Source organism: Anabrus simplex, chromosome 1 (assembly GCF_040414725.1).
Source record: "Anabrus simplex isolate iqAnaSimp1 chromosome 1, ASM4041472v1, whole genome shotgun sequence".
NCBI lineage: Eukaryota > Metazoa > Arthropoda > Insecta > Orthoptera > Tettigoniidae > Anabrus > Anabrus simplex.
In genome coordinates this window covers 726,954,677-727,098,855 of record NC_090265.1, presented here as the reverse complement: position 1 = coordinate 727,098,855, position 144,179 = coordinate 726,954,677, and the positions used below count along the sequence as shown (strand labels likewise).

Sequence of the window (144,179 nt, the reverse complement as noted above, 5' to 3'; positions counted from 1 at the left end):
ACATGGTTTCATAATAATGGACTTCAACTTTCTATTGATAAATGTGCTGCAATGCTTTTTACTCATAAGCGTTCTTATGGCCATTCTGCACTTGTGGATATAATATTTCCTTTACTACTCATCATAAATATCTTGGCATAATCTATGATCAAAATCTCACTTGGCAACGTCATATAAAATCGATATGTCACAAAGCCGACGGATATCTGAAAATTCTTAAAACTGCCGTACGTCGTCAATGGGCGTCAGATCCCAACACTGCCCTCTTATTATGTAAAGCGACTATCCGCTCCTATGTGAACTATTGCGCTCATATAATAGACATTGCACCGGTCAAATTTCTTACGCCGCTTAATACTTTACAATTTCATGCCTTACGTCTCTGCATTGGAGCCCTTAAGACTACTCCTACCAACGCGTTACTGGTAGAAACAGGTGAATTCCCACTTGTAATTAGACGGCACAAGCTTGCACAGACATACTTGCTTAAACGTCTTGCCTTCTCGTCTTCCCCCTTAATACCGAAGTTGCAGCTCTTACAGGTATATTATCAACAATACCCTCTCCGTTCAGGACGATTCCCTGCTATATACACTGCTTATATTACACTAAACAGGTTCCGAACTTTGCTTCTCAAGACTCCTTCACTCCCAATGTATTCCATTCCCTTTGCTAGGCTATACTGTACCGGAACGACGCCTAATTCTGGTCTTCCCTTCCCCCCGTTGAAAAAACTACGCATAACCCCTTCTGCTCGTGGTGTTAATATCAAAACTGACGCCTCAAAATAATCCCAAAGTGTTGGTGCTGCTTTTTTTATTTGCAATTCCCGCACGACTGAATTATTCCATCTCCCGACTACTTTTTCTGTTTTCTCTGCTGAGTTGTTTGCCATCCAACAAGCTTTAATTTATGGCAACGCTCGGCAAGTACCAAAGGGAAATTCTTTTATCAGTTGCAACCCTATATTCCTACAAAACCATGGTACTTAAACGGATCCTGTACTCGACGTCACATAATTAATATCATACGATTAAGATTTAACCATGCATTAACGCCTGACTATAAATACCGCTTTAACATTTCTAACCTCCCATACTGTATCTGTGGACATCCCAACGGAGATAGTTACCACCTGCTCTTTCAATGCTCTCAATATGCTTCCCCTCAACGTATTTTATTCAAGCAATTAATAAAAATGAACATACCTCTGCCAACAAGCATCCAATGTTTATTATTTGAACCATCATCCCACATAATTTCACTTTTAAACCAGTTTCTTGATCATACCAAATTAACGTTGTAAGCAAACGACCTTCTTTTGTTTTAGCAGCTATCATAGGTTTTACACTCCTACATTCTTTGTAACTCTAACCTTCAATCACTATCCTCACTTCTGAGTGCAACCGCTGGTTAACCTTTGGTGTTAACAATAAAATTATGAGGTTATGTGTGAATAAAATCCCATAATGTGTGATACGTGTGAATAACAAGTCTTATCTAACAAATACGAGACGATAATACATATATACAGTGACTGGGTAATAGTAAACACAAACAAACCTATCAATAAGGAGAAGAAGAAGAAGAAATAGAAGAAGAGTTGTATGTTCGCCGTGTGGCAGTACAGTTCGTGTTTGAGAATTACCCGTGCGCGGCGTTTGGTTATTAGTGTTCTCGAGTGTGTGTAGTGAGGAGATATTACGCCATGGCGGCCGCCAGTGGGGGTCATACGCCACTTACATCCGATCAATTAATCGTGGAGAAAGAAGTTGAGGTACCAATGGATGAGGAATCCATAAATAGTGAATCTTCCAATTCAGTGCAGTTACCACAACCCAACTCAACTACAGGTGATCAACAAGGACAAACTCCTTTAAAGAAGAATCGTTCATCTGAACAACAGCAGGAGCAACGAAACGAGACACAACAATCGAATGCTATACCTGAGTATTATAACAAATATCATTATGGCCCTTTTATAGTATTCGTAGAATCGACCGCAGACAAGAACATAGGTCAGTTACATCCTATGGCGCTTGGGCGACGGTTTTATGAGCAAGATTTAAATGTTAAATCGATTCAAAGAAAAGGCAGAAATAGGATTCAAGTTACTTTCCATTCAGCTACTCAAGCTAATGCGTTCTTACACAATCCAATATTGGAATCGTTAAAAATCAGGACATACATCCTTTCGTCAAACGTTCTCCGTGTAGGTATAATACGAGGTGTAGATAAAACCTTTCAAATGATGACATTCTCCACAATTTGGTAACTCCATTACCTATTAAGGCAGTCCAACGTCTTAATCGAAAGGTTGTACAGAATGACCAAACAGAGTTTCTACCCACAGGACTGTAAAGATCATTTTTCGTGCACAATCTTTCTCACACCAAGTGGCGTTATATAATGTGTTTTTGGATGTCGAACCATTTATCTTTTCCCCTATTCGATGTAGAAAATGTCAGAGATATGGGCACACAGAGAAACAATGTCAGGCGAAAAATCAAGGATGTGGTAAATGCTCTCAATTGCATGCCACCAACCAGTGTACGGAACAATTTACCCAGTGTGCTTATTGTAAACGGGATCATTTAACAGGATCTGATGAATGTCCGGAACAACGATACCAAGTTAAACAGAAAAAAATCACGAGTACTGAACACATCTCCTTTACTGAGTCAAAAGCCAAAGTAGCTCTTCCCGTTTATTATCCAGATCAATACCCTACACAGTTTCCTCCATTATCACAGGAAAATAGGTCTCCTCCTTCAGAAAATCCGCGTAAACGGAAGTTCACGCAGGTAGTAATTCAGTCTCAGCCTCCTACACCTGAGCCAGGATATGATAGAAAAGGTTATTTATCTATCATTCGTAATGAGCACATCCCTTCAGAAAGGATTTCTCCTACTCCAAGTGCGTCAGCAGAAAATGGGACAGTGCAACCTAATACCTCCTCCTCCCAACATCGAGTTCAGAGAGATATGTCGGCCCCACAGGCCCCATTATTCTCCCAAACGAAGGAACATCTTCAAAAAGGAATTCAGCGCATCATCTTAATGTTAACTCAAATCTTGGGGAATGAGCCTCAACTCAGTCCTGTTATTTATAAATTGCGGTATCATATAGCTGATATTTTAACTGTTTATGATCAATATTCTTCAATGGAATGTTAGAAGTGCAATTCCTAAACGGCACGAATTACAATTGTTAATAAAAGATTCCCAGGCTAATTTCATAATGTTACAAGAAACTTGGTTTACTTCGCATTCTCGTTTTCAGATACCGGATTATCAAATACTAAGACATGATGGTGATGGTTACGATAGCGTAGCTATATGTATTCAGAATTCACTAAGTTATACTCCTCTAGCAATTAATAATCTAATACCTCAAACTTACGTTATAGGACTCATTTATAATAATCTTGATTTTATCAATTTATATTGTCCCCCACACATATATATTACGAAAGGTCAATGGTCGCATTTTTCTCGCAATTTGACCAAGTCCAATATGTTTTCGTTTTTGGCGACTTCAATTGTCACCATACTGAATGGGGAGGCTCAGCGGATACGTCAAAAGGATCTAACTTGCTATTAATGTCCAATCAACATAACTTTACAATTATTAATGACGGGTCTCCCACTCGTCTCTCTCCCCCAGGTTCCCCTCCCAGCGCAGTTGATTTAATGCTTTGTCGTACACACATGGTCCCATCCACCACATGGCATACCTTAGCTGATACCCATACTAGTGATCATTTTCCTATTTGTATCACTTATGGTCTTAGTAAATCTGTTATCTCAACGCAAAAAACGGATCACGTTAGTAATATACGTTCCTACAAAAATGTTAATACTCATACATATCGCGAATACGTCACACACATATATCACGGCGTGAACGCGGTAAAACGATAATATTTCTTACCCTCCTCACCTTTTTGACTCAATACCTAAATACTTATCACACATGTAAACCGACCAAGACAACTAATACTCTACCATCTCAATCAATAAAATGGTGGGATAAGAAATGTCATGAACTAATTTATCGGCGTAAAATATTATTCTAACATTATCGTCAATCTATGACTCAAGATAATTATTTGCAATTAAAACACACATTGCTAAAACCCTCTCATTTTAACACTAAAAAGCGCAATGCTTGGAGAACGTTTCTATCATCATTAACGTCACATATCCCTCCCCCTCAATTATGGAATTCAATACGTATGATAACACGAACTTTTCAGCATCAGTCCCAGTATTCGTTTTCCCGAACCGTGCTAGATGATTTTCTTCAATCAGTCACCCCTGATTATACGCTACCTCCTTTTATTTCACCGGTAGCACCAGCACATCGTCATTTCTCCATATTAATGCAACCTATAACCTTCCACGAACTTCAGACGGTGATATCAACGACAAATAGTTCCTCGCCTGGACCGGATGCTATAACATATAATATGATCAGACTACTCCCTTCACAGGCTCAACTTCTCCTCCTCAGGTATTTTAATGCTACTCTATATTCAGTTCACATCCCCGTACAATGGAACGACATTTTTGTAAAACCTATATTAAAACCTCAAAAAACCCCTGATGTTCCAGAACATGTCCATGGTATTGTTTTAAGTTCGTGTATTCGAAAAACATTTTGTAAAATTATACTTAGACGATTAATATGGGTATTATATTATTATAATCTTTTCCCTAAGTACCAATTTGCCTTTCTATAGGGGCGTGATCGCATGATCCAATTACCATATTCATCCTTGATATATTATTAGCCCGGTGGAGAAAGCAATCTACCATAGCTATAGATATAAAAGGTACTTATGACTCTGTTTTACTACATATATTATGGGAAAAATTATCTATGACCGGCTTTCCCTTTAACTTCATCTCTATTTTGCATCAATTATTTACTAATCGTACAATCATCCTAAAATCTGCACAGCATCAATTTCCTAGTCGCCAGACGTCTCATGGATTACCCCAGAGTTCAATATTAAGTGGAGTATCATTTGCATTATATATGCGAGAATTGGAATCCATAATAACTCCTTTAGCGCGATTTTTTGCCTTTGCAGATTACTTTTGATTTATTTTTCTAATACCAACATAGATGAATGCCGGAAAACGATTTCGCAGGTTATGAGCAAAGCTTTTCAGTGGTTAACTACTCACGGTTTACAACTTTCGATTCCAAAGTGTGCAGCTATGATTTTTACTTCTAAACGTGTCTTTGATAAAAGTCCAGTAAGTTCTGACCGATATAGCATTCCATTTACTAATCAGCATACCTATTTAGGTATCTGTCTTGATTGCAATCTTAATTGGCATTATCATATCCAGGATTTACACCGAAAAGCGGAGGTTTATCTTAAAATTCTTCACACCGTCACTAGGCGAAACTGGGGAGTTGACCCATCCTCTGCATTATTACTGTATCGAGCTACCATTCGTGCTTACTTCGATTATAGTGCGTATACAATTGATCTAGTACCAAAAATTACTCTATCAAAATTGGATATAATACAACATACTGCATTGAGACCTAGTATTGGTGCCCTTAAAACCACTTCTACCAATGCGCTTTTAGTTGAGACAAGTGAGCCTCCTCTCAATATTCGTCGTTTAATGTTAGCCAACAAATATATTATGAAACACTTTGCCCGAACGGATTCACTTATTATACCCAAAATGCACCTTTTGTACGAATATTATCAACAACGTCCCCCCAAAAATGGTAGATATCCAGCGATATATATATGGCATACTCTGAATTGAAGCATATTCAAGACTCAGTCCTCTGAACACCTCATTTAGTTATGCACTCATACTCCTACGAAACCCTTAATTTTAAGCCTCAGTTTATTATTTACTTTTCTTCTCTATCACTCCACTCTTCATAGAGTACAGAAGTAATCCTGTCAACAGTAAAGAAACTTAAAGTATCACCGAATCCACACGGCGTAAATATTTTTACAGATGGAGCAAAATCCCAGCATGGCGTAGGGGCAGCATTCTTTGACTCCAAAACGCGCGAATTTTTTCAATTTCATTTACCTAACACTATAACTATTTTCACGGCTGAACTTCATGCAATTCACCAACCTCTATCATACGTACAACGTTACGAATTTTCGAAAGTCAATATTTTTACAGACTTTCAAAGTGTTCTTCACGCTTTGCACACACCCCCGCAGTCTTATAATGTTTATTTATATGAAGTCAGACAAATGCTGTATCATCTCGAGCAGTCAGGATCAAGTATCACCTTAATCTGGATAAAAGGGCATACGGACAACCCAGGTAACGATCAAGCTGATCTAGCTGCTAAAGAAGCAAGTCATTCTAATTCTGACCCCCTACAAATCAAAGTTCCGATTACAGATTATTTTCCCGTTTTCAAATATGAAGCTCGTCAATCTTGGCAAACCATGTGGCACCAATCGTCAAGTATCAAGGGAAAGTACTTCTATCAAGCGCAGCTCTATATTCCTACAAAACCATGGTATTTAAATGGATCTTACACTCGGCGTCATATAATTAATATAATACGCTTGCGTTTTGACCACTCATTAACTACCGAGTATAAATATAGATTTCACATCTCTAACCTCTCAGACTTTATATGTGGACAACCAAACGGAGATAGCAATCATATATTTTTTCAATGTCCGCAATATGCGTATAGTCAACGTCTTTTAATTAAGCAATTAATAAAATTTAACATACCTCTGCCAACTAACATTCAATCCTTATTATTTGAACCTTCACCACGTATTATTTCACTAGCATACCAATTTCTTGACCATATCAAATTAAGGTTGTAAACAAACGATCTTCCATTGTTTTTTCGTGCTTGTATGGGAATTGCACTTCTACATTCTTTTGGTGTTAAATACAATGGCGAGATAACTTGTCGTTACAAACAATATTACAAATCTACGTGTGATTAAAAACCCCTGAGTGAGTGATGCGTGTGCATATTAAGTCTCATTTACCATTTCTAAAGTCCGGTCTCCACTGATTAACATTTAACAAAAACATGTTAAATGTCAAAAGTGTTAAATGTTAACTGGTGACACCATCAACATGTTAAATGTTAAATGTTAAATACTGTTTCACTTAACATTGTGTCCACACTTAATAAACATGTTAAACTTGACTTCCTTTGTTTATATACAGGTAGTTCTTCATATCAGTTTGTGGTAACATATTCAGGTGGTGTCTTCTATTGTCAGTTCATCATATAAATTTGTGGTAATACATTTAGTTTGTGTCTAGTACTTTCAAACAAGGATAATGGACTCAGATGAAGAGGATTTGGCCTTTGTTATTGCCACTGTTCCTTCTTACAAGATCTTGAGAAGGAAGGGAAGGAGAATGTGGGTACGACAATATCTCAGTAAAAGGCACAATGTGGATGACATTCTGAATGAGCTAAAAGTAGAAGACAGGTTCGATTTTAAAAACTTTCTGAGAATGTCCGAGCATGATTTTAATGTAGTTTTGGAAAAAATACTTCCTACCATAAGAAAGGAGGACACACAGTTACGAACAGCTATTCCACCTCACCTACGTCTTGGGATAACTCTGCGTTTCCTAGCCTCAGGAGATTCTTACACGAGCATCATGTATTTGGTGAAAGTGTCCAAGCAACAAATCTCAAAAATTATCCCTGAAGTATGCGAAGCAATTATATCAACTTTAGTGGAAGAACACATGCAGGTAAATTTAACACATTGTTATCATTGTGAATAATTTTATGGAACTTGTATTTAATCAAATACACAACTATCCTTCATTTTTTTTGCAACATAATGTAATTTCAGTAGACGGTACCGGCCTTTTGCACACTGCAAATTTTTCTTCTTCGCTTCTTTAATACTCTTCATTATCTCCAGGGCCCTGTTTCTTAAAACTAAATAATAATATTAGAACTCATAAAAATAATTGTTAGTTAACCAAATTCTGGTTCATAAAGATTTACATATGATTAATAAAATATCTTGACTAATAATATTACTTCATTAGTCAGCTGATCCAAATGGCGGTTAGAATCGGTTTGTTGTATATGTTTTTGGTTTGGGCTTGTTACTAGCAGTAGGCTAATGCTTGACTACAACCGACTATTAATCCACATGTTCGAGAGGCTCACTTGATATTTTCGTTATTGTGACTTTGATACACATGAAAATGGATAAAAGAAATGTAAATAATGTGAGGGAAGTAAGTTTATTTGCGGAAAGTGATTGAGTTAAGGCGTCAACTATTCACAGCCTTTTGCACACTATAACCCTCCTTGTTCCTTTTACTTTTTTTATTTCATGTGCTCTTAAAAATATCTGATATGGACTAGCAAAATCTTTGTTTACTTTACTACCCCCTGTTGGTGGGGGCGGTAGAATAATAGCGACAGTATCCCCTTCCTGTCGTAAGAGGCGACTAAAAGGTGTCCCAGGGCTCTCAACTTGGGAGCGTGGGTTGGCGAACACGGGGCACTGAAATGAGTTCTGCCATTTCTTCAACTTACTTGTGCCAGGCTCATTTTCATCTTCCTTTCCGACCTCCCTTGTTCAACACTTGTTCTTTTCCGACCCTGACAGTATTAGGTTGCGAGGCCGAGATAGTCTTCCATTTTCACGCCCTTCGTGGCCCTTCCCTTTCTTTGCCCGATACCTTCATTTTCAAAATGTCGGATCCTTTTCATTTTTCTATCTGATTAGTGTTATTATAGATGATGGTTGCCTAGTTGTAGCCTACTTCCTCTCAAAATAATAATCATCACCTCCATCATCTTGGTTTACTTGTGATATAAGCCAAGATTTCAAAGGATACCTGGAGTGTCCGAGTCGAACTGTACTAGAGAAACACAATGATACTGTGTATCACCACTAACCGGTGGAGTGCAATGCGAAGCTGCTATTTCAAGGTTATGCTTCATTCCTTGCAGTGGAACGTTCTATAACCAATCCTATCAAGCAAATACTCAAAAGTTCTGTAATCTAACCTAAATCTCCCATTGTATTCATATGTTTGTTATATGCTAGTACAGGCTGTCTTTGACGTAACATTTACTGAACGGTGAATACCTACACTCGTTCCTTATTACTATTTGAATCAGAATCGAACATTTCAGTGATCATCACTATGTTATGCCAAAATATTAAAATACCACTCACTTTGGTTTCACTAATAATATTAAATTATGAGTCAAAATACACTCACGGAAATAATCCTAATAATATGAGTAACTTTTATTAGCCATTTTGTCTATGAAACAATTTACTAATATTATTAGGAATATCTACTAATAATTTAGACTCATAAACTAATTACTAATATTATTGGTTTCTTACTAATAATATAATATTGCTGATCAGTATTTTTAACAAACTTTCTGTGCATTGTCCTCATTTTAGATGTTATTGTATAACATTTTATAAGATCATTGTTCAAAATTTTATTCTATAGTTTATAAGATTAGAAAGATCCCATATCCAATAACTTTAAGATTGCCATAGGCTGATGATGCCCATAAAAAGGGTGAAACATGTACCTATGAATTTTAAGTATTATGTATAAATTTTAACCACATGAAATAGTGGATTGTATTGTATTGAACAGGTGGATCTATAAATAATTATTATTATAATATTTGTGATAAAGGTACACTTCATCTGTACTGCTCCCAGACTAATTGCTTTTTTGTAATGTTTGTAGTTGCCAGCTATACTGAGAACTTCAGGAGGCAATATTTTTCTCCGAAGTTTCTCAGGAACATTGAAATAGGGACAGCTGGGGTCATGGGCGCCCATATGACAGTTTGTAGGGAGGAGCCCAGACCTGGGGGCATGCAGTATTTTTATTATTTTGGAAGATAAATGGTAACTTGTATTCTGGGGTAGAATAACCCACGGTATACCCTGCGTGTTGGTTGGGCACGGTACTACCACTTCTACATAATACTGACTTTTAAATAATTTTCTTGAAAGAAAAAAAAACACCTGACTACATTAGATTTTTGCCTTTCCCCGAGACCTAGAGGGGGGGCGCAACTCCACCTTGCCCCCGAGTATGGGCGCCCTTTTAAATTTTTAAATTCTAGGGAACTAAATCTCAAAGTAGAAATTTCGCACAATGTTAAATTGTTGTAATTTGGTACCCACAGTTCATTCCCAGGAAGAAATTGTATTAAAAATCTTATAATTGTTTAGCAATTCCACAGAAACTTTGTCCCACAATTACCCCTTGGTTTGGGCCAATGTTAGAACAGGCATGGGAAAAAAAGAGGGATACAGTGTTAACTCAATGACAAATCTTGTTTTGACAGATAACGAGGTAAAAGTAAGATAGAGCTTATGTATATTATTCGACTGATTTTTTAAAACAACCTTTTTACCATAATATTGCACTACTTTTGTTAATTAAACAGATTTTTACTGCTAAAAATTACCTGATACTTGAAGATACAATAATCACGTTCAATGACTTCCAAAACAGAGAAAAATTGAGATAAATAATAACCACTGTCCATACATATAGCTCAGTTAAAATATAAGCCAACATTGATATCCTCCAAAAATTCCAAAGAAAAGCAGTTAGATTTGTTCTGGGTATTTCCAACAAAAGAGTAGCAGTGCAAAGTTTGGCCTGGGAAGACTTGGGAGAAAGGAGGTGAGCTGCTCGACTAAGTGGTATTTTCTGAGCTGCCAGTGGAGAGATGGCGTGGAATGACATTAATAAGACGAATAAGTTTAGTGGTGTCTTTAAATGTAGGAAAAATCACAATATGAAGATTCAAGAGGACAATTTGGGGCAAATATTAGTTTATAGGAAGGAGAGTTAGGGTTTCGAATTACTTGCCAAGGAAGATGTTCGATACATTCCCAATTTCTTTGCAATCATTTACGAAAGGCTAGGAAAACAAGAGATAGGGAATCTGCCACCTGGGCGACTGCTCTAAGTGCAGATCAGTAATGATTGAAATACTTCCCATATAAAAAAAAACTTCACTCACTGCACATCATCGATATGCAATGCCATAGGGCACGCAATAAAATACAAGTTGGACAAAAAGAACACGCTACTATTATAGTCTACAATATGTCAAAGTAATCCAGTGACCTACTTTTTCTGCATTATATCTATGGCCTCTGTAAATTCATAACAGATACAATCTCCAGTACACACAAATTTAGGTTGTGGCAGTTTCTTAATATTCACATGGCTAATTGTCACATCATCTTCATCAGGTCTGAATATTGAAACACAACACCTGCATTAATTGATTTTCAGCTTTCTTGCTACTTGAAATTTCATCAAAACAGAACCTGACTTTATCCTATAAATGTCCCCGAATTACACCCAAAAAGTCCCACAATTGCCACGAATATGAAAAGAAGAATTTCCTGCTTAATATTGATCCTACAAATATATGGTTTTAGAGGCAATTTCTGAAATGTCTCTTTAAATTTGGATTAAAAGAAATTAATTGTATCTACCACACATTTTTCTCAAATTACAAATATTTCTTTTATGCTGAAAACAAATGTTAGTCTCATTATTTTTGCTGCTCATAACATGGTCATTTTAGTCATCTAGTCATTGTCTGTGATCCTTATACGTTCTTATATCATGTACCTTGTAAAAGTATCGCAAGAAACAGATCTCAAAAATTATTCCTGAAATACGTGAAGCAATAATATATTTCCTGAAAGAACACATGAAGGTAGGTAACTTACATTTCCACAAATAAATTAATAACTCAGAAAATTTCAACAAACCACATTTATTCATCTTGGTGTTGGTGTTGAACAACATACGTTATTCCACCAGAAAGCTGGCCAATTTTCGCTTCATAAATTAATTTTTGTATGTTAAATTTTAAAGTCTCCTTCACTATGGGGTCATTTATTTGCTTCAACTCCGAAGCAACTAACTCTCCAAATACATCGCACTCATCCCTATTTGCTGAGTGCAACTTTGACATGCGACTTTCCTTGACACATTTCAAAGTCTCTATAGCCGTCGCAAGAAATTCGTTCTCACTCTTCCTTTTAACAGGAGGCTTTATAGGGGTGAGTGCGATTGCAGGACTTGAACGGCTCCCTGTTGCCTCGTCCTCGCCTGCTATCCCCACGGCACTGGCATCATCGTCTTCTTCCAGGGAAATAGACTGAGTGTCCTCTTCCTGTATAATGAAAAGAAACAGAAACTTCATTTCAGTGTACGCCTATTCATTATAATGCAAACTGTACATGTAGTTTTTACCACTTTCTTTCAGGTAGAGTCGAGTGAGGTATACTGGGCCAAAAAGGAATAGGGATATAATAGAGTTTGAGGGATGTTCCATCATTCAACACATTGTAAAATATATCGGATACTGACAGAAAAATCAAAGGAAATAGACTCCAACGGACGCGATGATAGATCGAAATTGGACCAAGGAGCTTCAGGAGCAAAGACATCTGATAACCAGATATGCAATGCACGGTTTCCACCATAAGATTTGCACAACAACACTTCCTGAATAAAGACTGTATGTGCTCTTTGTGTGGGAACAGATGTGAACAATATCACCTCCTTAAGTGCAAAAAGCACAACAAAATCTGTGACTCAGTATAGCATAGACTAATATTAGATACACTTTATACTCTTTTGAGTGATCCTTATTACTATTATTAAAATACATTATATTTATTGGGCGAAGACAGGTTTCGACTCCCTTGGAGTCATCATCAGTTCTTGTTGAATATCAAATCAAGGGGAATCTGATAACAATCATCATTAGGGTTGTCTACATACAACTCGATTGGTTGACATAAGACATCATAAAAAAAATTAATACACATAATGGCGATTGTCTAAAAACACATCAATGGATTGCAAACAGGGGCGGTCGTACCTTATGTGCTGAAGTGCTGCAGCACATTGCCTACTTGAAAAATATTATCTACAATCAAATACAGTGCACTGATAGACATCAGCTACAGAATAGGAAATTATTTAACTCCTCTCACAACCAGGTAACTACACGTGCGCTCCACACTGGGTGGCTGTGAGATCACAGGTCAGCGAGAATTTCTAAGCGTTTAGCCAGAAACCAGGAAGTCTGCCTTTTGCGCATGCATGCCCAACTTTTCCAATATGCTGTGGAAACAAAGCCAAGACATCACTTCACAGCGATTCTTTGTTCGACCACAGAGAGGCAGCACTTGCATTACGACAGATATGAGAATGCAGAGAATGACACGGCGGTAGTATTTAAGAGGGGATCACTCACAGCAAACGGGAAAACAAAATACTCTGGAGCTGTTCCTGCCAGGTCTTTTAATACCAAAGGGGACAGAATACTACCAACTTGCCCATTCCATAGCCACATTTATAAATCGATGAACTATGAAAACTGAACTTTTTATGTTGTCAAAATAAGGACATGATACTGTGATGGTCTTTAATTAAAAAATTCTAGTTTATAAATGTCACTAGAAAAACATAACATGCAATTTTACATTACGACATTGCTGGTTTTATTTCAATGATGTTGGTAACATGGGGAAGTTCTATCACACCAAGTGTTTGAGTTCGTGAATATTTTGCCATTGCAGGTGCAACTGCGTGTTTCATTATATAGTTTTATATTTTTTTAAACGAGGAATGTGTGTATGTGTTGGTGTTGTCTGTGTGTTTGTTCAGTGTGGAAAACTCAGTGGAGACCCTCTTGAAAACCACATACCGGTATGTTTCTAAATATTTTTATTTTGTGGAGGGGGGATGGGTTACAGCACACAACTGACTTTCTGCACCAGCCGCCACTATTTTCAAAACATACACCTTGAATTGTAACGTACACATGGTATGCAATACTTGGAACCACCGCCGTCTCAATGTCTATATACTGCCTGCTCTACGCTATGCCGTTAACATGCTTCTCAGCGTGAGCTCTTAGTGTCACGAACCTCCGCTAGGGGCGCCAGCTAACGTACCCAACTTATCTCCGTACCCGCGTTGTTGTGTTCTAGTGCGTTTGCATCGAGCATTTATGTGTGTGTCTCTGGTTGTAAAATGATTAACTAGTGTGTTCCTCTCGGTATATCAAGGCAGGAAATCCAAATTCTTCAGGTGTGAGGATTCCTGTTATCCCCCCCAAGTAAAGAACTTTGGGAAAATTGGCTTAACGCTATATCAAGGCAAGGATCAACCAAGGGTAAGCAATGGATTCCATCCGATTATTCTCGTGTTTGTAGCCTGAATTTTAGTGATGGAGCTAAAAGATAAAACTAAAAGAAAAATATATTGAAGACAGAGAGCGTGCCTAGTCGGTCTTCGAATTACCCCCATTACCTTCAAACCAGAAAAAATTCTCTACGAAAGACCAGACAGCGACAAGATATTTCTTCGGAAGAAATCTGTGATAAAACAAGCTCTTCAACCGCAGGAAACACATTGGATGACGAGTACGAAATTCATTTGAACAACGATGTATCAAATCAACTCAATATTCCAACGAGTAAGAATGACAGCAGTGATCAGGAAATTAGACATTAGAGGCTCCGATCAAGAATTCTGAGACTGCGATAACAGCTGATGTGTAACCATAATGAAGTTAACAGACTACGGAGACAATTCGAAGACAACCCAGAAAGTGATCGTCTGAATAAAGTAAAGGAAGCAGCCAAATATAAAGGGACAACGACCGTTTTTAAAATTAAATTCATTATTTTCGCATGACAAAACCCGGGCAGTCAGAACAAATCAGGCGGTACTATGTGGTGTGGGGAATAGTATCCCAAAAGGTTACGAATATGGCAGGACTCCTGGTCTAGTGTCAGCTCCGTCACGAAGTACTCTGTACAGGTAGCCTAAATAGAAAATGTTGATAGTATTTGTCAGGATTTCCCAATTAGTGAAGGAAAGACTTAGAGGTGAATGTAAAACTCTCAGACCAACAGAGAGGAGTGTAACAGTGATCGCCGATTAAATGTTTGATTAGGTACGGCTTCTCTACGACCGAACCAGTGACAAGTTCATTTGCGTGGTCAATGTTGAAGGTGTATGCGGTACATATATTGTAAAATCTCCTGCTCTCGCGAATAAACTGTTGTGTTTTCTTGTGTAATCCGACTTGTAATCCGAGTTCTCTAGTCCTGCTGTCTACTTCCTCGTTAAAGGCTTAGAAGTCTCCGATCTATCACTTTTAGCTCAGAAATGATACTGAAATGCTTTTCGGCAAAACAATCCAGATTGTGTGCATTTCTATTCACCAGCAGATAAAATACTTACAATGGTTGAATGATGATATCATCGAGTACGTTAAAATAATTCGGTTGGAATCAAAACGTGAAAAACTGAAGTGCCTGACTAATAAGACGGCAGATGCTGTCTCGCTAACTGTGAAATCTATAGTGGAATGTGTGTCTTATTTGTTACAAAAACGGTTATTTTATGTTCTGACTAGATGATTTTCTGGAGACGCAATATAAGCTCTATTTAGTTAAGTGAGATTGGGTGGTGGATTTAATGACATGACGAACTCACGCATTATGTGCCGTAAAACGCATCCTGAAATCTGGTTATGAACAAAGGGTCAGCGAAATAGTGATAGGAATGTTTTGCGTCCACTGCTGGTAAATAACAGTAATAAAAGGACTGAAAAGGTGCTCCGTTACTCGTGTCGAGAAAATTCTGAAATGTTTATGTACCATGCAGCAGTGGGCAGCAGTGTGATGATCCTAATGTATTTACTGTAACTGGTAAGATTTTATATATTTTACGTTTCTATATCTTAAGCCAAGCTCAAATGTGAAATGTAAGGTTTTGTATGTGCATTATCTTTTCAGTTAGTAACATGTTAAGAATTATTTTTCATTTTATATTGGCTTTACGGACGAACTCTCATAACATGTGCTCTGGGTGCGGTAGGTGCTGCCATCTGCAATGTCGCTGCAAACGCAATTCTCGCGGCATAGAGCAGGCAGTATATAGAGATTGAGACGGCGGTGCTTGGAACTTAAAAAAGTACTTAGTTCTGGTTTAAACCGTTGTGTGTTCATGGAACACGGAACACTGGAAACATATGCACTGGTTGAAAATATATACAAATCGACATGAAACACATGGTGCTTTAAGAATGTTCTTGGACTTGTTGTTCTTGTTTCTAATTAAAGTAGATGAAATATATGCACATTGAAGTGAAATGCACACAAAGACATAAACTAGTTGGCACTTAAAAAGTTATTGGTTCTGGTTTAAAAATCTGTCGTGTGTTCGTGGAACACGGGAATACACTTGTTTGTCTTGTTTCAATCGCCCAATAAATTTAATATATTTTACAGTGTGTTGAATGGTGGAACATCCCTCAAACTCTATTATATTAGTTATACGTCAACATGGAAATGAAAATCATAACCTACGAAAGGAATACGGATTTCGTGTGAAAAGGAATTTTCCTCATTATGTTGGTGCAATTGATTGGAAACATTAAAAATATCATTAAAAGGTCTCTAAAAAAATTGACTGAATTTATGATATAAATCATTCTTGTGAAATCATCTTGCGGGCACCTAACATCATGACAAATTCATCATCAATCTCGTAGACACCAGTGATATTATGAACTTTACTGCAGGGTGGCCAAATTTTATAAGTGGGAGTGAATCTAGAGGGAGGGGAGTTGAGACATACATTAGGCCTATACGATTCACTCCAAAACAACAGATTAAAATTGCACGAAGGCAAACCAACGCCTAGCAGGCAGAAATTACCATACGTTGTAATTGCAGATGAAGCATTTTCATTGAAAAGGAATATTATGACGCCATTTCTGGGTCATTTCACAAGGTGTCTTGAGAAAGAGATTTAATTATAGACTTTCAAGGGCTCATTATATTGTTGCGAATGCCTTCGGAATCCTCTCATCGGTGTTCAGGTTTTTCAGGAAACCTATGTTAGGTGGAGTGGAGCCTGCAATTTCTGTGATTAAGGCAGGTAGGCCTACACTTCTGCACAACTTTCTTAGACGAAGCAGTGCATTAAGAGCTATTATTCTCCACCAGGGCCATTTGACTTTGAAGATACAGACACCGGTATCGCTATCCCTGGAACCTGGAGAATTGAAAGAGAAGCGAAGGGTCTTATCCGAAAGGTTCCAAGGAAGAACACTTCCTCTGCAAAGGAGGTGGGAGAAGAGTTTGCAGCTTTCTTCAAAACAGGGCAGGAGATGGTAGCTTGGCAAAACAACATATCTTTAGGTTAGGTTAAGTTAAATTATATTTTAGGTTAAGTGAGATTATATTTTTATATACAAGGAATAGTACCTAGACAGAAGAATGGAAATTAGGTTAAGTGATTAAGTTTTCTAAATACCAGTGCTCTTGCAATTAAGCCTAACAAAATATTTCAAGCAGCATTTTACACAAGATATTTCTTGTTCATATTATGATTTAGAAATGCAATCAAACTTACCTCTGGAGAAAGCAGATTGGTGCGAGTTTTAGTAGGCACATTTCCACCCCTCATCCTGCTCATTGCTTCAAATGCGAACCACTTTGAAGTATAAACTTCGTCCGCTCCAGCCCCCGATTTCCTACTTTTCTGAACTTTTTGCAGTTCTCTACTGTACTGGGAGCGGAGGGACGCTAGTTTTTTCAATACACTCGCGGGAACAATTGTACATGATCTCCAGTTCCTGAAAACTGTCAGCTTTCTTGGTTTTGTCTCTGTACTCTTTCGATGAAACATCCCACAAACAAGGCCTTTTTATTATATCGTTGATCAAGTCCAGAGTAATGTCTTTGTTCCACTCCATTTCCGACTATAAATTTTGTTTAGTGCAGAACAAAGAGACAACGACACACGTGCGCGTACTGAATTTGAACAAAGACAATCAGAGCGTTGTAAATCCTACTTCACGTGAATGTCGTGAAATAGTGAAGCCAAGAGATTGCGAACGAGAAACACGTCGCGTCGTTTGTGCTATCTGTTGGCATGGAAACAGCACGAAAGTTGCCGAAGCTGTACCGAAATCTCACGAACAACGAATTGACTTAACATGTTTTCCACTTGGAGCGGAAAACACGCCAACATGTTAAAAGTGTTAACCACAACATTCGGAGTTAACATGCAAAGTCAATTGGAAGACACAATCACAATATACATGTCAATTGTAACATGTTAAATTTAACATGTTGGTGTTAAATGTTAATCAGTGGAGACCGGCCTTAAGAGACGATAAAAAGTGTGTATAGTGACTAGTTGACAGTACGACTCGCAGTCTCGTTCGCTCTGTCGTGCGGTGCGGTTGTACAGCGCGTGCGCTTGTATCGAGTCGGTTCTAGAGTGTTCTACTTAGTGCTTGCCGAGTGGTAGCGTGCAACACGTTGGTCGACATGGCTAGTGACAGTGGCGGAGGTGAAGAACCTGATCCTTTAGCTAATGATAATGTCGATCATGAAGAAACAGTGAAGACGAATCACCATTCTGCAACTATCTCTAAGAATTCCTCGGTGACTAATAATCATAAACCTTCTAATACTCCTAATTCGACTACTATACCCACTAACCATAATCTTGCTGCATATAACTACCCTACTAATCATCCGGGACCATATATTGTATTTGTGTCAGGTAAAAGTACGAATAACATTGGCAACCTACACCCAATGGCACTCGGACGACTTCTACATGAAAATAATTTCCATGTTCACTCCATTCAACCCAACGGGAGAAACAGGATTCAGGTCGTTTTCCTATCTGCATTACATGCTAACTCATTTTTACAAAGTAAATTTCTTACCTCACATAACTTACATGCATTTATTCCACACTCAAACCTATTTCGCATAGGTATAATTAGAGGAGTTGACAAAAATCTTACTGAACCTGACATATTAGCTCTAATCAAAAGTGATATTAAGGTCCATTCTGTACAACGGTTAAATCGTAAGACGGTCGAAGATGGGAAGGTCGTATACGTGCCGACTGGATCAGTCAAAGTAGTCTTTTGGGCGAAACATCTTCCCAAATATGTATCTATTTTTCAAGTTGTGTTAGAAGTGACTCCATTTATTTTTTCTCCAATTCTTTGTGGGAAATGCCAAAGATATGGTCACACTCTCAGAAATTGTCAGTCGTCCACTTTTAGATGCAAAAATTGTGCCTTAAACCACGCGACAGCTGATTGCCTATCTAATATAATACAATGTTTGCACTGTAATAAGCAACACGCATCAGGTGCGACTGACTGTGAGGTACACAAACGCCAAATTGAAATCAAAAAACTAATGTGCCTCGAGAATGTATCTTATTCTGAGGCTGCTTCACGTCTATACCCACAGACTATAGCCCCACAAGACACTCTTCAAAATTTTCCACCCTTGCATACTCCTGCGCCTACACCGGTTGTTGAAGCTCCGCGTAAGCGGAAGTTTACACAGGTTATTGTTAAAGATTTGCCACCCAAGCCGACTCCCGGATATGATCGTATGGGGCACATGCAAATTCTGCAGAACTATCAAATTCCTCGGCACGCAGCGATGCCAGCTCAGCAACACCCCGCTTCACATCCCCAGCAGACCCCAACTACATCACGACACCCCTTAACGCAGCAAACGGTAAACGAAGCGGCTTTGACATCTCAACATGATATGCAAAAAGACCAAGTCATACAATGCTTACGTACGCTCATGTTGCTATTACCCCCATTACTTAAGGACCAACCGAATATGTTATCCATGATTGGACAATTCTGCGACAGCCTACAGTCCCTATTCTCTAAAGACAATGAAGATAATTCAATGGAATGCTAGAAGTATTCGGAATAAATACCATGAACTGAAAATATTAATAAAAGAAACATCACCGGATATAGTACTCTTACAAGAAACATCGCTTGCGCCCGATAGAGTTTTTTCTATACCTTATTATCAAATTGAACGCATAGATGGCCCGGGGTATGATGGAGTAGCGTTTTTAATACATCAATCATTCACATATCAGCTATTTCATCCCCAATGTCAAATACCTAACGTATATGTACTTGGTATAATAATTAATAATATACATGTCATAAATATATATTGCCCACCTGACCAATATATATCATATAGACAATGGCAACAATTTTTCCAACAATTCCATGCCCAAAACCAGCTACCGTACTTATTTTAGGGGACATGAATATTCACCATACCCATTGGGGTTCCCAAGTAGACACACCTAGGGGAACTAACTTCTTAAACGCAATACAGCGAAGTAATCTCGTAATTCTCAATGATGGGTCACCGACCAGACTAACTCCCCCTGGAGCACCTCCAAGTGCAGTGGATATATCATTATGCAGTTATACTATAGCATCCACAACTACTTGGCGTACACTGTGTGATACACATAGCAGTGATCATTATCCAATCTTTATAACTCATGGTTCCGGATCTATAATGAAACCCCCCTGGTCCAATCAAGTAATGAGTACAACACGCTCTTTACATAAGTTTGATCCCGAGACGTTCAAGGTATTTATACTAAAACAGGTTGAAAAATATACCGTCGATGAGTTTAATTACAATCAGCTCTATCAAATTATATATCAATATCTCGACTGTTATCACCCATTTAACCGAACACCCAATGCACACTCCCACAATATTGGTGGCCTCAGATGGTGGGATGATGAATGTCACCACCTCATTCTTAAAAGGAAACGCCTTTTTAAAATCTATCGGAAAACACTGAACTTAGTGAATTATATTCGCCTGAAACGCCATACTGCTACAATACGTCGCATATTTCATCAAAAAAGGCGCACAGCTTGGAAAGCCTTTATCAATTCTTTCCATAAATATATATCCGTAACAAGATTGTGGTACGCGGTTAGAGCACTAGCGCGTGTCTCCACACAAATTACTAGACCTTTAATTCAGACAGATATTTTGGAACAATTCCTTTATTCATTAACTCCCCATACGGTGGTCCCAAAGTTCGTCCCTAATTGTAACGATTCTCCACTATCGTCTTCAGTTTTGCTACAGAACATCACCCTACGTGAACTCACAGCAACGCTACAAAATGTAACACATCCACAGCTGGTCCGGACTACATTACTTACACAATGATAAAAGCACTCCCCAACCCGGCATTACAAGCACTTGTTAATCACTACAATCACATACTACAAACCTCTACCCCTCCGGACGACTGGAATAAATTTTTCTTAATACCTATTCCAAAACCTCGGCTACCGTTGAATAATCATAAACATATTCGTGGAATTGTATTAGCCTCTTGCATACGCAAAGCATTTTTAAAAATACTCCTACAACGTTTTTTATGGTACCTAGAATACTATGAATTGGTTCCCAAATGCCAATATGCCTATTTTAAAGGTCGCAGTTCACAAGATGCCATTAATATACTAATAACTGACATATTACTTGCTAAAACAAGAAAATATCACACAATAGCCATCTTTCTGGACATACGGGGAGCGTTTGACTCAGTCCCATTGCATATGTTATGGGCCGCATTATCATCCAAAGGAATTCCTACTCCGTTCATCACACTACTCCGAAACCTCCATACATATCGACAGCTCATAATCAAACACCCTGATGCACCCCCGATTTCACGTCAAGCTACAGATGGACCTCCACAGGGCGATATTTTTAGTGGCATATTATTTGCCTTGTATCTCTCAAACCTTGAACAACTTGTACTCCAACATGCACGTATCTTACTCTATGCTGATGATATAGTCATATATACATCAGGGAAGGATATTAATGGTACCCGTAATACTATTACTAAAGTCATGCTTGAGGTACAGAACTGGTTAAATGACCATGGTTTATCCATATCTCCAACTAAGTGTTCAACACTCATTTTTACACAGAAACGGGTCTACAACACTGAACCATTAAAAGTGGCTTCCTATGAGATACCGATACATACATATCATAAATATCTCGGCATCATCCTAGATAATAAACTAAACTTTACTAGACATATCCAGTACCTCCGAAATATAGCAGATAATTATACAAAACTCCTCAAAGCTATAACACGACGATCATGGGGGGCAGACCCTACAACAGCCAAGACAGTATACTGTGCTACAATTCGCTCCAGATTAGATTATTGCGCTCATATCATTGATATTGCTAATCCCGCAACACTGACTAAGCTAAATACCATACAACACCATGCATTACGTATTTGTTTTGGTGCACTAAAATCTACACCAACGAATGCTCTCCAAGTGGAAACGGGAGAACCACCACTCCATATACGTCGGCAGTTCCTTACTTCCAAGTACCTAATACGACGTTTCATAACAGTTTCTCATCCTCTTGTACCGAAACTCCAACTACTACATGAACGATATAACTCATATATTATCAGAGACAAAAGAACCCCTGCTCTAATAACAGTCTTCCAATATGTATCGACATTAACAAACAATATCATAAGGTGCGCCAAACTTCCCCATTATACAGTACCGTATGAGGTAGTACAATACCACACAGATACGCTCCAAGCTACAACTACTACTTTTGCATTCCTACAGTATCAAACCTCTATGTTTTTACCACCCTCGAAAAAAATCCGCTTATCATACTCTAACACTGGACATAATTTCTATACCGATGGATCTCGGAATTCATGCGGGGTAGGAGCAGCATTTTATTATGAACGAATACAACACATTGAACTATATAAACTCCACCCGGATTTCTCTATATTCACTGCAGAACTTATAGCGATCAGACAAACGCTCCTGTATATAAAAAACGCAGCAATCCCGAACGCTAATATCTTCACAGATTCTCTATCAGCATTACAATCGATCCAGTCTTCTAAATTCACGATGAACTGGTATGTTTATAATATTAAGCAACTATTATATGACCTCCATACTACTGGTACTCAGATTACAATTATATGGATTCCAGCTCATAAAAATATTCCCGGTAATGAAACAGCGGATAAAGCTGCCAAACAAGCATCATTCCTCAACACCCCTCCAATGACATTTATGACTTCAGTTACCGATCTAATTCCACTACTAAAGCGACATCAAAAAGCAACATGGCAACAGTTCTGGAATGACACTGCAAGAATAAAAGGGAAATTCTATTACAGTATCCAACCCTCTCTGCCAATCAAACACTGGTATCAACTATCAACTTACACACGACGTCATATCATAACTATTATTAGGCTACGTTTCAACCATTCGCTTACGCCCATGTTAAAGTATCGTTTCAATATTGTCAGCCAACCGACATGTCAGTGTGGTTCAAATGAGGCGGATGCAAATCACCTCATTCTCCAATGTCAGTTATATCCTCAGGCTCGTACACGATTAATTGCAAGTCTAATCCGTTTACGAATACCGCTTCCAACAAGTGTTGCTTGTCTTGTTTACAATCCGTCACCGGACATAATATACATATTAAACAAATATTTAGATGACACGGACATCATATTATAAACATACCATAAGATTCACGTTTCATTAATAGTTGTGTCACTTACATAGTCTTCATAACATTCCCGATTATGCCTAATTCGGTTTTGTTTAAGCTTTGTTATTATACAACTCTAGCACCACATGAACACAATGTTCGCCTTACTATTGTCATTTGTTGACTCTAGCACATGTGTAATACTGCGTTGTTCTTTTGTTAGCAAAATCCAGATTCAGTAGGTAAATTCTCTTTGGTAGGTAAGTTGCTCCTTGGTAGGTACGGTTTAGGTAACACATCGTTCGTCATATCACACGTCATTGGTAAGCTTACATTACACTTTGCGCGATATCTACCTTCCAACCCTCTATTTGTGTTATTCCATCCTTAATACTTGATCCTTTAGTTGTTGTGTTCTATCGTCTGTCCTTCCCAATTGTAGACCCGTTCCGTATGTCAAAGTAGAAGACGCCAAGGTGGGTCACTTCGGCGTGAAGATATAGTACCTTGTGTCCCCGTGCTTACTCCTATGTCTATTACCCTTACACCCACACGATGTAATTTTCCACCCATACCAGTGATCTTTGTCCTGTGTAATAAAGTCTTTCTTAGTCACCATAACTAACTGTTTCTGAGTGTTCTACAGTGTTTCATTTACAAAGTATTGGAACTGGGTGTTAGTTATATACAGAGCCCAACCAAATATCAAGAAGAAGAAGACAGTACGACTCAAACCCAAACAAACCTATCTGTAGAAGCAGGAGGAGAAGAAGAACAAGAAGAAGAAGAAGAAGAAGTGTCCTATTAAATTGTAAAGAAGAAGTCCGCTCTCTTTGTGTTTATTTGTGAGTTGTGAGGGTAAACTGAAACATGATTTACGGAGGAAATTATTGTTATCTGTGATTTATTTTTACGACACTAGAAATGAATGCTATGCGTCATTTCAGAACGGTAAGAAAATTTCATTCCTTTTTCTTTGGGTAGTGTAATATAAATATATACTATCCTGTGGTATTCTAACCTCTGTTTGCTCCTCGAAGTTATCAACATTTTACTGTCTACATTGCTCTTTTCAGTACGGAACAAGACCGAAGTTGTTGGTTGAATTGGAAAGAAGCGTTGGTGAATCTCTGGAAAGTAATAAGTTAAAAGCGAGACATCATCCAGGGGTTCTTAAAGACAGAACAGTTCATTTTCCTAAACGAATTGCACAAGCCATTCAGACAGTCATTCGTGGTCAGTACCGGTGATCCTACAAATTTCTTTTAGTGCCAAATGTCGTGTTATGTGGACTTAATTTATATTGCTATTGTATAGGACTTAGTTACATTTTGTATAACTCTGTGGTGTGCTTAAGATTTTAATGGTATCAGTTATTGAAATGTTATTTTGATTTCCGCAAACTAGTCTTTTGAATCCTATGTTCTCTTTGTTTGCAGACAAGCCTGTTAAAGCCTTGCGGGTAGAGGGGGCTTCACTTGCAAGATATTTAAATGCAAGACATCTTCCCTTAGAAGAAGAGGAACTAAGGGCAAAGCAAGTTGATGCTCAACTTAGTGTGGAAAGAAAATGTAGGTAGTAGTTGTGATTCTCAAGTATATTTACTGAAAATATCTGTTACATTTTTAAAAAGGTAAAACTTGAGAATAACTCCTTGGCATAAAGTACATAAATAGTCAAGGTGAATTAGGTATATCCCCCTTCACTGATCCCTCCCTGCCTCCCCTCCTGGAGTGTTTTGTCAGTAGTTGGTAGCATGGTACGAGCAACTGTGTTAGGCGCTAGCAGAAGGGAGCGTCGGGTATGCTTGTTGCTGCAGTGTGCTCTAGTGGTGTTGGGTGAAGAGCTATTCTCAGTTTTACCTTATTTGATGTAAAGTCATTTAAGATAAGTAAGACGGTGCGAGTTGGCCATGTGGTTAAGGGCGCGCAGCTGTGAGCTTGCATCCGGGAGATATTGAGTTCGAACCTCACTGTTGGCAGCCCTGAAGATGGTTTTCTGTGGTTTCCCATTTTCACACCAGACAAATGCTGGGGCCACGGCCGCTTCTTTCCCATTCCTAGGTCTTTCCTGTCCCATCATCACCAAAAGACCTATGTGTGCCAGTGCGATGTAAAGCAAATAGCGAGATAAGTAAGCTATGAGAAGTTATCAGAAGAGGTTTCTGGCCGTAGTTAATTTAAGACTAGTTGATGTTCTGGAGCACTGATTGGCTGTAATAGTCTGGAAAAACCTACAAAACACGCAAGCTTTTAGTTTTGAAATTCAAATTGTTCAAATTGTATGGAAAGTCACAGGATCTCCAGTTTTATGTGCAACTCAGTCGGTGAATTATCATTTCAAGAATCCCAAATACATTAGTCAGGATTCAAACGGAATGTGGTGCTGATCATATTTTTTAAAGGGAAAATGGATCTTTTGGGAATGAGTTGCATAATTGGTTAAAAAGCCACTCGGATCCATCGTAGAAGTGGTTTTCTTCTATTTCGGCTTACAACTCAATGTACGATTTGATGCAGAATGAAATGCCTAATATTTTGCTCTTTTTGGAAAATTGCTCACATTTTTAAACTATAATATACCGAGCTCGATAGCTGCAGTCGCTTAAGTGCAGCCAGTATCCAGTATTCGGGAGATAGTGGGTTCGAACCCCACTGTCGGCAGCCCTGAAGATGGTTTTCCGTGGTTTCCCATTTTCACACCAGGCAAATGCTGGGGCTGTACCTTAATTAAGGCCACGGCCGCTTCTTTCCCAGTCCTAGCCCATTCCTGTCCCATCGTCGCAATAAGACCTATCTGTGTCGGTGCGACGTAAAACCAATAACAAAAAAAAAAAAAAAACTATATTATTGTCACAGACCTGGTGCGGTGCGCATATTGATGTTCTCTTGTCACTAGCATCTTACATTACTTGTTCATAGGATTATCAGGCATGTTACCAACTGTTGATAAAACATGGCATGCCCAAGCTCTATTTCCTTGCACAGTAAGATACGTTAAGTTTATTTACAGGGGTTAGATGATGTTTGGGGTAAAATTTGACATCTCACTACTGAAGGTTTATAACAAAATAAGGAACTAGAAATTAATGAAAATTAACTTGGAATTAGTTTCAGAAGAGAGATGTGTTCATTGCGATGTCCAGGAACCCACCGTCCCACCCCCAGAAGTGCATGTACTTTTATAAACTAATGAAGAATAGCACATACAATTTTCCATTGCTGAAGTAGCTACTTGCATTCCTATTTGGCCAATGTAAAATGTGTTGTGACATAGCCTAATTCCTGTAAATAATGATGATTAGATTCTGTTGTCAACCTGTGTGAAATAAAAGCTAAAAAGATAAAAAAAAAGGAAAATGTGAAAAGGAAACGGTGTGGCATACAGAATAGCATGTCACCGTAGGACAATCTCTCTCAGGAAAAAATTACGGTAAGGAAAAAGTTTTAATTCACCTTTCCACCACTAGCCCCTTAGTTCCTAAGTAGACAGGTTAGCAGCCTTGTGCACTGCCCAACCACGGCCTCCGCGTTAAGTTAACAAAGGACAGTCGTTCCACGTGTACTTGTATGTGGTGAAAGTTGGTAGTGAGGGAGCACGTATTGATTTGTTTAAGAGTATGTGTGAGTATTAAATTCTCACTGTTGGTTTGTTTACAACATAAGGGTTAAACTAGTTGCTGCTGCAGCATGGTTGGTAATGCAATCTGTCTGTGTTGAATTCTGGGAGTGATGTCATATTTAATATATTTCAGCCAATATCATTACCAGTTGATGTGGCTGGTATGAACATTATTGCACAATTTCTTTACATTTTCATATGAAAGTAAATGTATCCCTAGGGACAAGGGCCCTCAGCATTGGCAGTGAACTCCATCGATCCTATATGTAATATAAGAGAAAATTTCTGAGATTCATCGTCCAGACTTCATGCTGGGGCGTAGTCGTAAACTTGTACATGTTGTTACTGAGGGGAGATGCTGAGCAAAGGCACTAAATGCGTGGCCATAAGGATGTGGATTTGATTGCTTTTAAGAAGTTGAGAAGGGTGGAGAGTGCAAAGTCATTTCAAGAAATAAGCTCGCACAGGTAGGGTATAAGGATATACAGCACAGTAGTAAGGCAAGCACTTGCTCCAACAGTACACCAAGGCATCGGTGCCAGCATTCGGTTCCTGAAGCCATGTCATGACAGCATACTGAGCGGCCATGTTGTCGTTAAATCTCTCGCCATTCCCAGGTGCTTATTCAACGGTTGGAAGAGATGGAAATCACTGGTTGCCATATGGGGGCTGTTCACTAGCCGAGTGACAGTTACTGTGACACAAGGCAGCGTTTTTGGGTAGCAGTCGAGGTGAAATTCCAGACCATTTCATGTAAGCTTGATAAGGAGATGACGAAATAGAATAGGTGCAAAACTTGCGTGTAATTTTATATTTACAAGTTGCTTTATGGTGTGGGTTACTGTAGTCACATCCTAGCTCGTGAACCATGGGCAACGGCTGAGTTGCCCAGTAAGTGGTCCTGAGAGTCGGGATACCATTTGCTATGGAATGGGAGTGGGCATCTCGGACATGGCCCTCCCTATGCTCAGGCGGCTAGGACTGTACAATCCACCAGTGGTTCCTAACCTGTTAGAGGAGAGATCCTCACTTGGACTATGTGTAAGTAGAGTAGCATCCTGCTTCACAAATTTACCAAGCTCAGAACATTTTAAGCAAGCCTCGGAAATATGGGAGTAACGGAGTCCCATTCCCATTGACAGGCGAGGGACTCCTTGGATTCAACTTGGCGAACGAAATAGAATTCGATGGGGAGCTATCAATATTAATGGGGCTTATGGAAGAAAGAAAGTAGAACTGGCTGAGTCAGCAAAGTGTATGCATCTGGATATGCTTGGAGTAAGTGATATTCGGGTAAAGGGAGATAACAAGGAAGAGATACCGGTAGGAGATTATAAAGTGTACTTGATGGGTGTTAAAAAGGGAAGGGCAGAGTCTGGGGTAGCGCCGTTCATCAGGAATAGTAATCAGGAACATAGTTTCTGTTAGGCACGTAAATGAGCGAATAATGTGGGTAGATGTAGTAGTTGGAGAAATTAGGACAAGAATTGTCTTAGTATATTCACCATGTGAGGGTACAGATGAGGATGAAGTTGACAAGTTTTATGAAGCATTGAGTGACATCATGATCAGGGTCAACAGCAAGTATAGGATAGTGCTAATGGACGATTTCAATGCAAGAGTTGGAAATAGAACTGAATGATACGAAAGGGTGATTGGTAAATGTGGGGAAGATATGGAAGCTAATAGGAATGGGAAGCATCTGCTGGACTTCTGTGCTAGTATGGGTTTGGCAGTAACGCATGCATTCTTCAAGCATGAGGCTATTCACTGCTACACATGGCAGGCAAGGGGTACCAGATCCATAATAGACTATGTATTAACCAACTTCGAATTCAGGAAATCTGTTAGGAATGTGTGGGTTTTTCGAGGATTTTTTGATGATACAGACAACTATCAGATCTGTAGTGAATTAAGTAATCTCTACGCCTAGGATAGAGAAAGTGAAATCTGTCTGCAAACGAATAAGGGTAGAAAATCTCCAGGACGAGAAAATTAGACAGAAGTACACGAATATAATTAGTGAAAAGTTCTGAACAGTGGACAGTAAGCAGGTTCAGCATATAGAAAGGGAATGGGTGGCATACAGGGATGCTGTAATAGAAACAGCAAGGGAATGCCTAGAATAGTTGGGGACAAAACATGATGGCCTCATTTCCAGGAAGCGAGCTGGAAGCCAGTAGTCGTTCTCACCCTGCACCCTTCTTAGTTAACGAGTTCTAAATCATCCTTGTTTGGTGTGGAGAGGTTGCCAAGCCACTTTCTTCCATACTCTCTTCAGTCTTATCCTTTCTTTGTGTCGAATGTAGTGGAGGATTTGGCAACCCCAGCTACAGTAGACATAGTAAATTCTGTAAGCCGCTAATAAACACCGGGTTGCCGCTGGAGAGTAGTAGTGTGAGGCGAGGTCGTCATGTTTGGTCTCCAACTATAACAACTGTGTGTAAAGATAGGAACATCTTGGTGGAATGATGAAGTGAGAGCAGCTTGTAAACGTAAAAAAAAAAAAAAAAAAGGCTTATCAGAAATGGCTTCAAACAAGGGTTGATGCAGACAGGGAATTGTACATACAGGTATACCTCGTTATACGCGTTAGTTGTGTTCCGCAGAATTGCCGCGCATAGTGAATTCGCGTAAATCGAGAGTCATTTTATATGTAAAATATAGGGTTAGGTATCCATTGACTCACATATCAAGTTTAAAATAGCAGAGATTCTTAGCGCTTTTACAAAAATAATGTAGATATTGATTCCCATAGGGAACCTAAAATATTTGTCCTGAATGAGTAAATTTATAATACCAATATAATGGTCTGTTATTGGACATTATAAACTTTCCAGCTAACTCATTCTTGGTTGCCTGCGTTTCGCCCTCGTGTGCTAAGTTGGGCTCGTCAATTGGGACTTAGCACACCACCCAAGACGCAAGGCTAGTGCATACCGTGGAGGCCACTGCATAGGCTACTTGAAGCCACCAGCAGTGCCAATGCACTATGAGAGCTATGTCTCATTTTCAAAAATTGATGCCTGCCTGGCCATCAAATGATGTAGATATTGATTCCCATAGGGAACCTAAAATATTTGTCCCGAATGAGTAAATTTATAATACCAATATAATGGTCCGTTATTGGACATTATAAACTTTCCAGCTAACTTATTCTTGGTTGCCTGCGTTTCGCCCTCGTGTGCTAAGTTAGGCTCGTCAGTTGGGACTTAGCACACCACCCAAGACGCAAGGCTAGTGCATACCGTGGAGGCCACTGCATAGGCTACTTGAAGCCACCAGTAGTGCCAATGCACTATGAGAGCTATGTCTCATTTTCAAAAATTGATGCCTGCCTGACCATCAAATGATGTAGATATTGATTCCCATAGGGAACCTAAAATATTTGTCCCGAATGAGTAAATTTATAATACCAATATAATGGTCCGTTATTGGACATTATAAACTTTCCAGCTAACTCATTCTTGGTTGCCTGCGTTTCGCCCTCGTGTGCTAAGTTAGGCTCGTCAGTTGGGACTTAGCACACCACCCAAGACGCAAGGCTAGTGCATACCGTGGAGGCCACTGCATAGGCTACTTGAAGCCACCAGCAGTGCCAATGCACTATGAGAGCTATGTCTCATTTTCAAAAATTGATGCCTGCCTGGCCATCAAATGATGTAGATATTGGTTCCCATAGGGAACCTAAAATATTTGTCCCGAATGAGTAAAATGAGTAGAACTGAATGTCAGATTGGTGATACAAAGCTTGAACAGGTAGATAATTTCAAGTATTTAGGATGTGTGTTCTTTCAGGATGGAAATATAGTAAGTGAGATTGAATCAAGGTGTATTAAAGGTAATGCAGTGAGCTCGCTGTTGTGATTCACAGTATTCTGTAAGAAGGAAGTCAGCTCCCGGACGAAACTATCTTTACGTCGGTCTGTTTTCAGACCAACTTTGCTTTACGGGAGTGAATCGTGGTGTACAGTTAGTAAAGTTTTAACCCAATCTAGTGGCTTCTTGATCATATTGCATTGTGTCAAACAGACAACAGCCTTAGCCTGTGCCATACGTCCCTTCAAATTATATGCCTTTACTATAAATCTGAACCTTCGAATGACGTCACACAGACAGATGACAAATCTTAGCATGGCAAAAAGGCTTGTTAGAACCAGGGTGAAAGAACACATCAGAATGTCGCTCTTTAACCTTCCGCAGAAAATGCTATAAGCCAGTCTGTAGAACATGTCTACAGTACAGACCATCATAGCCTCTTTAACTAGGTGAGGGTCATCACAGGTCTTAAAGTCTAGTATTCTCAACTTGTGAGGAAAGCTGTGCCCAGATCTCTTAAAAAGTAAGACAGCTTCAATCGAGAAATAATTATGTTTATTTAATTTGTATGTGTATTTTTATGTAGTTAATTGTGAAAAATGACTGAAGTGAGCTGACAGTGATATTTCCAACTGTTTTACTGCAGATGGTGTTGATGGTTCGAGACTTTCAGAGAAAGAGAGGGAGCTCTTTCGAGTGAGGTACCAAGGACAGATCCAGAAGCTGGTGAAGCACCGTACATACCCATGGCAGCCCATACAGTACAACGCACACCAGTCTTTGGTGTACCTGGTTGGTAGAGCGGCTGCCGATTACGCTGTGGTGCACTTTGTACTCTCAGAGATGAGACTCAAACTTCCAGAATTCAAACCTCGTACACTCCTTGACTTTGGATCTGGTGTGGGAACTGTTACTTGGTAAGTTCGGTTCGTTTATGTTCAGTGGGAAGATGTTCGCCTCCGTAGCGTAAGGGTTAGTGTTAGTAGCTGCCGTCCTCGGGGGTCTGAGTTCGATTCCCGGTACTGCCAGAAATTTAACTCGATGAGTGCTACGCCCGCCTATAGACGAGCTGACGCGGCCGTCCACCACTGCTACTCCTGTCTATAGACAGTGCGTGAGAATTTTTTTTTTAAGTTTCCCGGTTCACTTTCGAGTGCCAATTTAATCTCTGACATGTTCTGCCATCTGTTGGGCATTATGTAGAACTAATTGATCAGTGATTATAGCTTCGGGAAGTAACTTACAGAGCTTCTTGTAGCCGTGTATGAAGTTCATCTGTGATGTAAACGAACATGGCGGAACAGCAATCTGGTTTCTCTTGCAGTGATGTTATTTCGGATCACAGAATCTTTCAGTTATTAACCACAGCGGAAAGTGATGATAGAGATGATCAATTTAATGAACTGTTAAGCGATTTTGAAAGTGAGAGTGCCGAAAATATTGTATGTGGGAGAGAAAAAGAGCCTCCTTCTAAACGAAAGAAGAAAAACACGGTGAGTACAAAAGCTATTTTATAACTATTTTCGTGGCGGATGGATTACTTTTCTTCACCAGAGTTTCAAGTAACTGTGACGGGCTCGGAGGACCAAGTAGTATTTGATGACAACCCAAAAATCATTGATTTTTTAGAAACTTTTGTGCCAGTGGAGTTGGTGGAGATAGTTGAACAAATTGGCATCACAAAAAACCAGTAGAAAACATATAACTATCACCACATTCCAGGTTAGGAAAGTATTTTAAAATATCAACTTATACACTTCTAAGAAGTTACATGAATTAGTTGCCTACAGATTTTAGGAAATAATTATTTTGGGCTCTTTGCTTTGTATAAAGGTAATGCATTGAGCCGGACCCCCTCCCCTACATATCTAACACGATGTAAATAAATGCGCATATCGGGAGAATTGAGGTGCGGGCCCCGATTAGGGAAGGCAGAAAAACAGCCCTGAACTGAAGATGGCCCTCGTTATTAATGAACAAGGATGATTATCCAAGACTACTATAAATGAAACGCTGAATAAACATAAGGACAGGGTTTATTAATAAAGTAGTATTTGAATCAAGAAGCATGGAAAAGAGGCCAATTGTACAAGACAAACCAATAAATAAAACATGAAGATACCTTCTCAAGCGTACTTCTAGACATCATGGAGTGAGCTCAACATAATTAATAATGAAACACTAAAAATATATTATTACCACCTCACTGATTCAGTAACAACATCGTTACAATTAGCATTCCAATCAAATTTCCTATCTTCCATTACATTATTCACACCACATATCTTTCCTTTCGCTATCCACGAAACAACAATAGAAGCCTCCCACTCACAAAAGAATGTCAGCCCACACGTCCAGAGAGATCAACATAAAAACGCAAGAAATTAAGGGAAGGTATCAACAAAGTGCTGAGTACAGCATCTCTGGTCCACAGATATAAAACAACAAAGGATTTACAGGCATGCGCGATGACAGAAAATAAGAATATAGACATGGCCGACACATGGTTAGGCCGAGCCCAAAGTAAAGACATGGCCAAATAAATAACAATGCTGTACCAAGAAAAGAAAATAAGGTACAGAAAGAAGATCAAATTTTTTAAAATCAAAATTTAAATAAACTAATCGATAGCCCATTTTTCACTTCGTTCAGACACCAGCATTCATTCAAAACATTCACAGGAGGTGCCAATACACATCACATGACTCACCTTAACACACTCCCAGGTGTCGCTTATTCCAACAAGTAGTGTGCACTGCGGGAGCACAATATAACTGTATATATATTTCTTTATATAATCAGGGAAAACAGGCACGATCACATACCAAAGCCCATCAAGCTCGAGTTTTGTACGACCCAAATGAAACTTTTAGTCAACACGAAAGTCATGGCTTCATAGCTGGCGAAGTACAACAAAACGAAGTGCACCAAAAATGCGATGAGTCGGAGACCAAAATTCCAGATGAACAGTGATCATAATAACAAGCACAGGCACTCACACAGGCCATTACACGCACCAAAGTACGAAGACGCACATCGACCAGTGATCAAGGATTGTAAAAAAATGTTTACAACATCGTAATAATAAAGTAACAACTATAAGCACATACGTGTTATATCCATACTTAACTTACAATATGAATGTAGTAAAGGCTCTTTTAAATAAGTTAAAAATCCACCTAAAACAGAGAAAGGCAATTCCGGGCCGCCTGTGCTCCATTGTTAAAATATCTCGAGCAAGCAAGGCAAAGATATGCGTGAAAAAGATAAAACCTAGTTGTCTCGTAACAGAAAAGATCGTCAATACACATCATGCAGAGTGCTGCGCTCTGTAGCGCATCGATGGAAATACATGAGTTTTTCCTTGAACTGAGGTCGACACAACTCATTTGCATAGTAAAACATTGCATTTGAGAAACATGCTAATGGAGCATGGTTCACCACGCATGGGCACATAAGTGTAATTTTGTTTTCTCTCAAAATACTATTGAACATAAGTGTGGGATTTTCCATTTGCATTTTGGTTTATAAACAACTAATATTTATAAACATGTTAAGCTAATCACCCCACTGATAAGTTAAAAATTGAAGGTTCTAGAAAATTTTTTACATACGAATGAAAAAAATTCAGCACTGAGGTACCAAACAGTCAACTGGTAACTCAGCACTTAAAAGGTTAAAAATGGCAGGAGGGCTGGTATGTGGTTGAAATGGTGCCTGCAGCTCACTTCCATTGGGGGAGTGGCTGAAAAGAGCTGCACCACCTCGGGATGAGCAAACAAGTTTGTTAGGCTCCTTGGCTAAATGGTCAGTGCAGTACCTGTCGGTTCAAAGGGCCCCCAGTTCAATTCCTGGCCGGGTCAGGGATTTTAACCTTCATTGGTTAATTCCATCGGGTCGGGGGCTGGGTGTTTGTGCAGTCCCCAACATCCCTGCAACTCACACACTACACACAACACTATCCTCCACCACAATAACACGCTGTTACTTACAGATAACAGATGTTGCCCACCCTCATCGGAGGGTCTGTCTTACAAGGGCATCCGGCTAGAAATAGCCAAAGTTAAGAACTAGTGTTAGATTTAATGATCCACCCAATCAGTACACTTCACTTTATAAGTGAAAACTATTTAAAAATATATTAAATGTACTTTGGAACATGTTTCATCTCATTTGAGAGACTTCTTCAGCCATAACGTCTTGTAGCGAATTACAATGCTCATTGTTGCTGTCTAATGATTTAAAAATGGAAGAACCCATGTCCTTTATGAACAGTTTGAGAATACATTAAAGACAAAATATACACACTATTTACATAAAATTGTTCATCACTCCTTGCAAAAAAAAAAAAAAAAAAAAAAAAAAATGTTCTTCGATGTTAAAATTTGAATGAAATTTCTTGAAAATATGACATGCCAGCCATAACGTCTCATAACAGATTACAATGCTCATTGTTGCTGTCTAATAATTTAAAAATGGAAGAACCCATGTCCTTTATGAATTGTTTGAGAATACACTAAAGACAAAATATACACACTATTTACATAAAATTGTTCATCACTTCTTGCAAAAAAAAATTTTCTTCAGTGTTAAAATTTGAATGACATTTCTTGAAAATATGACATCCAATGCTAGTAGCTGGTAGCTTCAGTGTACTGACTGAGGGAGATTTAAATTCTGGCCTCAGAATAGGAATATGGGACCAAATACACATCAGAATATTTAATAGCTTTAATTCATAATGGAAATTCCTTTTTAAAAAATAAGCTATTTCTGGTAGAAGGAATCTAATGCTTTTGAGATAGCCTGTCGTATGGCAAAGATCTGCGCTGTGTGACCACCATATTCTTCTGAATATTCCTTTTTAAAAGACAAGGTCTGGAAAGAAAGAGATATATAAAATTAATAGGTTTAAAACCCCTGGGAATTTAAGAAATGAGTTTCCATCACGAATGTATGACATAAAAGCTTACCATCAAAGTTGGTGAAACTCCCTATAGCTGTTTCACATCTGACCCTCGCTCTGACTTGCTTCTCGCCACGCTACTGCGCGTGTTATAATTATGTTTCCTCTCACCCGGCGGAACTTAAATGGGGGCAGTAGGTGGGGTGGAGCAGTGTTATTAGTAGGGGAGGGGGAAATAGCTCGGCCTCTATGTAGAACGGAGGGTGGGATTTTTGTTATGTAGGAGGTAGCTTCAAATTATTAATTTTTCGTGATGATAAAAGCGACTGTATCTTTTCATATAACGGATTTTTGTTCTCATGTACGTCATTCAAATTTTTGTTTGTGCTAATACTCTGGTCCAAACCTATATAAATATTTTCGTAATTGCTCATCAGGTTCCCTTTGCTCACTTTTTTTTAAATGGTCAAGTCCCTATTTAAGCCAGTACATTGGTGACCAGTATCTCCCATATGGACACTCATAGCAGAATATTTCTTGTGTCTATTGGCATTAACGTGTTCAAGATATCTAGTTTGAAAATTCCTACCTGTTTGCCCCATGTACGTGACAAAACGTTTATCACACTTAAGTTCATAGATTGTTGAATCTAAGTAATTCTCTTTATTGTAATTTAAACTCTCTCTTTCTTAGCATTAATCCCGACTTGCAGGGTCTGCTGCTTTGCTACATCTCCATTTCTGTCTGTCGTTGACATCTTCTGGTGTTAAGCCAACACTGTGCATGTCTGCCCGATGTTGTCAGTCCATCTCTTTGCCGGTCTTCCTCGTGGTCTTGTTCCCTCTGGGTTGATGTGGAGCGCTGTTTTGGCAACTGAATCGTCCTGTTTTCTCATGACGTGGCCGTACCAGCGGAGACGGGCTTCCCTCACTTTGTCTATGATGGGCGCGACACCAAACCTTTGCCGGACGTCCGTGTTCCAATTATTTTGCGGTGTTCTAGATGGTCTAAATAAATACTGGCTAGGATACCCGAGGCTGGAGCTCCCATTGGTAATTCCTCTTGACTATAAATATTGTTGTTGAACGTAAAATAGTTGTTTTTTGTGACGATCTGTAGAATTTTCATGAATCTTTCAATCTTTTACTTCCCTAGACGACCTTGACTAGTTAAATTCGTTCTATTGTTTTACTGATGGGATATTTGCATACATATTATTTATGTCATATGAACATAAGTAATGATGCGGCAGAAGTTTGAAACTTTCCAAACTTTTACAAAAATCTACTGAATTTCTTATTATTGATATATTGTATCACTACAGCTCCAACAGTAATGCATTCTTAAATTCAAACCCTCATTATTGTAGAAGACTTCCTCGTAGACAGCCGGGATTTGCTTCTGAAGACGCGGAGCAAAGTTCTCTGTGAAACGTAAGGAGTTTCACCTTGTTTTGACACGGCATAAGCCCAAAATCCCATATCATGTCTACATTGCTGATAGTGTTTATTTGTAGGTTACCATAAGGTAATATACATAAAAGCTGCCCATTTCATTGAGATATTTCTCTTGCAATATCCTCGTACTCTTCAGTCTTATTAATTCGATTGTGGTACTCCACGGGGTCCAGTGAATATAGCCAGGGATGTGCCTCAGACTTGGCAATTAATACACACAAAACATCCCTCGGTCATGAAGACAAAGTGATCTTCGTTGTTTTGATTCCCGTTCCAGCAATCCCAGCATGTCTTGAAGGTCAATTAGAACTTATTCTAATCGTTCAATTCTATCAAAGACTTCTGAAGACTTGTCAAGTATTGAAAGCGATTTGACAAGTAAACATGTGACCGAGCTCAATAGCTGCAGTCGCTTAAGTGCGGCCAGTATTCAGTGTTTGGGAGATAGTAGGTTTGAACCCCACTGTTGGCAGCCCTGAAGGTGGTTTTCCGTGGCTTCCCATTTTCACACCAGGCAAACGCTGGGGCTGTACCTTAATTAAGGCCATGGCCACTTCCTTCCCACTCTTAGCCCTTCCCTGTCCCATCGTCTCCATAAGACCTGTCTGTGTCGATGTGATGTAAAGCAACTAGCAAAAAAAAAAAGTGAACATGTGAAGTCTTGAATTTGATAAATATTTGATCATTGACAACAGGCTTATTAACGTAATAACTACCTGTGTTTACCGTATTTCACCGCATAATCGTCACACTTTTTATACCAAAATTTTCAGTATTCGAAAGTGAAGTGTCTAGTTTCAGAGATGGCCAAGTCCGTCAACTTGTTTTTTTCATGAGAGACAAAAACTTCTACATATATTGTGGGCTCAAAATAACACCATATGTGTCACAGTATTTTAGTTGATGCATTTTTATCCATCTCTAGCACTTTTTTTTTGGTAGGGAAATACAGTATTACTTTTAAAGATATATATACCGGTAATTAAAGAATGGGCTTGTCCAGTTTTGAAACTGACTTTAGGTCTTGGCCATTTTTGCAACTCATCAATATGGACTTGGCCAGGTGTGATTCAAAACTTCAGTTAAGTGGGTAGCTTAAAAACTTTGTTATATTGCAAAAGAAATCAACACTGCTATTAAGAAATAATTTTATATTCAAGTTACTGATTCATTTGAATACATCACATCACATTCACCATTGTATGACAAACTGTCAAATTGACAACGCTGATTTCAAGTAATTTTAATGTCTTGATATACATTTTCACACAAGTTATCTCATTGTCTGCCTGTTCCTGAATGTTGCCATTATCAAAAACATTTTTGTACCACTGTAAATCATCCCATTTTCTCCATTCACAACCAAAATGTTTTGATAGATTGTTCACATCTTTTACTTTATCTTGTTTTTTAGGTATTCTAATCGGAAGTTGTTTGGGATTCACATCAAGGAAATTTTTATGCTTCTTAGTGATGCCTTTTTGTAATCCAGTGTCGGCGTGTTAGAATTCTTCCCCTCTTACAAGAATATTGCCTGTTTTAGCACTTCATCTTAAAAGGAACCTCTTACATTGTGACAACCTGAAATGCAGTGCAGAAGTTGGCTTGATGACACTGAGAGCATCTTCTTTCCAGTTGTAAGCATTCCATCTTTCTCCAAGTACCTTCACTGATCCGTGACTTTGGAAGATATTGTGATAATCTCTTGGGTCCAATATAGTTTCTGCTCTTCTTACCTCCTTCTCAATTCTCCCAAATACCCTGTCTGGAGATAAATATGATTGTCCTACAACTGGAAAAATTATTAGAATATTCCTGATGTGAGCTGGTGCATCAAAAAACCATTTACAGCACATTGTCAACATTGCTATGTTTTTATTTTGCCCTGTACATCCATCTGCTGCAAGGCACACAGTGTTTATGCTAAGTAAAACACTAGTTTGCAGTTCATGGCATACTGCGGACACTCTCTGATTGGAAGCCTTAGTCCCTCATTTTTACACCAGGTGTATATTGATACGGTTTCTTTGGAAGTTTTGGAATGTGATCATCCTTTCACTATAGTAAAATTGTAGCAGTAGAACTGCCTGCTATAATAGGCACTTTGATCACATAGTTTGGGCAGGACCAGGCTCTTCTGGCAATCAAATACAATTGATACAGTCATTTTTCAAGGGGCCTTATTCCAAATTTTGACAAAATGAGTTAAGAACGGTACCAGAATCTATACACATAAATACATTTTTCTGCATGAAAAGGACATCCCACACATTGAAAGTGTGTGTTTGCGACTTCGTTATAGCGACGTTATTTTGGAAAGGGCTTTACTCTAGGAATAATGCCCTTTCAATGATGAACATCATCGCATGCCATCTATCGAATACGATTCGCTTTTTGTAGTTCAACTGTTGTTATTTCTGAACATGTGTTGTGAGATGTAAAATTGCGTAAAGTACCAAGAAAAGAAAGAAAGAAGAGTGTAACGTTCAAAATTTCGAACAGAATGTTATAAAAACAGCAAGAGTGAAAGGTCACGAGTATACTACCCGTAAAGGTAAACATGTTGCAGAAAGAAAAACCGGTGAACAATGCAGGTCAGCACAATGCTTTCATAGCTGTATCAGTATATTAGTACTTTTATTAGTGCATATTGCATCTGAATATAGAATGACAAAATCATGTTTTATTTGTTTTGCCTCTTTCTAGTTTCCATGACAAGTGTTTTGAAGGCAAAGAACAGAGCAAATGAAGTGTGCTCCTTCGTATTTGATTATATAAAAAAAAAGTCAAAGATCTACGTTTGTTTTCTGACAGTTGTGTTGGGCAAAATAGGAATCACTGTATGATTCGAATGTGTGCATCTTTGGTAGACACTAAACGCTTTGATAAAGTGGAACAGTTTTTTCCGATTCGTGGACATTCGGGTAATGTATGTGATAGCAAATTTCCATGGTGAAACGTGTAACCAGAAGAGTCGATAGAGTGTATACGGTGAAAGAATATCATGAAATGATTGCCAATGCTTCCAGAAATCGTAAGTTCACCCTAAAACTAATAGAAACTGAAGATATCTACAACTTCTTAAAGTGGTGGCCAACATACTGTAGTAAAGGGGGGTTGTCGAACGAAACACAAGGTTGACATGTTCCAAAAAGCCAGAAAGTCAGGTTTCAAGCATGTTCCTTTATGCATTTTGAACATAGTAAGTTACAGTCAGGTGTTGTGGCTTCTGAATATGTACGAGGATTACAGAAGCATACATTCAATCTTTTATTTCCGGGAGTGTCTGTTGTTTTTAATTTTGAAAAGGCTTACACAGGCCCAGTGGCTATTAACAGGAACAAAATGCAAGGCATTCAACGTTTACTTGATTATATTTTGCATGAATATAGGTATTTCTACGATGATTTAATGAAATGGCCTGTACGTAACACTGCTGGTGATGATGGTCAGTAAAGCCATTTTGTATGTACTTTGATTGAACACTACTAAAAACCTAATTTGACTATGCGTATGAATTACTTCCTCAAGGAAAGGACCTTATTCCAAGATTTTGTACTTATTTTTTTCCAAGAGATTGCAAAGCTTAGCAACTGTAGTAATGGTATGATATCCATTTCATTATGTTCTTTCAACATTGGAAAGCCCATCCTATTACATTCCATACACTCACCCACAGAATGTTTTTCTTTGCTCTTGAAAACTTAAGATTTTGGAGTAAGGCCCTTTCAGAAATGACTGTATCAATTGTCAGCAGTCCCACGAACCTGCTACGTTGGCGTAGCAGGGGGAGAGGTGATACTCCCAGGTGGCGGATAGGGGGTTCCTAACCGGCTTGCCGGTGGACTTGAGGGAAATAAAATACCTCTCGCGGACCAAACACACTACCCCCTGCGGGTGGGGGACGCACATGTAGAATACACCCGCGGTATCCCCTGCCTCTCGTAAGAGGCAACTAAAAGGGGCGACCAAGGGCTGACTGAATTAGAACCATGAAACTAATTTTGAATCATACCATCATGCGGGGAACACCATAGGTTGCCTGTACTTGCGAGTAGTACCACTAAATTTGGTACAAAATAGGTTTGTGATTAGTAGCAGTAAAAGCCTGGCCTGGTGGATTCTAGTACCCGTGCATCGTACCCATGTGAGCAAAACCGCGGTTCTGGGAGTAGCCTGTGAGTTGTACCACTATATATGAGCAGCACCGTGGGTCTGCGTTGCCTGTGATTAGTACCCACTATGTGAGGAACACCACGGGAATACTGGCGCCCGTGTTTAGTACACCTAGCTGGGGAACCTTCTCGGTTTGCGTTGGCTATGAGTTGCGCCATTGTGTGAGACACACCATAGGTCTGCGTTACTTGTACGTATTGCAATACTTGTGAGTAGTACCATCTTTTGTGGAACACCATGAGTCTTCGCTACTTCTGATTAATACCCCAACATGACACATACCATGGTCCTATTTTACTCGCGACATGTATCATTCTGTGGGGCCTTAGACGTGGATTTTGCACCCCCTTTAGACACCAAGCATCATTGTGCTTTATAAGTGGTTCCTTGGTCGGTAATAATGTTATTTTCGATCTGTTTTGTGTCTGATCCACTGGTTTTTGTTTGTTTGTTTGTTTGTTTGTTTGTTTGTTTTGTGTTTTGTTGGGTTCCTCTCCATCCATTCATTCTTCATGACATATTTTATTTTTATTTTGGTCACTGGATGCCTTTGAAATTTTTGTTCTTTCATTTCATACCATTAGGGGCCAATGACCTTCGATGTTAGGCCCCTTAAAACAACAAGCAATTGTCAACAGTCCGATCTTTTCCTCCCTTAAGATATTATAAAATTTCCTATATCTCAGTTTATGTACTCTTGTCTCGATCATTAACTTGCTTCTCTTATTTTTACCAGTCTCTTGTTTCAAATTTTCAGCCAACTGCAGACATTTTGAACAAACATCAGTCGATGGAGCTTTAAAAGTGATGTTGAACTGAGTGTTGAATATATGATGAAAATAGGAATCTTTCATCTAGTCTCTACAGGAACGTGAAGTCCATTCCTTTTAAACCATGGGACACTGGAAGTCGAATCCCAACTTGATTCACAATATTGTACTCGATAGTTATTCCCTTTTCTGAACAAACTTAACTTCTGCTCCGCCGTTGTGTGGGTAGGGAACTTGAACAGTACTTCAAAATAAAAGCATCCTGGCTTTATTTAGTATGGCATGCACAAAATGCATGCTGAAATTTTTAAATATAATTCATTTTCGGTAATTTTCACTTTTCTTCCCTCTATGATTGCAGGTAGGATAATCAGGTAAACACTTTGATGAATACCTGAAAGGAGGAAGGAGTATCCTCTTTAGAGGAAGGTTATGCGACAATGATAAGCTATTGCAAGTAATGAAAATCATTTTATTTTCCGTATTGAAAGAATCTCAATAATAATAATAATAATAATATAAAAGAATTTATTGGACTCCAACCTATTCAATACATTACTGGATGTTAACATTTTTAGTTAACCATTGTTAAAATGGAGACATGTTTCGCCCTCCATGTAGGGCATCATCAGTCATATCAAAGCACCTCAAAATTAAACCAGACGTCTGGTTGGAAATTGTGAACAATATATGTAAGAAAGAATACATTAAAAACACGTACAAAGTCCTATCCTAAACGAAATAACAACAGACTAGTTACACATAGTAAAATACGCTAGTGGTTTCTTAATATTAAAATGAGGTTATCATATGCACAGTATAAAAATGGAAGTAATCAAAGTCCGTATGGTATTGAGTTCGATGGTAGTTCTGCGTAGTATATACAAATGTTGGCAAAATAAAACACAATTTATAATTACTGTACACTTATTTATAATTGTTAAAATTGATGATGTAAAACATTCCAATTTGTCTATTTGTAATTTGGCTCCAACCAAAATAATTCGCCCTAGGATTCATGAGGTAGTCAACTCCGTTGGTCACTCTCTATTTGAATGGAGTGCACAGTGCAAGTGAACAGCTTTTGCTGTGCTAAGACAGAGTTAAAACAACACCAGCTTCAAATGAAGATAGTTAAAAACATCATTAGGTTCTTCCTAGTTGACTAAAAATTTGCGTATATTTTGTTGTTGAAGTGTGGGAAAGTCAGTTGTTGGTTGAATGGGCAACGGTCGAAAATGTTGTGCAGTGCAATCGGTGTTTGAGCTGTCCTACATGTGAGGGAAATCTGAAAATGGAGGATTTGTCTTAATTAGTTAAGTGAAATGACGGAAAGAGAAAAGAAACGGGAAATCATTGAGAAATGAAAAATGTGAAAGTTAAAAATTTACCTTGAAAGCTGTTGAGCTGTTACCTAATTGTTAGGAGGTTTGTGGAGCACTGGCTGTCGCTAATGTCCTGCTCCTCGTGTTGTACGTGTGACGTCTTAGAGGAGGGGAGTGGATTTGAGAAGGCGGCGCTGTGGGTATGTGATTGGCGCTTGGGGAGGAGTTGTGTGTATTGGAGGGAGAATAGGGGCGTGATGAGTTGAGCGGCTTAGTGGGGGTGCTTGGAGAGCTTGTTTTGAGGATGTTAACAAGTCTTTTTTCTTTCAGATTTAAACTATTGAGCGAAAATATTAATTGTTCGTAAAGAGGGCTTTGGTTGTCTATTGGATCATTTAAATTCTTATTCTTATTATATTTTTGGTCCAAAAAAATGTATAAATTTTCGAACTCGGTCATGAGCCTGCCTTTATCTAGTCTTTTTAAAATTTGGAGATCCTGTTCGATTGTGGTAAAGCTATGTCCGGTGTCTTTCATATGGATGCTCATGGCTGAGTGTTTATTGTGCTTTTGGGCATTGAAATGTTCTGCATATCTAATTGCAAAGCTCCTACCAGTTTGACCGATATATGAACTGTTACATTCAGCACATTTCAGTCTATAAATGCCAGAGCCCGAAAATTTATTGTTGTCCGAGTTTATCTTATTGTGGTTGAAAAATAGCTTTTGATTAGAATTATGGGTCTTATAGGCTACCCTAATATCATGTTTTTTTAAAGGGGTAGCGATTTGATGTATAATGGGGTTAATGTAGGTGAATGATGCATATTTAGGCTTATTAATTTTTATTGGGGAGAGGTTTGTGGCCAATTTCAGTTTCACTTTATTGATTATTTTCTGTATGATTGAGGGATTGTATCCATTGAAAACAGCTATTTCTTTTATGGTACTTATTTCTTTTTTTAAATTGACGGTTGACATGGGAATTTTTAACGTTCTGTACACTAAACTGTAAAATGAGGCTTGTTTGTGCGATTGTGGGTGAAGAGAATTTTGTTTTATGGTTGTGGGAGTGAATGAAGGTTTTCTGTGAATCTAGAAATCGAAATTGTTTAAGGTCCTGGTGATTGTAATGTCTAAAAAATTGATGAAATTATTGTCCTCATCTTCTTTAGTAAACTTGATGCAATTGTCAAGGCTGTTTAAGTAAGTTAGTATGTCTTCACTATTATTGCAGCTTTTGTCTATTATTGCTAGTGTGTCATCGACATAGCGTAGCCAAAGACACAAACCGTTAATGCTGTTTGTTATTTTACTATTTTCGAGGTTGTCCATATAAATTTCGGCGAGTATTCCCGAAATGGGATCACCCATGGCTAGACCTTCTTGTTTGTATATCTTATTATTGAACGTAAAATAATTGTTATGAAGGACGAAAGTTAGTAATTGTAAGCATTCTTCTATTTCTAACTGACTTAAGGTGCTGTGTTTAGAAAGATTAGTTCGTATGATTTCGATAGTTTTTTTAGCGGGAATGTTCGAGAACATATTGGTAATGTCAAATGAGCACATTATGTGGTTAGGCTGCAAATTAAATTTATTTAAAGTTTCGCATAATTCTATTGAGTTTTTAATAGGGTGTTTATTGTGAAATGTGAAGTGTTTCTTAAGGAATTTTTGGAGGAACTGAGAAGTTTTGTATTAAGAAACCACTAGCGTATTTTACTATGTGTAACTAGTCTGTTGTTATTTCGTTTAGGATAGGACTTTGTACGTGTTTTTAATGTATTCTTTCTTACATATATTGTTCACAATTTCCAACCAGACGTCTGGTTTAATTTTGAGGTGCTTTGATATGACTGATGATGCCCCACATGGAGGGCGAAACATGTCTCCATTTTAACGATGGTTAACTAAAAATGTTAACATCCAGTAATGTATTGAATAGGTTGGAGTCCAATAAATTCTTTTATATTATTATTAATGATAGGCTATGCAGGTAAAAACACCTTTATAACAAACGTGATTTCAGCATAACGCAAAAGCAACAAAAATATAACCTAAATTGTGTGGCTAATTTTAAGATGAAAGTGAGCGTGCATGGCATGCTTTATCACATTCAAAACTTGATTTTATAATGTTTAAAACCTAACCGTCAGCAACTATTGTGCCTTCAAAATATTTTACCGAGACTTCAATAAAGGCTATCAGGACATTGTTTTGAAGTACTAACCTCATTTCTTTTTCTCGCGACCGTTTCCATGAAGACTGGTCTCGCTGACGTTTTCTGGAATGACACTTTTCTGTTTCTTCCATAATAGAAGAGTATTAGGAGCCTTAGGAACATTTAACTCAGGGAGATGATTAATTAAATCAAAATTTAACTTTTTCTGCAAGAAAACACATATCTGCAACAATCTGCCATGTTCATTTACATGCTTACAGCTGGTCACGGGATCGATGTCCACTCTGTCATTGGATGAAAACAAATTTGGCCGGTTTTGAAGCTAATAGTACATGGACTTGACCGTTTATGAAATAATGGCCATTTTAACCAGCAGTTTTAAACAGTTTATAGTCAGTTTTGAAACTCAGTTTCACCGCCAAAGTGTCACGTGTTCATTAGAGATTCCATAGTGGTAGAATCTGAAATTCAATAAAAAATGGGATTTGGCCACCTTTGAAACTACATGCCTCAAATATTTGATCATTGACAACAGGCTTAGTAACATAATAACTACCTGTGTTTACCGTATTTCACCGCATAATCGTTGCACTTTTTATACCAAAATTTTCAAAAAGATAGTAGGATGCGGCCTTTACGCGATGAATTTTTAATACCGGTAAGTTAATTTATATTTCTGAAAAACTGATTGTATTTGATACAAATTTAGGATGCACACAATACTTGCGTATATATATCAAAATACCATATAATCTCGAATACCATCTGCACTGTTTTTTTTAAATATCGTTTCCAAAATTGGGTGCGGGTCTTGTTTAAAATTTTGGGAAATTTATCTTTCTGAATGTGCTTAAATTGGGCATCACCACAGGCACGGCTTTGCAACAATGCTCTCTCCGCTCTCAGTATATGGTATCACCTTGAATTCCACAAAGTGTTTGCGATCTTGAGCGCGAGTGAGAAACTGAAAGTAGTTCGGAAAGCCAAAATTATTGGAAATCGTGCCGCTGGTGCGAAATACGATATTGACGAGTCATGTATTTGCAATTGGAGAAAGAAGGAAAATGTGTTATTAACATGTAGTGGTGATCATAGAGCTTTTCGTGGACTGAGTGTACAGTTTCCAGAAATTGAAAAAACTGTATAAATATGTGACAGAAAGGCAGGAATTGGGATATGGTGTGTCAACTGAAATGTGTCAGCTAAAGGCATTAGAGATCGCAAAGGAGCTCGTTGGATATCGTTCTGGAAATGTTTGTTTACTTTTATTTGTATTTTCTAATCATTTGATGTGTGTTAGTAAGGATAGTAAATAATTTTGACTTCCCTTTTTTTTTTTTTTTTTTGTTCCCTCAAAATATGGGTGCAAGTCTTATTCGGTGGCGGGTGGTATTAAAATAGTCGAAAATCAAAATTAGTAATTATTCGCAACAGTTCAGCGAACATTTCTACAACCTGAGAATAAAGATGAAGTTATTAAGTTAATTGTCAGTGATCTGAGCATTAAAGTTAAAATATTACACTTGCAAAAAATGATTGCATTGTTGTGAAGTACGGATTTACCAGTACACAATTTATTCCAAATCTTCTGTCTCGCTATGGCTGGTTTCGGTATCTGATACGCCGTCCTCGCCGCTGTTCATACCAGTATCAGATTCTTTGTCTCTCTGCCATACTGCGTCATCTTTAGATCTGTCTAGTGCATTTGAAATCCCAGTCCTTTTGAAGCTCTTGGAGACAAGTTCAGGTGGTATAAGGTCGCTACGCATCATCCACTTGTTGTAAAATCGACCTAAATGCTCTTTAAAGGGTTTATTAGTACATACGTCCAGTGGCTGCGAAGTAGATGTTAGGCCACCGGGAATGACTACCTATCCTGGCTTATTTTCATTGACAAGTTGCTTCACTATTAACTTGTTAAATCATTATGTCAAATATTCAACCTTTACAGTACTGTGAAACTTTTTTGCTATTAAGACTAATAATGAGACATGTTTCGACCCCCTTTCGGGACATCTTCAGTCAAATAAGAACAAGACCCATTTAAAATATAAAGTAAAAATGAAGTTTAACACTATGAGCCCGGGTGAGTCAAGATAGCGTCCCTACCCTGTGCCGGCGTGATTTAAACTGTCAGGATAAAAATCACAGTTTTGTCAGTTTTTGCAGTATTAATAAACAAATTTATATACATATTCTAGAAAAAGTGGACTATCACATGAAATCAATTCAGCATTGGAAATAAAATCAGGCTACAATATTGGTACATTCTTTTATCCTTGTTCACACACTTGAATTTCTAATTCACTCAGAAAAGTTTGATAGTTTTCCATCACTGAACAACAGAATTACATTGTTATTCCCAGTACCTAGCTTTGATATGGTAATACTCGAAACATTCTCCTATACAAAGACCTACGTCATATTTACGGCAATATATGGTCGTCATTTACTTCACAGCAAGCTCGGTGTTGTGTTTAGACTTGTAGTAGCAAACCTTGCACGTATGCTGCGAGTGTCATTCCTTCTTCACGCCCACTGCAGTTATGCTGTGTGGAAAATAATCTCTACCTACTAGCCTTCCCGCAGATGATGCTCGTGATTCTGCAGTAATTCCAGCAGCAACACTACTCACCAAATCATCTGCCAAACGTTCACAAAATATTGATAGGGGAAGGAAACAACGGGCCTGTTCACAGGAGCAGTATCTTGTTTACATTGTGTTCCCGTGCTTCTCACCTCCCTTCGTCTTTTTGCAACTTGTTTTTCTGGTGATGAGGAGCTGGTAGATTTTAATTTTTTTTCTTCACAATCACCTTCATACAGATCAGAATGTGAATCGTTTACAAGTTCTGTAACAATCTGTTCACTTATCCATGGGCTGTATGCACGCGTAGGATTTCCTTTACTTGTACTAGATCCGGGATCCATGTCTCAACATACAGTATAAATCGACTACTTGAGAGAGGATTGCAGACTGATGACTCACTAGACTTTCATTCTAAATCTGTGAAGTCATATAATCCATCATTAGAACACGCACGCATAAATTTGAGCTTATCGGACCAGAGTGTGCGAGGAGTATGTATGTCAGCAATTAGGTAAGATTTAGCTGAGTGCACCTGGCTACGAAACCTTGTCTTAAGGTTGCTGCACGACCAATCACTATTGATTGATAACACCCCCTATCAATAGTAAAGGAAATACGACAACACATTAAAACAAAAACTGATTCGATAACATGAATAGCTTTCTAGTAACTGAATTTCAAATTTCGTGGTAGTAGTACAGTGGCACTCAGGCGCACGCTGCGTGGTACCACCGGGCGCATAGTGTTAACTTTTTGATAAAAGTCTTTGCCACATTGTAAATTGTATGCATAGACCATACAAGTTTAATGCCAACATAAAATACTGTAGTTTCAGAAAATGAGTCAGAAACAGGTGGCGTGCAGTTGTAATTGTATCAGTACGGACAGCATGAAGATAATTGCATTCCACATACCCGTGCTACTAATGTTGCATGGCGGGATATAGTTTTAATGTTGTGTATGTTTAGTGTTGGTGTGGGATGTTGAACTTCTCTTCTCCTTAATGCGAGCTGAAGGGTTCTATCAGCAAATTCATTGTGCATTAAGTCACAGTTGAATTAAAATAGCAGTAGCTCTACGTACTCCCAACTGATTGTGAAACAGTTTCTCATATTACAACTTTACAACACCAGCAGCAATGCTGTGAAAGTGCGCATATGAAAACTAAGTATATAATGCATATGTCGGTTGGTTGCATCCACACTCCGTTGGACTGAACAGGAACCAAGATGTATGGATGTTGATGCAGAGAGGTCTAAACAAACAAATCGCTGCTCAGAAAGAATTACCTGAAATCTCTAATTAATGAAAAGAATATAAAAAGGAGTGGTTACACAAACCTGCAACTAGGCCAGAAAGTGCTACAGATTCCTTTCTCGTTACTGCCATATGCAGCTTTCGTGTTGTCTTATATAACTGAATAAGGGCTTCATAGCACTTTCTGTTCTTCCTCATCATTTTCATTTCCCCTTGTCCAGCTCGTGCCAGGTCGGGGTGTCATGGCACTAATTTACCGTTGGCTCTCCTTCCACCACTCCTCTTCACTGTATTCCATTCCAGTCTTCTTTTTCTTATACTGTTCTTGACAGAGTCGGTCCATGTTGCTCTGAGCCTCCCTCTTTCCTTGTATCTTAGCCTATGTGGAATCGAACTACTGCCTTCTAACTCCATCAGACTGCTCGGTATTCATATTTCAGACAATCTAAAATGAAATAAGCATGTTTAGGAAGTGAGGGGTAAGGCTTACAGAGCACTAGGTTTTGTATCGCAAATATTATTATAATAATATAATATATAACAACAACACCTGCACTCAAGGATCTGCCCACCCTTTCCCCCCCTCCGTGTCCATCACTGCCTCAGCCACACCGGTATAATACTAGAAGTAGAAAGTTCAGTCAAGCTAGCGTTGCTGGAGCAGCCTGACATACTTAACACGCACCGTACAAGTAAGTACCGCCATAGGCATTTTTGACGTACGGGAAGTCTCATGCACAATACTATTTAACTCTCTTCATCATTTTGTTTCAGGTAAAACTCGATCATTTCTTCAAACAAATGTTTCAGCTGGGTTGATAACACCCACTTGACCGTCTTTTGGATCCAATTGATTACCGTACTAACATAACTATACACTGACATCAGCTAGCTTTGACACAACATTCTATCATTAGCAACGTCTCCACAAGAAGTCCCATCTTCTTTTCTATGACTTTCTGATAAATCAACCGTACATATTTTAATACATTTGATATGTGCACACTTCTATTTTAAATAACTGACATTGATTTTACTGTAAACTTGAACTCATGCTATGGGAATGTAGTAAACATCCCCCCTTGGATGATTGTGCTTTTACACTCAAGGTCGTCACAGTCCTAATGATGTATAAGAAGAGGATCCATTTTGGTTTTAAACGCTCAAATATTTATGATTAACTACATTATAATCTTTAAAAACTGTTAATTCACAATATTTTTTTAACATACTTTCTGTGCAATATCCCTGTTTTAGATGTTATAGTACAACATTTTATGAGATCATTGTCCAAGATTTTACTCTATAGTTTATAAGATTAGAAAGATCACGTATCCATTAATTTTTAAGATTGATATAGGCTGATGATGCCCGTAAAAAAAGGGTGAAACATGTACCTATGACTTTTATGTATTATGTATAAATTTTAACCACATGAAATAGTGGATTGTATTGTACTGAAAAGGTGGGTCTATAGATATTATAATAATATTTGTGATATTCGTCATTTTCAATACGGAACCAAAATGAGAATAGTTACTAGTAACACTAGGTTTTATCCGTAGATGTCTCTCCGGAGGAAGAAGTAAAGCCTTACGAACGGCTCATATTTCCCTGGTGTGTTATAATGTTACTGGCTTTACCTCCTACTAACTACTTTGACAGTTTTTGGAGTCCCTGGTTTAGCCCATACAACTCTTATGGTTAACGTTGATGTTTTCATGGCCCGTACTTGTAGACATGATATGGGCTTTTGGGCTTATGCTGAGTCAAGAAAACAAGGTCAAACTCTTTACATTTCGCAGGGACTCGCATCAAGGAACACCAAAGAAATATTCGTCTCAATCAACCAGACAAATCAGCAATAGCTGAGCACGCCCTATCGTGTATGTACATGTACAATTTAAGGAAAATAAATAATATTAATAATAATAATACCATCACAGCTTGTTTTGATATTCTTCCCTCCCCCATCCCCATAACATGTCCAGACCATCTCATTTTATTCTTCTTCATCCTAATACTCAGTTTTTCTATCCCTATTTGTTTTCTGACCTCAAAATTTCTTACTCTGTACACTCTCCTTGTCTTTGCTACCATACTCCTCAGGAACTTCATCTCACTGGCCTGAATTTTACACTCATCTCTTGCTGTCAGTGTCCAAGTCTCTGATGCATATGTTAATATAGCTGTACCAACCTCGATAGCTGCAGTTGCTTAAGTGCGGCCAGTATTCAGTATTCGGGAGATAGTAGGTTCGAACCCCACTGTCGGCAGCCCTGAAGATCGTTTTCCGTGGTTTCCCATTTTCACACCAGGCAATTAAGGCCACGGCCGCTTCCTTCCCTTCCCTGTCCCATCGTCGCCATAAGACCTATCTGTGTCGGTGCGATGTAAAGCAACTAGCAAAAAAAATACAGGTGTATGGTACATCCTGTGCATTATCTCTTTACATTTCATAGGAACTTCTCTGTTCCACACCAGGTTCCTTACATTCTGATGGAACATATTTCCCACTTGTACCCTTCAGCTGATCTCCTTATCCAACGTTGTATATGTATATGTATTTTTAAAACAATTTATTGATCAAATAAATCCATTACAAATTTTTAACGTTACATCTTCAAAGAAATATTGTAATTTTGGTACGGACTGGATTGCCCTTTTTTTTAATGCTGTTTACATGTTACATGTTAGGCATACCTAAGAAGTGATACAAACTAGTTTCACAGAGTATTCTAGACAAAGACATTACTGTACTGTGGTCAAAATTCTCTCTGTTGAGGTTTTAGAGTCTGTAATGTGTCCGAAATTCCTGTGGCACTTTCGCAATTCCTGTAACAAAACCATGCAAAGACACCAACAACGAAGTACTACTTATCAGAAAGCACTTAGATAATGTCCACACACGTCGTTGACTCGGGGAGCAACAAACTTCCATCTTGTTCTCTTCAGGTATGCATTGTAAAGTTCCTTGTCCAGCTGTCCATCAGTAGTCATTATAAAATGGATAGTGTGTCCAATTATCCATAGTGAAGAATTGTGCTTTGTCCTTGGGGTAAGGAGGTAATCTGGTGGTATGAATTGGTCCTCTCTATTGATTGTGAAGTTCAGTTGGTGAAGAAATGGTTTGGCTTGTATATACGTCAGTCTGACCCTCAGATAGGTGGTCAGTCTGTGAAGTATTGAGTCACGTTGAGCACGATATGAGCAGGAGTCCGAATCAGTCATTCGTATTCGATATAGCCGTTCTTTTGTTGGTACAATGTCATGGACTACCATATACCATGTAGATCGCACTTTAGCTGGGAGATGAGGGGCACTAATCTTTTTCCAAAGTTGTTTAAAGTCGGTGTTTGAAGGCACTTGTTGAATAAACGCATGAGTGGTTTAGGTGTTAGATGAAATAAATCAGCATAAACCTGACGTGTTAATTGTACTTCTGGTACGAACTTGGCTTCCGTCAAATAGCACCATTCTTGCAAAGAAATGCGGAGATACTTCAGGGCAGACGGGACAATCCGAAGATCAGGTGGATTGCGCAAGTCCGTCACAGTAGACCAGTGTTTCAGCCAATCAGGTGAGAAGCTCCGTTCGTTCATTTCTATTTTTCTTCCACGACTCAAGAAGAGGGCTTGACATTTGACGTTTACCAACCCAAGTCCACCAGCTGTTGGTGGAAGACACAAGGTAGTTATCGGTACTTGGAAGATATTGCCACGCCATATGTACCAGGAACTAGCACATATTATCTGTCTAGCAAACGTTGCAGGCAGTGGTAGTACTTGTGCAGGATACCAGCATTGTGATAGAAGGTATGAGTGGACAGTCCAGATCCTTTGGATTAGAGAGAGGTCTCGGCAGTAGAGTTCTTTTGCATAGACTTTTATCTTGTTGACAACTGGTCCCCAGTTTTGTTGATTCATGTCACTGGTCTTTCGGGCGTAATATATTTCAAGTATCTTGTGTGATTCTACCGTTTGTAGCGGTGGGAGTTGACATAATGATGCCCAGTCTCTTAAAGGAATCACTTTGGATTTACGATAGTTAATAGACAACCCAGATACTACACTGAACTGTGCGAGAGCATTTCGCATGTGGAGTATATCATTATCCGATGTTAATACTATACTGACGTCATCCGCGTAAGCAGCTACCGTGAGCTTTGCACTTCCTTGTGTTATTCCTCCTATTTCCTTATGCAGCTCGCAAATAAGAGGATTTATGATCAAGGTAAACAGCACCGTCGAAGCCGGACATCCTTGTTTTACTGACCTCTTAATGGGAATGGTTTTAGTGTGAAAGATATTAATTTGCAAAATCGCAGATACGTTTGTGTATAGACACTGAATGTAAGAGATAAATGTGGGACTAAGACCATGCCATTTTAAACAGTTTAGCAGATACTGATGATTCACACTGTCAAATGCACGCTGATAGTCTAAGAACACTAGTAAGCTCTGTGAATGCGTATGTTCCGTTGACGCCACGTAATAACACAGTGAACAGGTAACATCAAAAATTGTTCATCCAGGCACTCCACAGTGTTGTGCAGGGTGAATGATGGAGGATAATAATGGTCGTAATCTGTTGACGAGGATTCTGGGTAATATTTTGTAGTTGTAAGTTAGGAGGGTGATTGGGCGATAGTCATTGACAGTGAGAGCTGTAGAGAACTACTTTATCAGTACAACAATTCCTCGACGATGTGATTCACAAAGTTGTTTCCTCTGTAACGCAGTGTTCAGGACGCAGGTGAGGTCTTCTCCAATGATCGACCAGCAGGTAGAGTAAAATTGCTGAGGTATTCCATCAATCCCAGGTGTTTTTGAACTCTTCCCTTGTTGTATCGCTTTTAAAACCTCTTCTTTGGTTTTGGGTCCTTCAAGGCTTGAGTTATCCTCTTCTCTGAGCGGTGGAGGTTTACAGTCAGCGAAAAAATTAATTTCATTATCGTGGATGGGCTCGGCATCAAACAGTTGTCGACAAAAGGAATCAAAAGCCTTACTTATATTTGTAATAACAAAGTTTTTATTCTAATCAACCTGTTCAATACATTATAATGTTGTCACATTTCAAATATCTTCATTAATTGACAAGTTATTTGTGGGACATGTTTCGCTCCCTTATAGAGCATCATCAGACAGATCTGAATCTCGAATAGTGGTTATGTTCGTAAACAATGACTCCAGAACTATTGAAATATTGAACTATTGAAACATTTTGTCTTATCCTTAAAGGATATAAAACTTTTTTTTTTACCAAATCTCATTACAAAGAAACTTTCAAATTTAGTTCTTAAGATTGAATTTCACCTATTTCAAAGATGTAAAACATGCTACTTGTTTTAAGTATTTTAGAATAACTCATTCTACCACAATTTTATTATGTATCTCCTACTAAGCCCATGTTAATAAGGCATGATCAAAGTTTATGTAATTTATGATATTCTAATAGAGTAGATTTAAGTTTGTGAAAAAATGTTTCAATAGTTCTGGAGTCATTGTTTACGAACATAACCATTATTCGAAATTCAGATCTGGCTGATGATGCTCTATAAGGGAGCGAAACATGTCCCACAAATAACTTGTCAATTAATGAAGATATTTTAAATGTGACGACATTATAATGTATTGAACAGGTTGATTAGAATAAAAGCTTTGTTATGACAAATAACATATTTCAATACGGATTAAAACATGAGATTAGTCACTTGCAAGCCTTACTTATAGTCGGTTGTGTTGTGTACTCTTGTCTTTCTGGGTCTTGAACTTTCAATATGAGAGATGATCTGCGGCGCTTGAAGTCCTTCATTAAATGATAAAGATTGGTCCGTTCATTTTTGATTGGTTCGTTGACCCGACTGCGTATTTTGAGTCCCTGCAGGCGTTGATGATATATAGCAAGTATTTTTGCTTTATAGCGGCAGATTTTACTTCTTCTCTTCGGTGATGGCTGGTAGTTTTCTTGTAAGTCATAAATACACCTAAAATAAAGGTTTATTAGACGTTCTTCATCTTGATAGAGTTCGTAAGATTTTCGCTTAAAGAAATATTTAATTTGCAGCTTTACATACCGATCCCACCAATCAGCACAATCTTGATATCTAATCTTTCTTTTACTCCATTCTGACCAAAGCAATTTCAGCTCTTCAAGGATACTAGCATTTTGAAGATAGGTTACATTCATCTTCCAGTAAGAGCGTCCTCTAGGTATAAAATTTATATTAAATCTTATACGTAGGATAACAGCTTCATGATCAGAAAATGTGACTGGTACTACTTCTACACGACTTATGTCATTCGCTAAATTTTGAGGAACATAAAATCAATCCAGTTTTGCTGCTGAATTTGAAGAAAAGAAAGTAAATCCGGGGGTATTATGTTTTAGCACCCAAGGATCACACATTTGGAGATTTGTAACTAAAGTCTGTAAGTTGCTGCTCGGCTTAAAGGGACCTGTACAGTCTACTGCACGCAGTACAGAGTTAAAATCACCCCCCATCACATAATGCGTAGGCAAGGAGCGAAGTAAATATGTTAAGTCCGACTGGAAAAATTTGTTCCTTTCCTGGTGTTTATTACTCCCAGATGGTGCATAAACATTGTAAAACAGGTAATCTTGAAATCTGCCACTCATTCCACGACCAGAGGGAAGCTTCTCTATGGATTGCAGTTCAGTACCTGACTTAGTAAGGATAGCAGTACCTAGGTTATCACTACCATTGTTTACATAGGCATTATAGTTTAATGCCAAAGAAAAATCATTGATGGAGACCTCCTGTAGCATTACAAGATCTATATCATGACACTGTAGAAATTTCAGTAGAGCATGCATTTTAGTTGGTGATGAATTATTGTTGATTGAATGTCCCCACTGTTAGTGTGAGGGTCATGACACTACAACAGAGAGAAGAATAGAATGCAGTTCACATATCGATATTCTGTCAAACTATTTCTTTGTAGTCAGGGGAGGTAATCCTTGTTTACTCATTCCTGTCTTATACGGATGGTTTCGTTGTTTACTAGCTAACTTGCTTACTTTATGCTGACTGGGGTTACATTTTGTTATGTCAAGCAATATTTCTGCTACTGGGTCCTCCCTACACAATACTTCCTCCTCTAGGTCCATCTGACTGTTCCACGATCCGAGAGTGGGAGGATGCTGTTCAGTGATCACAGACCTATCTATATCAGACGAAGATAATGTACTTTCCGGAGGGCGCTGGCTTTCAGCTTCAGACCTTGTCAAAGGTTGAAGAGTGATGGCCATTGTATCAGGTTGTTGGTGTTCCTGTTGCAGTGTGTTTGTGATCGCGTTATTTTCTTCTATGGTTCCTTGATCTGATACGTGTATGTCCCTGATATCTAATGTTTCTTCTACTGATACGGTATCTGAGTCTGTACTGTCATTTGAAGCTAATGGAAGTTGGTCCCCTGCAGGTGCGTTAGCTATATCCTGTGAATCGGCTTTTAACACTGGTGTGTTTACCATATCCATATGTTCTAACTTATTGTCATGACCGGCCGGGTGTTGTAGGGTTGACATCGCTATCTTTGCTACTTTCTCCTGCACCATTCGCTACCCTGCTCTGTACGGACGTTGATTTGTTTACATCCATGAGAGCGGGTTCTGTATCTGACTGTGCGCTGTCAAATGAGGGAGGTTTGAATAGATCGCTCATTGTGAAGCGTGATCTAGATGCCGTTGATGTTTTGGTGTTAGAAAATCTAGTGGGAACATTAGTCCGAATATGAGAACAACTTCCGCATGAAAAACAATGTTGCTCCTGTCCGGTATAGGTTACATATGCCTCATAACCTGCTACATTGAGGGTTGAGCGTATAGGCTTTCTTTTGACATCTGAACTACCCTTATTCCTGTATCGACTTGATAGCGGTATCTATTTGACCCCTTCTCATTTTCTATCTGTTGTACCTTGCCATAATTCTGCAGAACGTATTGTACCCGCTCGTTCGGTACTTCCGGCGGTATTTTCATTAAGCGTACAGTGGTAAGTTCTATTTCACCAGGCATGATTGTAACTGTCACTGAATCACCATTCATTAATGTAAGGGAATTTGTACCTCTAAAGGAATGTAAGTACTTCTGGTAGCTTCTGTCATTATTAAATTTGAGATAGGCTGCATTCTGTTTTCCAACTAGTTGAATTGTTTGTAGTTCATCATCACATACCTTTAGAACGTCTTCTGTCCACTGGTGAATTTCGTGGGCTGTTGGCCTTTGTTGCTCCTTGCCGAATACAACTTTCAGGGTGTTTTGCCATGTAATTGTGGATGCCATTTTGCCTAACTGTACTCGTTCAATAACTTCGACTTCAGATGAACAAACACTCACACTACCATCCTCGTCAAGTTAGCAGCAGACCAGCCAGACAACCTGCTTGGCCGGCTGTACAAGCAAGACTGCGATATTTGAAGCATTCAACAACCTCAGGGTTTTGTCCATATTATTATTATTATTATTATTATTATTATTATTATTATTATTATTATTATTATTATTATTATTATTGAACAACCTTTAATGAAGCACCTTAAAATTAAAATAATAAAATAAAGAAAATTTACAACATGAATGAAATGTTGAATAGTTATAACGCAATCCTAAGATCAGTATTAAACAATGTAAAATACACGACAATGATGTGGAAAGCAGTAGGAACCCTACGAGGCAATTGAACGTAAACTTTCACGAACAGAAAAACTAAGAGAAACGGTCATTTTCCTAAGAGCACTATTTATTTATACAACATATTCAGGAAGAAAGGGATAAAAGTTTTAGTATAACACACTCACATATTAAAAGTAGAGCCACGTGTGCACTGTGCAAAATCAGGTCTGTACATAGCAAAACATCAAGTGTGCCATGGCAAAAAAAAAAAACCCTACTTTGATGATTCACATTGTTGTCACAGAGGGCTATTGTCCATGCTAATGATTTAATCAAAGAGTATTTTACATAAAACAAAGCTTTAAAAGGATTCAAGGTTAGAAGAAACCACTTCTCGAGTGGGGAGTGTAAAGCATACTTGCATTCAGTTACACATAAGTTAATAGAGGGCAAAACCTGATGGAAGAAAAGACATAATAAAAAAGTTTTTTAAAAAGTTTGCGACCAACAAAAGTGAAGATGCCTATAGTTGAAAAACGACAGCATTGTGCTTATCAGAGGTTTGGTGGTTAACGTGAAATCCATGGGCGTACTGCATAAATAAGGAAAAGTCTACACTAACATTTAAGTGAAGTTACAGCCGAAAATTAATAATAATAAGAGTGCTAACCTCAAGGAGAGTGGAGCTCAGAGCAACCACATCCAGCTGCTAGGACGGTTCATCAGGAAAGACAACAGACATTCACAAGCTCCCACCGAGGAACTGGTCAAGTTTGCAAAACAGGATATGGCGTAAGCACAAGGAGACCAATAGGAATGCAGAGTTAACTCTCAGGTCCTGACGTTAACCAACAAAATTTTTTGTTATTCTGTCCAATCAAATAGCTCTTCCTTCTTGCTGATGCTGTTAATTATAACAGTTCTCGAAAAGTTCACTCTTATAGTGCTTCTAGAACTGCACGTGTACCACAGAGCTTCACTCTTGATGTGCGAATTTTAGGATATGAAGAAAGAGGAAAAAGGAAGAGATCAGAAGATAAATACGTGGAGATTGTCCTTGTTCTTTCGACCCTGTCTCCTCTTCCCTCACTTATACATACAAGTTAGGAATATATCTTGATACTGTTTTTATGTCCGTACATATGGTGTTGTCTGCCATTGGTGGTATTTCACAATTGGGTACTTATCTGTAGAAAGGTGTAAAGTGCCAAAATTATGAACAGAAGTTATTACGAAAGAACTGTGTGTAGTGCAGTGTTACAATTATTTATTCCTTAAATGTTTCAAAGTTACAAATGAGAGTTTCTTATCATACATTATTGGCAGTTTCTTGATAAAGTTGGAATATTTTGGTGCTGAAGGAAATTCAAACTTTGGACATTTATGAAAAGTGCTAAGTCCCATAAAATTATTCTAGGTGCTGTGTTCTCAGTCACTCTCTACAGATCTGCATACAATATTTATGTTCATTCCTTTCCAGGTAAATCTTTCTGTTTTAATCTGTAATTGACTTCATTGAGGAACTAGATTCAAAGATAGCATATTGAGTGTTTCTTGCACGTTTCCCGTTTTTTACAACTTTCCCTTACGGATCCTTTCTATGTCGATGTAACATTCTTTCCCTGTTACACTTTCTACATCTGATGAATCATAGGTGATGCTGACAGCTTTTGAAATGTTCAGACATTTTGTAGAGATGACCTCATCTGCCACAGCTTGAATGTCAAAAAAAATTGACCTCTTCATGAAAATGTCCAACAACATTTCAGCATGATTTAACAAGCACCACGAGAGCATTTCATTTTATTACTTTGATTGATGTTGAAACAGCATCTAACAGTTCTCCGTCAGCTAGTGGTTATTTACAGCCGTGTCCAATGACTTGCATATGGCTAACACCATTCAAATAGATTTGGTGATGAATTATGGGATCAACATATACCAGTTTCCGTTTACTATTGAATTATATTAATACATGAAAGAGTCTCGATGAGCATACTCAAGATGCAAGAATTTAAAACCTAGTTATTTTCAAATTTACTCATAATTTCATCCCAGTTTTAATTTCGGTTTGTATATATTTGTTTAATTTGTTTTATGTCAATTGTGTGCCATGTACATTTGTTTAGTTATTAAATGTTTTACATTATGGCTGAAGATGGCCAGCCATGGCCAAAACTAGTCCCTAATTAATGTAATTTAGAATATTGCGTATTATAGTATTGAAATGTAGACCATTACTATATTAATTTAATAATTATATTGTAATTACAATTCAGTACAGATCAGAACCATGAAGATTATAACCTAAGATCATGGAAATTACTTTGAAAGGTTTAACAGCCTTTACTTCATCGACCATTTTGCATAGGTTACTGGGTACAAATGACTTTGTCACTGACTTCCTTAGAGTCACAGGGAATATTTATACACATACCTTATAATTTGAAGGTCAATTATTCACAAGTTAGGACAGAATAAAAGTCTGTGCATACACTTATCACACCACCAAAGAGAAACAAAAACAATTTAAAGCACTTGCACCATTCTTAAGAAATCATCAGGCAACTTAGCACTATTGCCATCGAGCGGTGGCATTTATAACCCCTTGGAATTCTCAGCGGACATAGCCCGTTTCACATGTAATCCTCCTTGGTATCCTGCACCTTTCAAATCACATCATATTTTTCGTGAGTTTGGTACTTTGCATGTTTCTATAGTCAAGTATTATGCATGTGATTGTATAATGACGGCCTCACTGACTGTTATTTCTTTTGATTTAGGGTAGCCAATTCTCTGTGGGGAGATTCACTCAAGGAGTACTTCAGCATAGACACTTCTGCGAGCATGAATGATCTTGCAAGCCTCATTCTGAAAGATGGCAAGGAATCCAGTGAGCTCCCTCTAAAGGGTGTGTTCTACCGCCAGTTCCTGCCTGTGTCACGAACAGTAAGTTGCTCTCTGTGCATGTAATGGAAAATGAACAACGGTTGATTTTTATATATATATATATATATATATATATATATATATATATATATGTATTGGTTCGTTTAGGCCAGCTGTGGACTATGTTGTTCTTAACTCTTCCAGGCTTTCTTCTTAGCCTAGTACTGTCTTATCCTCATGATGTAAATCTCTTTTCATTTGCGAGTACATCCACCCCCACTCCGGGGCGAAGCGAGAGTCTAGTGTTCTTAGTTGTTCTAGTCTCGTCCAGCTTGGCGTTATAATTTATGAATTTTATGTTTTCCGTGTTGATTTCCCAGTTTTAGTAGCTTTAACTTTGTTTTGGACACTTCTGCGTATTCAACACTTACAATTTAAAAAAAAAAAACTAGTTTCGGTCTGCTGTTTAGACCATCTTCAGCTGCAATGATAAACTTAAGAACCATACATTACAAACTATAAACAATGATAAAAATTGTATACTATAAAGTGTACATTCCTTTTCTTGGTGATAGTCTTCAAGAATTTAAAAAACACGATTTACATGTCCATTTTGTTATTGTCCTGCAAATTTGTGAAAACACCTTAAAATACAATTTAAAACCGTAATCTTCACTCAGTGTTTTACACCAATTTTAATAATGACTACCTATTAAAGGGAAGTGTGTGAGGAGGGAAAATGAGGGAAAGCAGAGCGGAGTTAAAAGTTCATTGAAATCGAGTCGCAAAAGCCTTTGGCGCTCGTTGATTATTGCTTTTACAAATTTGTTGAATAAAATATTGTATTCTATGGTTTCATTCAGGTTGTGTGCAGAGTTATGCTTCTGATCATTTCTCCTTACTAGTCGTAACTCAAGGCAAGCAACTACACGTACCAGTTATAAGCTATAAATTTCAGTTTTGTTCCGTATTGAAGTGCAGTTTTAAGAAATAAAGTACATCAGTCTTGGGACTAGTTTCAGCCACTTAGTGGCCATCTTCAGCCAAAGAAAAATTAAACAGATTATGTGATAACTAAAACATATGTATACCAGACGAAGACAATGTTGCAGGAATAGTTATAATATTAAAATACATACAATAACAAAAATTACGGTTATGATCATCTTGTAATAATATGATGCTTTTAAGTTGATTTAGGACCTCAGGCAAAGAAGTAAATCTCATGTTTGATGTAGAACGAGCACTGACTTGCTGGAGAAAGTAGGCAGGCCATGGAACAGTTTTTCAATCCTAACTTCAATCAAATGAAATTCCAGAGAAATCAAACATTTTATTTGACCTTTTAATTCCTACCAGTAGTAATCATATCTCAGATAAAAATAATTACCTTATAATCTCGAATACCTCCTGCATTGTTTTTTCGAAACTATTGCTTCCAAAATTGGGTGCAGGTCTTATTTAAAATTTTGGGAAATTTATCTTTCCGAATGCGCGTAAATTGGGCATCACCGCTGGTGCGGCTTGGCAACAATGCTCTCTCCGCTGTCAGTATACGCTACTTCCGTGTTTGGTGTCAGTCTCATGCACTTTCTTGGAGTGTCAACATGAATTCCACAAAGTGTTTGCGATCTTTTACTGCGAGTGAGAAACTGAAAGTAGTTCGGGAAGCCGAAATTATTGGAAATCGTGCCACCGGTACTAAATACGATATTGACGAGTCATGTATTCGCGGTTGGAGAAAGAAGAAAAATGTGCTATTAACATGTAGTGGTGATTGTAGAGCTTTTTGTGGATTGAGTGTACAGTTTCCAGAAAATGAATAAACTTTATAAATATGTGACAGAAAGGCGGGAATTGGGATATGGTGTGTCATCCGAAATGTGTCAACTAAAGGCATTAGAGATTGCAAAGGAACTTTCATCGGAAGGGTTTAAGGATAGGTTTGTAATTTTTATAAAAGAAATCGGTTGAGCGTACGAAGGCGTACCTCAGTTTCACAGCGTCTTCTTGGTGCCTACGATGAGAAGTTAGTGTTGTTTCAGCATCACATAATTTGGTTGCAGAAGGAAAATGCATATTTGCTTTCCCAAATTGGCAATGCAGATCAGACGCCAGTCTGCTTTGAAATGCCAGTGGACAGGACTGTGAATGTTAAGGGTGCGAAAAGTGTTACCATTAGAACAGGTGGTAATGAAAAACAACGGTGTACGGTAATGTTGAGTATTCTTGCCGACGGAACCAAATTGCCGCCGTACATTGTTCTCAAGCGAAAGACGCTTCCTAAAAATCTACCTGCTGGTGTTATCGTCAGATCTCAGAACTCCGGGTGGGTGGACAGTTCACTTGTGGAAGACTGGGCAAAGTGTGTCTGGCAACGTCGCCCTGGTGCATTATTGGGACAAAAGAGCTTGCTTGTTCTCGACAGTTACTGCGGCCACACAACAGACGCTGTGAAGAAACATATCAAGGATGGGAAAACCGACCTGGCAGTCATTCCGGGCGGGATGACGTTTATGCTACAGCCGCTGTATGTCTGTGTGAACCGTCCATTTAAAGCAGCCTTGAAACAGCTCTATACAGAATGGATGGCGGCTGATAATCACTCGCTGATGCCAACTGGTTGCATTCAGCGCCCGGAAGTTCAGCTGCTGTGTTCGTTGATTTTGACAGCATCCCTGGAGACCTCATACGGAAGAGCTTCAGGAAATGTAGCAGTTCTAATGCTATGGATGGCAGCGATGACGATATTTTGTGGGAAGGTGATGGTTATGAAAGTTCCAAAGTTGGTACTGATGATGATGATGATGATGATGATGATGAATGAACTTATTGGATATCATTCTGGAAATGTTTGTTTACTTTTATTTGTATTTTCTAATAATTTGATGTGTGTTGGTAAAGATTGTAAATAATTTTGACTTCACTTTTTTAAAAAAATTCTTTCAAAATAAGGGTGCGGGTCTTATTCACTGGCGGGTGGTACTCAAGATTGTACGGTATTTCTTTTATAATCTCTTTAAATTCCCCTTTCAGCAGCAGTCTTTCTTTCTGCATCCTTCAGCCCTACCTTAAACACCCCTTCTCTCCTCCCCTTCCCAACCTCTCCTTATCTACTCCTTTGTTCACATTGCCTGCTTCCTACAAGAAGTCAGTGCTTGTTCTCTATCTGCTTCTTTGTTTACATGGCCTGCCTACTTCATCCAGCAAGTCAGCGCTTGTTCTACATCAGGCATTAGAAATTTACTTCTTTGCCTGAGGTCCTAAGTCATTTAAAAGGCATCATATTATGACAAGAAGATCATAACCATAATTTTTGTTATTATGTGTACTGTATTTTAATGTTATAATTACAGTAGAAGTCCGCTATAGTGAGAATTGATAACAGCGAAAAACTTACTCGCTGTAACGGATCATCATTTTTTAAAAGTCATAAAAACTCCCATACACATTTAAAACACTACAAAACAGCAATTGGTTTGTTCAAAACTTGCATCTTCGCGGATAATATCCACTCTGCGGCTTACTTGTTTGTTATTTTTTGAAATCTGATAATACGTGAAAGTGTATGTTTAATTTCATTCTGAAAAAATTATGGTACCGTATTTCTCCGAATCCAAGACTTTTCCTTCAAAAAATTTTAATCAGTCTTAAAAAGTGCTTTGTAAAATCATATGAATATCTCTCTTATAGAGTACGCATTTTAGACTAATTTTAGACGCCGAACATTGGCTTTAGTTATGGCGTATTATTTTTCAGCTGCACAATTCTTTATTTCAGTGGGTTTAATAACCATAACTTAAAGTTGGCATCATAATATTGAAGGGAACCCGTTGAAAATTTGCTGGCAATACCTATTCCACGCGTCTCTACAATACGACGATCCATCAGGAAAATATTCTTGCTTACTATAAAGCTGTTACTTTCACTCAGTGTCAAATATAACTGACTGCCGCTACATGCACGTCTAACTTGCCGGCTTCGGCCAACTTAAGCGGCTAGCAATGTATAGGCCTAATTGTGACCGTTGAAGGTCAACGTACAAGTTTATTGCGCCGCAGTTTGGCAATTCCGCTCTTGCGTTTTTTGTGCACATACCTCACAATTTCATCTGTGACTTCTTTAATGCATCCATGTTGCGGACCACTGAATGCATTTTTTGTGCAATATGCATTTTTAAGCTATCCTTCTCTTCACGCAAACGCCGAATATTGGCTTTAGTTAGTCCTATGCCATATTTTCTTGCGGCTGCACGATTATTGTATATTTCCGAAAGTTTATTAACCATAAACTTAAAATCGGCATCATAATATGGACGAGCACCCGTTGAAAATTTGGTGGCAATACCTGTTCCACATATCTTTACAGTAAGACGATCCATCACGAAAATATTCCTGCTATCTATAAAACTTAATTTTACTAAGCGTCAGGTACAGTAGCGTCGTTATAACTCTGCTACTGATTATCAATGGCCTTTTTAAGAATTCAAAGGCTCGCATTTTTTGATGCCATTCTGCAGATTTGAGAAACGATTGTGTAGAGGCTAATAGAATGTCATTCTCTCTTCACTATTTTCCGAGATCCAGTGATGTTACACATAGGCACTGTACAACCGTTCGCCACGGCTAGTGATGTATAATAAAGAGACGGTCGTATATTGTCAAAGAGTTTTGTACGCACGCACGGTGGGGAGGGGGGTTGTGTGAAAAATAGCAGCGTGGTTACTACGGTAGTTGCCAAAGCCGTGAATGCAAGACAACCCTTGATTTTTTACATGAGATTGTGAGAAAAAAATTGTTGTCTTGGATTTGGAGAAATACGGTATCACTCCCGAAGCTCTTGTGGCAAACATTTCCGTTTACTTCTTCAAATGGCGTCACCTAACCTAACCGCATATGTAACATGAAAAAAATTTCAAACGCACCATAGAGAAATGATAACCTCCTCGCTAAAATTTAGATGAGAATAGCCATTCCGAAATTTAACTAGATGCGAGAAAATATAAACTATCTTCTGAAATCAGTGATTTACTCTGCCGTATCTAGAGGTGTATCACATTCTTACTTAATTTCAATATATAACATTAAAATTAAGAGACCGTTTACTTCAGCCGTTATTTTTAACAAAGTTACAACTGCTATCGGCCATGTTATTTATGCATTTATTACGAAAACGTGTTATTCTCTTTCATTTTGAATTTCCTTTAGAGAACAGTAGTTGACGGGTATTACTAATAAACTCCAACATCACCTTTGAATGTCGACGAGAGAGCTCGCAAATGCACATAGCGAGAAAACTATCCCACACCAAAGATGATCGATCGCATTTTGTGGCAAACATTTCATTTTCTTATTCAAACAGTGTCACCTAACGTAACTTAACTGTACTATATTTATCGTGAATACTTACGTACGGTATTTCTAGCGCCAGTAGAAAATACCCTTCTTGTTATAAATTTACATGATAGTAGCCTTTCTGAAATTTAACAGACCCAAAAAAATAGAAACTAACCTCTGAAATCAATGATGCACGCTGCCATATCTTGAGGTGTATTTCATCCTGAATAAATTGCAGTATTTAGCATTAAAATTAAGCGATCATTTTCTCAGCCTTTCCTTTAATGAGTTAACAAATGTTATCGGACACGTTATTTACGCAGAAAGTTCTCTTTCATTTTGAATTTTCTTTATGGAACAGCAGTTGGCGGGTATTACTAATCGACTCCGACATCCCCTTAGAATCATATCAGATGTAAGGCTTTTCAGGCGTTTGCTCTATTAACCAGCGTTTCGTCTTAGATCTGGCACTAGACTCGTCAGAGTGGGATGTGTCAGACCCTACCCACTGACGCTGGGTGTATGCAGGTGAGCTTATCAGAAGCCTATATATGAGGCACAGTCTGATAACTGCATACGGGAGATAAATTTCCACAATGGAATTATTGCCCGCCTAGCAATTCCGAATGGAAAATTCTAATTTCCCATGGAGGGAAACATCTGATTTGTTTTTGACATGCTCTATTGGTGAAAAATATCTAATTCCCTCCATGGGAATTTAGAATTTTCCATCCCCTTAGAATGTTGATGAGAGAACTTGCTAGTGGACATAGTGAGGAAACGATACAGAAGGTGATCGACCGCATGCAACATAATCGCTGGGGTGCATAAATATTGATTTCGGAGAAAATCCCTCATAATAACAGATGCGTCAGTGTTAGGGCTCTCGCTGTAATCGAAGGACAATACACAGTTTGATATAGGAATTTTGAAGGGACCAGCAAAAATTGCCGTTATAGCAGGGCTCTCGTTATATGCCGTACTCGCTATAGCGGACTTCTATTGTATTCCTGCAACATTGTCTTTGTCTGGTATACATATGTTTTAGTTATCACATAACCTGTTTAATTTTTATTTGGGTGAAGATGGGTGAGTGGCTGAAACTATTCCCAAGACTGATGTAATATCATTTACTTGATGTATTGTACTGAAAATGTGGACTTCTTGTCAATTTATTTCTTATTATAATACACGTACCAGCTCAGACGATCGCCCCACTTGATGGCACTAACTTTAAGGCTGGAAAAAAGGACGTCAGTGTTTCTCACTTTATTTTTCACTATTTATCACATTCGTTTTCTCTGAGAGACGCTCATCTCCCATTCTCTTCTTTTTTCTTTTAGATTTTGGCTAACACACAAAGAGAGTTTATTCATGAGCTACCTACTTTTTCATCATGCATTTTAGTTCCGTATCGGCAATATATTTTCATATTTTGCCATAATACACTTGTCAAGCTCCTCAGAACTAATGGTTCCAGCTACAATACTACTGGCATACTACTAGAAATCTGCACTGTATAGTGTAGAACCCTCGTATGGGCGACCCATTTTGACAAAATCTTATTACTTGAACATTCTTCATTTCAAGCTTATCAAGTGAAGTTTTTATTGCCAGATAGATAGTGTTCAGTTTTTCAACTTTTTTTTTTTGTATTGTGTGATTTTATCTTGCATTTTGTTTTGACAATTCATTTTTTTAACAAGTGTTTATCTATGTTACTTTTTTAGTGTAATAGCTAAAGATGACCTAATAATGGGTTGAAACATGTACTGATATTTTTTTACAAGTATTGCCTAGGTGGACAATACTATAAATTCCTTAGAATTTACATTTTATATATATATATATACTAGCTGATGTACGCATGCTTCGCTATGGAATTCTACATTGCACTGTATACAGAATTCTAGGTTAGGTAGTGTAAACATTATGCGTAAGATTGTATTAAATTGCATAGCTCTTAACGTTGCCCCAGAAACGTGACAGGGAAGTCACCATATGTCTTTTCTCACGTGAAGATTGCGTCAGGGAATTTCACTGTAGTGGCAGGCCCTCTTGCATACTATCAGTGACAGTCAAGTAGGGCAGTTTTCATTGTAATGGCAGACACATTCCACCTGCCTTTTTACATCCTTCCAACTGAAATCAACATATACCGAGCTCGATAGCTGCAGTCGCTTAATTGCGGCCAGTATCCAGTAATCGGGAGATAGTGGGTTCGAGCCCCACTGTCGGCAGCCCTGAAGATGGTTTTCCGCGGTTTCCCATTTTCACACCAGGCAAATGCCGCGGCTGTACCTTAATTAAGGCCACAGCCGCTTCCTTCCAATTCCTAGGCCTTTCCTGCCCCATCGTCGCCGTAAGACATATCTGTGTCGGTGCGACGTAAAGCAAAAAAAAAATCAACATGTCATAACAATGATGTCAGTAGGAATGTTGCGATTAAAATCAAATGAAAAACCACATACTTTCTCACTTTTAATGAACCGCTATGCTGCTGATCTAACAGTCCAAAGTTCCAGAGCTGGAATGACCAGGCCGCTGAGAGCCGTGAACACTCCTCTGTTATTATTCCGTAAAGTGTGAACACTACAACTTAGCAACACAAACTGTAATTTGTATTGAAAAGGTGGTTCAAAACAACCAACAAATTGTTAGTATATCATAGCATATTTCAATACGGGTCTAATAATGAGATTAGTTACATGTAATGTGATAGCCAACCAGGCAAAAACTAAGACAAACAGGTATATTAACCTCAAGGTTAAAGTCAGTAAGATTGCTAAAGATATCTGGTTTTTGAAAGAATGTTTAAGGTGCGGTGTAATACCGAAATTCTTAAGATCTACTCAAAGAAAGAACATATCAAGTTCAAAATCTCTTGACACCCAAAGCAGAGTAAACAAAATATGGCTAAAAAACAAATTAAAGTTACTGTACAGAAAAAATCGCTACTAAACTTACAGCTCTACAAAGCACACTTGAGTATATCCCATTTTACATCGCCTTTAGACTGGAGCTCCATTCAACGACATACTATTGAAAAACTTTCCAACATCTTAGACAGAAAGCAAAAAACTCTAGAAAACAAAAACACCTAATAGAAGATCAAAAATAGTTAACCACTAATGGAAAAAATTATTCAATTCCTTTAAAGATAAACAACCCTGCGACAATTAATTTATCAGACACCAATTTTTCTGAAAATGAAATGAACATACTCAACAAAGGAACTAAGTTCAATTGGCCTAACCCGTACAAAATGGAAGAATTAACTATCACAATAGCGGAATCTGAAGCAAATATAGGGAAACTGCCGGCAGAAATACAAAATGACATTAAATATGAAGTAAAAAAGAAACTCCCAAGTTTAGTAAAAGAAATGAAAACTAATTCCAACCAGACCTTCCTAAAACAAATAAAAGATTTAAAGACAAAAATAAAAGATAACGACATTATCGTGACTAAGGCAGATAAAGGCGAAACAATAGTCCTAGTAAATAAAAGTGACTACATAAAAAAAACCGAAGATTTCTTTTCTTATGAATCTTACACTATAGTAAATAAAGACCCGGTCTCTAGAATTCAAAGGAATCTAAAAACAATCCTTAAAAATTCAATTTGTTTATTTAACGAGCAAGAACAACAAAAAATGGTCAACATGAACCCAACATTACCCAAGGCAAAGGCACTACCTAAGGTACACAAAAACAATACACCCATTCGACCAATTATAAACAGCAGAAATAGCCCAACATATAAAATATCAAAATTTATACATCAGTTCCTCAATAAGCATTATAAGTTCCAGAGTAACTCCTCAATTAAAAACTCAATTGAATTTTGCAAAAGATTAAAAAACTTCAACTTACAACCCCACCATAGAATGAGCTCGTTTGACATTTCCAATATGTATTCAAATATCCCCATTAAAGAAACGATCGAAATTATTAACTCAAACCTTTCCAAATATAGCAACTTAAGTAAGCTAGAAGTAGATGGATTTATTACACTACTTAAATTCGTATTAAATAACAACTATTTCACCTTTAACAATAAAATTTACCACCAATTAAGTTTAGCCATGGGTGACCCCAGCTCAGGAATATTAGCAGATATTTATATGGATAACATAGAACATAGCATAATTAAACCAAATATAGAAGGAATCTGTCTTTGGCTGAGATTTGTTGACGATACGTTTGTAATAACAGACAACCGAAAAAATAACAGCGAAAAAATCCTTGCATTTTTAAACAACATTGATAGATACGTGAAATTTACGAAAGAAGACGAAAAAAACAACTCATTGAATTATCTAGATGTTACCGTAACACGCTTAAAATCCAAATTTGATTATCAGATATACAGAAAACCAACACACACGCCAATAACAATAAGAAATGACTCGCTCCACCCCAAATCCCACAAACAAGCAACCTTTTTCAGTATGGTCTACAGAGCCTACAAAATACCCTTATCACCCGCGAATTTTACAAAAGAAATAAATTTTATAAAAGAACTAGCACTAGCCAATGGATATAAAGCAGACATAGTAAATCGAGTCATCAACAAAGTAAAGCTCAAAATAGCCACAAACCTCGCACCGGAAAAGACTAAAAAATCCAAATACGCAACCTTCACTTACACCAGTTTAAAGATTCACCAAATAGCAAACCCACTCAAAAAACGGGATATGCAAATAGCCTTTAAAACATATAACACTAACAAAAACTTATTTTTTAACCATAACACAGTAAATACCTACAATAACAAATTTCAGGGCTCCGGAATATACAGACTAACATGCGCACAGTGTAAATCTTCATATGTTGGCCAAACTGGACGCAGTTTCCTAACCAGATACACTTTAACGCCTTAAAACACAATAAATACTCCGCAATGAGTAATCACATGAAAGAAACCGGCCATCATTACACCTCAATAGACAAAGACCTTACAATAATCAAAAGAATCGAAAAGGGGAAACTAATGACAGAGTTCGAAAACATATATATTTATTTAGATCAACACTTTAATAAAGGAAAAAACTTGAATGACGCGGTCGAAATAAAAAGTCCGTTAATAGAGCAGTTGCCAACATTATTACGAAATCTCAAATCAGATAAAAGCAAATTCTTTAAAATATTCAATCTAAATACACTCACAACTGAAACCATTTCGGCAACGCAAAAAAGTCCCCTTCCACATAACACGCCAAAGCTTAACGCCCCGCCTGCAGGATCATCCTCTACCCCCACCTCGACAACAGATAAGAATTCCCTACCACATAGCACGTCAATAGCAAACGCCCCGCCCAACATCTCTTCCCCTCAACCCCCTACCCGCCTTTCACAACAGCTCTTTCATACGTACAACACAAGGAGTACAACCACAACAGACAATAGTCACAGTAATGCAATAAGGTCCACAAGATTCCGTAGCAGCAGACAACGGGGTACGTGAGAATGCAACATCAACACTCACATTACAAGCACAACACACACACAATATTACTTAAGTTCATTTTCATTTGTTCCAGATGCTTCTTCCATTCTATAAATCGAAAGAAACAATCAGATACTCAAAATTTGGATTGAAGCCCTTTTAACCACAACTTACATCAAAACAATCAACTTCCAATGGAGAGTCTGGTCGCTACAAACAAGAATTAAATATGTCAATACTTCCTCTGATCAAATTGCCAAACTGCAGCAGCAAGCCTCATCAAATCTAGAAGCCATTTTCCAACGAACCCAAGACTTCAATTCTAGATTATCATCATGACTCTAATCACGCGTGATACAAAATTACAGTCTTTTTAAATAACATTATTTAGAGAGCACAATTCTTAACTAAAATTCTCAATACTGAAATGTTACTGTATTCTAGAAACCAATGCACTTCAGAAACTATGGCTCCCATATATTAACATCCAATATTTATATTTATGGCTCAAATTTTAATGCCAAATTATAGTTGAATCAATTTTATTTTAACATTGCAAACAATTTTTAGCCAAATTTTCAAATTGTAAAAATTGTGTTTTGGACGTCATTGTGTTTTAGAATTAAGAGTTACTCCATTTTAACATTGCAAATCATATTGTCATAATTTTTAATGTGTATATTATTTTTATGTTTTAAATATTGTTATCACTGAAATTATATTTACATTCAATGTAATGAAATTTGTAACCACAATCCTAATATGACAAACCTTGAGGCAATTGTATAGGCTGATGATGCTTGTGAATAAAAGCGAAACATGTCCCGGTAAATTAGTGTTGTAACATTACAACTTAGCAACACAAACTGTAATTTGTATTGAAAAGGTGGATCAAAACAACCAACAAATTGTTAGTATATCATAGTATATCATATCATATGGGTCTAATAATGAGATTAGTTACATGTAATGTAATATCCCCTACCTGTTGTAAGAGGAGACTAAATCAGGCCCCAGGGGGCTCTGAACTTGGGAGCATGGGTTGGCGACCACGGGGTGCTTAGCCAAGTCTGGGCATTGCTTCCACTTGTGCCAGATTCATCATTTTAATCTATCCTACCTGACCTCCCTTGGTCAACTTTTTTTTTTTTTTTTACCCCGACAGTATTACATATGGGGGCCTAGGTAGTCTTTCATTATCACGCCCCTCATAGCCCTTGTCTTTCTTTAACCGATACCTTCATTTTTGAAGTGATTATTGTTATATAGAGGATGGTTCTTAAAACAATAATCACCACCACCATTCTTATCATAGTCGGTACAGTAAAACTGAATAAGACATAAATGATCAGAAATTTATATCTGTATAACTTTGGGTATGCAGTATTTATCGATAGGACCACTAATAAAATAAATATTTGAGAATTAAATTTTAGGCCTTCCCCTAAACTACCATTTCACTCAGTATGAATAAAATTATTTATAGTCTAGATTGCAGTGGCTCATTCTTTGACTTTACATACCGATTTTCATTAAATTCTGTTCACAGGGTGTCTACTGATACTGGAAGTACTGGAATTATGCTGGAATTTAATATAGTTGCTGGAGATACTGGGAAAATACAGGAATTTTGAACCATATACTGGAAAAGTTATAAAATATACTGGAACAAATATTATCGTTCTTTATAATCTATCCTGGATATTTTCACTCCAAAAGTTGAGGTAATAGGAACAATTGTTTAGTTTGATTTTATTGAAAAGTAATAGTTACATAATACAGTAGTGACAGTACAGTTACTAGAATAATAACTTGTGATTTTCTCTAATAACCCGGGGTCATGACATGACGCCCTCATTGCCCAGTATCTCTCTTTGTGTTGTAGACAGTCAGTAACTTCCCCCTTTTCTACTAATACTATTTTCAGTTTCCATTCCCTTTACCTTCATTCTTCTTTTTTTGCAATACTTCAAGTATAACAACAATGGATGCATTATATTATATGCTATACTTCAAGTAGTCTTTATTATGCATATAATATAATGCATCCATTGTTATTTATTTATTTATTTATTTATTTATTTATTTATTTATTTATTTATTTATTTATTTATCTATCTATTTATTTACTTACTACCAAGCTTGATAGCTGTAGTCGCTTAAGTGCAAGCAGTATCCAGTATTCAGGAGGTAGTGGGTTCGAACCCCACTGTCGGCAGTCCTGAAGACGGTTTTCTGTGGTTTCCCATTTTCACACCAGGCAAATACTGGGGATGTACCTTAATTAAGGTCGCGGCCGCTTCCTTCCTACTCCTAGCCCCTTCCTGTCCCATCGTCGCCATAAGACCTACCTGTGTCGGTGCGATGTAAAGCAACTTATACAAAAAACTTACTTACATTGGTGTTGCACTTATTTTTCAGAGACATTGAGTAAAATAAGAGGAAAGACTTCTTTCAAAGATGACTGTTTGGACAGAATAATAAATTAAGACTGGAATTGGCTTTAGAATGGGGAAAGTGATAACTATAAAGGGAATTCCTGTTTGTGTAGGACTAGTTTTGATATTAGCAACATGGGGGTGTCTTCAGTTCGATCTCATGCCAAAGGCAAAAGGCACATCGAAAGAGTAAATTCTTCAAGTTCCAGCAAAAAGCTGTTTCACATGATACCCACCAAGGAAGCAACTACACACTGTGTTCCTGTGAATGCTGCTCCATCAACTACAAACTGTGTTCCAATGAAAGCTGAACTTTGTGAAGTCCTAACTTCAGTTGTTTATGATAAGCATACTTGTATTGTGTCTAGAAGCACTCTTAACAATCTTATCATCAAGGATGAAGCTATTACTGCCAAAATATTGTGGGCTATTGCTCAAGTTGTGACCCATTCTTCTGCTAGAAGTATTGGCAGTTAGCGATCTTCTTAAAATCACATTTCCTGGCAGCGAAATTACAAAGAAGTTGCACAAGGATAAACTTGGATACCTAGTTACATATGGACTGGGTCCATACTTCCAAAAAGAATTGACAAACCTGGTTAAAGAGTGTCTTTGCTTATGTATTTCTTTTGATGAAAATCCACAGCCTGTTTCCAGTCATCCTACCGGGTCAAGAATGGAATGAATTAAGCCCCCATCTAGTGTCGAGGATAGGAATTGTGCCGGCTGCCGAAGCTGTTGCACTCCTCTGAGGCAATTATTAATGAATGACAGATGAAATGAAATGATAGTGGAGAGTTTTGCTGGAATGAAAGATGACAGGAAAAACCGGAGTACCCGGAGAAAAGCTTGTCCTGCCTCCGCTTTGTCCAGCACAAATCTCACATGGAGTGGCCTGGATTTGGCCACCAGAGCCTCGGAGGCTACCTGTATTTCTTTTGACGAAAGTTTAAATTCTGTTGCTCAGAAGGGTCGAATGGATATGGCTGTTACATTTTGGGATGGAAACTTAATTCAAACAAAATTTCTTACATCAGCATTTTTAGGTCATGCTACTGCTGAGAATCTTCTGATGACATTTTTGCAAAACTTGAAAGACACTGGTTTGGATGCAAAAAAGATGCTGCAAGTAAACCTCAAGTTTTTGTAAGATCTAAAGAAATAGGTGATTCACCTTCAGATCCAGAGCTGTTGGATTTTGGTACTTGCTCTTTGCATACTATTCATGGTGCATATAAAATAGCATACAACAACTCTGAATGGAACATTCACAGATTTTTGCACACTCTATATTACTTCTTCAAGGACTTTCCAAGTAGACGTGCAGATTACAAACGCATAACAGTATCACATCTCTTTCCTCTGAACTTCTGCTCTATCAGATGGGTCGAAAACTCAACAGTTATTGAAAGAGATGTGGAAATGCTGCCACATATTAAGAAGTATGTTGATGCTTTTGAGGAAAACCTCCTGCATCAAAAAACTTTTGGAATTATAAAAGATTTTGTAGGAAATGATCTGCTCTCAGCACAGTTGGGATTCATGCAGAGGTGCCAATTATTACGGATTGTCCGTAATTATTACGGATTTCACCTCACGATTACGGAATTACGGTCAAAGGAGAAATTATTACGGAAAAGCTGACATCATCAGGAAAAAATAATTTTCTACGGAAAAAAAGAAAAGAAGGAAAAAGGCTCGAAAAGAATGAACATTTCTCCTAAATCATCCTCGTTTCAATGCCTCTGAGCTGGCCATGATAGTTATTCGATCGTGACTTCCGTTTGCTACCCATACGCGTTGTAAAATTCATTGTGAATGAAGGAGCTCCGGCGCTGCTCTTCTGCACTATAAATCCTTCAATAATGTTGTATTTTCTGCGTGAAGTGTACCTGACAGTTGACAGAAAGATTGAGAAAGAAGTGAGGCCTACATTAAGCGGGAGTCGCTTATGGTTCAGAAGACGAAAATGTCATCACAGTGGGAAGGATGCTTCAAGAAAACCTACACTGAAAAGCAGCTGCTGCGTGAGAAACAAGCTACAAGGAATGTTTTATCACAGAACTAACAGGTTGTACGCAAATGTTATTGTGTAATATGATATACTTTCGAATAGATTGGTAGAGAGAAGGGCAAAAGGGGTGTCATTATCAAGAAGTGAGGAGCATGCTTTGGATTTGACTCGAAATTTTTATCGGGGGCGGAGGGCGATTACTGATAATCCACTTCAAAGGTTGGTACCTCTGGATTCATGCGTTCTGTTTCCTTTGAACTGGAACAGTATCTCTCTAACAAGGGAACACATACATGTGTTACACTCAGATCCGGTTGAAATTGGGTAGGGATATTCGTGGGAGGCAGTAGAATGCTAAGGTGAAAACTGCATGTGCCCAGCGCAAGTTTGAACGCCAACATTGAACAAATAAATAGTCGTAAATTTAAAAATGCCGCGGGAGTATTGGGGTGTGGCGGAGAGGTAGGGAGGAGCGAAGCAGCGGACGTGAGGCAGCCGGGCTGCATCGAGCCATGCCAGCATCCCAACGACATAAAAGATATAGACTGCTTTCTCCCGACCATCTTTGAATCTACTTGAACTGCTGGCAGCCATGACACTTACAGGCAAAATAAACGGCAGGTGTCATGGCAGAGTGGCTGTACTTGTACAGACGAACAGATTAAATTCGATATTCTTTATGTTTCATGCAATAAAATCGGCCTTGATTATGATACAAATCTTTTTAAAATGCATGTATTAAAAGTACGGTAGAAGTTATGTGATGACAGTGTTTAACCAATGTGAGTAATTCATTTATGGTTACCTATGTGGCAATAGAACTGTGTTGGTTGAAAAGTGGCTCCGGATTTCTGTTAAACAATAATATATATTTCATATTTGCTTTACAGCGCACCGACACCGTCTTATGACGATGATGGCATAGGAAAGACCTAGGAGTGGGAAGGAAGCGGCTGTGGCCTTAATTAAGGTACAGCTCCAGCATTTGACTGGTGTGAAAATGGGAAAACACGGAAAACATTTTCAGGGCTGCCGACAGTGGGGTTCAAACCCACTATCTCCCGGATGCAAGTACACAGCTGCGCGCTCCTAACCGCACGGCCAACTTGCCCAGTAAACGATAATATTTAATGAAATAATGTTAAACGTTCAGAGTAAGTTGGGTATCTAAATAACAAACTGGAAGTATATTCATAAGGTGTATTGTAATGGTGCAATATTAAATCCTTCTCTCTCAGTTGTAATCCCAGGAAGGGGGAGTGGTGGTGATTATTATTTTGAGAGGAATTACAACTAGTCAACCATCCTCTATATAACACTAATCAGTGAGAAAAATAGAAAGGATCTGACATTTCGAAAAATGATCGTATCGGCCAATGATAGACAAGGGCCACGAGGGGTGTGAAATTGAAAAACTCCCTAGGCTCTAATGCCGCCGGGGTCGGAAAATAACAAGTAAGTGGAAGCAACACCAGAACTCAAGGGTCCCGTGGTCACCAACTCACATGCTTTTTGGGGCCCTATTTAGTCGCCTTTACGACAGGCAGGGGATACCGTGTGTGTTAATCCACCGCCACAACCCACAAGGGGAGTTCAAAGGAAACCTTAAGAAAAATAATGTGTCATAATTAGAATGGCGTACCGGGAAATGATTGTGGGGTTTGAGCATGGAAAGGATCTCGGGTAGTGTTCGGTGTTTTTTGGAGCAGGTACAGAGACGGATAGTATTGCAGGGCGAATAATAGAAGGTAATAATTTTTTTAAATTTTTTAAATAATATCCACAGATATATCACCCTGCAATCTGAATGAAGAACTCAAATTTGTAGTTAATATTTGTCAAAAATGTAAAATCAAAGATTTATGTTATGATCTTCTTGATGTCTGTTTGCTTGAGAATATCAAGAATAATTATCACTCTTCCATAGAACATGAATAACCTACAATCTTTCTAATTCAAATGTAAACACAAAATATCACTTTGCACCTGGGATCAGTTCATTATTTATGGTGCTGACCTACAGTCTTTCTAAATTTTAAACCACAAAAATGAACACACAGTTGTCATGGAAAAATAAAATAAAATATTTAATCTCTTGCTGAATGTCTTTCAGTTCGTTTGAATTTAAAAAAATGGAATTAATAAAGCACTTGAAAATCCTAAAGTTCATCTAGGTAATGTGAATTCAAATTAATTAATAACTTTGAAAATGAATTTATAGCAAAATGTGAACTTTTAAATGACGATAAAATTATGAATTAATATCCAGACGAAGCACTTGTAATAGCACTGTACTGGACTAAGTGCTTTGTAAAAAGTCAGTCAGTTGTGATTACTCACTCAGAATACGAGAAGATCTGTTTACAAGTGTTGGAGTTGGTTACTTGGTGTCTGGAACATTCCGCGGAGTGCAGGCGAAGACTCAAACTCAGCACCGGCGATGTTCAGTGAGGATATCACGTCAGTCTCCCTCGCCGACGTCCCTCGATGGGTACCATAACTGAAGAAACCATGTAAATCCCTCGTTGGAAGCGACGTTTGATGTAGCAGGATCCCGTAGCACTTTTGCCAAGATTTCCGTTGTTCTTGGTGTAAATAACGGAACACGGAATGTTCAATTGGCACTATTGAATTCACAAATATCATGGATATTAATACTACACATTGTCGTAATGCACAGTTCTATTCTTACACTGATTTTACGATGTTAAATTAGCATTCACAGTCCATGCTGCAGAAAACACAGTTCTTATATACACAGTTCATGGGTTTGAGAATTAACACAGTTCATAATCGTCACTAATTATGTCTGAAATACGATTGTAAAGTAGTGAGCACAGTCTATAAGCACTTGAAAATGTGATTTGTAACAGTCTCTATCACAGTCTCTAAACAAATATTATTAACAGATTAAGGCGATTTTATTGTTGTATTTACACCACACTAGTCTGTTCTACTTAATATTATTGTAAAAAGTCCTTAATGTTCACTGGGTTTCTCACAGTGGTGATCGAAAGGTCGAGAAAGTGCACTAGGAAAATAGTTAAGTCTTGCCCTGTTATGGGACGAATGTCGAGTAAATAAAGTTACACACAGTTCACTGATATATCATCGTAAAAGAAATATGTCTTAGAATGATTGAAGTTGTCGTAAATTAGGATTTCAGTTTGCCACACACAATGATTTAGGTTATTGTCATAGTTCACAATTATACGAAATTAGTAATGTTCACGATGTCGTGTACTAGTCCGTAAAATATTGGACACTCCAATTCTCACTCCAAATTATAGCTTTACACTGTTAATAAATTCACAAGTATTATATTACGATAATTCACCTTGAGAAACGTCTAGAATCTTACCGTCGTCGCGGCGCGGTGGAAGCTTCACGTACGGTACGGCGTTCTTTCACTATTTCAACAGCGTTCGATTACGGCCATGATTATGTCCTCGCGAATCTCGACGGAGCATACTTTCATTATTATTTATAAGTTTCATATTCCGTATTGATTGGATTCAATGTAATAGACAAGAAAAATGTTCCACCGATCAATACATTTATTGTGAATGAATTATTGCACTAGTACCGGTTTCGGCCTATCTTGGCCATCATCAGCTAGCACACAAATTTACAGTCATTAGACAAAATTAGAAAGATGTTACGTTAGAGCATCCGGATGTCTAATGAAAAATGGAAGTAAAATATATTGCAGTATGTTGCGTTAAAATATCTTTGATTAAAAGTGGTGATGGTTATAATAAACTAAAACCTATTGATTGAGCATGGACATGAGTACATAAACACATTAAAATATATATGCCACATCATCAGACACTAAAAATATAGCACATTAAACACATTAAAACATGGTATATTTTAAAAACGTCTATTAAAATTTGAGTTCATGTTGCGTTGCATTCATTCTTCAATCCTCTTGTAGTTCTTGTATTGATTAAGTTGTATTAGGTGAATATCGAGAATGTTCTATGGCTGATATACTTTGTATTGGTATGTTATAAGAGCTCTTGTCATTAAAATTTGAAAATTGAGTACTGTGCAATTCAACTGTTGATGTAGTCAGGTAAGATTTATATATACAGCAAGATAGGGTTTAATTTTAGAGCAGTTGGTGGTGACACCTCTCTCGTCTATGCACGTTATATGGTTGTTATCTGTAAAGAAAAGCTAATATGAGTATAGCGTATGTATGAAGGAATGCCTGGATGTATGTGTGAAATGAAAAGAGTACTTACTGTTGTTGCTGTGGAGGTTGTGTACCGATATGTTTGGAGACTTGTTGTGTTCTGCTACGAGTACGTCTGGGGCTCACGTTAGCTGTGTGGAGGTATGTTGGTGGAGGGGATGGAGGAGTGGCTATTGTGAAGGTAGGGGTGGGGTTAGGTTTGTGATTCGTCGGTTTGTTATGACTTGTGTTTACTAATTTGAGATAGTCATTTTTTTATTGCAGGAATAACTTTGTCAAAGATAATACTGGTTTTCTCTGTAATGTCGTTAATGTTATGATTGGGGTTAGTGTATTGATTCACAGCTAACATGAGCCCCAGACTACTCGTAGCAGAACACAACAAGTCTCCAAACATATCGGTACACAACCTCCACAGCAACAACAGTAAGTACTCTTTTCATTTCACACATACATCCAGGCATTCCTTCTGTACCATTACGTTACATTAGCGGCCGTCAATGGAAGGAATACAGTGGACAAAGATGGCGGACAATAACTTCAGGTGCAAGTACACAGAGTAGTGATCGAATAAATCGATATCGCCCGGCCGCAAGGGAAAAGAATTTCAAGAGTTAAATAATGACGGACGGAAAAAATTTGAAAGAGAACGATTCTTGACTACTTTGTGACTGATGAAAGATACAAGTTTAAGGGAAGCTGCACGGCTTACAATAAGATTATTAAAAGATCAACTCAACGTCACATACAGAAATATTGATATATTAACGGAATAGAAGACTCTATCTGCAAGAATACAATACGGAAAAGGAGTATATTTGAAAGAAATATTCGTCACTGTGAGATCTGAAGTCAGAATCGGGGAAAGAAAGCTTCAGCTGAATTACACGTTGCCGAAAGTAGTACCATAACGGCAAAATTTATTGTTTCCAGGAGGGAGGCAATAGCTGTTTAAGCAAAAGAAAGAACAAGGAATAGGCCAAATTAGAGAACATTATAAATTTAAAGAAAAGAATATTTTCGTCTAACACGAGTTTCCAACAACAAGTATTGGGAATTGAATTGCCTATTTTTCACCAGCATACTATATATATTCTACCATGTATTTGTTTTTTTTATGATTGCATGATGACTGGTGACATGGACTCAGCTTAAACAGAGGAAATGTTTTGCTCAAGACTGATTAGCTCAAGCCAAGACCCAAGATGAAGCCGCAGATGACGTAGTCTTCGGATCGCAGCGATTGCCTGTTCCATGATGCCGTAGTCCAGCTGAGAGCCAGCAGAAATCCAGTTACGAGATAAGTATTACGAGTTGCATCGTAATGAATTTCAAATCAATTAATGAAAAATATTTATAGGTGTACAGGAGTGCTAGATATAAGAGATCAAGTGCCAATGAGAAGATATATGAATACAAATGCGATTCATTAGCCGATGAAAAGTGCTATTTTGTGCTATATAACTGCAGTGCTAATGTGATAATGTTAAGGTTATTGGAAACTAGATCTGACTGAGTATTTATGCATGTTTTGTGCCAATTAATACGTATAGACCGTGAAGCGTTTAACCAGTTGTGGATGTATAAATATAAGCGAGATATAAGACGTAACCTAGAAATTCTGGTTAATATGTATACCAACCATGGCCAGTATGATAATAATATGGTAAAGAAGTGTTTGATATTACGAAGTTGCAGTGTATAAAGTATAGTCAGGTTATTGAATACTGCGTCCGTAACACAGGGGTTATTTTAGTGGAATTGAGTGATGATATATTTTAAATATGAAGATATATATATTTACAGAGGAAATGAAATGTTAATGTGGCATGTTATATGTAAAATGAGGAAACATGCTTCTGTTCGTTATTGAAGAATGGGATAGATAAATGAAGTGCGGATTCCTGTGTTACATATTATATTTAGATTTTGGTTAGCACTGCAAGTAATGAATATAGGCCATGTTGAGTTGAATGCATATTTCGATCCATGCTGTTTTTGTTTCGTTGTAACTTTCGGAAGAGGATATGGTGAGGTTACGTGTTTGTTACGTATTACGATGTATATATCTTTAGGAGTAGAATGAAATCTCGCACATTTACGTATTTGAAGGTCAGCATGTTAGCGCTTACACGAAGTACGGTCTGCTTTATCGAAACTATGGCACAGCGAAGAAATATTTGGGAGTATGTAAATATTTTAGCACATGACTTGCACTGTATGGCACGATTTTCGCAGATTAGAATGACGTACCGTCAAATCTATGGCACTCCGTACTAGATTTATTTAGTTTATGTTGTACAGATGGTGATGTACTGAATTAATCTATTCATTTGGGTTATGATAGGAATTTTTGGTAACTATATGGGTGTTTTGAACCCATAATTAAAAATGCTAATGCTTATCTCGTAACGTGGAAAGTCACTAACAAGAAGCCAAACGTATATTTAAATTGTTGGTCAAATAGACCGAAAACCAAAATAAAACTTAACTTATGCCCCAAAGAAAATTCCAAACAACATTAAATGAAAGATATTCCACTCCTCCTTGATTTAATAAAGGTCTGATCCCTATTTGTCCCCTCATACGAATTTAATCATGGAAGATATGGTATAATTTGGTTATTATCAATTATGTAAGCAAATGTATTGAAGATTTGAACGTTTTTCAAATATGTTTATTCCGGAATCCAAGCACTTTGGGGATGATACTTAAAATATTACGATTTTCCTTTCCTTATTGCCAATGAATATATATGATTCATTGTAATTATACATTAGCATGCTAATAAATTGTATATAGATTTGATTTTGCATTTATAATCCTTAAGTAGGTAGTAGTAGGATAGCATACGGAATTATTGAGCTAGCTTACGCTTAATATTAGGTGAGGATCTGATAACTTCTTTTAATATAAGGATATATTATAAATATTTCAACGGATGGCGACTCTTCAACGGAATCCGCGATTTATTTAATGCATTTAGGAACAACGAAGTGAGTTTTACCCTGAGAAATGATTATATGCCATATGTTAGAACTTATGCTCGAGAATACAATTCCAGTTTGGAATCTTTGTGTGACTTGCGACCCGATACTTAGAATTAAGAGACCGGAGTAATATTTACATATGTGTATGCACAGGTAATATTTCAAAAACGTAAGACAGATATGCTGGTAAAGGTCGCAACTCAAAAGTAAGGCATATATAAAAATTGACGCCCAACAGTGGTGCAAGTTGAAGAGAAAGGTACCGTGATCGTCGTATACTATATAAAATTGCCGCCCATACGTGGTGCAAGTTGAAGAGTAAGGTACCGTAGTCGCCAAATGTTATTAAATTTTGTCCCGACCGTGAGGCAAGTTTGAAGAGGTCGGATGATTAATTGAATTCTGGGTGTACAGAAATTTTATAATTTGACTATGGAGCAGATATTGAAAATGAGATATGGATGATTGGATTGGACATGGGTATATGATGCCGTAGCCTCAAGCAAGTTGAAAAAGATACCCTGGCTGTTCTGTAATATTCTGAGCTTTTATTCGTGAAGTGAGCCGTTGAAAAAGGTAACTGAGGAGGAAAATATATCGCGATAAAGGAATATTGAGAAGACTGATTATGGATGACATGAAGATATATGAGGTCAGATTATAGCGGTGAAGAGAAATAATAGAAAAAGAGGATGGCAAACATAATATGGTATACCCTGATCAAGAAGAAAGCTGCACATTGAATTAGAATGTAACTATGAGGCTGTATGGAAGAATGAGATGAAGCATGATGGATTGCGGATGCAAATATGGCATGCGATGAAGGATGATTTCTTATACTAGGAATAATGTAGGAAAAGGATTGAATATGCATTTATTTAGATTGTTCCGAGAAAATTTCGTTAGGTACTTAGGATAATGGAAATGTATTAATGCAATGTTAATTTTATTTATTGTATATGTAGGCTAAGTAAACAAGGGATAAACATAATTGAAAATGATTATTATTTTAAATGTTTGGATTCTTGTGTGACTTGGACAGGCTGGTTTGGGTTGAGCTAAAGTAGTCTTGGGTGAACATTCCTAATTAAGAAAGAATTTATTGAAGTACTAGAAGTAGTAGAATAAGTGTATAATTAAGTCTGTCAGACTGTATTATAGTAATATTTAGAGATTGAATTAGTTGAGTTAAGGAATACATAGAGAAAGTTAGGCTTATAGAGAATTTAACAGGTACATTAGAGAATTATAAACAATATTGAGATGTCGAATTTAGCCCAGTTGAAATCCCAACTTGAGGGATACCAAAAGGTAACTGAGGAGGAAGTCAGGAAGAGAGACGAAGCGATACAGGAAGTTAGGGATAATCAAAAGGGAATTTTGGAAAAGTTCCAAGAAATAATTAGCAGGCAAAATGAAAAATTCCAAGAAATGATTAACAAAATGGAAGGAAGAGAAGAAGAAGCAAGAAAACGGAATGAGGAAGAAAGAAGAGAAAGACAGGAAGAGACAAGAAGGCAGAATGAGAAATTTCAAGAGATGATTAATGGGCACAATGAGGAAGCAAGAAAGCGAAATGAAGAAGAAAGAAGAGAAAGACAGGAGGAAGCAAGAAAGCGAAATGAAGAAGAAAGAAGAGAAAGACAGGAGGAAGCAAGAAAGCGAAATGAAGAAGAAAGAAGAGAAAGACAGGAGGAAGCAAGAAAGCGAAATGAAGAATTCCAAGAAATAATTAGTAGGCAGGAAGAAAGATTCCAGCAAATGATTAATGAGGACAACGAGAAAACAAGAGAGCAAAATGAAAAGTTCCAAGAGATGATTAACGAGAGATTTCAAGAAATGATTATCAGACAGGATGAAAAGCAGCAAGAAGAGATTAACAGGCAAAATGAGAGGCAGCAAGAAATGAGGGAAGAAATGAAAGAGGTCATAAGAACGGAAATTGAGAAATTTGGAAGCGAAGTCACGCAAATTAAGACAGATATCGATGAGCTGCGTAATCAAATGATGGAAATTATGGAAAATAGGAGTGAAGAGGTTAATAAAAAAATAAATGAGGTCAGCAAGGAATTGAAGGAAAGTAGAGAGGCTATACGAACTCTAAAGGAGAAGGAGATGAGGAGTTTGACGGAGAATTTGGAAAACTTGAAATTAGATTCCACAGAGAGATGGGAACAGTATCAAGAGAGGATGAAAAAGTTAGATGAGGTAATAGGAAATACAAATAAGTCAATAGAAGTAAATTTTATCTTGGCGAGAGAGCAAGTAGCGAATAAAATAGATATAATCCGAGAGGAAGTAGAGCGGAATAAGAATGAGGTTGACAGTAGAGTTAACAATACGGAAAGGGAGTTGCGGACTATCCGAAAAGAGATACAGGAATTAAGGGTACATGACCAAAATACAGGATCCAGTATGTTAGGGAATATGGATATTCGAATGAACGAGAGAGAAACAACACCGACGATGACGACGGATTCCAACCAAGTTATTAACGGTGGAATAATTGGAAACGGGAATTGTAGCAGTGGAGGTCCAGCCGTAATAAATATTATTAAGACAGTTGATGATAGACCAAAACATTTTGATAATACCGCAAGTTTATCACCTAAGCAATTTCTTCGGGAAATGGAGGATTATTTTAGGGCTAATCAGATTCCGAATGAAAGAAAGCTAAAAATAGTTGAAAAGCACTTGGATTCTAACCCTGGCATATGGTACCAAGCATTTAGGTACAGCTTTCATGATTATGAGGAATTTAAAACAGCATTCTTGCGAAGGTACTGGAGCTCAGAGGCACAATTACAGCTTAGGATGGAGCTATACTCCCGAAAATTCGCATTTAATGGGCAAACAAGATACTCAGACTATTTCGCATTCCAATTTCAACGATTTCAAGATCTGGACGCCGCACCAAGCGAATTGGAGGCGATAAAAACAATCCAGAGGCAATTTCCGCCCGAGGTGCAAAGGCACTTGGCAGTAGCAAATGTTCAGACTGCCATAGAAATGGAAGACCGGCTAAGGCAGCTAGACATGGCAACTGCACATCCCACAACCAGGTTAATGAGGAATGCAGAGAATGAGGCATCGATAAATGTGATAACGCCGGATAATGTGGAGAATAATAGATGGAGAGAACTTAAGAATGGTGTTAGAAACCGGGAAATGGATGGAAAGAAAGAAGCGAAGGGATGCCAATGCCAGAAAGGATATGTAAATCGACGGACATATCAAACGAGCGATAGATATGTACCATATTATAGGACAAATAATAGATACGCAGGAAACGGAGCTCGGAATAATTTCCGAAGAAGACAACCCTACGAAGGAAGAAGAGAACAAAGTTTCAGAGGTAGAGAATTTGCCAAGAGAAAATATATCCAAGAATTAAGGGAAAGTTCAAACAATAAGGATAAATGGGAACAAGCTATTAAGGATAAAGAAGTGGTAGGTGATATAGAAGGTGCGGAGAGCTTAGAACTCCAGGAATACAAGAAGATGGAGGCAGCGAAACGAAGATTGAATCCGAACGCACAAAACTTTAGTGCAGGGGTAGACGTTTCCGAGAAGAAAAAAAAAAACGTCGATTATAAATTAGGCATAAATGATAGGTGCAATAAAGAAAGGAAATCGAATGGCAAAATTATTAGTTGGTTAATTGCGCAGATCGAATCATGGGAAATACAACCGGAAGATTTACTATATGATGAATCATCGAATGTAGGACCACAAGGAGTAAATTTACCAATAATTATAGTAAGAGTAAACGAAATGAGGACCCATTGTCTGATAGATTCTGGGGCAAGTATTAGTGTGATCTCGAATATGTTATTCTTAGAGTTGGAGAGGAAAATGAAATTACCAACGATACCTGTGTCAGGAATAAAAATCAAGGGAATTATACCAGACAAAACTGTGGAATGCAAAATGCAAACGTATTTGAATATCGGAATAGGGAACCGAAGATTTGAGCACCCATTTATAATTATGAACAGAATAAAGTACAATATTATTTTAGGCGTGGATTTCATGGTTGCTACGAAAATGGTCATTGATATGGAGAGACAGGAAATTAGGTTTCCAATTAGCGAAGAACATGGGAAGGAAACCACAGAAAGACTCAGAATAAGCATTAGGAAGGATCTGTCAGAACACATGAGAATTGTAGGTCGAGAGACAAATGGCCATGACCAGGAGAGCAATGTCATAAACCAAAGCTCAAATCAGGCAGCAGAATCAGAGATAGCCCACACTATTGAAAGAATATTGAGTTTAGAGGAAGAAGAAAAGGATCAAGAAATATGGAAAAGCCTTTCGGAAGCTAAGATTTCGCCAGAGGAGAAAACCAGGTTGTACGAAATTTTGAAGAAATATTCAGAAATATTTAAGAACAAACCAGGAAAAATCCCCAATTTCAAATACAAGCTGATGGTTAACGATTGGACACCGTATAAAGCAAAGCTGTATGATATACCTGAAAAATATTTCCAGCAAGTGAAAGAAATAATCCAGGAGATGTTGGATGATGAGATAATAGTTAAAACAGCTACACCATATTTGAACCCATTAGTAATCGTAAAGAAAAGCAACGGTAGCCTCAGAATTTGCCTAGACGCGAGGTCTATAAACGGGAAGCTAATTCCAGAATATGATAAGGTACCGAAAATTAAGGACATCATTAAGAAATTCAAGAACATGAGGTACTTTTCTAGCCTTGATTTCACGTCATCATTCCATCATATTGTGTTGGAGGAGAAGTCACGACTATTGACTGGTTTCATGTTCGACAATCAAACATATGCTTACTGTAGACTCCCATTTGGGTTGAAAAATAGTTGTGCTGTTCTCATCAGGGCTCTGGATAGAAATTTGACAGCAGAAGTAAAGAGTTATGTGACTTCTTATGTTGACGATTTAATCCTGGCAACAAGAACTTACGAAGAGCACTGTGAGAGACTTGAAAAATGACTGGATAACTTGAAGAACACTGGATTTAAAGTCAATGTTGCAAAGTCAAAGTTCTGCCAGCCAGAGATCCCTTTTGTTGGACATGTTATCGACGGTGAAGGAATACGACCTAACCCAGCTAAAATTAAAGCAATATGTGATTTCCCGAGGCCAACAAGAATAAAGCAGATTAGACAATTCCTTGGAATGACGCAATTCTTTGCAGATCACTGTGATAGGTATACCGAGGTAGCAGCACCGTTACAGGAGTTATTAAAAATAAATAATAGGTGGAAATGGGGAAATGAAGCAGAAAAGGCGTTCGTACAAATGAAGGAATTAATGGCGAATTGTATCAGATTGGGTTATCCTGATTACGAGAAAGAATTCATAATACAATCCGATGCATCTAGGATTGGAATCGGTGCATGCTTGTATCAAGAAGAACCAGAAGACGGAAAGAAGCGAATATATTTGGCATTTGCAAGCCGTAAATTAAGAAAGCATGAACAAAATTACACGACAACCGAGCAAGAACTTTTGGCAATAGTATTCGCATTGCAGCAATGGGCGAAAATAGTAAGTGGATATCCCGTCACCATACGCACTGATCATAAGGCGTTAGTCTTTGGTTTGAAGGCCGCAATGGCAAGCGAACGAGTAACGCGCTGGATATTATTCACACAGCAGTTTCAGTTGAAAATAGAACATTGTAGAGGAAAGGATAATATATTGGCCGATGCTTTGAGTAGAAATCCAGAACCAACGGAAGAGTTAGTACATCAAATAGAGTTGGATGACCATGACGAGCAAATCATTGAAAGGCTGCGAAATATTGAGGTATTACAAAGGGCAGATGAGAATCTAGCTAAAATACTGGATAAATTGGAAGGGCAGACTACGGAAACAAACATAACACAGACATACCGGATTATAAATGGAAGATTAAATAAGTATCTTCTTGAAGGTCAGAGGAAAGCACGAATTGTGATATCAACCCAATTACAAAAAGAGTTAATATGGTTGACCCACCGGACCACTGGACACGGGGGTGTGGACAAAGTGCTAAATACTGTCTTGGAAAGATTTACCTGGAAAGGAATGAGGGCAATGATTAGGAAATTGATTAGGACATGTGACATCTGCCAGAGAACTAAACATAATGCAAGATTACTTACACACCAACCGATAGCAATAATACCAGAAGGAGCAAAAGAGATATTCGCAATCGACATTTTTGGACCACTTCCAGTGGCTAGTAAAGGAAGAAAGTTCATCGTAGTGACGATGGATATATTCTCTAAATATATAGTTTTACGACCAATACAGAGAGCTAATTCGAAACAAGTCCTCCACGCGTTCATTAATGGTGTCATACCAAGAATGGGAAAACCTGAGAGAGTAGTGAGCGATCATGGTACTCAGTTTACGTCAGAACAGTTCCGTGAAGCTATGGAAAGATTGAATATAAAACATGTGATGTGTTCAATTAGGCACCCATCGTCAAATCCAGTAGAGCGATGTATGAAAGAGATTTCGAAGTTTTGTCAGATTTACTGCGGAAATAAACATTGGAGATGGATTGATGTAATACCAATAATTGAGCACAGTATAAATAATACCGTACATGAATCAACTGGACAGATCCCAAGTGTATTACATAGAGATGAAATCCCACATAGGCCATGGGATGAAGTAATAGAAAGGCTAGTGGAAGATAGACTGAGTGGTCAGGAATTAAATAGTATGGTACGCGCAAAATTGGAGGATCAATCACGGAAGAGGCTCAGGAGGTTACGAAACAAAAAGTTTCACCGTCAATTAAGAGTAAATGATCTTGTATTAGTTAAGAAAACGCCCAATTCCAACGTCATAGGGAAGGTATTTGCGAAATTTGCACATTTATATGATGGACCATATATCATTAAGAAAGTGTTTGGAAACAACGCATACCAGATCGAAAATATGTCAGGGACATATAAAGGGGTATATAACGCAGCAAACCTCAAATACTATTACAGAGAAAATGAAGGATTAAGGCCAAATAATACCTTAGAAATCACTGAGAAAGAAAATGATCCATATATTGAATGTCAGACAAATAATGGGAATAAAAACGATCAGGAGTGACTATACGGAAGAAATTTAGAAATAATCAAACATGAAATGTGATACAGAGAATGAGGATAATGTAACGTAAAGGTCCATTATACAAGTATATGGAAGAGCGGATTAAATATGTTGTATCCAACATATTTAAAGTTAACGTGGAGGTGAAATGTACCATTACGTTACATTAGCGGCCGTCAATGGAAGGAATACAGTGGACAAAGATGGCGGACAATAACTTCAGGTGCAAGTACACAGAGTAGTGATCGAATAAATCGATATCGCCCGGCCGCAAGGGAAAAGAATTTCAAGAGTTAAATAATGACGGACGGAAAAAATTTGAAAGAGAACGATTCTTGACTACTTTGTGACTGATGAAAGATACAAGTTTAAGGGAAGCTGCACGGCTTACAATAAGATTATTAAAAGATCAACTCAACGTCACATACGGAAATATTGATATATTAACGGAATAGAAGACTCTATCTGCAAGAATACAATACGGAAAAGGAGTATATTTGAAAGAAATATTCGTCACTGTGAGATCTGAAGTCAGAATCGGGGAAAGAAAGCTTCAGCTGAATTACACGTTGCCGAAAGTAGTACCATAACGGCAAAATTTATTGTTTCCAGGAGGGAGGCAATAGCTGTTTAAGCAAAAGAAAGAACAAGGAATAGGCCAAATTAGAGAACATTATAAATTTAAAGAAAAGAATATTTTCGTCTAACACGAGTTTCCAACAACAAGTATTGGGAATTGAATTGCCTATTTTTCACCAGCATACTATATATACTCTACCATGTATTTGTTTTTTTTATGATTGCATGATGACTGGTGACATGGACTCAGCTTAAACAGAGGAAATGTTTTGCTCAAGACTGATTAGCTCAAGCCAAGACCCAAGATGAAGCCGCAGATGACGTAGTCTTCGGATCGCAGCGATTGCCTGTTCCATGATGCCGTAGTCCAGCTGAGAGCCAGCAGAAATCCAGTTACGAGATAAGTATTACGAGTTGCATCGTAATGAATTTCAAATCAATTAATGAAAAATATTTATAGGTGTACAGGAGTGCTAGATATAAGAGATCAAGTGCCAATGAGAAGATATATGAATACAAATGCGATTCATTAGCCGATGAAAAGTGCTATTTTGTGCTATATAACTGCAGTGCTAATGTGATAATGTTAAGGTTATTGGAAACTAGATCTGACTGAGTATTTATGCATGTTTTGTGCCAATTAATACGTATAGACCGTGAAGCGTTTAACCAGTTGTGGATGTATAAATATAAGCGAGATATAAGACGTAACCTAGAAATTCTGGTTAATATGTATACCAACCATGGCCAGTATGATAATAATATGGTAAAGAAGTGTTTGATATTACGAAGTTGCAGTGTATAAAGTATAGTCAGGTTATTGAATACTGCGTCCGTAACACAGGGGTTATTTTAGTGGAATTGAGTGATGATATATTTTAAATATGAAGATATATATATTTACAGAGGAAATGAAATGTTAATGTGGCATGTTATATGTAAAATGAGGAAACATGCTTCTGTTCGTTATTGAAGAATGGGATAGATAAATGAAGTGCGGATTCCTGTGTTACATATTATATTTAGATTTTGGTTAGCACTGCAAGTAATGAATATAGGCCATGTTGAGTTGAATGCATATTTCGATCCATGCTGTTTTTGTTTCGTTGTAACTTTCGGAAGAGGATATGGTGAGGTTACGTGTTTGTTACGTATTACGATGTATATATCTTTAGGAGTAGAATGAAATCTCGCACATTTACGTATTTGAAGGTCAGCATGTTAGCGCTTACACGAAGTACGGTCTGCTTTATCGAAACTATGGCACAGCGAAGAAATATTTGGGAGTATGTAAATATTTTAGCACATGACTTGCACTGTATGGCACGATTTTCGCAGATTAGAATGACGTACCGTCAAATCTATGGCACTCCGTACTAGATTTATTTAGTTTATGTTGTACAGATGGTGATGTACTGAATTAATCTATTCATTTGGGTTATGATAGGAATTTTTGGTAACTATATGGGTGTTTTGAACCCATAATTAAAAATGCTAATGCTTATCTCGTAACGTGGAAAGTCACTAACAAGAAGCCAAACGTATATTTAAATTGTTGGTCAAATAGACCGAAAACCAAAATAAAACTTAACTTATGCCCCAAAGAAAATTCCAAACAACATTAAATGAAAGATATTCCACTCCTCCTTGATTTAATAAAGGTCTGATCCCTATTTGTCCCCTCATACGAATTTAATCATGGAAGATATGGTATAATTTGGTTATTATCAATTATGTAAGCAAATGTATTGAAGATTTGAACGTTTTTCAAATATGTTTATTCCGGAATCCAAGCACTTTGGGGATGATACTTAAAATATTACGATTTTCCTTTCCTTATTGCCAATGAATATATATGATTCATTGTAATTATACATTAGCATGCTAATAAATTGTATATAGATTTGATTTTGCATTTATAATCCTTAAGTAGGTAGTAGTAGGATAGCATACGGAATTATTGAGCTAGCTTACGCTTAATATTAGGTGAGGATCTGATAACTTCTTTTAATATAAGGATATATTATAAATATTTCAACGGATGGCGACTCTTCAACGGAATCCGCGATTTATTTAATGCATTTAGGAACAACGAAGTGAGTTTTACCCTGAGAAATGATTATATGCCATATGTTAGAACTTATGCTCGAGAATACAATTCCAGTTTGGAATCTTTGTGTGACTTGCGACCCGATACTTAGAATTAAGAGACCGGAGTAATATTTACATATGTGTATGCACAGGTAATATTTCAAAAACGTAAGACAGATATGCTGGTAAAGGTCGCAACTCAAAAGTAAGGCATACTTCATACATACGCTATACTCATATTAGCTTTTCTTTACAGATAACAACCATATAACGTGCATAGACGAGAGAGGTGTCACCACCAACTGCTCTAAAATTAAACCCTATCTTGCTGTATATATAAATCTTATCTGACTACGTCAACAGTTGAATTGCACAGTACTCAATTTTCAAATTTTAATTACAAGAGTTCTTATAACATACCAATACAAAGTATATCAGCCATAGAACATTCTCATATTCACCTAATACAGCTTAATCAACACAAGAACTACAAGAGGATTGAAGAATGAATGCAACGCAACATGAACTCAAATTTTAATAGACGTTTTAAAAATATACCATGTTTTAATGTATTTAATGTGCTATATTTTTAGTGTCTTATGATGTGGCATATATATTTTAACGTGTTTATGTACTCATGTCCATGCTCAATCAATAGGTTTTAGTTTATTATAACCATCACCACTTTTAATCAGAGATATTTTAACGCAACATACTGCAATATATTTTACTTCCATTTTTCATTAGACATCCGGATGCTCTAACGTAACATCTTTCTAATTTTGTCTAATGACTGTAAATTTGTGTGCTAGCTGATGATGGCCAAGATAGGCCGAAACCGGTACTAGTGCAATAATTCATTCACAATAAATGTATTGATCGGTGGAACATTTTTCTTCTCTATTACATTGGAGCATACTTTCTGCACACACTAGTCTGTACACGGGACTGCACTGGCTATGGCCTTGGCCCAGTGGCCTATATATACATGTCTGGTTGGCAGCGCTTGGAATCAGGTGATGAGGGGGCGAGTATTTCTCCCAAACTTTAAATTGTCATATTTCGGAAACCACTGGATGGATTGATTTCAAATTTGCAGGGTTTTGTTTCCAGAACATTGGCTACAATTCAACATTGGTCTTGTGTTAATCGGTCCAGGCATTAAAAAGTTCATGAAAATAGCCGAGGAACTTCGGTAGAGGAAGTAAGCTGCAAGCGGTGGTGACGTCACTTGACCTTGCTTGACTTGCATTTTGGCTCGTGGAGTGCAGTAGGTACGAGAACATTCTATCACACAGCTGTTCACGTATTGAAACTGAATTGTATGCTAGAAAATAAAATTTGTAATTTATATGTGCCAGGGCCTATGCCTCCGTGGTACAATATGAAATTGGGTTTAGGCTTATACTAAAACAACTCGCAAATAGTTGTTCATACATAGGGCCTACTTGTGAAATGTAACGTTAACCCCTTTCTGATGGCGATTGGTGAAGTAAATGCTGCGCATGACATGGGCATCTTGATAATGGAAAACGCGTATTACTGTATTACGAATTAATACTGTTCATCTTCTTTCCGACCAAACGGCCGCCAGATTTGCTGCGCTTATTTCATTAAAAGTCCTATGATTATTAATCGAAGGGCTCGGTGGAATGTAGTCATAAGCCACAATAACTTAGTTCTGAGTAAATGACAACTTAAAAGTTCAGCGCAAATCTGTAAATCATCCACCAAATTTGTAACAACTTTCCTTGTATAAATGAACACTTGTATATGTTATAAAACATATGGGAGACAGTGAAACAACACTTTGCCCTAGAATATGATTTAAGAGCATTTTTGATGAACGAGGTAACTAACATGGGCTTATGACTTTATTTCCCGGAAATAAATTTAAGTACTTGAGGGCGAATAAATGTTTATTTATCAAGAATAGCACAATATTAGAGAATTAATAAGACTACACTTAATTATAAAGACACAATATTTGAGAATGAACACACTCAATTTAAGAAAACACAATATTTGGGAATGAATACAAATACTTTAAAGAAAAACAATGTGTATCTCAAGGGAATTCTTCCACATCATTATTTTCAACATTATATCCTGTAAGGGACATGAAGATAAGTTGATTGGCTACAGGAATGAATGACATGAGAGATATGACATCAGTAAATTTCTTCTGGTTGACAGGGAGTTGATTTCTGTTTTTTACTCTGAGCTGAAATGGATCATGTTCCACAAATCTTCTTTTCTTCTTGGTGCGAATGTTTGCATACTGAACTGGCCCTAATGTAGTATAACAGTGCTTAACACCTAGCTGAAAAGCAAAGCAAAGTCACCTCTGTACAGGCCATGAAGGTCCTTGGAGGAGTGGAAGGTAAAGAATTCCACCGTTGTTATCCTCGGCACGTGATTGGGTAGAGTGGTTAGCTCTATGCCCGGCCGCCTTTGCCCCCAGGAATTAACTTGGTACTCATTTCTGGTGTAGGCTGAGTGAACATCAGGGCCATATGCACCTCTGGAAGTGGAAATCTCATTTCTTAAATTTTACGACTTCCTGACGGGGATTCGAATCCACGTCCTTCCGGGCGAACCGAGCATGCCTTTACCGCCTCGGCCAGGCAGCCCCTACCTAGCTCAAAAGGGTCTTTGAAATTCAAATGAAATTGTGTAGCTTCACTGAAGTGAACTGAATCTCTAGTTGTGAATTTAGTGGGTATTGATAGCAATGACTTGAGATCATCTAAAGTTTTGAAGTCATCTCTTTTCATTTTTGTCACAATGACGTTTTTTGGACTTGCTGACTTTACAACATCCACCCATTCATCTGGGGCATATACTATTGGTGATTCCTCAGGCATTCTACTAACTTCAAGCTATAAAATTAGGAGTATCAAATTCAGACAATTTCAGATGAACATAGTTATAAGCCACATCAACAGAAATGTAACTGCTAATTGCTTTCACATGATATTATATGTAAATATTATTGTTAATATTGGTAGTTCTACTAAATTATTGTTCTATGGTTATAAAATCTAACACTGTTGTTCATGCATTTTCATAAGATACGAGTTATTTGTAAAGTAAGTAAAATGAGTAAAATACAGTCACAAGCCACAAACTAGAGGTTATCCATGATAAAATGTGTCTATACTCTTATCAAGTTGTCATTAGAGCTGGAACTGTTGCTTGATGGGTGCCAAGAATCATCACCATCTGTATCAAATGGATCTGACTCTTCACTTTCAGCTTCATTATTCTCAAAAGTCCTCTGAACAGGAGATAAATCCTCATTCACTCTTGATTTCGACGCCATTTTGGTGTGGCTTATGACTCTGTTAGTTCTGAAATTGTCACTATATGGCAAAGTAAAGAACTTCCACCTAACATATGCTGCCATCTTTTATAAATACAAGAAACTTCTTAGTGTGATATTAAAGAGGGAAATTTAAAGAATACGATGGCATGAACATCTCAAAAACAACAAGATGGTGGCTTATGACTATATTCCACCGAGCCCTTCAATTGTAACAGTGTTTTCAAACAACGTCTGAACTTGCTACTTTTAAATGACTTAAAAAAAAACTGCATCTATAGTTGAACTAATAATACGACTAAGCTAAAGTGACATGCGACTTGCCCAGTATCGAAGTGTCAACTTCTCTTGCCTGCAACTGTCATGGCAGCCGTAGTTCCCTGAGCTTCAGTCAGGGTCGTTGTAACGAATATGTTTAGCACCCTATATCTTTCATGTCATTGCAGCAGCCAGACAGCATACTGTCGGGCTGCTTGCTCGAGTCGAATAAATGACACCTCTCCCGGCCACTCTCCTTTACTGCACTGCAGTTCGCACATACGTCTTATCTTCCCAATTAGAAACGTCAAAACAGATCAAGAGGTGCACATTGAATAGTCGTCCGATGAGACAACGTTCTTACAATGACGGGTAAAATTACATGTTCTTATAGTCATTTTTATGAATGGTAACTGTATATTTACTTTTAACGTTGTGTGGTAATAATTGATTTTTTACACCTAGATACAACAAAACGCCCACTACAGAAGTCATTCAATTCATGGAACATGGTAGTGTGCATTCAGAATTGTTTTGTAGAGTTTAACCAAAAAGGACACCCATTTTCTGAAGATGAAAGGAATTTGCGATTGAAATTATATCGTAAGTAGACCAGGCTATTTATATATATTTTATGAGAAAAACAAGCGTTCACAGGAATTGCGTTCTTGTCTCCATTTTACAGGTCTAATTGCCGACAGGGTTTTGGATACCGATGCGACAGTCGAACTGGATGGAACATTGGATATGTCAGATGGTGACTTTGTTTTCGAGGAAGACAATATTGAAACACCGATATTTGAACCCGTCTCCGAAAATGTTGCTCCTAACCCTGCATCCACAACAACGGCTTAACGATGCCTAATCCCAATCCCAATAAGAAGAAGGTCGTCGAATATTGGTGAAACAAAGGTGGGAAACAGAGGAGTTTCGCATCAGTGAAACACAGGTTTTGTAAATTAAAGTGCCGGGAAGAGCTTTACCGGTGGGAACAACGATTTGAAAATGGTGACACAATGGGAGAAAAAAATTAATTTGTTACGAAGAAGACTTATAGTACAGGAAGTTCAAAGGAAGTAGACAATGAAACAAAATTGTTCACGATATAAATATAAATAATGGGCTTTAAACTACGCTCATATAGTTAGCTACAACACGTTTCGAGCGTCTCATTTTAAAAAGAGATTTAAAATTGGATCAAGAAAGATTTGCAAATTCGTATCTAAAATAGCAATTTGAACAAGAAGATACTAATTGTAACTTGACACTGTTTGTGAAAGAAGTGTGGCAGTTAACAGAAAGTCACGGCCCAGAGTGCATGTTTAATACTGATCAGTCTGGTTTTCAAGAAGAGTTCCATTCTGGCAGGGCCCATAATGAACAAGGAGAAAGTCGTACTGGTATTAGCGGAAGTGCAATCTATGAATTCGCTAACTCATAGCTACACAATACAGCCAATAATTTTGGCAGACGGACAACTTCTGCCAAAGTTGCTAGTGATTTTGAAAGAAAAAATGGCAAATGTGGTCCTAATATAGAAAAAAATCTATTTACCGCACCAAAAATTGTACACTTTGTCTTCAAAGTCTGGAAAACTAACCAAGGAACTTGTGCAGAAATGGTTATGGGATGTTTATTGTGAGCTAGTACCAGAGTACAGCGTTTTAATTCTCAATTCGTGGACCGGACAGACATAAGAAAGTATTTTAAATGCTAAAGTAAGAAGTAAGAAAATCATTAATGTTCAAACAATTCCAAAAGGCGCCACTGGACTTATCCAGCTGTTAGATGTTTTGGTCTTCTACATTTGGAAGCAATTTATTCGTCTTTTGTACGATTGAATTTTGTTAAACTCGTTAGATATTGGTAATACTAAATTCCCATGAAGGGAATTAGATATTTTTTCACCAATAGAGCATATCAAAAATCAGATCAAAAATTGGATGTATGGCTTTTCAGGCGTTTGCTCTATTACCAGCATTTCGTCTTAGGTCTGACACTAGACTCGTCAGAGTGGGATGTGTCAGACCCTACCCACTGATGCTGGGGTGTATGCAGGTGAACTTATCAGAAGCCTCTTATGTGGCACAGTCTAATAACTGCATACGGGAGATAAAACTCCACAATGGAATTAATGCCCGCCTAGCAATTCCAAATGGTAATACTAAATTCCCATGAAGGGAATTAGATATTTTTCCACCAATAGAGCATATCAAAAATCAGATCAAAAATTGGATGTATGGCTTTTCAGGCGTTTGCTCTATTACCAGCATTTCGTCTTAGGTCTGACACTAGACTCGTCAGAGTGGGATGTGTCAGACCCTACCCACTGATGCTGGGGTGTATGCAGGTGAACTTATCAGAAGCCTCTTATGTGGCACAGTCTAATAACTGCATACGGGAGATAAAACTCCACAATGAAATTAATGCCCGCATACCTGCATACACCCCAGCATCAGTGGGTAGGGTCTGACACATCCCACTCTGACGAGTCTAGTGTCAGACCTAAGACGAAATGCTGGTAATAGAGCAAACGCCTGAAAAGCCATACATCCAACTTTTGATCTGATTTTTGATATGCTCTATTGGTGGAAAAATATCTAATTCCCTTCATGGGAATTTAGTATTACCATTTGGAATTGCTAGGCGGGCATTAATTCCATTGTGGAGTTTTATCTCCCGTATGCAGTTATTAGACTGTGCCACATAAGAGGCTTCTGATAAGTTCACCTGCATACACCCCAGCATCAGTGGGTAGGGTCTGACACATCCCACTCTGACGAGTCTAGTGTCAGACCTAAGACGAAATGCTGGTAATAGAGCAAACGCCTGAAAAGCCATACATCCAATTTTTGATCTGATTTTTGATATGCTCTATTGGTGGAAAAATATCTAATTCCCTTCATGGGAATTTAGTATTACCATTTGGAATTGCTAGGCGGGCATTAATTCCATTGTGGAGTTTTATCTCCCATATGCAGTTATTAGACTGTGCCACATAAGAGGCTTCTGATAAGTTCACCTGCATACACCCCAGCATCAGTGGGTAGGGTCTGACACATCCCACTCTGACGAGTCTAGTGTCAGACCTAAGACGAAATGCTGGTAATAGAGCAAACGCCTGAAAAGCCATACATCCAATTTTTTATCTGATTTTCGTTGGATATTAACGTACATTTAAGAAACAACCATTTAAAAGTGCAATCTTTGACGCACAACCAGTTATTCTCTCCGCGCGTTCGTAGCATGTGGCAGTTCAGTTGGTACAAATATGGCTATGTTAACAAAAAAACCTTCACAATTTGTTAATACAGTCGATTACTGTTTCAAAGAAGAGCCTTCCGATAATCAATGTAATACTTGTGAAAGCGACAGCGCTGTAAGATGTGCATGGTGCACACAGTATCTGTGCCTTGCCCACTTTTTTATGAACAATTACTATTGCACTAATTGCAACGAGTAAAAAGAACTTGGGCATGAATTTTTCAAACCTTATTGGCATCGTTGTTTAAACATCGTCCTTTGTACACTTGTTTCATGCGCTGTTTTCATATTTACGTTTTGCACATCTGATCGGGAAGTTAAGGGGAACGTGCTAACTATACACTGCCTGGCTGCTGGCGTGACTCGTCACAGCCCGGTGTGCTCACATCCGCTGCTCCGCTCCTCCCTACCTGTCCGCCACACCGCAATACTTCCACGGCACTTTTAATTTTACAACTATTTATTTGTTCAATTTTAGCGTTTAAACTTGCGCTGGGCACATGCAGTTTTGACCTTAGCATTCTACTGCCTCCCACGAATATTCCTACCAAATTTCAACCGGATCCGAGTGTAACACATGTATGTGTTCCCTTGTAAGTATCAGAGTAATGATCTTCTTTTGCCTTTTATGTTTTCTGATCTGAGTACTATGCTTGATCACCTATTGGAAGAAGTGTAAAGAACCAGATTTTAGAGTCAGCAAATACTAGTAAGAAACTTCTCTCGATTGATTTGAAGAAAACAGAACACCTCAAGCCCTTCCATGCTGTTGACATTGGATATGCAGCCTCAGCAGCTTTAAAAGGTAAGGGATTAAAAGATGTGAAAGTTCTTCAGTTCTGTGGAGACTGCAGAACATTTCTTGTTCATATCTATATGAAGATTTTTGTCAAAAGCCCTCTTGCTTTCAAGTTTGTTAGAGGTGCCAGCTGATTCAATCCTGCAATTATGACCAATTCGTCTATTAGGACCTGCAGGGTAACTGCTGCGTTAGAAGTTCTTGTTGAGAAAAAACAATTATCTCCTATGGAAGCTGATATTGCAAAATGAGACTACTTCGATTTCTCATCAAAGGAAGAAGTAATGGAGTGTCTCAAGAAGTTTGATCCCAAAACCGGTCAATTGGATCATTTTCTTAGCACTGCCTATTTTCAACACAATGTTTCAAAAGAACTGATCCACTTCACACAAAAAGTGCTTGTTTTGTTTCACGGCAATGCTACTGTAGAAAGAGGTTTATCAATAAACAAAGAATGCCTAGTAGAGAATCTTCATGAAAATAGCTTGACTGCACAGCTTCTGCTGTATGATGCTGTATCTGCAGCTGTTGGATAATTAGCTGTCGGTGTTTCAAAAAAGATGATCCCTGCAGTCAAAAATGTATCAACATTGAGAAATGAAGCTTTAGAAAAGTATAAAAAGAGTACAGATAACATCGCAGCCAAAATAAAATTAGCAGCAGAAGAAATACACCATACAGAATTGAAGAACCAGTGTATTATCCAGAGTGCTAAGAAAGAGACAGGAGAACTGGAGAAAGAGGTGAAAAGACTGAAAAAATTAGTCATAAGTGTGTGTCTCTTTTGAGTCTCTTTGATAATTAAATACATATGATAATAACTCACACATTTGTTATAAAATGTATAAACTATATAGCATAGCACACAACTTTTTGTATATTACATATATTATAAAGCATTAAAACTACTGTATATATGCTAACATATTTTGTTTTTTCTGTGGTGCATATAAAAGTGATTTATTTAATATATATGTCTTTCTTGTGACTAGAAGAAGTTTTTATTTAGAATAAGCCTGGTACAGAATCTATTCAAGAACGATTTACTTCCACAGTGTGTGTTATATGATACTCTTTCTTTGGCTGTGTTTATCGGATGTAAGTGATAACGAAGTGATCCAAACAGCCAAGAGTGCACTGTTACTTAGCCTGTAAGCAGTGATGTCAGATAAGACTTTTCAAGTATATTTTGTGTGTGTGTGTGTGTGTGCGTGCATGCGTGCGTGTGTGTGTGTGTGTAATGCAGCACTGTAAATTGGCAATGAACAGTTATATAGTATGAAGCTATAAATATGATTTTTTTTCATTTATATGAAACTGGCAATTTGCCAACTTTTTGTCTTGTAATTGTTTTAATAGTCTTACAAACAATTTTGTACTCATTGGGATTGTAATTTTTTCCAAAGCAAGAGTTGTATACATTTTCTAATTAAAGATTGGAAATAAATCGATAAAACATCACCTCCTAAAAAAATCATACAAAATAATATTCTTATAAATAAAATACTAGTACTGTATATTCAGCCAAAAAAATTAAAGCAAATCCACCTCTTCTATGTTCAACATTAAATCCCGAAACCAATTCCAATTCCTCTTCTGCAAAATCAAAAGGAGTTCGATTAGTTTCAGCTAACATGACAAAAATCACGCCATTATGAGGGGGCAGGTTAAAAACATAAATCACATGTACCCTTGGAGACTTATAAATCTTATAAGACAATAATTATCTACTAAAAAATAAATCTTAGCAAAATTAGTGCTAATCTCACTTCATAAGAAATTGTTTGAGCAACAGCCCGTAACCCCCCTAATAATGCATAATTAGAATTAGATCACCCCGCAATTATAACAGTATACACCCCTAAGCTTGTGCATACTAAGAAAAATAAAATTCCTAGATTAAAAGTAAATAAAGTTGTCATAAAAGGATAAATTATTCAAGTTATCAAAGCTGAAAACAATCTAAAAATAGGAGAAAAATAATATATCAAATAATTTGATGCTATTGGATATGTCCCCTCCTTAGAGAATAACTTAATTGCATCGGCAAAAGGTTGTGGATATCCAATAAATTGTACTTTATTAGGTCCTTTATGAATCTGAATATAACCTAAAACCTTATGCTCCAATAAAGTAAGGAAAGTTACCCCAATTAATACAAAAATATTTAACATAACAGCCCCTAATATTCATATTAAATTCTCTATTAACAATACTACCTGTAATACTCTTACAATAGGTGGAGTGGAGGGCTGTGAGGGGAGTAGGGAGGGCATGTAAAAATGTTAAAAAATTGTTTGTATTAAAAAATCAAGGCTAACTGAATTTACTAAATACAAAATATACATTTGTTGGCAAAAATTTACAAACCTGAAATCATCAAGGGTATAATTCTTCCTAAAGAACTCTAAAAAAATTTATAGCATTAGGTACAGGAATGTTGTTGATAGTTATACTGAATATACTGGAAATATACTGGAATTTTGAAAATGGAACTCGGTAGACTCCCTGGTTCAGCCATTCTCTTGTGATGCGCATACATAGATACAGACAGAGATGACGGAAAATTAACAAGTGAATTTCCTTTTTACTGTGGACATAACCAATACAGAAATACCATTCTTTTTAAATTCTGAGCAATATGCAGACAAAACTCTTATTTTATATATTTAAATTGTCAATACGAAACCAAAATGAAATATGTAAGTTCTAATTATTCTCGAGATGTATCGGAGGAAATCTGTAGCTGGGGATTGAACAGATGTGGAATTATTTATTTCTAATCCTTTATCAGTTATAAGATGCGTTTTGATGATACTTGCAAATAGCAGAATCTTACACAACTTATATCTTTTCCATCTCTTTTCCAGTTGAAGTACGACATCGTCGTGAGTGCATTTTCCTTGTTCGAGCTGCCAAGTTTAAAAGCGAGGCTTGATACGCTCCTCACTCTCTGGAACAAGACTCAAGGATACTTGGTTGTAATAGAAAATGGAACGAAATCAGGCTTCCAGGTGAACCAGTCTTTAAAAATAACTCAAATTCTTACAAATTATCTGTACTCTTCAGTAATTCTTCTTTTTCTGTTTTTTTTCTTCTTCAGGCAGTAAATGAAGCAAGGGAATTCATACTCGACATATCAAACAATGCTGAACCAGGATCTGTTGAACCACCTGCACATGTGTTTGCTCCGGTAAGTGTTCCAACTTACCTAAACACTGTATTTGTTTTTACCTTGATTCTGAATCTGGCTGAGTCACAAGTGTTATTATTTTCAAGGACACTATGTGTTTACTGAGCACTAACTCTGAGAGATTCTCATGGCATATGATGAACCATGCTTAGGTATTTTTGAGAATTCTTAGGTTATGTTATCCTCATTTCTTGTTGTATATACAGGGTGTACACCTGCCAACTTTCCTGATTTAGGCGGGAGACTCCCAATTTTTGACAGTTTTTCCCGCCTCCCGATTATTCAATTATTTCTCCTGATTTTAGCTCATTGTTTGGTGAACTATAAACGTATGTTTTTAAATCCCGCCATTTCAGCTTAGTACGTCAGTGGCTGGAAGTCTTTCGCACATTGGCCACCTTCAAATGAAATATTGACGTTGATTAATACGAGAAATGCACGCAGGTGTGCGATGTTTATTGAAACCTGTTTATCGTGACAGGTATATTGATTGTCTGTCTCTCATTCTCGCATGCTATGTTCATCTTCGTTCACATCAGTTTCGCCAGTTCTAGAGACAATGCGCTAGACCTGGAGTTTTTTTAGTAATTTAGTAACAGAATTTCAAAGATTTAAATCTAAGAATTTCATTTTTTTGTCCGTATTGAACTGAGAATGTAAGGTAGGTAACTTGAAGGGTCCACCTTTTCAGTACAAATAAATGTTATTTTTTTTACAACATATTTTTACTTGGAACTAGTTTCAACGCTGTTTAGCGTCATCTTCAGCCAAAATGTGAGAAATAGGCATAGGCGTATACATGCAGACATGTACGTTACACAAAATGTTAGATCATTATGATTAAATAAGAGTAAAAGGGACATAAAATAGTGAATTACAAGGTCAGAAATTGTCAGTCATCAAAATGGTCCATGAAGAGTGAATCAAAACTGTACAAACACCCTTCATGGACCATTTTGATGACTGACAATTTCTGACCTTATACGAGGGCTATTTTTTTTTCAAGGTCCGATCGGTCGCGACAGTCAAACGCCCGCGAATATATGATGAACCGCTGCGCAGATGTGTTGCGCAACGTCTCTGAAATGACCGTTATGCGCCTCACCTCAGTCCCGTCAGTAGTGAACGTGCAGCGCGATCGTAAACATGGCTACAACGATCGCTTCGTCCGCCAAGTGTGAAGTGCGCGGTGTAATTCGATTTCTTCAGGCTGAGGGGTGCAATGCAGCCGAATAAGTCGTGTGTATGGTGAAACGTGCATGAGCGACAGCAAAGTGCGACAATGGTGCAGGAACTTTACAGCAGGGCGTACAGACGTGCATGATGCAGGCGGCCAAGGAAGGAAGTGTGTGTCAACCGATGATCTTGTTCAGCGTGTGGATCAGGCAATTCGAGAAAATCGTCGGTTCACAATTTCTGTGTTGAGTGCTTCGTTTCCTGAAATTTCCAGGTCAGCTCTCTACACAATTGTGAGTGAGACACTTCAGTACCACAAACTTTGTGCGAGATGGGTTCTGAAGATGCTGTCTGACCGTCACAAAACACAGCGAATGGGCGCCGCTTTAGCGTTTCTCCAGCGCTACCATGATGAAGGACCGGATTTTTTGAACAAAATTGTCACGGGGGACGAGACATGGGTTCATTTTGAAACGGAAGAAACAAAAGAGCAGTCCAAACAGTGGATGCATTCGCACTCCCCGAGTAAGCCAAAGAAATTCAAGCGAACATTCTCCAACAGAAAGTGTATGGCTACTGTGTTCTGGGACCGGAAAGGAGTTCTGTTGGTGGAATTCATGGAACGTGGTTCCACCATCACTGCATCCGCATACTGTGCGACTATTCAACGTCTACGACGGGCAATTCAGAATAAGCGGAGAGGGATGTTGTCATCAGGCATTGTCCTCCTCTATAACAATGCTCGGCCGCACACTGCAGCTGCCACCACGAACCTCCTGCAGCGTTTCCAGTGGGACGTTTTCGATCACCCAGCATACAGTCCGGACCTGGCTCCATCAGATTTTCACCTCTTTGCTCACATGAAACGCTGGCTAGGAGGACAGCCTTTTGACACTGACGAGGCGCTGCAGACCGGCGTACAAAGATGGTTACAGGTGCAGGCGGCGACGTTCTATCAAGAGGGCATTGACAAGTTGGTACCACGCTATGACAAATGTCTCAATCTGCGAGGCGACTATGTTGAAAAATAGCTGTGATGTATCAGTAAGTGTTACTAATAGAAAAGTGTCAAATTTGTACTGCTGTTTCATTTCGTGACCAATCGGACCTTGAAAAAAAAAAAATAGCCCTTGTAATTCACTATTTTATGTCTCTTTTACTCTTATTTAATCATAATGATCTAACATTTTGTGTAACGTACACGTCTGCATGTATACGCCTATGCCTATTTCTCACATTTTGGCTGAAGATGGTGCTAAACAGCATTGAAACTAGTTCCAAGTAAGAATATGTTGTAAAAAAAACATTATAACATTTATTTGTATTGAAAAGGTGGACCCTTTAAGTTACCTATCTTATGAATTTCAAAGATTGCGACTAGTGATTTTTCTAGAGATTTTGGTGGCCATTTGGAGACAATTCTAGCAAATTTTAATTTATGACTTGATCAGTTTGGTGAGTGAAGTAGGCTAGTCAACACTAGCATTGCACTTCGCATAATTGCGCAGGCATGTGATGTAATATATTAATCTATGCATTTGCTAAGTAACAGCATCTAAGTGCATGACTGATTCACACACGTGGAGCATGAGTTCATACTATATTCGGAAGGCTTATCACAGACTAATCATCCACTCAAGTATTTTCTCGGGTTTTGAGAAAATAAGTGTCGTAATATTATAATACACCGTATTGTTTGTAGTTGTAGTGGCAGTGTTCTTAATTTTTATTATTAGATGTGTTATTGAATTTAATGTGTGATTATGGGGAAGTCGTCATATGTACAAAGCTAAGGAATCGGACCGAGCGAGTAGGTGTGTGCTGTTCTGGGCACGCAGCTGTAAGCTTGCATTCGGGAGATAATGGGTTCGAACCCCACTGGTGGCAGCCCTGAAGATGGTATTCTGTTGTTTCCCATTTTCACAGCAGGGGCTGTACCTTAAGGCCATGGCCGCTTCCTTCCCACTCCTAGCCCTTTTCTATCGCGTCGTCGCCATAAGACCTATCCATGTTAGTGTGACGTAAAGCAGATTATAAAAAATACTTAGGAATCGGTATAAGTGTTCAACTGGCCGAGACATGTAGACTAAGCAGTTTTTACTAATTGTATCTCCTCATTTCTCCTGACTTTTCTGGATTTCCATATCAAAATCTGATTTTTGGTTTTGTAAAGTTGGCTGGTATGAGGGTATATCAGAAGTATACCGACAAAAATATCAGGTTACATACATCGATATAAAAGATATAAAAGATAAAAGATATAAGAGATATGTACACCAATATCCCCATAGAGAAGGCTATTAAAATCATAAAAACCAACCTATTAGAACATAAAAAGGTAAGCATACCCGAAATAGAAGAGTTTATGGTTATCCTTGAATTCGTACTTAGTCAGAACTATTTTATGTTTAACAGTAAGATTTATCGGCAGGATGGCCTCCCCATGGGCGCTCCAGCCTCGGGCATACTAGCAAACATTTATTTGGATTACTTGGAACATTCCTACATTATAGACCATATCAAAGGACTTGATTTATGGGTACGCTACGTTGATGATACATACGCCATAATTGACAAGGATCATGATGACAGTTCTAGCATTTTACACACGTTGAACACCTTAGACCCCAGTATACAGTTTACTGTTGAAGTAGAAAATAATGGTTCGATTAATTTTTTAGACATGACCACAACTAAAAAAGACAACCAATTTCACTTTGGAATTTATAGAAAACCTACATTCACCCCAACAACCATTCATAGTAACTCCCTACACCCCGATTCGCACAAAAAAATCAGCGTACCACAGTTTTATCAATAGAGCTTTTGAAATCTCGTTAAACAACAAAGAGAGAAATAAACAACTAGCCTTTATTCGACAACAGGCCCTTATTAATGGTTTTAATTGAAAAACTATTAACGGATTAATTGCCAAACGCAAGCATAAACTACAAACAAACTTAACAAAACAATCAGAGCAAACAAAAAAGTACGTAAGGTTCACCTTTAACAATCCCAACATTTATGCAATTACCAATTTATTCAAGAAGCATGGCATCAAAATAGCGTTCTCAACGAATAACAATACAAGACATAAGTTTTTCAACCACAATATGGTCAATCGAAATAGCGAGGAGCGGTTCCAGAATTCAGGTATTTATAAACTGACATGCAATCAGTGCAAGGCCACATACATAGGGCAGTCAGGACGTAAGTTCACAATAAGGTACTTTAGAACACGTCAATGCGGAGAAACATAAAAGATTCTCTGCAGTGGGAGTACACATGAGTGAAACAGGCCATAGATTCACAGACATTAAACAAGACCTAGCAATTCTCAATAGGCTAAACAAGGGAAGGTTAATGAACAGTCTAGAAAATATTCATATTCTTCTAGACAAGTCATTTAATAAGGACAAGAATTTGAATCAAGTAAACGAAGAGAGAAACCCCTTATTTGAATGCATATTGAGATACATTGAGTTATTATGAAAGAAGCAAACACGCCCAGCAATCACAAGGCCGACACGTCACAAGCAGAAACCACCTCCCCGCCCGATATAGCAAATGACGACACGTCCGCATTTCCGCTCCCTCCTAACCAGGGTAACTCACGAACTACAGCACACAGTTATAATACAAGGTTGAAGGTAGCCGGATTAAACCCACTCCTGTAGCACGGGAAGTTAAACAAACACGCAAGGCAAGGGTAAGTTCATACTTCCATACTTTCCAACACTCAAAGACTTATTATCCGTCACTTTTTTCAAATTCCAACTAATAGCCGCATTTTTTCCTGCTGGTTACAGGTCGTGATACAGACGATCCAACTTTTTTCAATTCAAACTACAAATAGCAAACTTCATTTTCGAAACAAGCCACACCTCTCCACCAAACAGGAGATAAGAGACGTGAAAACACCGGATGCCTTCTTAAGGAAACTTTTTACCAACAGCTCAACAGAAAAACTTCACATAGTGCATACAAGTTCTTCAGTAATCAACGAACTTATGGAAAATTCACAAGACTTATAGTGAACTATATTTTAGTCCATCAGTGTTTTTAACATTAAGATTTTTAATAAGAAGTCATAGTTTAACTAACAATTGCCTTCAATGCATCCCCCCCTCTACCCCTCCCCCCCCCCCCCCCCCACATCCATTCACACATGCACTACTAACACTTGTTTTTAAGGTTTTAAGAAAATTGTGAGACAGTTCTTAGCTAATTTTACTTTTGCCAAATGTAAGCAGCTGATGATGAATGCAGTGCATTCGAAACATGTTCTGAACTTTTAATTTAATGTCTATTGAAATAGCCTAAGGCTAAATAAAAGTGAAAGTATCGATCAGGTGGATTCTTGTTCCTTCAATTAATTAATTGGAAAAATGTCAGCGACGCTGTTCGTGTTATGTTAAGAACAATGGTGCAATCGGATTGGCGGAGACAATGTTTCTTTTCGAGAAAATGAGGTTACTTTGTTACTTCTGGGCGTGCCATTCAAGTTAACGAACTCGCCGTACTTAGAGCCGGCTGCTGCCTGTTGCTGTGTGTCAGAGGAAGGGAGGGGAAGTGGGAGACAGAGGTAATGTTTGGTGCGAATGCACAAGTTTCTTGTTCGTTTCGCATAGTCTCTTTGCAGCCCCAATATTCAGTGTACGGTTTGTTCTGCACAAATTGATTACTATGCGAACAGAAGATAAATGTGTACCAGGAATACAAACAGCTTTCCAGGTCATTAGCGACACACCGCACACATCCTGAACAGAGACCAAAGGTCACTACTACACTGTTGTGAATTGTGCATTGAAGTAGGTGGGGGAATATTGAACATTCAAACCATTGGCCATATTGTCTCCTTCGTTCAGTATTTCAGTACATTTACAATGTTGTGAGTGAAGGAGTACACAATCCTGGGGCGGCAGCGTTGCATCTTCGAGCATGTTAAATAATTAAGAACGTTGCTGCGACCAACAGACGAGAGAAGAAACGATCTGGTGCATTCCTTGACTGACAATGTGTATTAATTACAATGTGTGTAGTTATGCAGAGGTGCCAACTATTATGGATTGTCCGTAATTATTACGGATTTTACCTCATGATAACGGAATTATGGTCAAAGGGGAAATTATTACGGAAAAGCTGACATTAAAGTCAAATAATAGTACTAGGTTATAAATTCCACCTGTTCAATACATAAGAGTTTTTTATTTAAATTTAAGAAATAGTTCTTAACATATTAGATATAGGGACATGTTTCACCCATAATGAGGGCATCATCAGCCTGAAAATCTCATACCTGAAAGAAAGATAGATCAGCATACTGATTGTTCTTATACGTCTAAAATATAAATAAGAGGATACTGTTTTAGGTACAAATGTGTATAAAATGACTAGCAAGTGGAATATGGTAGTTATAAGTACTCTTTATGATAAAGTCTTATAATCAATCCTTATTGTAGGTCTTTACGAATGTCTTGTTTTTCAAATGTGGTAACAAGTAGTTAGTTAAAAGTTTGAAAAGAATACGTAAATTGCTGCGTTGAAATGAAATCTGGTAAATATGGTGCCTTATTCTGGAGATGGCATAAGGAGCTTATAATAGCTTAATATTTAGGATAAAAGTCACTCTTAGTCGTAGTTAAATTTAAATTCAAAGTTGAAGTTGTTAATTTTATATGATGATAAGATGACAAACTTCTTGAAGCGCTTAGGAGCAAGGACAAGTACTTGTCAGAAATGTAGCTATAGTAGAATTTCGTTATAGCGAGAATTCACAGCAGTGGAAAATTTACTCGCTATAGCGGATTGTTGTTATATCTGATTTTTGTATAAAAGTCAGAAAACCCCCATGCACATTAAAATCGGTATGAAATGGCAATCAGTTTGTTCAAAACTTGCTTTTCCGCAGGTGATATCTACACTACGACTTACTTGTTTGTTATTTTTCAAAATCCGATACTACGTGAAAGTGTATATTTAATTTCATTCTGAAAAAATTACAGTTCCGCATTTCTCCGAATCCAAGACGAACCCCACTTTTTCCTTCAAAAAAAATTAAATCAAGCTCAAAAAGTGCTTTGTAAAATCATATGAATGCCTTTGTTGTACAGTACGCATTTTATACTTTTTTAGGCGCCGAACATTGGCTTTCGTTTTGCCCCTTTTTTTTTTTTTTTTTTTTTTTCAGCTGCACAATTATTCTTTATTTCCGCGGGCTTAACGACCATTAACTTAAAATTGGCGTTATAATACCGAAAAGAGAACCCGTTGAAAATTTGCCCGGCAATGCCTATTCCATGCATCTCTACAATACGGTGATCCGTCAGGAAAATATTTTTGCTGTCTATAAAACTGTTATGGTACTTTTACTCAGCATCGTATATAACCGGCTACCGCTACACGCACGTCTCGCTTGTCGGGTTCGGCCAACTTCAGCGGCTAGTGATGTATAGGCCTAATCGCGCACGTTGAAGGTCAACGAACGAGTTTATTTCGCAACGGTATGGCCTCTCCGCCCTTGCGTTTTTCGTACACATACCTCACAATTTAATTTTTGACTTCTTTAAAGCGTCCTTGTTGCGGACTACTGAATGCATTTTTTTTTTGTATTTTTGTCTTCATGCTGACACCATATATTGGCTTTAGTTAGGCCTATGCCATATTTTCATTCGGCTGCATAATTATTCTACATTTCCAAGTGTTAAATAACCACTAACTTAAAATTGGCATCATAATATCGACGAGAACCCGTTGAAAATTTGCCGGCAATACCTGTTCGACGTATCTTTACAACTATCCATCACAAAGATATTCTTGCTGTCTATAAAACTTAATTTTACTAAGAGTAGGTACAGTTGATGCGTTATAGTTCTGGCACCGAGTAGCCGTGGCCTTTCTAAGAATTCGAAGGCTCGCATGTTTTGATACCATCCTGCAGATTAGAGAAACATTTTTGTAGAGGCTAATAGATTGTTATTCTCTCTTCACTATTTCCTGAGATCCGGTGACGTTACACACAGGCACTGTACAACCAGTTGTCATGGCTCCTTGATTTTTTGCATGAGATTCTGAGGGGTAAAAAACCCGTCGTCTTGGATTCAGAGAAATACGGTATCACTCCAGAGTTTTCTTCTTCAAATGGCATCACCTAACCTAATCATATATATGTCATGAAAACATATTTGAAACGCATGCAGAGAAATGAGTTATCCTCCCTAAAAATTTACATTGAATAGCCTTTCCGAAATTTAACTAGACGCAAGAAACAATGAACTATCCTCTGAAATCAGTCATGTACTCTGAAATATCTTGAGGTGTATCACGTTCTTACTTAATTTCAGTAAATAACATTAAAATTAAGAGATTGTTTACTTCAGCCGTTACTTTAACGAGTTAACAACTGCTATTTGGCCATGTTATTTACGCATTTATTACGAAAACTTGTTATCCTCTTTCATTTCGAATTTTCTTTAGAGAATAGCAGTAATAATCGACTCCAACATCGCCTTTGAATGTCGACGATAGAGCTCGCAAATACACATAGTGAGAAAACTATACCGTACAAAGATGATTGATCGCATCTTGTAGCAAACATTTCAGTTTCCTTATTCAAACAGTGTCACCTATCCTAACCTACTATACATATGATGAAAACATACTTCAAGCGCCACTAGAGAAATTATAACCTTCTCGCTATAAATTTACATAATAATAGTCTTTCTGTAATTTAACCAGACGCGTAAAAATATAAACTAACCTGTGAAATCAATTATTCACTCTGCCATATCTCGAGGTGTATCCCATTTATACTTCATTGCAGTATTTAGCATTAAAATAAAGCGATCATTTAGTCAGCCTTCATTTTTAACGAGTTAAGAACTGTTATCGGACACGTTATTTACGCATTTATTATGAAAATATGTTCTCTTTCATTTCGAATTTTCTTTACGGAACAGCAGTCGACGGGTATTACTAATAGACTCCGACATCGACTTCGAATGTCGACGAGAGGACTTGCTAGTGGACATAGCGAGGAAACGATACTAAAGATAATCGATTGCATGCAACATAATCGCTGGGGTGCATAAATATCGATGACGGAACAAATCGCACGCGCTTAATCGCTTGTAATAACGGATGCTCTCGCTACAACCGAACGATAATACACAGTTTGAAGGGACAGCAAAATATTGTGGGTATAACGGTTTTCTCGTTATATGCCATACTTGCTATAGCAGACTTGTACTGTATTGTTATAATTAGCTGGTGGACGTGTTTGTAGCTTTTGTATTAAAAGTTGAAAGGAAAATGTGCGAGCTTGAGTAACGCTTGTGGTGTTATGTCCCTTCGACAGTTGTTATCTTAATTTGGTTAAAGATGAGGTAAAATCCATAGTTGTTAATCTTACATGAAAAAATAAGACAACGAACTTCTTGAAGCACTTAGGAGTGAGGACAAGTATTCGCCAGAAAACGTAGCTATATTTATAATTAGCTGGTAGATGTGGTTATAGCTTCTTGTATTAAAAGTCGAAAGGAAAATGTGCGAGGTTGAGTAGAGCTTGTGGTGTTATGTCTGAAATAAGAGGAGAGTGAAATGTTAAGGAATAAAATTAAAGGAGAAGGAGAGAACGAAGAAAAAACAATGTGTGTGAAGATTACTTACCCTTTCGATAGTTGTGATGTTAATTTGGTTAAATATGAGGTGAGTTGAAGAAAATATGTTGTGTGTGATTTAATTTATCTGTTCAATTGTTGTAACATGTAAAGCTGACATTATCATGAAAAATACATTTCTATGGGGGGGAAAAAAAAAGTTCAATCCTTTCGAGCCTTTCTCCTAAATCGTCCTCATTTCAATGCTTGTGATTTGGCAATGATACTTATTCGATTGTGACTTCCTTTTGCGTTGTAAAATTCATTGTGAATGAAGGAGCTCAGGCGCTGCTCTTCTCCACTATAAATCCTTCAATATTATTGTATTTGCTGTGTTAAGTGTATCTGACAGTTGACAGAAAGATTGAGAAAGAAATGAGGCCTACATTAAGCACATCTTCACTGGAATCGCTTATGATTCAGAAGACGAAAATGTCATTGCAGTGGGAAGGATGCTTCAAGATAAACTACACTGAAAAGCAGCTGCTGTGTGAGAAACAAGCTACAAGGAATGTTTTATCATAGAACTGACAGGTGTGTGCAAATGTTATTGTGTAATATGATATACTTTCAAATAGAGGGAAGGGCAAAAGGGGTATCATGAAGAAGGAAGGAGCAAGCTTTGGACTTGACTCGAAATTTCTGTCGGGGGTAGAGGGAAATTAGCCGATTACTGATAATCCACTTCAAAGGTTGACACCACTGCGTTATGGCTGTTTAATGAATGAACTTTGGATTTTGCCTGTAGGAGACAAGGACAATCCTGTGCGAGTCGAATGAGGAAACTTGTGCATACGTGTGGAGCATAAACAATGTTTCCATTATACACCCCATTTCCCGTTCCCCTGCCCCCTCTCCCTTCTTTTCCTTGAAGCACGGCAGCAGCTTGTGCTCTGACGTAGCAGATAACAAAGTAACCTCATTTTCTCAGAAAGAAAATGTTTCTCTGCCAATCTGCTTGAACTATCGTTTTTAACATAACACGAAGAGCATCCTTGATATTTTATTGGTATAGTTCTGATATACGCTGCAGGTATTTACTGTCAGTATTGTGACTGAGTGGCACTACCTTTTCTTGTTTCCACTTTTTCTTAATATGTAACTTGAATGCTGTGTGGAACGTGTTGGAATTATTAATATTTTGTTTTACTGTTATCTTTCCTCCCGCACCTCATCATGTTGTGGTCCTTGTCAAATGGTGTCATCACAGTCCACAAGATAATTATCTAACTTAGATGACCGTGAGAAATACGAACAGAGCTCTTTTTGTTCCAGTGCCCTCACGACAAATTGTGTCCCAGAATGATGCAGGATGACACACCATGCAATTTCCAAGTCACATACAACCACTCCATTAATGAGTCTACAACACAGGATATGAGAAAGGAGCGGTTCAGTTACCTCATTCTTAAGAAAGGTAAGAGATTCAACAGTAGTAGGCAATTTGTTAAATGGAACCTAGATTGCTTGAATCCAGTAGGACTGCGGAGGAAGATGATGTTACGTACTCACTCTTAGAAAAACTAAAAGGAATTTAGAGGCAGAGCACCTTCACGGGACAAGAAAACAAGGTGGGCATACACTTTCTCATTCACACACAAACCATCTTTCTGGGGGTGTTTGTTCCTTCCATTTGAATATCTTTGAAAAAAAAAAAGACATGACTTCTTGCAGAAAGTTCTATTACTAGACAAGTGAAAGCACTTTCATCACTTGTGAGGGCTGAGACACAACTTGGTGACATCTCTGAGATTTAGCGGCTGATTTTTATGACACTACCTACAGTGAGTGGTTATTGTGCAGAAGGAAACTCATGAGAAGCCGATAGACAAAGGTAGGGAGACTATGGATGAAGATCATGAACAGGGTGCCTCGGAAGTTCTGGATATTTCCAGTTAGACAGTGCAAGTTGTGTCAGCATTATAAGACTAGGTAATTAATCCATTCATTCATTCAATCCTTCATTCATTTATTAGATACAGCCGATGCAGGGCCTTTTTACTATCATAATAATACAAATTTAAATAAGTACTAGAGGACCCGTGCTGCTCCGCAGCGCTCATTATAAATAGGTCAGCTAACTCATCTTGATATGTCTGTTGTAGTTATGTTGTTTTGCCTGCCCTTTCCAGTGGTTTAATGAACATTTAATTAGAAGTGCGTTATGATCTGCCGCAGTTCGCAGTCAGAATTCATCCAATCTGATGTCGTCATACCACCTCTTTGGTAAAAATCTATCCACATATTCCATTTATTATCCTGCAGTTCTTGATGTAAAGCTTGGTATTTTGTCATAGAAGGCAATGGTATTTTTAATCGCAGTTCTTCTACTGTATTTAGAACGGTTGTCCTGTGTGCTCATAGGTTAGTCTCGAAGGAGCGTTTTTTGCCAGGCAGAGAACTTTAATATACATGGCCTTCACTCTTTCTAGTGTAGCTAGGTTATCCTTCGATAGGTGTTCCCAGATAATGTCTAATGCGAATGGCATAATGGGGACTGTTTGTACGTAGACTTTTTTCTCTTAGCAGTATGTAAGTTATTAGGAATGCTATGACATCTGTTGAATATGTTTGGAAGCTGGAAAAGGTTAGAGAATCAAAGAGTATCTAGAAGGGAATAGTGTACTTCGATGATCAGAGAAAGTGTATACTCTCTGGCTTGACAGGTAGTGATCAAACATGGTCGCATGCAATGACGTTACTAAGGACGAATATCACTAGTCACTTAACAATCTGCTAAGTACCGAATGTATTCCAGGTTACGGTATGCCTTCACCCGCAGTTATTGGAGTGATCATTTAATGATATGATTTTATGATTACTCAAAGTTGGCTGAACTTAGAGACCTATCAATGTCTCATGATTCAGCGACAGGTAATTCTGGAGATAATAAAACAAAAATGAAGCAAATCAGTCCAGTAGAATGGACGGACATATTTGCCAAAGCTGTTTTTTGTAAACTTTTTAATATATAGATAATGACATAACAATCAGTATAAACAACAATATTAAGTATCAACACTAAATTAACAACAACGACAATGTAACAAGAATTGCAACTATAACTGGAAGTGTCAGTTACAGAGTTAAAACGCAAAAAGAAATTTTGTGGGTTGGAAGGATGGAAGACAATGGAAACTAGTAAAGGACTTCAAAGGAATCTTTTAATTTTGTGTTTAAAGAATGGAAAGGGTGTGAATATGTCAATATCGGATAGTGAGTTACCAGGAGAGTTGGGAGACAGTCGAAGATAGAGCGTTGATGGTTAGGTGCGGATGGAACACATAATGAGTATGCCGGTTGTGTGTTGGGCAGGGGGAACGTGTATAGAGAAATACGTTGGAAGACTATTGCTTTTGGTATAGCCATTGATTATTTTATGTAGGGGACAAAAATCTGAGAACTGTAAACTGCTTCTCAGGTCAAGGTATAGGAATCGCCACGTAAGGCCATACACTAGAAATAAATATCGCCGCCCGATTCTCTTTTTTTTCTCTTTTTTTGTAATGGTGATCACTGCTGCCAACCTGCTTAGTTACATATTAAAATCACCAGACTTAACCTTAACAAAGTAACTTCAATGTAAGCATCAATAACGAATGTTCCCCTACCCTAGTAAATGATAGAAGTTAAGATAAAATAAATCAAGATATTCATAATTAAGTAGGTTTCCACACTCAATGAGTAATTAAGGAAATAAATACACTTCCTCACTCAAATTAATTTTACATATTTCTGTTTTTATGGTGATGTACAGTAGGCGTACTGTAACCATATTCTTGGAAAGAGAGGTGTGTTAAATGATGCAATTTATTTAATAGTGTGATTTTCAAAAGTTCCGGACATTACTTAATGCCTTTCCTTTCTTTTGTGTGGACATTTCCTTCTCTTTACAATAACCAGTAAAGGAGATTGGGCATATTTTCAGCTTGCAGGCTGAGTATATCTTCAAGCTTATCCAACATGCCACCCCACCTAAAGAAGATAGTCTTTGACCAGAGTGTTCTCCCCGTACTGACTTACGGTTGTGAAACCTGGACATTGAGCGAGTTTGTTAAGCAAAAACTCAGAACAACCCAAAGAGCTATGGAACGGTTCATGCTAGGCTTGACGAAGAAAGACAGGAAGAGAGCAGGTTACATCAGGTCAGTCACAAAGGTCAGTGACATTTTAGAAATGGTATTTACCCTAAAATGGCAGTGGGCAGGCCATGTTGCTCGGAGAACTGATGGTAGGTGGACAAAGCTTGTGCTTGAGTGGTGTCCGAAAGATCATCTCAGACCAAGGGGAAGACCACCAGACAGATGGGATAAAGACATCCGGAAGATTACTGGGATCAGTTGGCAGAACATCGCTCAAGACCGTCCCAGATGGAGAGACCTCATGAAAACCTACCTTGCTTCGGACTTAAAGAGGCCACATCGTAAAAACGATTGAATATGGCTGATAGTGATAGTGATCCAGGAAAAATATAGGAGCAGTAATGTGCCAAGCTACATGAACGGAAATTAGGTCAGCTTTCAAGCTCACTGCAGAATTGAGAATAATAATGTTCTAACTACTTCTATGGTTTTCATATATGCCAAGGTGCCAGAATTTCGTCCTGCAAGAGTTCTTTTATGTACCGGTAGATCTAGACATGGGACTGGCGTATTTGAGCACTTTCAAATATCGCTGGACTCGAACTCGCCAACCTGAGCTAGTCATACATTCTCTCCTTCACTCGCTGAAATTAATTTTAAACATTTCCTGTCTTTATTCTGATGTATGCATTACTATAACTGTATTCTTAAAGGGAGGGGGAGGGAGAGAGAATATAGATTGCATAATTCATTGCAATTTCTATAAGTTCAAGGATTTACCACACAGGACTTATCTGTCCTTCCTTTTAATAATAATGCTAATAGTTTTATATCCCACTAAGTACTTTTACGGTATTCGGAGATGCCGAGATGCCGAATTTTGTCTTGCAGGAGTTCTTTTACGCGCCAGTAAATCTACGGACATGAGACTGATGTATTTGAGTACCTTCAAATACCACCGGACCGAGGCAGGATCAAACCTGCCAAGCTGAGTTCAGAAGGCCAGTGCCTCAGCTGTCTGAGCTGCTCAGCCCAGTGTCCTTCCTTTTGCTTGGATGCTGTCTTTCTTCAATAAGCAGTAGGGGATGGGGGGGCATTTTAAACATATTTTGAGCTTTGAAGTTGGTGTATCTCAAGCTTGCAACATTAGGGAAACCCAGGAAATGTACAGGAGCACTAATGAGTCAAACAACATTACCAGATTTTTACATATGTATTGGCTTAAATCACATGAAGACAGGTTGTAAGGCAAGAATGGGATAGGAAAGAGGGCTAGGACTTAAAATGAAAATAAGTGGTCATTGGCGTAATAAAGGTACAGCTGGAGCACTAGCCTGAAATGAAAATGAGGGAAACGCACAAAAGAAAAAGAAAAAACTTCAGACCTGCCTACTGGGGGGTTCGAATCCACCATATCCTGAAAGCAAGCTCACAGCAATGTGATCGAACTGCACAGCTAGTTCACTCAGTTTCTTATGACACGTAATAGGCCTACCACATGGGCAACCCACTTACCTGTATATGGATCTTCAGTTCTTCAATTATACATGTATGTAAGAACATTATGCACCTTAATAAAAGATACTTCCCTAGTTGGTTGTCTGATTGATGCACGTATAATCAATATATTTGGGAAGAAATACTTTTATTTTATATTTATTTACGTCATAAAGGAGTCATGTTGTCATAGCAATAACAATATCAACAAAATAAATGAATCCAAAGAGGTAAGCATAATTTACTGTATTAAAATTAGTTTATTTACATGTTAAGGGATATTAGTAGTAATAATAATAATAACAAAAGTGTGCAATTAGGAATTAAGGATAAAGGAAATAAATACAATTAAATATAAATATAATTTACAACATCAAGAGCCATTCCATGGACTCTGAATTACAAAGCAGAGGTGTGAATAAACAAACATAATAAACATGAATACTAATATTTAAAAAGCAAAAAGCAAAGTCATCTCCGTACAAACCATGAAAGCCATTGGAAGGGTGGAAGGTAAAGGCTTCCACTATCCATAACGTTGGCACTTGGTGGGGTAGAGTGGTTAGCTCTACGCACGATCGCCTTTGCCCCCAGTAGTTAACCTGGTACTCATTTCTCATACACAAAACATTCCTTCCAAATTACGTTAAACGCCTGTCACTCATGTTAAGCCTACTAGGGTGGTGAACACATGAATAAGAATGCCAATGAAATTATTTTCCTTCTTGACCTTCATGCCGGACAGATGCTTTTTTTGAAAACAAATTCTTTAACTGTAATATGGTTTATGTGTAGAGCGAAACCGCTATGCAGTGTGTGTCTCATAACTATCAAAAATGGAATTGGTAATGTACTATGTATCTGTACAGCCTATATATAAGACTGTTTTACAATTACCTCTCAAGTGACATTTCAGCTCAGTGACAATGCTAAAAAGACTATGGACTTCGAGATCGGCATTCTTGAAGAGGGTTTTCTGCACTTTCCCATTTTCACACATTGATTCAAAAGTAGTCTGTATCAGTGCAACAAAAAATAAATAGCAATATATATCACTGATCTCTTTCATTTCATTATCGTTGGCTTGCAATTTGTTTAAACTGATGCCCAAGCCTCAGATTTTATCTCCTGAGACTTTTTTTTAGCTATTTGTTCTACTCTCTCCTGGACGTGAGCTCACAGCTGCGTGCTCCTAACCGCACGGCCAACTTGCCCGGTCTGAGACTTTTAAAGAGCACAGTCCGCATATCATCATAATGAAGAAAGACTGTGAAAGTATTAACATAAATGCTCTGTTATAGGAAAGTAAGGATCATGATGAATATGGAGCTGAGCAATTTTAAACCTGTGAACATAGATCAAGCATAGCAAATCAAGGGGCGACTAGATTGGGTGAAACTTTAATAACCGGTTTGTGAAAGGGAGCATGATGTAAGAAGACCATAACCATGGCTAGTGACAAGAACATGACAGTATATGAGATACGTCCAATTAGTGACCAAACCATTGGTCTGGAGTGGCTAGGTCCACCTAGTAATAAGACCAGTGGTTTCGTTATGTCTGGCTAGTGACAAGGCTATTGGGCTGGTTTGGGTAGGTCTGGCTAGTGACAAGACTATTGGGATAGATGCAAGCAAAGGAGGTCTAGGGGAGTCCGGGGCCAGCAGGCCTGTATCATTCCCTGGACAGTATTGGCTTGTGACAAAATCATTGTAAATTACCGAAACCACTGATTATGACAGGTTAGGTTGTGATCTACCGAAAACAAATTATAATGACCGGTTAGGTTGTGATCCACCGAAAACCACTGATTGTCACAGGGTTAGGTGCGACAGGATTTGTACTTGAAACCCGTGATGATTGAATGCAATAAACATAAAACCGAATCATTTGGTCTACAAAGTTTTCATCCAGTAGATACGCCAGGAACTGGCGAGCCAACAGCGTACATACAAAGTTTACAGGAATCAACAAAACGGGATATTAATTCATGGTACTCACTGTTCTTTAAAGAGAAGAAATATCCAGTCAGCAATAGCTGCAGTGAACATGGTTTATCACTATTATTGTCTGGCCCCATGGCTAAATGGTTAGTGTGCTGGCCTTTGGTCACAAGGTCCCGGGTTCGATTCCCGGCAGGGTCAGGAATTTTAACCACCCTTGGTTAATTTCTCTCGCACAGGGTCTGTGTGTATGCATCGTCTTCATCATAATTTCACTATTATTGTGTAAAATAGCAACGTACTAATTTTAACAAGCACAGTATGTTCAACATCGACTCACGAATGACGACGGGCAGGATGTCCAACCTCACTAATCTATGTTTCAGACTATTTCTACTTAAAAAATTGCATTTGTCCTCTACTGTGATTTTGCAATTTTTGCTGAATGTTTATGTGGCTGAAATGAAAGCGGATAAACATGGTCTCCTTTTTACAGGAGGAACGAATGAAAATCCACAGCCTATTTCCAGTCATTTGACCAGGACAGGAATGGAATGAATGAAGCTACTATCTAGCGGCGAGGATAGGAATTGTGCCAGCTGCCGAAGCCTGTCGCGCTCCTCTGGGGCAGTGATTAATGAATTATAGATGACTGAAATGATATTGGAGAGTGTTGCTGGAATGAAATATGACAGGGTAAATCGGAGTACCCGGAGAAAATCCTGTCCTGCCTTCGCTTTGTCCAGTACAAAACTCGCATGGAGTGACTGGGATTTGAACCACAGAACCCAGAGGTGAGAGGCCGGCGTGCTGCCACCTGAGCCACGGAGACTTTATAGGAGGAATGTATCGTGGAAATGAAACACATAATTTGGGTTTCATGAATATATAGTTTCTCTAAGATATGTTGATAGTAATTCAGTCATGTACGACGACATGTCTCTTTCATGGTAAAGATGAATTACTGTGCAGTGCTGTCTGTCTTAATAGTAATGTACTATGTATCTGTACTAGTGTTGGCTACTGAGTGCATGATTTGAAGCAGTGTATCGAATCATTCAAGTGTCCGAGTGAATAGATCACTGGAACGGTGAGCTCACGGCACACGATTCAGCTGACTCGCAGCAGACAGTGCTGAGTTGTGCAATCGCGGCTCACTAGCGGGACACTGGACATTGGCGGAGAGCCGAGCCTCCAATGCAACGAGACACAGAGAATCATGGCACACTGAAAGAACCGTGAGCAATCACGTCTCAGTGAGCCACACGACACACACGGCTCGTTATTGGGACACTGGCAGGGAGCCGAGCTTCCGCTGCAGCAGGACGCAGTGAATCATGGCACAGTGAAAGAATTGTACGCAGTTACGGACCAGCGAGGCACAACACACACACGGTTCATTATCGGTACACTGGACATTGGCGGAGAGCCGAACTTCCTCTGAAGCAATTCATACAGAGCCATGGTACAGTGAAAGATTCGTACGCTATAATGGACTCTCAAGCTCAGCTCATTTGAAAATAATACCCACTTGCATTCACTGTCCTCTTCTTATGGGGAGTTTTAAATAATAGGTGGATTTATTTGCAGTGTCAACAAGGTAGTCAAAACATATTTCCAAAGTACCTAGTTTGTAAGTAGATAGACTATTAGGTTATTCCATTTACCGTATTAGTTTAATCAGTGGGTATTTTTATTAACTAGTTGACATTCGACAATTACTTAAACTCAGCTCTCTAGCCTCCACGCCTTGCTGAGTGGCTCAGATGGTTGAGGCGCTGGCCTTCTGAGCCCAACATGGCAGGTTCGATCCTGGCTGAGTGCAATGGTATTTGAAGCTGCTCAGCCTCGTGTCGGTAGATTTATTGGCACGTAAAAGTGCTCCTGCGAGACTAAATTCCAGCGCCTCGGCGTCTCCAGAAACCACAAAAGCTGTTAGTGGAACATAGAGGCAATAACATTATTATCTAGCATACCCTATGACTATGAGTCATGCTCATGACCACTCGAAATTGTCTGTTTTATATTCGGAAGAACCGCTCGGTATTCTCTCAGTTCGCATGTTGCATCATTGTACAATACTTCAGTAATCGAATCATGAAATCATCGGTGTACATGGACAGTGAGTACATAAGCAGGCTTATGCAATAGCTTAAATAGAATGATGTTGAATAGGAAAACCAGTGGGCTACTGTACATCTCATGTAGCCTATACAAATTATGACGATTTGAAAAAGTCCTCTGCTGATAGAAAAAGACATTTTCAAAGATGACCGAGCTAGTTGGCCATGCATTTAGGGTCACGTAGCTATGAGCTTGCATTTGGTGAATGGTGGGTTCGAATCTTATTCCAATCCCTAACTCCCTTCTTTAAAAAACAAATATTTGCCCCAATTTTCATCCTTAACTATCACTGTACTGTAATCTTACCTACTTTTAAAATACCACTGAAACTTATTCGTCTACCAATGTCATTCCACACCACCTTTCCACTGACAGCTCGGAAGATACCACTTAGTCCAGCAACTCATCTCCTTTCTCCTAAGTCTTCCCAGCCGAAACTTGACAAAATTTTTGTAACGCTACACTTTTGTCAGAAATCACCCAGAGCAAATTGTGCTTCTTTCTTTTGAACTTTTCCAGTTCTCGAATCAAGTAATCCAAGTTAGGGTCCCATATACGGGAACTACACTCAAGTTGGGGTTTTACCAGAGACTTATGTGCCCTCCCCTGTACATCCATACTACAACCCCTAAATACCCTCATAACTATGTAAAGAGAGATCAGCTCACTATAAGAAAATGAAGTAAAATAAAGAATATTCCAGGTACAAAGCCATCTTTCGTTCCAGCATGAACAATAACCAGTCTTCCTCCCTCAGACACAGGTCGACGAATTACTCCTTGAACATCCTGTCCAGATTTGTGTGGTTTATTCCTGGAGTATGTGGGTGACTGTGAAAGAGAAATGCACATTTGAAACGAGACACACCTGATAAATTATTCCATGATTTTTATATAAAATATGATATACAACATATATATTCACCATTCATAAAAATCCAAGTCTCATCTAATAAAACAACAGGTTTTGGTTTTCTCACTGTCCTTATTTCACATGTATTCCCTCAGGAAACAGGTTCTCTTAAAACAAATGTCTTCATTTTCTCTAATATATGCGTAGGGATCCCCTTTACTCCACACAAATCCCATGGCCTTCTTAATGATGTTTCTGTGCCCTTGTACAAATAATGTCATAATTTGCTTTCATGTGGTCGAAAACCTTTCTTACAGTTACAACTCCTGTGGGCAGAAAAAAGAGAGTTACAAGGGGCTCAAAAGAGCTGTATGTCGATACATGCATAAAACATTTCTGGGAGATTATCTCACCTGCGTGCCAATTTCTATAAATAATGTTGCAATAGATTCCTTGTGAAATTTCCTTACCTTTATGTAATTTATCATAAATAAACCTTGCTATCGCTTCCTTAGAAAAACTGTCTCTGCCGGTCACTGGATGTTCATGCTTCCGGTGTTTACCTGGGGTAGAAAATTTAACTCCCTTCTTGAAATTTCCTATTACTTTTCGGACTGCACTAAAACCACGCTGTAAGAATACACACAAGGAAATATATTACATACTCATATGCCGTAAGTCAATATGAATAAACAAAGTTTAAGTCTACAAACCGTATCAAAGTTGTGACAAGGCATGGTATACATGATTAGGTTAGGTTACGTTCAGAATGAAATACTCCTCCATTTCAACTGATTGTCATTATGTCAGAAAATTATCATAGAAACAAGATAAAAATAAACACTTACCCCAGTTAATTTTGAAACTCTTTATCAATAGGTCTGTATCACTACGACTGATACCTTCTTTGTCTTCGTATGTCAATTGCTCATTGCAATGTATAAGCATTTCTTGACCTGATTTTTGTAAAGGGCGTAACATTGCTTTTGTTTTCGGAGGAGTTCTTGCAGATTTTTCTTGCTTCTTAGAAATCCCAATCGAATTCTGTACGTAGGTATGGGACGGAATAGGACCATAATTAATAAAATGATGTGTTCATCATTTCACACAGACTATGTTATTAAATGCATTATCCAAACATGCCACAATTCTACTTACCTGGTATTAGCCAAATAGATTTACATTCCCACAGAAAAAGAAAATATGCTTTAAATATACTCGCAGATGTATCACTAGTGACTTTAACAGTACTGTAGTGGCAATATGTAATTCAGGCAAGAACTGTGACTGAATGTTACCAACGTGCCAGATTAACGGTAAATGTAAGACGATGTATCGGCAAGTAGGGTCCCTAAATGGTATGGTTACCAATACTGCAAAATAACCAACAGCAAAAAAAAGTAACTATAAATCACTACCTTAACATTACAGGGGCAAAAGAGTAAGGTTGCACCCTTAGTGTATAGGCTTACGTGCCCAGGACTATAGTTCGAGATGTCAGATTAGTTTTGTTCTTAAAAACAGGATTGAGAGTGTTAACAATGAAAGTGAAAAAGTTTAAAATACTATTTAGTTGAGATGTGTTTATGGTAGCAGATGAGGACCAAATAGGGGAACAGAAGTCGTTCATGGAGAGAACATAGGAAATGAAGTACAGGGTTATTTCAAATGATTGAAGCGCTTTCATAAATTTACTTTAGCTCCATGAATTGACATATGGTCACAAAACTCAACATCATGTAGAAAAACTCAAAAAGTTTTGGTCTGCTGAAATCGCACTGCAGATTTCTGCCACAAGAGTGCAGCAGCAGTGCGCAGTGAGACAAGATGGCGACAGGAGCCGTGATAGCGTTTGTTGTGCTTGAAATGAATACACATCAGTCTGTCATAACAGTGTAACGATACTTCAGGACAAAGTACCACAAAGATCCATCAGCTGCTAACTCCATTCAGCGATGGTATATGTAGTTTCAAGCTTCAGGATGCCTCTGTAAGGGGAAATCAACGGGTCGGCCTGCAGTGACTGAAGAAACAGTTGATCGTATGCAGGCAAGTTTCACGCGTAGCCCACAGAAAAGATAAAAATTTCATTGTTCCGTATTGAAAAGTATTACAGATAAAATTGAAATAATAAATAAAGAGGTTCAACCTATTCAATACCAAAGAATAAGAAATGCAGTGATTACATTCTTATTTAATAATAAGTAGAAGTGGTACCGGTTTCAACCCTAGTCCAGGTCATCATCAGCCGATTAAAACATGAAAAACAATGCATAGGAAAAAGAAAATAAAAGATCAAGTTCACTCCGGATCAGTAGAAGAGGCGATATAAAAAATGACGGGGGTAGACACTGTAAAATTCCGAAGAAGTAAAATGTAAGTCACTTAAAAGAAACAGTGCGTAATTTTCTGAGCGGCAGTATGGCACACGCAGTGTTAGGCAAAGTCTTATAATGTTTATGAAAAGCGAAGAATGGTTAAATGAGCTAGCTTGTATACATTGTTAGGCACAAAGTCATAACACAATCGAACCCATAAGAAGATCCATAGTCGTGCTGAAGCTGAAGATGAGTAGATCAATTGAAGTAACTTGCCAGCTCCCGGTGATCAGCGCGATATATTCAACATCAGGCAATGTGGTTTCAAACGCCAACGTAAAAAGAAGAATAGCTTAAAGATCCAGTATTTGCTTCGGTTGCGGGGATGTAGGTATATATAGATACATGTAATAAAATTCAATATAATTGAATAAGTAATTGTGATCCTGTAGAATTTTTGGAACAGTTGACGTGAAAAAACAATTGTGAAGAGGAAAAAATATAGTAAAAAGCCCAATACCGGAAACAAATGAAAACATATATGCACAGTGCGCTATTTCTTAAAATGTAAAAATTTCAGGTCGTGATTGAAGTAGTCGAAGTCGGCGCAAGTCAAGAGTTAAATTTGAACGAGAAGAACTGAAATGGGAAGGTTGTGGGTTTGGAGAAAGGTACATGCTCTTTAATTGTGGTAAATGTTAAATCCTCCAAGAGGGAAACCGTGGTGTTGACGCACACTCAGCTGATAACCAGCACCAAGGGAGACATGACAAGTCCTGATTGACAACTGGCCAGTCTACTTTACTCCATGCTTGTCTCACAGGTAGGCTGAAAGTAGCTTCGATTGAGTCATGGTCAGTGTTACGAATATTTCTGTTTCTGCCAACAGACACACTAACACTAGTTACTGTAGAGAGGAGGAGGTCCAACGTTGCCAGATTTCTGGTAGGTTTCAAGCAGAACTGCTGTAGATGAAGACCGTTTATGCAGTTTGTCAAAATAAGTGAATCCACTGGGTCGATTACTTTTCCAGCTGTCGTAGATTGCCACAATCTCATGACATACTCTTAATTGTCTGTATTGTTATCCATTACTTTTTGGGTGTGTATTGTCATGGCCTTTGACGAGGTATGTTGGGTTAATACTGATGTGTTGTGGCTGGTTATTATTACAGTAGAACCTCAATGCATCGTTCCCGGAATTGTCTCTTATTCCCGTATTCATTGTTCAATTTGTTTGGTCCCAAAAATATTCCATATAAACCAGTGTTAAATTTCCCCGCATTTATAATTCCTCGAACTATCGTTTTATCGCATCGATCGTCAAAACAATATTTGTCCTCGGCCACAATTTTCCCGCATTAATCGTATGTAAGAAAAATATATGCAAACATTTTTTTGAATTTGAAGTGACAGCGCAATACTTTGTCATAGAATAGCAGCAACCTGCTTTGCGAGAATGTACGAGCGATTCAGAGTTGCTAGCCTTGAGCAAGTATCTTGTAGTCTGGAGTGCTGTGCACAGGTTATTCACGCGCGACCTCACTAAGAGTCTCCTAGCGCCAATGCTCTGCCGAAATCCACTAAAAGACCCGTACAAGTATTCTTATTTACAGGAATTAAAACGGAGGCACCGTAAAAACTCGGATTTGTCACCATTTCGTGTGTTGCCTTTGGCCAGCTAGGGCTGCCACCTTTATTGAAAATAACTAAATTGCGCAGTTTAAAATCGTCACGGCGTGCGCTGGGTACTTCTTAATTAGTCACCGGGTGATTAATTGCATCATACCTTGTGGAGTGTGTGGTATGCTAGAGGCCTATTGACCGTTTTGCTGCCCCCTGCCCAATCGTCTTGTTACAAGCCAGACCTAACCAAGCTAGACCAATAATCTTCTCGCTAGCCTGGTCTTGTAACTAGTTCTTAAGTTGCCAGCCCCGCTGTGACATCATCCGAGGCGCACCGTGTTGAATTGCTAACCTCTGTGACATCGTCCAAGCCTCGCCGTGTTGGATCTCTAACCTATCATCCGCGAAGGGTCTACGCAATCTTTACCAAAATTAGATTATCACCGTAATATATATATAATTAATTTTTAATAAGAGAACTAAGCTTTAAGGTTTTCAATTATTAAGAGATGTAAAGAAAAGTGAAACGAAACAGCGTATTGTGTATGTATGTTCAGTCTTCAGCCCTAAGGCTGTTTGGATCCTCAACAGCTCTGCCATCAGCTGTCATAGATGGCCTACGAATTACTGAAGAGGCGTGCTAGGGAAATAATAATAATAATAATAATAATGATATTTGCTTTACGCCCCACTAACTACTTTTTCAGTTTTTGGGGACGCCGAGGTGCCGGAATTTAGTCCTGCGGGAGTTCTTTTACGTGCCAGTAAATCTACCGACACGAGGCTGACGTATTTGAGCACCTTCAAATACCACCGGACTGAGCCAGGATCGAACCTGCCACGTTGGGGTCAGAAGGCCAGTGCCTCAACCGTCTGAGCCACTCAGCTCGGCGCTAGGGAAATGAGGAGCAGGGTAGTTTCCCGTTGCTTTCCTCACTGAGCCAGGAGTTACAATTATATATCAGTTTACCAAGCCCACTGAAATACATGCACCAACCGACCCTATGAGCAACATTTTCACTCCATTCATAGCAGGGACTGGCTGCAGAAGGAATGGCATTACTAGCATCTCTCATACCTCAGTCACTTTCATATTGTCAAAGCCTAGATGCTCTAGCCCATACCAGAAGACACAGTGCACTGTAAACACTAGGTCCTGCCAGCAATTCACGCTTTTTATTTTCACCGCGTATATCATGGTTCAGGTTGCAATATTTTGGTGCCAATAATATGAGCAAGTCTGGCTCCATGGCTAAATGGTTAGCGCACGTTGGCCTTTGGCCCAATGGGTCCCGGTCGGGTCGACGATTTTAACTTTTATTAGTTAATTCTTATGGTTCAGGGGCTGTGTGTGCGCCGACTTCAGCATTAGAATTCATCATACATTGGGCCGCATTTTCATATGCGCGTAGATTGCCTATCACCCGAGAACTCGAAAGACCTGCACCAAGCCTCTCCGAAGGCCAAACGCTATTGTTGTTGTTGTTATTGTTATAATAAATTATTATTTTTATTATGAGATTTTCATGATAAAAAATGTCCAAATAAAGTACCTGTATCTTATTATTTTGCTTTCCTCCTACTTTTTATGTTGCCCGTATTTATCTTTTTTTTCCGCATCCATTGTCATTTTCTCCCCTCCTTCTTGAAAAACGATGCATCAAGGTTTTACTGTATTGTGACCGTTCATCGCATCGTCCTGAGCATGTTATGGTACCCTGCAGTTTGAACATGCTGTTTTCCATGCAAGTTTACGACAAATAGTGCCCATAGCAGTGCGTTTTACACGTCCCGGGATGTGAGTGGCTCGCCGCCAGCCCGAGAGGCCGAGCTTTCGTTACGCACAAGTAGCTAAAACGGGTCTTGCGCTAGCGAGAAATTGGAAAGCACTCCTTCTCTGAGGCACGAAGAGAGAACGAGGCACGTCAAGCGAAGCAGAAAATGTAGGTCACGGAGCATTGCCTCCAGCCCTGGAAATATTATATTTCCGCAGACTTCCCTGCATATTCATTCGTACCAATCCACAATCTTCAACTGTTTCTGGAGATAATAATAATAATAATAATAATAATAATAATAATAATAATAATAATAATAATAATAATAATAATAATAATAATCGTGAAGTACGTGACGGATCTTTATGAGTTAGGTCTCATAAGAATCAGCGTTTATGCTAATTTATAACACTAAGAAGTGTTTTACATAATGGAAATAGTAATGAGTACACAGTAAACAAGGCTGTAGCCAGATGGCTTCCAGATGTTGACAGCGGGCTACAAGACAAAACTCAAGAATTCCCCAAGCTGAGACTCTGCCTATCAGGTGACGCTTTCAAGATTATAGACAGATCCACGATGCGATCGTAATGAAAATCGATCAGTGAGAAAATGAGAGAATGAGCTTTAATTTGATACTACACTAAATGTTGTGAACTATGTATTAGCGGAGCGATGTCTAGCAAAGAGGCATGGTTCATCCCTTTCAGGCACGCCAGACCGCTCTAGCTATATAAGGGATGTATTTAAAACAGTAAGACACTCTAATTTCTACAGTCTACGTTCTACAGCATGCTATACCGTGTTTATTCTTATACATACTTGCTGTGATACATTGTGCAGTGGATAATAGTTTTGTCAGATTTAGTGGTGACTCAGTAATTGTTCGTGAGTGGCTACGAGAGAATAGCACTTTCCAGTGAAGTGATTTAAAGATAATGTGTATATAAGATTCACTGCTAGAGAATTCACAAGGACCGAGCTCGATAGCCGCAGTCGCTTAAGTGCGACGAGTGTCCAGTATTCGGGAGATAGTAGGTTCGAAACCCACTGTCGTCAGCCCTGAAAATGGTTTTCCGTGGTTTTCCATTTTCACACCAGGCAAATGCTGGGGCCGTACCTTAAATAAGGCCACGGCCGCTTCCTTCCCACTCCTAGTCTTTCCCTGTCCCATCGTCGCCATAAGACCTATCTGTGTCAGTGCGACGTAAAGCAACTAGCAAGAATTCACAAGGTACAGCACGAAGCCGCGAGTATAGTTGTCTGTGTGACATGTGTAGAGGTATGTTAAACCATATGTGAGTGAAATAAATGCAGCTCGATCGCAGTTAGCTATGCTGCCCTATAACTAAGTGTACGGACGTAATAATACTGAGGGATCGATGTAGGAGATCTACAGCTGTGTCTTATTTAGAGAGCAAGCTGGGAGAAGGAATGAATGGCTTATTATTGAAAGGGCAGTATCCGCTAGGCAACCCCAGATGCAGTAGATAATCTGTTTAATGACTAGTGCTGTGAGTTAGGCCAAATTAAACCCACTTTAATTTAAATTAACAGTGTTTAACCAGCGACCAGCCAAACGTGTGTTAATTCAGGGCCTAAATGCTGAGATTGAACTAAATATGCGAATGAGGGAATAGTATCGGGCGACATGAACAATACCAATACTAGATTAGAGAGCTTGAGTCCCTGAGTATCTCTAATCATAATAATCAGGGCCCGGATTTTGTTGACTAAAAATGCAAAAAATGACCTAAAAATTCCAACTGTTTATTTTTTGAAACTAAATTACATACATTTTTAGATATGAAGAATATTGATTATATAATTGATATTTTCTCTAATTTTTACATAGCAGTATATCAGTTCTTTGTTTTGGAATCTCGGTTTTCCTTAGAAACAAAATGTACCAGGTACTCCATAAAGAGAAATGATCTGAAAAGGAAAACAACGTTCCTATAATCGTAATCGCCGTCAGTTGCAGATTTAACTGTAAAGCTATATATAATGCCATATTATGTAGGTTTTAATATTTACCTCAGACCGTGTTGCAGTAGATAACTGTGACCATCCGTAGATTCTCGAAGGTAAAAGAACGTCGATTGTCGGCCAAAACGTTCTTGTACATCGAAAAGCACCTTTCGACGTCCACAGATGTGAGGGGTGTGTACTTGAAGTGCGCTAAATCACGTGGTGACAGCTCTTCTTCAACATCCACCACACTGAAATCTTCCCCAGTGAGTACCCAGACGACTGAGCATGAAACCGTGTATCCTGTGTTTTTATCAAGAACAGGTTTTAGTTTCTAAACTACCGACTTGCCAAGTTCACCACACACATTTTCCAAAGTTTCCTGCATTGCTCTCACCAAAGCTGTCGCTTGTTCGATTGTCACACCTCTGTCCGGAAGTCGTGTAATAGCTGACAGCAGGGAGCTAAAATTTGCGTTAATGTATTACAACTTACCCTGCACATCGTCAGTTGAAAACATCTCTTGGGCGATTTTGATAGCCATGGCGTCTTGGGCTTCTAGAGAGTTTATCAGTCACTTCACTGCTAAAAAGTTGTCACTGTAGTACTCGCACACATTGATCCACGTACCCCAACGTGTGACTACAGGCTGCGGTGGTAGTGGGATATCGGAAGCTAGTGACTTAGAGTTTCCTGCGGAATGGGGCCTTGATAAATACCTTTTTTACCTGTGACACAAGTCTATCAATATCAGGAAAATTCTCCCTCACGTAGTCTGTCTCTCTGTGGAAAGCATGAGCTAGACAACTTACATGCACCATTCCTGAATAAAAAGCTTTGATAGCTTTACCAGCTTTAACTATGTAAGGCGCGGCATCGGTCACGAAAAGTAAAACGTCATCGTACCTCACACTGTCAGGCCACAGCAGAACCATGGCCCTGTCAAACATTTGACATATTGTAGAATGATTGACAGATTCCAGGACTTCAGAAGTTAGCAAAAATATTTCTGCAGGATTATCTATTTCCAGGGTTCCTACAATTACATTAGCTACGTAACGGCCTTCAGCATCAGTAGTTTCGTCTGCTGAGACAAAAATCTTCTTTCCACTTGTTCTTTCCCGTATTCTTTGAAGTGTTTTTCTCATATCAGAGCGCCGGGCTGAGTGGCTCAGACGGTTAAGGCGCTGGCCTTCTAACCCCAACTTGGCAGGTTCGATCCTGGCTCAGTCCGGTGGTATTTCAAGGTGCTCAAATACGACAGCCTCGTGTCGGTAGATTTACTGGCACGTAAAAGAACTCCTGCGGGACTAAATTCCGGCACCTTGGCGTCTCCGAAGACCGTAAAAGTAGTTAGTGGGACATAAAGCAAATAACATTAATTAATTAATTATCATATCAGAGAGATATGTAATTTTTCCTTAGGGTAGATTCGTCCCGAATGGAATGTCCTGTATACCATGCTAGGACCAGCCTTAATTTAGGAATACTTAGTTTATGAAGAGGAATATTTGCTGTGACAAAAACTTCACACAGTTCATTAAAAAAGGCTGAGGTTGTACCTCTGCTTGATGATATGTTTTGTATGAGTAACTGTTGAATACTTTTCTTTCTGCTGATATTCTGAATACCTCACACATGTTTGTTGCGACTGACGTGCTGTTGAACAGTGAATCTTTTTGCTGCTGCCACTTTCACTTCACACATTCTACAGAATACATACCTGCCAACTTTCCCGATTTAGGCGGGAGACTCCCGATTTTCGACAGTTTTTCCCGCCTCCCGATTATTCTAATATTTCTCCTGATTTTAGCTTATTTTAGTGAACTTTAAACATTTGTTTTCAAATCCCACCATTTCAGCTTTGTATGCAAGTGGCCGAAAGTCCTTTGCTCATTGGCCTCTTTGAAATGAAAAATATCGACGTTTATTAATGCGAGAAATGCGCACGAATGTGCGATGTTTATTGAAACCTGTGTACCGCGACGCGTGTATCGACTGTCAATCTCTCGTCCTCACGTGCTATGTTCCTGTTCGTTCGCATCAGTCTAGTCGATTCTAGAGACTAGTCGCTAGATTTGGAGTCTGTTTTAGTAATTTAGTGACAGAATTTCGTAATGATTTTAGGAGCCATTTGGAGACAATTCTGGCGAGTTTTAATTTATTACTTGATAAAAATATTACGCTTCTCATAATCGTGCGGGCACGAGATGCAAGATATTAATCTATGCATTTTCTAAGTAATGGCATCTAAGCGCATGACTGATTCACACGTCTGGAGCATGAGTTCATACTGTTTTCGGTAGGCTTATCAGAGACCGATTATCTCGCTCACATACTTCCTGTGAGCCTCATATAACAACAGTCGTATTTTAAGACAATAAGTGTTATAATATACGGTGCCATAGTACTCCTGTATTGTGCAAGATATGTAGAATAAGCAGTTTTGAGCAATTGTATCTCCTGATTCCTCCCGATTTTTCCTGATTTTCATCTCTAAATCTCCTGATTTTTGGTTTTGTAAAGTTGGCAGGTATGAGAATAGTATTTCACCATCTGTAGAAAAGGTATCTTCCCCGAATTCAGAGACAATTTGTCTCAAATGACCTGCCTTGGATGGTTTTACCTTTGGCATTTTAACACTCATTCTAAATGGTTACACACAACTGACATCTACAAACTGTACAACTAAAACTGACCTGAAGGAACAAGGAAATGGAGTACACTGGCAGAAATACCTCACTGCTGATGTCACACTGTGAACACACTTCTCTGGTGAACTGATGAAGGGTTAGCCCTCGTCTGAAGGTCACCCAAGAATAGCTTAGCTCTCACCTCCTGTTAAGACACAAAGTACCGAGCTCGATAGCTGCAGTCGCTTAAGTGCGGCCAGTATCCAGTATTCGGGAGATAGTAGGTTCGAACCCCACTGTCGGCAGCCCTGAAAATGGTTTTCCGTGGTTTCCCATTTTCACACCAGGCAAATGCTGGGGCTGTACCTTAATTAAGGCCACGGCCGCTTCCTTCCCACTCCTGGCCCTTCCCTGTCCCATCGTCGCCATAAGACCTAACTGTGTCGGTGCGACGTAAAGCAACTAGCAAAAAAAAAAAAGACACAAAGTTGAGGGATGTATAGAGCTACATACTCAGCTCACAACTGAGTGCAGAAATATTCAAAGATGAACCTTCACGTAAACCTTCAAGTACGTCAAGATATAGGAACTGGTTGGTTGATGACGTAAAACGTGCATTCTTATTTTAAATTAACCAATAAGAAAAATAAAATAATTTAAAATGACAAAATAATGATGCAAAAGTGAAAAAAAGACCTAAAAATCAAATATTTCTAAAAAAGACGAAAAAATGACTTAATAAATACGCATTTCTGTAATCTGGGAGCCATGAACAGAATTTGTATATAACTTGGCAACTTCTATGGTACACTCTTCTACGACATTCATCCCTGATTTGTCCTATGTCCTCGCTCTTACTCCTCATGCACACATGGTGTAATAGAACATCTTAATTTGGAGCTTAATGTTGTTGTCAGCTCCCGCTTGGAGCACTGTGCCAGCATACAGCGACCACCTAGTGACGAACGAGCGTACCACTACAGGTCCATTCTTACATTGAAACCCTCATTATTGTAAAAGTCTTCCTCGAGAACAGTCGAGGTTTTCTTCTGAAGATGCAGAGCAAAGTTCTCTGCAAAACGTACAGAGATTCACCTTGTTTTCTTGACCGGCATAAGCCCAAAAGCCTATATCATATCTAAACGTAGCTTCTATTCTTAATATCAGCATGATGTGTTTATGCATTTTGGTTGCCATAATATGTTGAGTATGCAGACTGAAACAAATTTTTACTGTAAAACACAAAAACTGATGCCCTCGTTAAGAAACGCTGCTTTAACAATAAACTGGTTGGTCACGTATCACTGGTTAGGACGTGCTTGGACCTGCGCCATGGTGGATTACCTGAGAATCAAACCTTTAATGGTGTTCTGCTGTTGTTTATAATTTGATTTTGTTACTTTGAAGAATATTTAATTTTTCTACCCAAAAGTTCCTTGCTGTCTGTAACGTCCTAATCTGATTGTTTTAGGACCACGGCCGGAGAACGATCCCCAGTGGCCGAGGATTGTGCGCGAGACACTCTGCAGATCGAAGCATGTGGTTTGTCGAATGTGCACATCTTCCGGAAAGCTTCAGGAGATCGTATTTACAGCATCGAAACATGGAAAGTACGTAACACTAACTTGCTTCATACTTACTCTACTTTGTAAACATAGTTTGTATGTTGTATGTGTAGTATGCTATTCAGGTGCTAAGTATCCACGTTGCAGATGAGATTGCTATCTTAGCTAATTCTGTAAAGGATTTGAGTAAGTTGCTAAGAACATTCAACAAATACTTAGAAAAATATATACTAAAAATAAATATAAAGAAAACAAAATTCATGATAGTAGACAAAAGGAAGCTTACAGCTAGAAAAAACCTACAATTAAATAACACACCGATAGAATAAGTCACAGAATTCTCCTAGTTGGGTAGTGTAGTTACCTCTGATAACAGGTCACTTTCGGAAACCAAGAAAAGAATAGTGGTAGCAAAACGAGCCTTCCAAAATAAAAAAACGTATTACTAAAGAAGCGTCTCAGTTTGGAGAACGGAGACCTTTGTGTGGAGTGTGCTGCCATATGGATGCGAAACCTGGACATTGGGGAAACGGAAAAAACAAAACTTGAGGCTGTAGAAGTGTCTTTTTGGAGAAGAATTACGGAAGTTGGATGGGTAGGAAAGCAAATAACCTTGTTTTAAAAAATGTAGAGGAGGATCAGTGTTTATTAAATATGATAAAGAAGAGGAAAACAAATTTCCTTGGACACGTACTGAGACATGACTCTCTTCTCCAAACCATCACTAAAGTTAAAAGTACTGGGAAAGAGACCCAGGGGACAACCAAGGATGTCACACATCAGGAACTCCGTCTGTGAACTGCCATGTGGTTCAAATAGCAACGTGAAGAGGGTAGCAGAAGATTGTCAGATGTGGCTACACTGACAAGGCATTGTCCGTAGTAGATGATGATGATGATGATGATGATGATGATGATGATGATGACGACGATGATGACGACGGGCAGTATCAGACTGTGTTGGCTTGTCAGAGGTAGAACTTTTGGTTAATTTGAACCTGAAGGGTCAAGAAAAAGTAATTTGAATGAACCACTAATTCGAATTAAACATTATCACACATCGCACTTACCCGAACCTAGAATTCAAAATGATCTGTACTGCAAGCACTTCACTGTGTACATTCCATTATTAGTGGAGATCTGTGGAATTTGCTAAGAGCAATAACACAGATTTTTTATTTTCACTTTTCTTTGAAAATTAAACCCATAATTGACCTATTTGACCTGAAAAGTACATAGCCAGTCAGTTTGTGCTACTGAATAATCTGATTTACTCTCATCATCATCATTGACCAACTGTGGTACTCAAGCATCCATGAACCACTCTTCTCTCATAATCTACCAATGTTGTCCTCTCTCCTTGACATCTTTACTAGATTGTTCCATTTTTCTCTGGGTCACCCACTCGTCTTTTCGTTTTACTTTTCTTTCATATTCCCTTCTTACAGTCCTGCTGGCACTTGCATGGCCAAACCACTTTTGTAGTAGAGTGTCTCCTGTCCCCACCTCCTCTTCTGGTCTTCTGGATCGTGGTGCAGCTTGGAGTTTTGCCTCCTTAACGTGTTTATTCGTAGGATGACGGTGTAATAGGCTCTTAGCTTTCACTGGTCGTTGATCTCACAGCAGTTGTCTCACTCGATGGTAAAATTGTGTTTCCTTGCTAATTCAATTGTCCACCTCATATTTGGCAAGGTTGTCTTTTAATACTATCCTTTGAAGGATTGCGTAGCTATGAGGTTGCATTCGGGAGATAGTGGGTTCGAACTCCACTGTCAGCACCTCATTGTTGCCATAAGACCTATCTGTGTTGGTGCAACCTAAAGCAAAATTGTAAAAATAAACTTTGAAGCACTCTTCAATTTGATGTCATTTGTGGCTTGTCATCTCCCCTCTGTATCTTCGTCACCATCATCTTAGCTTTGCTGATATTTAAATCATATCTCTCAAACTCTTGACTCCATCTCTGTAGCCATTCCTGCATATCGTTTTTGGTATCACCCCAGATCATCATGTCGTTTTTAGTGTCTTCAGTATGATATCCATCATGTCAATAAATAGGTGGGATAACAAAGCACTGCCTTGCTGTACTCCTTCCTTTGTTTCAAATCAGTTGGACAGCCTGCAACCCTCTTGCACGCATTTCTGGTTTTTGCTTACAGCATCTTCAGTTTTGCTATAAGGCTGTCGCAAACCTTCAGCACTAGTAGGCATTCCCAGATATGCTTCCTTAGTATGCTATCATAAGCCTTTTCGATGTTTAGGATGTCTCTCTGTGCTGTGCTGATGGAGATTCTGAAGGTGATAGGGATCCGATACCAACAAAGAAGAATTATCTACCATCTGTACAAAAATCAGTCTGCTGTGATTAGAATTGAGGGCTTTGACAAAGAAGCAGCAATCCAGAAAGGAGTGAGGCATGGCTGCTGTTTGTCCCTTCTCCTATTCATTGTTTATATAGAACAGGTGATGAAGGAAATCAAAGAGGAATTTGGAAAGGGAGTCACAGTCTAAGGAAGGGAAATCAAAACCCTGAGATTTGCTGATGATTTTATTATTTTGAGTCGGCAGAAGATCTGGATAAATTGCTGAATGGTATGGATGGAGTCTTGGGGAAGGAGTTCAAGATGAAAATCAATAATTACAAAACAAAAGTAATGGTGTAGAGTGGAGTGGAGCGGAGTGGAGTGGAGCGGAGCAAATCCAGGTGTTGCAGGAAATATGAGAGTAGGAAATTAACTCTTAAAGGAAGTAGATGAATGTTGTTACTTGGGTAGTAAAATCACTAATAATGGCATAGGTAAGGTGGACATAAAATGCAGACTAGAAGAAGCAAGGAAGGCCTTTCTTAAGAAAAGAAATTTGCTCACCTCAAACATTGATATAGGAATTAGAAGGATGTTTCTGAAGACTTCAGTCTGAAATGTGGTGTTGTATGGAAGTGAAACATGGACGATAACTAGCTCAGAAAGAAAGGGAATAGAAGCTTCTGAAATGTGATGTTACAGAAAAATTCTGCAAGTGAGAGTAGATCAAATCATGAATGAAGAGATACTGAATTGAATTAGTGAGAGGAGATTGATTTGGCTGAATTTGACGAGAAGAAGAGATAGAATGATAGGACACATCTTAAGATACCGAGGACTTGTTGTTCAGTTGGTTTTTGTGGGAAGTGTAGGTGGTGAAAACGCTACAGGTAGACCAAGGTATGAATATGACAAGCAGATTAGAGTAGATGTAATAGCTACGTAGAAATGAACAGGTTAGCACGGGATAGGATGGCGTGGAGAGCTGCATCAAACCAGTCTATGGAATGATGACCCAAAGAACAACAACATCTCTCTACTCTTCATGGCAGTCATAAGAATTGTAGGCAAGGTTACCTCGAATTCCCCAAAAGTTCAACAAATGTTAATTTTTCAACCTAAAACATTAATCACGCAGAATAATTGCTGTTCAGTCAAACAACAAACAAACAGCATGGAATAATCAATGTGTAGCTCAACAATTGATAAAAATTATAAGAAAGAAACTTCCTAATTGATTTGCATGGGACTGTTGATCCAGATGTTTGTCTCTGTTTTTCTGGTGTTAAGTACACTCTACTTGTTGCAGACTCCCGTACGCGTGTGCGAGAGCAAGTAATTGGGGTGACCTGCTGCCGGTTAAGATACAACAGGAAGCTGAAGACTCCACTGCAGCTGAAGAGGATACAGAGTCCAATAGCTAGTCTCAAGACATTTTACAAAGTGACACTCTCACTGCTTTCTCACAAAGGGCATTTGAGTGCAACACTTAGCGAGTGATTGTGACAGCACAGGCTTAACTCTGGTTCCTGTGACTTATGGCTGTAGAGTCACTTAAAACTTGCTTACATTTTGTATATAAGAACAATAAATTACCGTAGAATCCCGAATACCACCCGCACTTTTCCCCCCAAAATATTGGTTCGTAATCTTGGATGCGGGTTGTATTCAAGCCGTTCATTCTTGTAAATACTTACTACGTTTACATGGAGTATTGAAATAGATTTGAATACGGTTACGGTATTCAATATGCCACATGTACACGGGCATTGAGGTCTTATTGTGTTTTAGTTGTTCTAGAAAACAAATCGATTTTTTCTCAATACGGTTACAGTGGCATTTAAACGCGAAATGTAAGGTAATGAAATATGGTAAATCAAAGAACATGGGTAAATATGCGGTACATATGAAAGCCGCTGCTGCGGATGCTTGATTGTCATTTGTTTCACAAGTGTTGCTGGCATGCTGGGTGCGCGAATAGCTGATCTCTTGGGATAACGTACTTTGCGAGAGTCAAGACTGTTGGTTACGGAAGTCTACCTTGCTCACATTCAAGTTCCGTATCTGTCCTGTGAAAGTGCTGTCTCCATAGTAAGCGATGGATTCAAAATGGCGTCTGCGGTCATTTACTGTGCATGAGAAACTTAAAGTTGTGAGCAAAGCTGAAATATACAGAAATCGTGCCATTGGCAGAAAGTATGTTATTGATGAATCGTGTATTTGTGATTGGCGGAAGAAGAAGGAAAAACTTCTAAAAGGTAACGATGATTGCAGAGCGTTCCACGGGCGGAGTGCAGTGTTTCTGGAAATTGAAGAACGACTTCACAAATTTGTGATAGTAAAACATGAGTTAGGATATGGTGTTTCTAGTGAAATCTGTTAACTGAAAGCACTAGAGATCTCAAAAGAACTCAAAACACAGGGTTTTAATGTAAGCCGCGGATGGATCCGAAACTTTCATTGGAGAAAGGGATTGTGCATTCGAAGATGTACGTCTATTTCACAATGTCTCCCTCGGGCATATGAAGAAAAATTAACAGCCTTTCAGCGTCACATTATTCATTTGAGGAAGCAAAATTCTTATTTGCTATCGCAAATTGGAAATGCTGCCCAGACACCTGTCTATTTTGAAATGCTGTTGGAAAACACTGGATACGAAGGGTTCTAAAAGTGTAACCATCAGGACAGGTGGTAACGAAAAGCAACGATGCACGGTAATGTTGTGTGTATTAGCGGATGGAACCAAACTCCCTCCATGTGTGGTTCTGAAAAGGTCAACACTTCCGAAAGGAAACTTGCCGTCTGGTGTTCTTGAGTCCGGCTGGATGGATAGTGCATTAGTTGAGGACTGGGTGAAGTGCGTTTGGCAATGTCGCCCGGGAACTTTGTTACAAAAACGAAACATGCTTGGGTTGGACAGTTACAGAGGACATACAACTGACGCCGTAAAAGATTTGATGAGGAAAGGAAAACCGATCTTGCGATAATGCCCGGATGACTCACTTCTATTTTACAGCCGTTGGATGTTGTACCTGAACCGGCCTTTCAAAACTACAGTGAAACAGTTGTACACCGAATGGACGTCTGATGGTGATCACGCGTTGACACCAACCGGACGAGGGAAGAGGCCTGAAGTGGGACTAATATGCAGCTGGATCAAGACTGCATGGGTGCGCATTCCCAACGATTTAGTGTCCAAAAGCTTTAAGAAATGTGGAATTTCAAATTCAGTGGACGGTAGTGAGAACAACTGTGTGTGGAAAGATGTCAGTGACGAAAGTTGCTATGGTGTAACTTAAGATGACGACAGTGAATTGTGAATGATCTGAGTATTGGACTGATTTTATGATTTTTGTGATGATTTTATTAATTGTAAGTTGTTTGAATTTATATTCGTGGTATATTTGAAGAACATCAAATAGGTATGTAAGTTATTTGATTTTTTATTGTTTTCCATATTTTGCCCTCTCAAATTTATGGTAAACATTTTTATCCGTATTGAACTGAGATTACAAAGCTTTAAAAAGTTTTAGGGTCCACCTTGTTCAATACTATACAGTTTGTTGTGTAGATGTAAATTACAACAGCGTCTGTTGCTCTTAGTGCTTTAATACGCTTCGCTCAGTCAATGACCTTTTGAGGTTCTGCATTTGAACTGGGAAACGTAGTTCTTGTTAATAGCTTAAGGACTTTATTTGTACGTTTCCACCTCACCAGGCTCAATTTCACTGAACAATACTGTCAAAAAGGACACTACATAACTTCTTGTAATCTTTTTATGATGGCACTATATGCAGAATTATGAAGTGTATTTTATTAAGCACAAAGAGTTTTATGAACAGAACTATTTTAATAACTATGTGTGAATTTTAATTTGAGCTTACCATAATACAGTAGAACCTCGATTATACATTCCCGAAAACTACGTTTTCCCCGTATTATTTGTTCAAATTACGTGGTCCCGTGAGCATCCTAATTAAATCATGTAAAAATCCTGCATTATCCGCTCCTCGAAGAAACTATTTCCCGGATCAACCGTCCAGAAATTTCAGTCCCATCAACGCCAAATCCTCGATCACATGTTTTTCAAGAAACTGTATCTTATGAAAGGACGTCTATGGCATACTTACTGATCTTGGTGTTGACCTCCCGTCATTGTGGTAATTTGAAGAAGTACTGTACTGGTAAAGCGATCGGCGGTGAACTTGCATAAGGGATCATCTTAGCATCGCAATAGGGTAGTATTGTTTAGGTAATCCTTGGAAATCATAAAGCAGAGAGTGCCCACGACAACTGGAAGGAGACAGAGCGCATTTCGACAGCTTTATTTGAAGACGGAACAAATTTCGTCAAATGTTCGTACTTGCAAAACGTCTACATTATGTTCAGGATTAGATGTTTATTTTTTAATTTTTTCGAGTGTGTTGCCGAACAGGTTTTCAGCATTTCCCTCAGGCAGGAATCAAAACTGCTCCTTAAAGGAGAACGCAACACAAAAATCAAGTTGCTTCAGAATCAAAGAGTGTATCGGACAGTGTTCAACTATATATTTGCTTTCGCTGTGCGCCGCTCCGCAGGCCAGTGAACTAAGGAAACACGAGTAGCTGTGACATCACCACGCTGTAAGCGCTGAGCGAGCCATCCAGTTGATTATTGCAGTACGCGCTCAGCCGCTCTTCCGTTTACTTGAAGTGTTGTTTATTATAACAGTGCGGTGACTGTTTGTCGAAACGCCTACCTGTAGTGTGTATGGCTATAACAACACAACAAGTAGAAACCGAAAGTGTAGAGAGAAAGAAATACATTTCCATAGGTTTCCAAATCGAAGTAAGTCACCTCGAAGGTTTAGCAGTTGGGTACAATTTTGCAAGAGGAAACGCTTTTCTCCCGGTAAGGGAGCTACTGTGTGTTCAGTGCATTTTAAAAATACAGACTGTGATAAAAAGCAACTTTTGAATGAAGGCGATGCCTACGGAAAAGCTGCAAGGTCCGAAATTGAAGCCAGGGTCTGTTCCTTCAATAAGATGTCTGGCGTCGACAGATGGAGATACTTCTCAGGCAGGAATGCTAATTCATACGGAAGCCGCTTCACAAAATACACTGTGGGAGTACTCGTCAGAAACTAAAAAGAGCAGGACGGAAAGGTATGAGGCTAAAAGACGAAGGGAGTTTGTTGACACAGTATTAAACAAAAGTGATAATGATAATGATATGAGTGAAAATATTTCACCAGGCAGACACGAATGTAGTGTAGAAATACAGTGTGAGTTAGAAAGTGAAATAGCTAGAAAATACTTTGACGTTGCAACTTCCGGCACAGCCTTGAACAGTGACGTAATGGGAGAACAGTTGAATGACAGTTTCTATGAACCAGATGAAAGTGACAGTGAAAGTTATATTAGTGATACTGATAACAAACACACTCAGGACGATGTACATATTACAGGTTCATATTTCTTTGTAGCGGGGACAAGTTTGCTCATACTCTTTGAAATTTGTTACATTTGTAAAATAAAGTGAAAA

General features: G+C 38.3%; 1 protein-coding gene across 1 annotated transcript; it reads left to right on the top strand.

Annotated features, from left to right (window-relative positions):
• Positions 1–24,278: 24,278 nt before the first annotated feature.
• On the top strand, positions 24,279–140,266 carry LOC136857426 (ribosome assembly protein METTL17, mitochondrial). Its single transcript, XM_067136079.2, has 10 exons — positions 24,279–24,433; positions 24,559–24,718; positions 24,922–25,053; positions 31,569–31,839; positions 61,006–61,171; positions 103,811–103,954; positions 104,044–104,133; positions 115,242–115,383; positions 136,261–136,399; positions 139,966–140,266. The coding sequence occupies exons 1-10, from the start codon at positions 24,407–24,409 to the stop codon at positions 140,078–140,080; spliced, it is 1,386 nt and encodes a 461-aa protein (XP_066992180.2). The 5' UTR covers positions 24,279–24,406; the 3' UTR covers positions 140,081–140,266.
• The last annotated feature ends 3,913 nt before the right edge of the window (positions 140,267–144,179 follow it).

Coding starts and splice junctions, on each gene's coding strand:
- LOC136857426 (XM_067136079.2), top strand. CDS start 24,407: ATGAATGCTATGCGTCATTTCAGAACG. Junction 24,434..24,558: donor CTATGCGTCATTTCAGAACG/GTAAGAAAATTT, acceptor TGCTCTTTTCAG/TACGGAACAAGACCGAAGTT. Junction 115,384..136,260: donor TTACCTCATTCTTAAGAAAG/GTAAGAGATTCA, acceptor TGATTGTTTTAG/GACCACGGCCGGAGAACGAT.